Source organism: Petromyzon marinus, unplaced genomic scaffold (assembly GCF_048934315.1).
Source record: "Petromyzon marinus isolate PM22_M1 ecotype Great Lakes invasive population unplaced genomic scaffold, UKy_Petmar_22M1.pri1.0 PM_Scaffold_100, whole genome shotgun sequence".
Taxonomy (NCBI): Eukaryota; Metazoa; Chordata; class Hyperoartia; order Petromyzontiformes; family Petromyzontidae; genus Petromyzon; species Petromyzon marinus.
The window spans coordinates 88,033-232,211 of record NW_027423059.1 but is presented as its reverse complement, the minus strand read 5'-3'; the positions used below and the strand labels follow the sequence as shown (position 1 = coordinate 232,211).

The following is a 144,179-nucleotide window of genomic DNA, read 5'->3' as shown; positions in this document are numbered from 1 at the left end:
TTCTCTGTCCGTCTTTCCTCTTCTTACCTCTTGTGTCCCTGTATATGTATTTCTGCTATATTATACCTCGTATTTGTTCACTCTGTCTATGCTGGTATGTTCAACCCAGAGGATGAACACGAAATTTAGCACTCTTCTGAAATTCGTGGTCTGCCAGGCAAGTGTCTAACTGTGTCGTTGGCCGACTGGTATTGCATCACGTAAATTTTTCTTAGGTTTTTTGAATTCTCGTCTCTCATCTTCTTGTTGTATTTACCTCCGTGCAGTTTAACGCTCTCTATGTGTTTGCGTTGATGTCACCCTATTTGCTATTTGTTTTTACACCTGATGAAGAGCGCTTGTGTTGCGGTCGAAACGTCGTGCTTGATTTATTTTAATATAATTTTATGGTATTTCTACATACGTGACTTTACCGAAAAAACAATGAGTTAATCAATGGTTCTCTGTGTGAGTGAGTCTATGTGTCTCCATGTGAGTGAGCCTATGGCTCTGTGTCAGTGAGACTTTGGCTCTCTGTGTGAGTGTACTCTGTGAGTGAGTCTATGGCTCTCTGTGGGAGTAAGTGGGTCTCTAAGGCCACAACCATCTTGCCCCCTGCCCAGTGCGTCCACCTGATTGAGCTGCAGAAGTCTATTGTCCACCGCTCCAGACCGCACAGATATCCGACGTCCACCTCCAGCACAAACACCAGCAGATTCTTAAACCTGGTGGTGGAAGTAAGGACACGAGAGGGGTAATAGTCAACCACCATTACCACCATCAATACCACCATTACAACCACCAAAATCACCGCTATCGTTAACACCACCATCAATATCACCACCTCCACCAGAACGATCACAATCAAAATTACAATCACAATACTCTTTGGTTCTTTCGGTAAAGTCACGTAGGTAGAAAAAAAATAATAGATCACGACGTTTCGATCGCAACACAAGCAACCATCATCAGGTGAAAAAATATAGCGAGAAAGCTGCTGAAACACGAAGTTATATTGGCTTGAGATAAGCTCAGCCCAAGGGTAAGTGGGCGGGGCTAGAGGTAGAATTTGCATGTAAATACGACACCACATCGTGGAAAAGGAAAGAGAGACACAGACACCGAGAGACATCCACACACAGAGAGAGGCACACACAAAGAGACACACGAGAGACACATATAGAGAAAAACACACCGGCAGAGAGAGACACCCACACAGACAGATGCAGAGAGAGATAGACACAGAGAGAATTACATAATTGCCCATGAATTACTATGGTGTGACAATGCCAATTACCAATGTCAAAGGGAACATCAATGAATGGTAAATGTGGGGTAATATCCCCAGAAGCGCATGTAGACTACATTAAAAAATAAAATAATCAGGCAATATAATATCACATATGGGTTCAGTTTAAAGTTTACTTATGACAAATAATACTGAAATAATTGTGCTCCATAGATTATCTTAATGGTCAAGTTACATAACCATCACGGAATCACTTAAGCTGACCATTTAAAAAGACATTAATTGCAAGATGTTGAGCAAAGGAAATTGTTTGGAAGTTCATCTCACACTAAGTACATGTTACTATAAATCTAAATCTGCATAGTTCTCGATCAGCAAAGTCGCAAACATGTTTTACCACAAGCAAGAAGTTCGGTGTAAAGCTGTTAAGCAAATTAACCACTGCACACGGTTGTAAAGCTCTCTGCCTCAAAGACAGCACTCTACCAAGTGTCACGACGCAGCTGCACACGCCGCATGACAATAGGCGGAGTGAGTGACTATGTAGACACTGACCCTGTCAAAGGGGATCCCATGTCTAGAGTATTTGTGGCTGGTGCTACACATTTCTAACGTGATTAGCGATTTAGCTGATCTATCATTTGTGGACAGGTCGCTTCTGGAAAACAGCCACATAGCTCATTGGGTCTCACCTGGCAAAATAAAATAGTTTATAGAGTTTGTTCTGCCTTAACGCGTGTTTTCATAACGCCATTTGGATATAGCACGATGGATGTATTAGGGAACACGTTTTATAACGTGGATGCTAAGTGGATATAACGCGATTGAGTCAACAGAACCACGTCGCGCGAGTAGGAATGTGCGGTTGTACGGCTGCCTGGGCACAGCGTCGCACGAGGCATTGGGATGCTGCTGGATGCTTCCTGATGCTCCCCACGCGCCTCAGTCTTTGTTCAGCCGACACACGCATCTCACGCTGTTATCACGGACTGTGCTTTACCCTGTATTAGTCATTGTAACGAGGGAGTTTACGTAACGCGGTGTTCTTCAGCAACGCAACTACCGCGTTACAGAACACTGCAGTAAATATTGTCACGGTGTGGAAGGAGCAATGAACGTCATCTTGTGGCATGGAAAGGCATCGCAGCCCTAGCGAGCAGCCAGAGACAAAGCCTGCACGCACGGCAAAGTTGTGATTGACCGGGGGACTATTAGCAAGTGACACGTATGGACTAATGGTTACTCTAAATGACGATGTTGACGTTGGTTATAACGTGCTACAAATATGCCAAACGCACATCGCATTAGTTCTGACAAATAGCGGACTTTTTTCAAAGTTATCGTTTACAATTGTTAATTTGTATATCATGCCAAGTGAGTAATTTGCGTGTGGACCCTGACAGCGGCACTCAATGTCCAACTCTTGCGAATGCTCTCAGGGGATCTTTACCGTGCGCTGCGTTCACTCACTCAGCCCCAATCTCCCTGTCGTGAACTCACCACTCACCCACTCACTCACCTCACCCTTCAACTCACTCACCCTCCTCACCTATTAATTCTCCTCATTAACTCACTCACCCTGCAATCCACTCCCTCACCCCCCCTCCATCACCCGGCACTCACCGCCTGTCCGTGACCACCTCTCCCGTGCCTACAACCACAAACACCACAACCACCACCTCCTGCTGCTGCTGTCGCGATTTCTTCCCATGAGCGAAGCTCCGTGGCGAAGGTGTCAGGAATTAATTCGGATTGATGGATCTGTTGGTAATTTATGCGATTAGAAGTACAATCCAAGACAAAATAGTTTAGATGGAAAAATTATTACTATACTTATAAACGACGGATGGTTATCACTCGGTCTGTCACGATACCTTCACGGCCACCGATGGTTCCTGTCTTGAGAATTAGGCCTTTGTCAATGACGCGTGTGTTTTTAGTGATATGGATGGTGTACAGTAGGCCAGTGTTTCGCCACGGAGCTTCGCTCACGGGGAGAAATCGTATAAAACCGGTTTCCTTATACAATTCCGTCCACGAATTAATTAATCTCCCGTGAGACAGCATGCACCCCACCGCACAACCTCAATCCAAGCCATTTCTGTAATCATCTGATCTTGCCGATGGATCTATTGATATATTTGTGCCTTTGGGAATAACTGTTTTGATCGCCTTTTCGTATGAATTTCGTCATGTAATCTTTAAGCACCTTCGTTAATGATCGCCGCACATACTCGCGTACTCTACAGAATACTCAACTGTTCCATGACCCAATGTGCTAACAACGTGATAAGGGTTTCTTATGGATCTCTGAATGAACGCCATACTGTGTGTGCACATTCCAGTATAATCTTTCATAATAGAGTATCAAGGTTTGTTTTGTTTAGATGTTTAACGACTCTCTCTCTCTCTCTCTCACCAACTGAGCTCGCGTTATGCGGCGGAATTAACCACAGGTGCTGTTGTCAAAGTGAAACAACGCAGTCGTGATGGTTACTGTGATGATACTGTGTTGAAATTCCAAGATCGAGATTTCGCATATTATATTAGAATTAAAGTTTAGTTAGAAAATAAAATTGATTAACGCATAAGTGATTGTGTGATTCTTTCCTGAAATCTATGCATAAGAACTGGTTCTGCGTAGAGATATGAACTTGGTGACCTTACATAAACACTCTAATCCATACTCAGTAAATATTAAAGCAAGAATAATTGTATTATACTAATCGATAATACGAAGTTAAACAATGAAGCCGAGTTGACTCTGGCATACTCGCATCACACTAACATAACTGCATACGATTAATTATATTATCCCGATTGATAACCAACCCTCGTCAACGAGGCGGGGCCTGATTATCTTAAAGGCTGTCATTAACAACCACACCCACTCGCATAATTTATACGCATGATTACCCAAATTAACATAATTGCAGATAAATTATGCAAATTTAAAACTTCATTTAATATTACTATTTTCATCAAATTTTCATTACCCACATATACAACAACCTCGACATCGTCCTGCCATCCGTCGACAAAGACGACTTGTCTTCTCTCAAAGTTTCAAGATGCATCCAGGCCCACCTGCTCTTGCAACGACATAAGGGGTTGGCGGCGTATACTGTGCCTAGTGAGATGCGTGATACACCCGAAGATGTGGAGCCCATCCAAGCCTGTGCTTCAACCCAAGGCGGAGGCTGGCGGGGGGGGATGGCATGGTGTGACAGGATGAACAACTTCGATGGCAAGATACCTCTCCTCATCCTGAGAGCGGGCACCACAGTCATCCACCTGACTGTCCACCACTCCACTGCACCCGAAGGCGAGTCGCCTTCGGCCCCTGAATCCACCTCACTCATTACGTTCGGTCGGTTTTCATTCCCGTCGTGTGTCGGTGCATGAGGGTTCAGATTTTGCTCAGGCTGACTGGCTGCTCCGACCGGGTCGGTGATTGGAGTTGGTCCATAGAGCGATTGCTGTGACCGCAGGTTCATCCGCTGTTATCGGATTGATAGAGGGGGTTGAAATCAGAATGTTCGTCGATACTGGTGCATCCGCGAACTATCATTTCCAAGTTGATTTTTAACATTCTGCCCCCTAAATGTCGTACCCTATGTCCCGTCAGGGTTCCGTGCTTTTATGCAAATGGCTGCTCATTGGGCCTCACTGGGAAAATAAGAGCGGAGGTGTGTATTGGAGATATTAAATTGACGAGGCCAGTTCTTGTATCAACGTCCCTTGCTGTTCCTTGCTTGCTCAGGACTGACTTCTTGAGGCAGATGCCCCTGAAAATTTTGATCGATCAAGGTTCCCTTGAGTTACCATTGGGCCATCGAATGGCCTTTTGCCTTCTCCCACTCGATTGTTCTTTGCCAACGCTACTGTACAAGCGCTTGCGAGTAAGACCGTAAAGATTCCCCCCAGCATGCAAATGTTGGTTCCTTTACGATTGCGCAAGCCGCTAGACCAGGAGGCGACTGAGGGTGGAATTCTTCTAGGATCCTCAAACAAAGACATTCGTGGTTTGCCGTTGGTGGGGGCCCAAACTATCATATCCAATTGCCAGGAACCGCTCATTCAAGTCCTGAAGGCAGGGTTGGACATGTTTGTCATTCAGGAGGGCACCGTGCTAGCTCACGTGTCGTCCATGCTTCACGAGGGAAACATCATTGGCGGTGTAGGGGGTCACGTTGAATACGAAGCCGCAACAGGTTTCTGATGAAAAGTGGATGGATACGCTTTGTTCCGAAAATTCGGAATTGTTCGAGTCCCAGAGTCACCACATCGATATGGGCGACGCCGCTCCCATCCAGCAGAACCCCTACCGGCTGAGCCCTATGGAAAAAGAACACGTACAGCTGGCAGTTGATGAAACGTTGGCCGCCGATATTATCTCACCATCCACCAGCCCGTGGGGAGCCCCGATTGCTCTTGTTAAAAAGGCAGGATGGTAGTTTGCACTTCTGTGTTGACTTCTGTAAGCTTAATAAGATCTCTGTAGCTGACCCGTACCCTCTTCCTCGGATGGACGATTCCTTGGACGCTCTCGCAGGGGCATATTATTTTTCGACTCTTGACCTATCTTGATTTTCGCAGTTGCCCTTGGATGAATCCTCTAAACCGAAGACAGCTTTTCGCACATCACAAGGCTTATTTGAATTAAATCAGCTTACGATGGGTCTTCACTCCACTCGGCTACGTTCCAGCGATTGACGGAACTAGTTCTGGCAGGCCTTCAGTGGGACTCATGCCTAATATATCTGGACGATGTTATCGTTTTTAGCCGTACGTTTAAAAAACATCTGCAGAAGTGTCAACCTGCTCCAAAAATGGGTTCGGTATCTTGGCCACATAGTCAGTAAATCAGGGATAGCGATGGACCTGAACAAAACCACATGTGTCCATACTTGGCTGACCCCCACGTCGGTGGGGAAGGAGGTGCGGAGTTTCATTGGATTTGCATCCTATTACCGCCGTTTTGTCACCGGGTTTGCCATGATCGCCAAACCTCTCCACGCCCTGACGGCAAAAGGTGAGAAGTTCCATTGGGGGCAGTAGGAGGAGGCCACATTTGTTGTGCTCTGGGATGTCTTGGTGAACGCCCCTCCCCTCCACTACCCCGACTTTTCCTTGCCGTTCATCCTTGATACGTATGCTAGCAACACCGGAATTGGCGCTGTTCTGTCTCAAGTCGTTATGGCATGGAAAGTGTTGTAGCATATGGCAGCAGAGTCATGTCTCCGGCGGAACTTTTGGCAACTGTTTTTTTTTGTGCAACAGTATCACGCCTATCTTTATGGCAGACGCTTTGAGATGCTCTCTGACCATGCAGCGCTACAGTACGCGCTGCATATTGAGCAACCATCTGACCAATTTTCATGTTGGTTGGAAGTCCACCAGGACTATTCCATTACTGTTTCCTTTTGTAAAGGTACCCAACACACGAACGCGGATGCCCTTTCGCGATTACCAACGAGCGACGGGTGAACGTGTTTCTCGGGCCGGGGCGCTGTAAGGCACCTGCTGAAGACTCGCCTCGTCCCCTTCTGGCATTGGCTGAGGTTGACATCTCTGAGGAAAGCCGACGGTCCTGTTGCGCATGACGCCGTTATTGGCATGAACCATGCAGACTTCGGACGCCTTCAGGTGGAAGACGCTTCCCTGTTCAAGTTACAACGCCGTGTCAAGGAGGTGGACGGGGGTGGTGAATCGACGGGGTGTAGCCTCTGTCATCCTCAGAGGCAGATTGCTCATGCATTGGAATAGAGGATTGACACGTTACAACATTGTCGTGCCTACTGCCCTACGGAGTAAAGTCATCTGGGCTGTGCATGAGCGACTGTTGCACCTTGGGGTGCATAAGATGCTAGCCACACTTAAGCTCGACTTCTTCTGGCCTGGCATGGTGGAAGATGTCGCTATTGTATTCAAGGGGTGTGTGCAGTGTGCACGGCGGAAACCCCCGTCCAAACTCTGCTGTCCACCATTGCAATCCATTCAGGTTTCCCGCATAAATGAGCTGGTCGCTCTTGTTATCCTTGGTCCATTTCCTACCACCCCTCGTGGCAATAAGTATTTACTGGTGGGCGTCAAATATTTTAGCCGATGGCTTGGCCGCCGCCCAACCAATCGGATTTGGCCATCACCGAGGCATTCCTTGATTGCTATGTGATGGACAAGGGGGGCCCTGAGCATCTTCTGACCGATCAGGGCAAGGAATTTTCTTCAAAATTGCTGCGGGAGGTGTACGACTTGTTGGGAACAAATAAAATACGCACGTCACCATACCACCCCCAGACGGATGGAATGGTGGAGCGGCTGCAGAAGACTCTGACCTCCATGTTGAGCCATCAGGTCAGTGAGTCCCAGTTTGACTGGGACTTGCATGTTACCGGGGTCCTGGCTGCCTATAGAATGGCCCCTCACCCATCCACCGGCTTCTCACCATTTTTTAAATGTATGGAAGAGAACACGACCCCCAGATTGATGTCCAATTATGAACCGAGCCAAACAAGGCTAAATCTAAAATTTCGGAGTCCATGCGCTTTACCCTTCAGAGGCTTTCAGAAGCACGCGAGGCTTCCAGAGAGAATTCCAATTCGTGCCAATTGTCAAATGAGCAGCTGAGGGGTCTCTATCTTTCCGGACATGAGTGGGCTTCAGGCGACAGAGCCTGGCTGCACTGTCCCCACATACTGGTGGGTACTTCACCGAAATTGTTTAAACCCTGGAGGGGGACGTTTGGCGTGATTCGGGTCGTTTGGCTTCAGTGTGAAAAAAATTTGCTTGGATCGGCGGAGTTGGTTTGTACATCCCTCTCGCCTCAAGCCTTTCATCACGCTGCGTGAATTCATCCCATCTACACTACACAGGGGCCAAGTGTCAGATGTGTCTGGCGAGCTGAAGTGTGTACCCACTGAGGTTGGTTCTCAGGGGAGTCATGTGATCCCATCCTCAGATGCCGCACGTTTAACATCCCCCAAGCCGCCACCTGCGCCATCTTCACAAGCTTCGGGAGCGGAAGGCTCGTCTGCCCGGCCGACTGCTCTTTGCTCGATGGGACATTTTGAAATTCCCCCTGGGACCCCCGAGGAGAGTACGCCCACCTTTCCTGGGAGCTTGGCCACAAGAACTCGATCAAAGACTCTTCGGTTTTTGTATATATTGTATATATTGTATAGATGGGTTGAAGTATTTATTTGTTGATGCACACTAACGGGTTGTTCGTTTTGTTCTTTTATTGAAGGGGGAGTTGACAAAGGGGCCCCAAGTGAGGGCTAGGGGGGGTCACGTGGTTGGGATCCAGATCCTGCTCTAGGATTCTGTAAGGTGTTCGTGACCAAGGGTGGAGCCAGCCATGCCGCAGAGAATATAAGCCGGGTCCCGAGAGGGACCAGGGTTGTTGTTGTTGTTGTTGTTGTTTTTCATCCTGGAAGAAACATTCGTCGACGGTCTACGTTCTATGATCTACGTTCTCCGTTCAACGAGTCTCCAACACGTGTACCTGGACCCGAGCTGTTGGTCCCGGTCTGTAGTAGCTAGTTACTTTGTAATTAGTGTAGTTAGCCTGGTGGTCACCACCATAGGTTGTTATTCTAAGGGGAAGTTACCCTGTGTGTTGGAGTTAAATAAATGTGTTGCCTCCAAGTCTACGTCTGCGACTCAGTTGAACTCACTACACATTTACAACTTAGAGCGTTATTACTACGGCTATCAGTCAGCCCTGATGGTTTCCACCTTATCGCTCCACAATTAGTTTGTCCCAATCTCGTCCACCTTGTTCTTTGTGCATCCCCGGGCAAGTGCGGAGATCGCGGGCCTCGCTCCCCTAATATACCCCCTTGGCCCCGCCCCTATCAGACAGTGCCCCCACTCCACTGTGGCAAGTGTATTGTTTATTGGATAATTTATTATCATCAATACAGTACCTTCCGGCCACCTGTTTCTAATTATCTCAACGTGTACGCTCTAGAACTTTCTCTTTACAGTTCCCTACACAAATACAATGTCACTGCTTATAGTCAACACATCTTCTATCCTCTCACATATATTCCTTCTGCATTCTCCAATCCGTACTCACCAGCAACGTGAATTATGATGAAAAAGCAACAATCGACAACTCACTTGGCATTGAAAAACCCTCTCCCAGCCTTGTTATGATAAGTTATTTTCGTGATCCTGTTCAGGTAATGCTATGAACAATTGTATATTTCTCTGTGCACTTGCACCATCCTGGATCCATGGTACCACCGTCAAATAATCATTGCAAATTCATCACCTTAATACAGCAGTGACATTTTTCCTACGGTGTTGAAGTAGACAGTGCCTCCAACTGATGAAGCAATTAAATTCTGAGTATTCCAGATGTTGGCTCTACAGATATCCATAGATTTACAGACGTTCGGATTACGGAATTTCGCGTTCATGCAATTGACAAATTATGGACATTTTTCTATTTACGAAATCGAATTTCCATGTTAACGAAATTTTACACGGCACACGCCATGAAAGCATCAAAGAAGAAGCACCCAGGAGGATACGTCATCCATCCGCGACACTGTCACAGTATATCCCTACAGCTCACCAGTAACGCCTCACATCGCCTTTCTAGGCATTCCAACATGCAGATCGTTTGGTGAGTTCCCTTAAAAGTATGGATCCTTGCAGTCTCGAAAGCTTGAAATCTAGAATTAATTATTCGTCTTAAATTAGTTGTTATTCAATCTTCTTAACATTTATGTACTTTCTTATTATTTCTGATTTGTCAATATGTGAACAATTTTTGGTTAGGAGTGGGGTGGAATGATTGTCTGAAACTCATCCCTAAGTTTTTGTGTTGAATATAATGGGAAAATATTTTCTGATCACGAAATTTTGTTTCACTCGTGTTTTTTCCAGAACTCATCCATTTCTAAAGTAGAGGGAAGCCAGTACTATGCATGATGTTCTCAGGCTCATGTCTAATCTGACATTATCATGTTGGAGGACTTCTGACATCCGACTGATGACGTTCATGATGGTCATGGCCTTTCTTTTAGTGAACAGAAAAACACATTGTATCAGTTCAATACTGTAAAATACAGTAATTGAGAAAAAAAGGCAATCGGAGGGGTAACCATCTCGTAAATATTAAAAATGAAATGTTTTTGTTTAAAAGAGCCTGCGGCAGTGGCACCAGGTCAATGGCAATTATGAATGCCTATCATTGTTGGCACTTTCCAAGGAATAGCTCATGTTAATGTCCCACAAAGAGGTACTCATCAACTCCAGAGGGATGAAAGGATGATTCAGTACCTTATCGAGATATTAAGTTATTATCTTTAATGCTAGCTCTCTGTCTTATTGGACCCCTCACCCTCCAAAAACTATTGACAATGGCCATCAAAATCATTTGGAACAATATGACATGGTTCAAACGAATAACTGCCCACTGGAAGCATTTCTGAAGACAACAGATGAATAATTTAGAGAATGCAGAAATCTCTTGTCAACCTTAATTCACTGTGTTCCACTAAATCTTCTCATCTCAACTAATTTTTTAATCTGCTTCCTTTTTCCCTTCCATAATTTGGCCACCATTGCATTGTTAATGTTGACCTTACATCTGATGTGCTAGATTATCACCTGCCAACTCTAGTTGGCAGGTGATTATCTAGCTAGTTTTATATATAGGATTTTTTACGGAAAAAACTTTTTTTGCCGTTGGTCAGTTCCATTCTTTGTCCAATTTTAGCTCAAAAGAGAATGCGTCCTGCCTTGAATCTCGTTGAAAAGTTCACGCACAACGAGGCTGCTACAGAGAGCAATGCACATTATACCATTGGCAAGCCAATGTTTTATTCGTATATGTGACATTTAGTAAGATCAAGTGCAGATGCAAATGTAATTTCATTATTTGTGCAGTCATTGATGACCTGGCTGAGGCCATGAAATATCTGCACTAGAAAAGTCGCTCAATAACAGGAAGCTGATGAAGGATATTGGCAGTACTAGCTTCGCGCTCTGCCCTTGGAGCTGCCTGGCTACTGTTTTCATGCCTTCTTGACTGATAGCATGACTGAACTATTAATGGGGATGATATAACGCTCTAACGTTGTTCACGTCTCACAGCCAGAATACTGCCGACTGCTTCGCTCCTGACAAAGCGCTGATACACCGCTGGATCGAGTAGGATGGTCCTTGTGGCGAGGCTCTCAAAGTGGAAGATACCAAATCAGCTTCAACCCAATGGTGGTGTTTAGGAGAGCATTTATCTATGAGTATATATAGGCTGGCTGACAGATATGAAGTTATTCCTTCGGTGGTAATAAACAACAACAATAATAATAATTGTTACCCTTTGTCATACCACTTATGGGTGAAGTCTTTCCATACTGGATAAGTCGTGCAGATTGCTTGACCATACTCCATCATGCTTGTCAACGTGGGTTGATGACGAGAAGGCTCAAGGCCAGTTTGCTTGATGGTAACTATGACTGAGAATCAAACTAAAGTGGTCTGATTCATATTGCAATGGCCAACCATTGTGCGACCGTTACACTCGTATGCATAAGTTAACAGGGAAAAAAACTATACCGTTTTTGTTACTGTGAATAAAATGACAAAATAACATTGCCACTTTGGTCAACTCGTCGTCTTGAAATTACGGAATGTACAAATGTAAAGTCTTAGGTATAATGGAAAGAAGGGTTTTGCTAATTGGGCGATCTCAGAATGGGTAGCAGGTGGCAATCTTAATCAAATGCCATTTTTCATATTTCGTGTGTTTAGGTCTGTTGTAGACAAAAAACGGCCTGCGATGAAACATGTCCTCTATTCCGACATGTGTAAAGAAGCTTATTCGCAGGGTACATTTTCATGATGATTTATTTCACGATAACATATTTACAGGCGAGAGTACGACTCACACGTTTCACAAGGCTATAACTACCGCAGTCCTGGTGGTTTCTAATAGAGTAATATCGAACAGTTTTTGTTGATGGTTTCTCCCATGTAGATCTCCAACAGTCGGCCCCGATGTCGTCCACCTGCAGTTGTTCTTCAGTCCCCAAGGAATCAACCCATTCGCGGGCCTCGCTCCCCCTCATATACCCCTATGGCCACGCCCTGGTAACTTCCAGCACTTGCCCCCGGTAGATTCTATCAGCAAACTCTATCGTCATCTACTTCCCTTCGCTTCGATGGCAAAGGTTATAGTGGTGTCAGTGTTGATGGGTGGAGACAGGTACAGGGTACTTTACGGGGGAAGGTTCGTAAAAGTCGTACTCCTGCGTTGTAAATACTTTATCATGAAATAAATCATCAAGAAATTGGAACCTGCAAAGGAACTTCTTTACACATGTGAGTGTAAGCCTGAGTACAATCTCACGTGTTGTTGCTGTAGAGTATTTTCATTTTACCAGTGGGTCAATGAGATAAGGGGATGGTGATTAAGGTAGTGAGTGATAGGATGGGTGGGTCATTCTTGAGAGCATGAAAAAGTGCGTGAGTGAGGTTGACACAGTGAATGATCAGGTGATTGTGTGAATGATCAGGTAAATATATGACTCATGAGGAGGGAGAGGGAGCATTTATGTAAGTCATAGAGTAAGGGAAGTGGGTGAGTTCATAATGGAGTGAGTGAGTACCAGTTTATTTAGTTGAACAAGGCGAGAACTAAAGCGACCAGGATGAGTCTCATTTGCAAGAGAGACCTGGATCACCCAAATGACCATAGCTAAATAAACACACAGAGTTACAGTAATGAAAGCAAATATAAATAATACAAAACAACTGATGCGTCACATGGGAAATCGACGTAATGGAGTTAAGGGATGATAGAATATTTGAGTAAGGTGCGACACGGGTGTCCTCTGGCCCTTTCACGACTTAACATTTTTTTGACTACGTAGTTTGAGACGATTTCCATGGATGTACCAGTAGAATCTATATCTGGTATAGATATAATGGGAGGCTGATCGATGCCCCAGTCCGGTCATGGTATGGCTCTCTATTGTTAAACCATATTATGAATGCGGATGATCTGGTGATTACTTCCCACTCTAAGGAGAAGTTGGAGACACTACAGCTAAACATGGAGCATTCTCCTAAATTATGGGCCGTTACCATCAGCCTCACAAAAACAAATCACCTCCCTGGGTATTTTACATCATCAAAATGCTCCCCTCCCTCAATTCCCCATGTGTTTTGGGGCAGTTGTGGAGAGAGTGGAGATATTTCCGTACTTGGGCAGTGTGCTGATGACCAACTCTGTTTCAGTAGCCGAGGTCTCACTTCGAATCATTCGAGCGGCATTCTATTTTCATCAGCTGCTGAATACTGTGTGGAAGCTACCTGGCATGTCACTCCATACAAACCTTCATGTCGTCTGGACCGCAGTTATGCCCTCCCGTATCTCTCTCGAAAGGAACATCTGCACTGGGTGAAACATTTTGGTAAGCCCACGATATATCCAGGGCTTAACCAGACTGGACTTTGTGAGGAGCTCAGAATCCTGGAATATCTGGACAAATGCCCATCTGTGGGCTCCTCCAGCAATCGAGGCTGCGTTGGTTGTGTCATGCAGTCCGGATGCACAGCCACGGCATCCCCAAGCAGCTTCAATTTGGCTGGATAGATGGTGCTAAATGGGCGTGGTACGGGCTAGAGAAGAGATGGACTGATGTGGTACAGAAGGATGTGGAGCTGATTGGACTTATTGATGACTGGTATCAGCAGTGTCACGATCGGCTTCTGTGGAGGAGGTTCATGAAAAGCGCTGCTGGGGAGGTGGAGGCAGTCGCCCTCCAGCAACAGCATAGGGCAGAGGAGCAAAGCTCAAAACAACGAGCAGAGCGCCAAACAACTGACACAAATAAAGTTGGCACAGTGGGGAGCACGGCTGTTGCATCTGCCGATCATTTTCCTCAGTCAATCCATGGCGCCTGCGTCTATTTACATGACCTCCTGCCAGCCAGTCTTCGACACTTCACGTGGCCTCAAAATGCACTGAGAATGGCACAAGTGCTGTGGTGATACTCTTTGGTTATATTGGATAAAGTCACGTAGGTAAAAAATAAAATAACAAAAATCACGTTTCAGCCACAACACAAGCGGCCTTCATCAGGTGAAGGGACGAGACTGTCTGGAGGACAGCAAAAGCTTTAAATCTGCTGTGGTGATGTCACCGCCACTTAGGGGTGAACGACGGTTGTTCCGTTGTTGTTGTGCGTGTGTGCACGGACGTATGTACGCCTGTGAGTCTCGTGTATGGAGAGAGAAAGAGAGGCAGCCGTGCGTTGTGCTGGCCTGTGTGCCATTCTGAGCTTCATAGGCGCTGCTCACTAACAGCGCTTGCCCCAACATTCTGGTAAGGCTATACGGCGAATGATTGTCGCTGTTGTGTGTGTGTATGGACGTTCACCCCCCTCCCACCGCCCCCGTGTGTGCAGTTTTAGGGACTCATTACGCCCCCTCCCGACAAGCAGGCCAGCATCCGAACTAAAGGTAAGTGACAATAAAAACAGATTTTATTCCATTTAAGTAACTTTATGTTTTGCTCACAATACAGTATTTATTACATTGTTGCATGCAAATGTACGATATTTTGTCTTACATATGACTTTGACAATGTTTCCATGTTTTGCTGAACCGTGATAACATCTTTAAAAACTTACAGTATGTGGATTTAAATACAGTACACTATTGTATTCAGACTTATGAACCGTTCGACTTACGGACAGTTCTCAGGAATGGAACCGATAAGTTGTATTATTCGCTAACAGCACCTTCCATTGGTATGGTTGACTACATACAATGCAAAGAAAGTTAAATATAGATACATATATATTGTACAGCACTTTCCCCAATAGTATGTTGATGTTCTATGGGGTATGTTTGTTTTTCTGAGTAATGTTTTAATTGGGGCGGTGTCATTTTCACAATTTCCCCAATGTTTTTACATTGGCCGACTTGCGCTTCAGCAATTTTCGCACCCAATGGATAAATCTCTTCTTCTTCTTCTTGGGCTTGGTGGTGGCAGAAGTGGTGGTGGAAGCTGTGGCAGTGGCGGTGGAAGGGGCATCGGTGGCATCATGGTACATTTGAGATACGGCGCATTTCAATTCTTTCAGCTGGCTACTGAGATGAAGGTTCTCTTCATGCAGCCTCTTTTCCCCATGCCACATGTCCTCGTGACGCACCAGCTTCCCGCGTAGCCTAAACTGTTCCTGGCCTCTCTGCGGATCCAGGAAGTTCAACTCCGTCAGGTGGGCGTGCAGCGACCTCCGGAGATCTTTGTTTTCACAGCGCAGCGACATTTGCCGCTGTGCTGCATTGCAGTCTCGGAGAAAATCCGCATGGAGAGACTTGCTCTCCCTGCAAGGCACTCTCGTGGACTCCAGCTCCAACTGGCACTCTTTAAGCTGTTGAACCAGGCTCCTGTTCTCTCTCTGGAGAGTCTCTCGGTTCTCCATCAACTCCTCCTGCTGCTGCTGTAGCTCCAGACGGAGCATCTTGTTCTTCTGACAGAGCTCCACATTCTGCAGGCTCATCCTCTCCGTAGACAACGTCGTGACCTCATGGTCAAAGTCTGAAATGGAAAGCGTAAAAAGAAGATAAATGAAGATCCCCATCCCAAGCATGGCCAAGACCAGAACGTCAACGATCAGCAGCACCATGCTCAGCTCGTGTTGACGGCACGCGGGACGGAAGGAAGTGTGAGACGCGTCACGAAGGGGCGTGTTATTTATACAAACGTCATTACCGGATGTGACGTACGCTATGACGTAAAGCCATCCCTGCCCACTTATTGGCAATCATTGCCCATCACGTGACTCGACAGCCCCGCCCCTAACCGCGCAGCTCCTCCTCCATACTCTTCTTCCGCCTTCCCCACGTGACGCGAAGCGAGCCAATCACGCGAGAGGCGGCGCTCGGTAGGCCCCGCGTCCGCTTCCCGCCATTCTTTCAATGGGCGGCGGCGCGCAGGGGGGGGGCGGTGGGGGCGGGGCCGAGTTCACTCCACGTCGCGAGTCGGGAGGAGGAGGGAGGGGGAGGGGCCAGGAGAGACGAGGGGGAGGGGCCAGGAGGGACGAGGGGCCAGGAGGGACGAGGGGCCAGGAGGGACGAGGGGCCAGGAGGGACGAGGGGCCAGGAGGGGCCAGGAGCGGGAGGGGGGGAGCCGTGGCGCCGCTCTTGGGCCGCGAGGCCTCCTCCTGGGTCCGCGGCGCCACGCGGAGACCGCGACAGCAGCAGCAGCAGGAGGTGGTGGTGGTGGTGTTTGTGGTTGTAGGCACGGGAGAGGTGGTGGTGGTGTTTGTGGTTGTAGGCACGGGAGAGGTGGTGGTGGTGTTTGTGGTTGTAGGCACGGGAGAGGTGGTGGTGGTGTTTGTGGTTGTAGGCACGGGAGAGGTGGTGGTGGTGTTTGTGGTTGTAGGCACGGGAGAGGTGGTGGTGGTGTTTGTGGTTGTAGGCACGGGAGAGGTGGTGGTAGTGTTTGTGGTTGTAGGCACGGGAGAGGTGGTGGTGGTGTTTGTGGTTGTAGGCACGGGAGAGGTGGTGGTGGTGTTTGTGGTTGTAGGCACGGGAGAGGTGGTCACGGACAGGCGGTGAGTGCCGGGTGATGGAGGGGGGGTGAGGGAGTGGATTGCAGGGTGAGTGAGTTAATGAGGAGAATTAATAGGTGAGGAGGGTGAGTGAGTTGAAGGGTGAGGTGAGTGAGTGGTGAGTGGTGAGTTCACGACAGGGAGATTGGGGCTGAGTGAGTGAATGCAGCGCACGGTAAAGATCCCCTGAGAGCATTCGCAAGAGTTGGACATTGAGTGCCGCTGTCAGGGTCCACACGCAAATTACTCACTTGGCATGATATACAAATTAACAATTGTAAACGATAATTTTTAAAAAAGTACGCTATTAGTCAGAGCTAATGCGATGTGCGTTCAGCATATTTGTAGCACGTTAACCAACGTCAACATCGTCATTTAGAGTAACCATTAGTCCATACGTGTCACTTGATAATAGTCCCCGGGTCAATCACAACTTTGCCGTGCGTGCAGGCTTTGTCTCTGGCTGCTCGCTAGGGCTGCGATGCCTTTCCATGCCACAAGATGACGTTCATTGCTCCTTCCACACCGCGACAATATTTACTGCAGTGTTCTATAACGCGGCAGTTGCGTTGCTGAATAACACCGCGTTGTGTAAACTCCCTCGTTACAATGACTAATACAGGGTAAAGCACAGTCCGTGATAACAGCGTGAGATGCGTGTGTCGGCTGAACAAAGACCGAGGCGCGTGGGGAGCATCAGGAAGCATCCAGCAGCATCCCAATGCCTCGTGTGACGCTGTGCCCAGGCAGCCGTACAACCGCACATTCCTACTCGCGCGACGTGGTTCTGTTGACTCAACCACTTAGCATCCGCGTTATAAAACGTGTTCCCTAATACATCCATCGTGCTATATCCAAATGGCGTTATGAAAACAGCGTTGAGGCAGAACGAACTCTATAAACTTTTTATTTTACCAGGTGAGACCCCTCTGAGCTATGTGGCTGTTTTTCAGAAGCGACCTTTCCACAAATGTGTGCAGTGGTTAATTTGCTTAACAGCTTTACACCGAACTCCTTGCTTGTGGTTAAACATGTTTGCGACTTTGGTGATTGAGAACTATGCAGATTTAGATTTATAGTAACATGTACTTGGTGTGAGATGAACTTCCAAACAATTTCCTTTGCTCAACATCTTGGAATTAGTTTAACACGTAGGCTTTCGCGACCAATATTATTCATAATAAAGGTTTTTGGGTTAGATCGCGTTTATTTATAAATGTGTCGTAACCCTCCACCACCCGACACGGCCAATCAGCAAAAAAAAGTGTCACGTTGAGGCACAAAACCCGGCCATCCAGTTCACCATGGAAATGGAGGTGAATAACACACTCCCATTCCTAGATATTTTGCTTGGACATGGCCTGAACGGTAAAATAACACACAGCGTTTACAGAAAGCAAACGCACACTGATGCCTATCTGAATGCAGAATCACATCATCATCCAGCTCAAAAATCCTCTCTTATCAAGACGCTCGTACATCGGGCGAAAACAGTGTCAGATGGTGAGAGTCTAGTGAGAGAGATTAAACACGTTAAAGACGCACTACGACAGAATGGCTACAATAATGCTCAAATTAACAGAGCACTGAATGCCAAATCACGATCGCAAAGCAATACTACTGAAAGCGACCAGATTGTTAAAACAATAAAAATTCCATATATGTCAGGAGTAACTGACAAATTAGCCCGCGTTTTGCAAAAGCAAAACATTACAGTAAGATTTGGTACAGTACACAAAATTCAAAAACTAGTATCTTGCACTAAAGACGCATTACCTAAACTATCAACAGAAGGTGTATATCGGATTAATTGTTCATGTGGCAGCTGCTACATTGGGCAGACGGGACGTAACATCAGCGTAAGACTAAAAGAACATCAGAGAAATATTAAATTATCTCAAACACAACTGTCGGCAGTGGCAGAACATGCTTGTCAACAAGGACACTCAATTGATTTTGACAATGTTGCAGTGGTGTGTAAAACTAATTATTACTGGCAAAGACTAATTAGAGAATCCATTGAAATTGAGAGGAACAAGAATAACTTTAATCGCTCTGACAGCTACCGGCTTAGTGCGGCCTGGAAGCGTATTATTAAATAATACACATTACATTTTGATTTAAAGAATTACTAATCTACAACTCATTACTAATCATAACCAATGACTGATTACTAATCGATTATATAATTACATTACCCCCCCCTCCGCCTCTAATCACTGCACCTGATGAGTTAAGTGATGACGTCACCCTGCTGCTCTATATAAAACCGGGAGCAAGCGAGGGCTTTACCATTCTGGCGAATTGCTCGATGATGCTGGAAGTATTTACCAGCGAAACGTCGTACTCAAACTGTAAATGTGGATTAACTCTTCAACACACCGGTGGGCTGAAGTAGTGAATTATTTGTCTTTTGTCAACGTGACACTTTTTTTTTTTGCTGATTGGCCGTGTCGGGTGGTGGAGGGTTACGACACATTTATAAATAAACGCGATCTAACCCAAAAACCTTTATTATGAATCTTGGAATTAATGTCTATTTAAATGGTCAGCTTAAGTGATTCCGTGATGTTTATGTAACTTGACCATTAAGATTATCTATGGAGCACAATTATTTCAGTATTATTTTTCATAAGTAAACTTTAAACTGAACCCATATGTGATATTATATTGCCTGATTATTTTAATTTTTAATGTAGTCTACATGCTCTTCTGGGGATATTACCCCACATTTACCACTCATTGATGTTCCCTTTGACATTGGTAATTGGCATTGTCACACCATAGTAATTCATGGGCAATTATGTAATTCGAGCAGGTATTTTTAGGAAACTCACCCATGGGGGACCATTTTCAAATGTATTGCCTTAATTTAATAATACAAATAATTTATATATAATTTGACAGTTCTTATCATTGTATTGCAGAAACATCTGTGTGTCTCTCTGTGTCGTTCTCTCTGTGTCTATCTCTCTCTGTGTCTCTCTCTTTGGGTGTCTCTCTTTCGGTGTGTGTTTTTCTCTATATGTGTCTCTCTCTTGTGTGTGGCTCTGTGTGTGCCTCTCTCTGTGTGTGGATGTCTCTCGGTGTCTGTGTCTCTCCTTTTCTACGATCCGGTGTTGTATGTATATGCAAATTCCACCTCTTGCTCCGCCCACTTACTCTTGGGTTGAGCTTATCTCAAGCCTATATGACTTCGTGTTTCAGCAGCTTACTCGCTATATTTTTTCACCTGATGATGGTTGCTTGTGTTGCGATCGAAACGTCGTGATCTATTATTTTTTCTACCTACGTGACTTTACAGAAAGAACCAAAGAGTATTGTGATTGTAATTTTTATTGTGATCGTTGTGGTGGAGGTGGTGATATTGATGGTGGTGTTAACGATAGCGGTGATTTCGGTGGTTGTAATGGTGGTATTGATGGTGGTAATGGTGGTTGACTATTACCCCTCTCGTGTCCTTACTTCCACCACCAGGTTTAAGAATCTGCTGGTGTCTGTGCTGGAGGTGGACGTCTGGATATCTGTGCGGTCTGGAGCGGTGGACAATAGACTTCTGCAGCTCAACCAGGTGGACGCACTGGGCAAGGGGCAAGATGGTGGTGGCCTTAGAGACCCACTTACTCCCACAGAGAGCCATAGACTCACTCACAGAGTACACTCACACAGAGAGCCAAAGTCTCACTGACACAGAGCCATAGGCTCACTCACATGGAGACACATAGACTCACTCACACAGAGAACCATTGATTAACTCATTGTTTTTTTCGGTAAAGTCACGTATGTAGAAATACCATAAAATTATATTAAAATAAATCAATCACGACGTTTCGACCGCAACACAAGCGATCTTGTGTTGCAAGATCTTGTGTTGCAAGATCGCTTGTGTTGCGGTCGAAATGTCGTGATTGATTTATTTTAATATAATTTTATGGTATTTCTACATTAGTGACTTTACCGAAAAAAACCAAGAGTAATTTATGCAGTCACGAAAGCTATAATTCTTTATTAACACACTTCTACGGGGAAGTTACCTTTACAATTCTGTACTAAACTAATTGCGCCCCCTTACATTTTCCTGCCCCTCCCTCTTCTGCTGCTGCCGTGCCCCTTGCTTTCTTCGGCCCCTCCCCCCACCTCTACTACTTATTTTAAGCCTCTGTCTGTTCATCCCTCCGGCCCCTTTTTTCTTGCTTCTCTGTCCGTCTTTCCTCTTCTTACCTCTTGTGTCCCTGTATATGTATTTCTGCTATCTTATACCTCGTATTTGTTCACTCTGTCTATGCTGGTATGTTCAACCCAGAGGATGAACACGAAATTTAGCACTCTTCTGAAATTCGTGGTCTGCCAGGCAAGTGTCTAACTGTGTCGTTGGCCGACTGGTATTGCATCACATAAATTTTTCTTAGGTTTGTTGAATTCTCGTCTCTCATCTTCTTGTTGTATTTACCTCCGTGCAGTTTAACGCTCTCTATGTGTTGCGTTTATGTCACCATATGTGCTATTTGTTTTTTACACCTGATGAAGATCGCTTGTGTTGCGGTCGAAACGTCGTGATTGATTTATTTTAATATAATTTTATGGTATTTATACATACGTGACTTTACCGAAAAAACCAATGAGTAATTTATGCAGTCACGAAAGCTTTAATTCTTTATTAACTATTGATTAACCCACACAGAGAACCATAGAGTCACTCGCACAGACTCGCACAGAGAGACATAGACTCACTCACGCAGAGAACCATATGCAGTATATCCACGTTTTTTATGTAATGTGTTTTGCTTAGCGCACCCCACACCCACTATAACGCGAGTAGCAGAGTAGCACATGACGGACTGCTCTCATGAGTGGTGTGGGTCTTGGCAGCATTGTTCTGTATTGCTGGGAGCTGATGCTGTACCGGTGCGCGCTGTGTTACGTGGCGTGTCATCCTCTTCCTCAGCCTTTGTTCCAGCATGTGTGTAGTGTCATCTCACTCACTCCCTTATAGTTTTCACTCATCATATCTCCCTTTCACGTCCTTTGTATGTATATTGATGAATGTAACACAATTTTTTATTATTATTTGGCTGCTATAAATTTCCACGTCATAAGCCACTTCATTCAGCTATCATTTGTGGCCAGTTCGCTTCTGATAAAGAAGCTAATAGCTTAGAGGGCTTTACTTGGTAAGATAAAAAATAGTTTATTTTTTGGTCATTTGCTTACCTTTCCTATACTTTGCACTTCGATTGTGTTTTTGCATCGTTTGTTCTTGTAACTTTCTGTACCGCCCCAACTGGAAATCTGTGAAAAAGGGCTTTTTAGATTCCTCCAGTATAAATAAAGATTATAATATAGATCTTCTACATATACACAACACATTTAAAATAAACATAGAAAACAGTGTACTGTACTCTCAATTAAAAATAATAATAAAAGTTTGTGCTGAAACGGAGCCTCCCCCTTTACCGTTATTCCTTGTAGAAAAGTTTTCTGCTTCACGTAAAATAGCTTTAAGCAGCAATTTTCGACAACGCAACCCCCACGTTAAGCAAGGATATGTGCACAAGCTTGTGTGCATGTGTGGGTATGCGTATCATTCGGTAATTGTATAGTGTTTCGCGTATTACGCGATGAACTTGACAACACCGGGACCGATGAACTAAACTGGTTTTGGGCTAACCCTAGGTCGACTCAGCCTCCAACGAATACCTGGTGCGGTGTGTAAACATCACTACTCGGGAGATAAAGGCGGCCAGGCATGGTGCTAGCCACCCACCTCATTGTGTACCGTGCTGGCTTTCATAGGTGCTCGCTAAAGCACTTGCCTCAAGAGTCTGTTGAGGTTATACAGACAACCTTTGTCTTTGTGTTTAATGTTTTAATTGGTGGTGGTGTAATTTTAAATGTAATTTTTTTTATGGCCGACTTGCACTACGGCCACTTCTGGACCCAACAAATAAATATGTTCCTCTTCTTGGTGGCAGTGGTGGTGTATATTTATAGAGTGCCTTCTCTCTTGACATAACAAGCACAAGGTGGTGACAGAATGGAATGATTTAGATGGCAGCGGTGTACAAAGATTGAGGAATGAGTGACAGCGATAGACGGTGAAGGGATCAGAGAAGAGTAGGGACGAGAAGGAGTGGAGGCTTAAGGGGAGAGAAGAGGTAGAGAATGGGAAATGGAGAAGAGGTGGGGCTTTATGAGAGGAATGGAAGAAGGTTAAATAGAGGGACCATAAATGAGATGTGGCACAGAGAGAAGGAGGGACAGAGAGAGACAGAGAAGATTGGGAACAAAGAGGATGAGAGAGGACATGGAAGGAGATGAGAGGCAAAATTAGGTAGGGAAAGTCCATGGAGAGGTTTAAAGACCAGCGACAGGTATTTGAAAAGACAGCGGTAGTGAACGAGAAGCCATTGGAGTTGAAGGAGGAGAGGCAAAGTGTGAGAATTAAAGGGGAGATTGAAAATAACTCGTGCAGAAGAATTGTTTAATTTGTTGGGAGGGGAGTGAGGAAACCAAGAAGAAAATTACATTTGTAATTAGAGGTAGCTCTTTACATTATGAGACCTCCTTTGCCAGTAACAAGATATAGGATTAGGTTTTACCCTTTTAACTGGCACAGAAACTGACACCTTTATTCAAGGCATCATGTTTGCAATAACCACAACACAAGCAGTCAAAATGCAAACAAAAAAGACAACTCTGATAATAATATGCACTGTCCTTGAATTTGATTGGTCCACACCCGAGACGGCTTTCTTTAGAGCCTAGTCTCCATTGGTGTTGGACCAGAAGACGCCAAAAGGCATACTTCCGAGACGGCTTTCTTTAGAGCCTAGTCTCCATTGGTGTTGGACCAGAAGACGCCAAAAGGCGTACAACTCAAAAACAGCGCACTATCAGAGTATTGAGGGCTCGGAGTGAGCATTTACATTATGAGACCTCCTTTGCCAGTAACAAGATATAGGAATAGGTTTTACCCTTTTAACTGGCACAAAAACTGACACCTTTATTCAAGGCATCATGTTTGCAATAACCACAACACAAGCAGTCAAAATGCAAACAAAAAAGACAACTCTGATAATAATATGCACTGTCCTTGAATTTGATTGGTCCACACCCGAGACGGCTTTCTTTAGAGCCTAGTCTCCATTGGTGTTGGACCAGAAGACACCAAAAGGCGTACTTCCGAGACGGCTTTCTTTAGAACCTAGTCTCCATTGGTGTTGGACCAGAAGACGCCAAAAGGCGTACAACTCAAAAACAGCGCACTATCAGAGTATTGAGGGCTCGGAGTGAGCATTTACATTATGAGACCTCCTTTGCCAGTAACAAGATATAGGAATAGGTTTTACCCTTTTAACTGGCACAAAAACTGACACCTTTATTCAAGGCATCTTTGCAATAACCACAACACAAGCAGTCAAAATGCAAACAGAAAAGACAACTCTGATAATAATATGCACTGTCCTTGAATTTGATTGGTCCACACCCGAGACGGCTTTCTTTAGAGCCTAGTCTCCATTGGTGTTGGACCAGAAGACGCCAAAAGGCGTACTTCCGAGACGGCTTTCTTTAGAGCCTAGTCTCCATTGGTGTTGGACCAGAAGACGCCAAAAGGCGTACAACTCAAAAACAGCGCACTATCAGAGTATTGAGGGCTCGGAGTGAGCATTTACATTATGAGACCTCCTTTGCCAGTAACAAGATATAGGAATAGGTTTTACCCTTTTAACTGGCACAAAAACTGACACCTTTATTCAAGGCATCTTTGCAATAACCACAACACAAGCAGTCAAAATGCAAACAGAAAAGACACCTCTGATAATAACATGCACTGTCCTTGAATTTGATTGGTCCACACCCGAGACGGCTTTCTTTAGAGCCTAGTCTCCATTGGTGTTGGACCAGAAGACGCCAAAAGGGTAAAACCTATTCCTATAGAGGTAGCTCTGTTAGATCCACTTCTATGGGTGACTGTCTAATACATTTGCGGTTCATAAAACAGTGCCCCAACCACTGCGCCACCATTCCCCACGCGAATTTACACACACAGATACAAAGATCCCCCGTGTAGCCCGTATAGCCATAACAGACTGTGTGACCAAGTACTGTGAGCGAGCACATACGGATTGGTGGCCAGCACCACGCCTGGCCACCTTATCTTCAGAATGGCGATGTTTACACACCGCACCAGGTACTCATTTGAGGCTGAGTCGACACACAATAACACAAAGACAAAGATCCCCCATATAGCCTAAACAGACTGTTGCGAATTGCTATTTGCAAGCACCTTTGAAGGCTGGCAAGGCACACGAGGGGGTGGATGGCCAACACCACGCTCGGCCGTGTGTGGCTGAGTCGATACACAGATGTACACACACACGCGTTTACACACAGTATCACGTGTAAATGTCACAGGGACTTTATCACCACAAATAACTCTGTCAGCGCGTGATTTTATATAACAATTTAAAGGATTTCAACTGCACGGCCGTGCATACACCTGTGGACCCCTAAGTCGTATGTGCTGTGCAACTTTAGGACTTGTAAATATTCCCATGCACAGATCTTCTCGATGCGATTATGTTTTTAATTTAAGAGGATTATCATCGTAAAATTTTTTCCGAAGGTGCGTGTGTATGTATAAAAAGGATTTGATCAAGACTTGTCACACTAGACTTTCGCGACTACAATGTAGAATAGCAATGCATGGTGCTGTTTTTGTTTTATTTTAATTACTTAGATTTGCTCGGGGAGGGTACATGCGGAGTGTTTTTGTATCTGAATGTGTAAACGTAGAAATAATTAACCGACTGCTTAATTAGCTGATATCTATCTGCTTCACCGTTACACTCAACGGGAAGTGAATTACTTGGTTCATTGAGAACAGGGACATACTATTTGTAAGGGTTCAACACGACACTTGTGGCAAAGCAGAGCTCTAGGGCTGAAACCAATCAAACCTCCACACCCTCACTGTCTGACAAATTCGCCTGTCGTGTTTACTGCTGTGGATTCATATTCTGTATGTAGTTTTTGGTTTACATGTACACGATTGTCAAATACCACACGCATGCATGTGAGCACACAAGCAATAAATAGAGTTATATTCTTGGTTCTTTCGGTAAAGTCACATAGAAGGGAAACAATAAAATAATAAAAATATTATACAATACAATTCTCACGACGTTTCGACTGCAACACAAGCAATCATCATCAGATGTGAAAACCACAACAATAAAATATGGTTGTGTACACACACCCACACACATATATAAGAGAAATGTATACATCGACACGTAGAACATCTTAACAACTCTTATTAAATTTTGATTTAAAGCTTTCGTGACTGCAGGGATTCATATTCTTGGTTCTTACCAATATATACACTGCACCAACTAAGGCCGGGTCAACCTAGGGGTAGCTCAGAACCACGCATGGCCGCCTGTGTCTCCCACGTGCTGACGTTGATGCACTGCACCAGCTAAGGCCGGGTCATCCTAGGGGAGGCTCAGTACCGTTTCATATGTTCGTCACTGATGTTAGCCGTGAGTGGACATTCAACTTGGGCATCCTGGTTAGTGACAATGCGCTGACCATTCTACTACTGCTCCGCAAACAAGCAATTTATATAGAGACATTTGGTATGTCGTTTTTAAATGCACGCTATATATACATACCCCTTTCAATTATAGGGTGCACATGTGCGTGTGGTTTGTTCACCCGTGTGTGCATGGTGCATGTGGTCCTTTACACGTGATCATCATTTTTGCAACTGAATTAAGTCTCGAGACTCCCCTTCGCACCAGTGCCGGACGATCCTAGTAGCACAAGTAGCTACAAATGATACGGGCCCCGCAATTTCAAGAACCCCGCGCGAAATGCTTTCAAGCTATCAATTCCGGTCCAGCGATTCTGCACTTGCTCTATTACTATCATACTATACTGCCTTCAACTTTTGTGAACGACTGGGTGTTTAAGTTTAGTGATTTGTCGTATTATCTTACTGTATAGCAAATGAAAAGATACAATAACTTTACTATGCAAGTTAAAAATCTGTGTTTTAATGTTTAGGTCTTTTTTTTATTTACGGCCCCTTTATAACATTTGCTACAGGCTTCGCACGAGCTTAATCCGGCACTGCTTCGCACACAAGTGCACTCGCCAGAGACACCGCAGTGCTGTGGCAACTTCACTATTCCCACATTTCGCTTGACTTCCTATGACAAACGCCAATTACAATTTAGCTAAAGCGTGATGTAAAGCCATTGTAACGCCTGCCAGGGCTTCATTGCTCACTCGATATTTTCCGCAAAGCTGATGGGCCAGCTTGGAGTAGTAGGGGTGATCGGCATAAGGTACTATCACTAGAGTACAAGATACGTCTTTTAGTAATAATCCTATGCGATTGTACTCTGTTCTTCCATCTTATAATCATATGAAGATGTTTATAAGCAAGAGGGCACAGTACTGCGACATGGATGTGGCGTGATCAAAATTATTCCTGGAACATTGTTCCAGAGTGACCCGGCTGAAATAAATCAATGAGTGTCGCCGTGAACACTAAAATATCACTGAGTTCAGCAATTTTGCCGCCTATTTTACAAAGTAGATCCGTGGTACGTGAGCACAGCAACGAAAAAAACAGACAAAACCATCAAGATTGCAGATAACGAGTCCAAGGGGTATTGCACAGCTAACGAAACGAGGTATTTGATGGTCGTTAACGAGACACAGGAATATAAAAAACGGAGAATGCGTTATTACTGAAAGATGAAACAGACGAATAACTTTGGGTAAGAGTGCGGGTGCTACTGCCCAGAAGATATAAGTAGCTTTGTCTCCGTCATATATGCGTATTTATTCATAAAAACATAATTCTTTTTACAGAACCCATTGTCCCCACGTTATTCTGAAGCGCATCTTATCAGCAGAATTAATTCAGTACAAGCAAACTCTGGACAGGTTTCGACATTCAGTATCCCATCAGCAGAGTTAGGGTGGCTTGAATCATCGCTGGGGAACTTCCAGATGGTAAAGACAAGGACCGTCCCTTGAATAATATGTATCCTAGTTCCATACAAATCTGTTTTAATACTTAAACAGAATGAGCATGAATTATATGAAGCAGACATTTCTTCGTAATTTAACTGTGTGGAGCCGGTCGCCACCTGGTGGACACACAACGATTGCATGTTGGCTGGGCGCTCATTCTCTGCTGCTGTCCTCAATATCCAGAAATCCACTTTCCGTGCCATCCGAGCTGTTTACTGCCTGTCATTTAAATGTGCAAATAACAATAGAACCCATCACAACAGAAACATCAACGCAGGCTGGATACAAATACGTTTAACAACACAAAAAGGGTGTGCATTGCTGGTGCACAAATCTATTTTCACCGAATTTTGACTTCAAACTTTCGTGACTGCAGGACTTAATATTCTTGGTTATTTCGGTAAAGTCACGTAGATATAAAATAAAAAAAATATGAAGACCGCTTGTGTTGCGATTGAAACTTCGTGGGTTTTTTGCTTTTATTATTTTCAATTTATTATTTTCAATTTATTATTTTAAATACAAATGTTCCTAAAATTTACTATTTATGTATTTATGTTCTATCTACGTGACATTACCGAAAGAACCAAGAATACTATTTTCACTGATTCTATTGTGAAATCTTTTGTTTCCAGCCTGCATAATTTATATTTGTTATGATTGGTTTTCTCATCATTTACAGATTGGGTTACTGTTGCCTTTAGCCAACCGTCAATGGGGTCACTATAGTGTAAAGGTCATCTCCATATATGGGGTTGCCAGAGGCATATAGCAAGATAAAGTATTGATGACTGTCCTGCACTGATGAGTCCTAATTAGACGAATCCGGCCCATAGTTGCCTTTGTCTCACTGCTGCCTGTTGCTGGGACTGCCACCACGTGTCCTCAACTCTTTGAGTCTGTGGTCTAAACGACGACATGGCCACAAATTCAGTTCTTCTGAGCTGGTGGTCTAGATACGTTTGAGAGCGTGTAAACATTCATACTGCACACATCTGTATGATTCTGCATCTAAGACGACTCCCTGTACCTTCCAATGCCGTGAATCCTACACGTGGAGGGTGATGGTGGTGACGATGGTGAAAGTGGTGACGGTGGTAATGATGGTGTGGGTGGTGACGTTGGTGACTGTGGTGACGGTGGTAACGATGGTGAAAGTGGTGACGGTGGTGACGGTGGTGACGATGGTGACGGTGGTAACAGCGCTGACACTGGGACGCCTGCACGGCGCGACTGCCTCTCAAGGGCAAGGCTGGACCACTTGGTTTGCGAGGAATGCAATCCCCTTTGCATTTCTAAAGGGCACCCCCAGTGGCAACGGTTTCTTTTTTTGCACGATAAGGCGACTCAGCATTTCACCTGCAAGTGGCTTTGCTCTGCACGTAGGGGTGCTGATTGCTCGATGTAAAATGCAATTGAGTAATGTCCGATTATCACGGTTGGCTAAGCACGGTGCGAAAGAAGTTCGACATACAAGAATCTTATTGCAGCCTCGTAATTTAATAACACACCGATCCACATTCTCGCATTTAGCCACAAACACACGCGCGCAGTAGAGCACACCCACAGTTGAGCACACCCACAGCTAGACGATAACGCGTGCTGCTCTCGAGTTATCTGCTTTCATCTGGCTCTCGTGATCGCCGGCCTTGCCTCGTCACAGCTGCTGTGGAGTCGCCTTTGTGCAGAATATAAATAACAACATAGAAACGCATACAGCCCCTGTCTACTGATCTATTTTATCATCTGTAAAACAAGTAATCCTGATTTGTTTACAGATGTTTTACTAACTAAAAGTCTATCCTTCCAAGAGCGGGTGAGTGAGCGGATGGGTGTGGGTGGGTGAGCGGGTGAATGTGTATGGATGGGTGGGTGAGCAGGTGAGTGGTGAGTGGGTGGGTGGTGAGTGGTTGGGTGGGTGTGTGAGTGAGTGGGTGAGCGAATGGGTGGTTGAGCGAGTGGCAGGTGTGTGAGTGGGTGGGTGAGTGAGCAGGTGGGTGGTTGAGCACTTGGGTTGGTAAGCGGGTATGGTTGGTGGGCGGGTGGGCAGGCGGGTGGGTGAGAGTGTGAGTGGGTGAGCGGGTGGGTAAGCAGATGGTGAGTGTGTGAGTAGGTGGGTGAGTGAGCGAGTGAGCGGGTGGGTGGGTGAGCAGGTGGGTGGATAAGCAGATGGCAGGTGTGTGAGAGGGTGGGTGAGTGAGCGGGTGAGTGAGCGAGTGAGCGGGTGAGTGAGCGGGTGGGTGGGTGAGCGGGTGGGTGGGTGAGCAGTTGGGTAGGTGAGCGGATGGGTTGGTGAGTGGGTGGTGAGTGTGTGAATGAATGAAGGAATGGGTGGATGGTGAGTGGGTGAGTGGTTGAGAGCGTGGGTGAGCGAGTGAATGGGTGGACGAGTGAGTGGTGAGCAAATCGGCGAGCGAGTTGGTGAGCCAGTGGTGAGTGGGTGAGCGGGTAGGTGGATGAGTGGTGGGTGGGTTAGGGGGTGAGCGGTTAGGTAGTGAGTGGCTGGGTGAGCGAGTGGATGAGCGGCTGGGTGAGCGAGTGGGTGAGCGAGCGGTTGAGTGGGTGGGTGGTGAAGGGGTAGGTGAATGGCTGGGTGGTGAATGGGTAACTGGCTGGTGGGTGAGTGTGAGGGTGAGTGGGTGAGCGGGTGGGCGAGTTGTGAACGAATGGCAGCGCTGCTCGTGAAGCTGAGTCTCTGTGAGTCTCTGTGTAAGCCTCCGTGTGTCTCCGTGTCTCTGTGCGAGTCTGTGAATCATGAGGTGAGTTTCTTTGCGATTCTTTGCGTGCGTCTCTGTGCGAGTCCCCGAGTCTCCGTGTCTCTCCCAGGACCCCCTGGATGCGTTGAGGCAGCGCTGCTCACGTAGCTGTGAATCTCTCAAGGCGGAGTTCTCCATCGGAGAGTCTCGCGTCACGTCCCGGACTCGCACCCAGGAGTCCTGCGCCCAGGAGCTCCTGGATCTGCCCCACTGCCAGGACCACTGCGTGCATCTCCACGGCAACCGCCGTAGCAATCGCTGCAACCAACATCACCGCGATGGTCACCGTAGAGACCGCCATGATTATAGCAACTTCCATCGCCATAGCAGCAACCACCATCACCGCAGTAATCACCGTAGTTACCACCATCACTGTCAGCAACCACAGCGTAGCAACCACAATCAGTCTAGCAACAACCACCATCACCACAGCCACCAATATGGCAACTACAACACAGCAATCACCATCAACATAGTTGCAATGACAGCATAGAAACCACATTCACTCTAGCAGCAAACCACCATCACCGCAGCAATCATCGTAGTAGCCACCGTCACCAAAGCAATCACCATAACTGGAACCCAATAGGAATGAGTCGTTATGTTGATGATGTTGACGATGATGTTTTTGTTGCTACAAGTTGCAAATCAACTTTTTTCTAAACTCAAATGAAGAAACACCATCTCTACCCCCCCCCCCTTTCCTCGCGCTCAGTTGCATAGCGACGCCGTGTGTGCTGTAAGTACCAATAATAAACACCGAGTTGTCTCCAAAGTCCGTGTCTCCGCGATCTCTCTCCCTGCTATACTAAGGTTTTTAATTTTTGCCCCCCTGATTCTGCTGAAGATTTCCTCTTCATACTTCCTCGTCTCCTTGTTCTCGAGTGCCTCCTCCTCTTCTCATTGCGTTCTGGATGTCCGTTTTAGTTTTAGTCGTAGGTTGCATAGTACCAACCACTGAGGCATGGACAGTCCTAAACATGGGATTGGAAACTGCAAAACAGGGAGTGGCTCTTCTTTTGAATAAAACAATGAATGCGGTGTGGGAAGCTGCGAATCTCAAGTAACGGTGGGCTCACCTCCCCATTATCGGGAGTCAGGTAATGGTGGCTTGGTCACAGGAAGATGCGCTTGAGAGTCTTCCACTCTGGTGGTGGGTGTCCATCTCGGACCCCATTAAAACCGACAGTGGCCTGGTTTCAGCCAGCTGATGAAAGTTGTAATAAATAATTTAATCATCACTTGCAGTTGGGGTTGGCATCGTCCCCCTCTCCTACTTATGCCCATCTATCCTGGGTTTAACCAGGCTGGATTGTGAGCTCACATCACGTGAGCTCTTCCGACGGGCAATGCTTGAGTTGACTGGGTCATCTAGCCAACATACCCAGCCACCACATGCTCAAGTAGCTTATGTTGGGGCAGATAGAGGGTTATAAACGGACATCACACAGGCTGGAAAAGAGATGGACTGATGCAGTAAAGGAGAATGTGGAGCCGAGTGTATTTGCTGAAGACGGCGCTCAGGGGAGAGCTGCATTTTGGGGACATGGGTGTTACGAGATAAGAAATAGGCTGAGCCATTGTCCCAAAGAGCACTTGACTCTAGAGCCTGTATGGGTATTAGGGGTTCTTTGTCTTAGCTTTTTGTGTGGAGGAGAGGGAAAGAGTGCTCCTAGCATAGAGAGAGAGAGAATTACAAATATAATGATAATAACAATGTTGTCCATCTATCTACGAAAACATCACCGGCATCCCAAGACTAATTTTTTAAGAAATTCCTGCCCTGGGACGGCTGACCATTTCCAAGAAACAGGTGTTTGGCTTTGTGTGGGAGGGAACCAGAGTACCGGGAGAAACTCCACGTTGCACATGAGAGGATAACACTCACAGTTCTGCAACAGATGGAATTCACAGACCCGCTTGCTGTACTGCTTGATAAAGGCCTTCCTACATATTATCTGTAGTAATGCTTTCTTGCTATATTTCATCCTTACCCCCATTATGGGTTGGTGAAGCGAGGGGGGCAGGACCGATTCTTCTGTCACTCGACTGATTTCAGGCGATGGGTTTCTAGTGCCGGTGCTCTAAGCACTGCAGCTGCTCCACCCGATATTCCTGTGCAACGTTGCACGTAAGATATTCTATCGCTATGGATTTTCCAGATGAAATATTTTCTGAAATGAAAAATGCAATGCAGGAAAAATAGAAAAACTGCCACGACACGGTGGGCAGGTGTGAGATAGAATGGATTAAAATGATCACGGCTGAACACCCATCCCGAGCACACCGTAGTGGTGTTCACTTCATCTGGTGGCGAGATGTTAACTAACACCTTGTGAAAGACCCAAGGCAGATCCCTGGGTTTGATCTTACAAGAAGCTCATGGTCCACCCTAAACCGCATCCACTGCACAAACCATGGCAGATGCGGATACCGGATGTACAAATGGAAAATGAAAAACTATCCAGTGTGCGACTGTGGTCATCCAGAACAGACCAATCAACATACAATGATGCAATGCCCGATTCCAAATATGAAGGAAACATGACAGGGACACACTGCTCTACTCTTGACGTGGTTATCTGGCTTGACCACCTGAATGTGAGTTTGTACTTGTTACTCTGCACCTATATCAGCCATACGAAAAGAATAAGACGAAATGATAGGGGAGGGAGAGGTAGAGAATGGGAAATGGAGAAGCGGTGAGGCTTTAAGAGAGGAACAGAATGAGGTTAAGGAGGGGGACTACTTAATGTGCTGGGGAAGATTATTCCAGTGTAGGTGTGCAGGGAGAAGGATTGGATGCAGGGAGATGGAGGAACAGAGAATATTGGGAACGGAGAGGTCGAGAGGGGACATGGAAGGAGATGAGAGGCAAGAGAAGGTGGGGCAAGGCCATAGAGAGATTTGAAGATGAGCATCAGACATTTGAAAAGACAATGGTCGTGAACGGGAAGCCAGTAAAGTTGATGGAGGAGAGGCAAAGTGTGAGAATAAATGGGAGATTGAAAATAACTTGTGGGAAGTCTTTTTTATTTGTTGGAGGGGAGTGAGGGCTGATGCAGGGAGGCCAAGACAACGAGAATTGGTGGTCCAGACGGTTAAAAATGAGAAAATGAACTAGCAGTGGGATAATAGTGGGAGGTATTAGTGATATAGTGGACGTGGCAAGTTATTAATTTGGCGGATCTAAATGGTAGTGGGCTGGGTTAGTGGTGGAGTGGGGGCTACGACTGGAGTGGGCAGGGCTAGTGGTGAAGTGGGTTGGACTAATTGAGGAAGTGGGCGGGCCTTGTCGCGGAGTGTGCGGGTCTAGTCGGGAATGGGCATCTCTAGTGGTAGAGTGGGCGGGGCTAGTGGGGGAGTGGCTCTGTGTACGAGTCTGGACGTTTTCGTGAGTCTGTAGCTTTGAGTTGATATACGAGCCTCTTTGTGAGTGTGTTTGTCGAAGCGAGACTGTCTGTGTGCCTCTGTGCGAGTCTATGCACATGGCCTGGCACAAGCGTCGTGGTGATGTCACCGCCACTTAGTGGCGAATGGCGGTTGTTATTGAGTCTATGCAACCCTGTACGTCTAGCTCAGTGCGAGTACATTTCGCTGTTTGTCTTTTTGTATCAACATGCGTCTTTATATCTCAATGTGAGTCTGTGGATCTCTGTGAGTTTATGGGTCTGTCTGAAACTGAGTGTCAGTGGAAGGCATTTGACTGGTAAGCCCTGTGATATCCACTTTTGTGGGCCACTTTCTAACACAAATGCTTGCACTGCATCATGATATATCCAAACAGATTATATTATTAGTCTCGTGACACCATTAGTAGGTCGATGAAAGTATTGGGTACAATATCAAAAATATGCAATAATATTGAAACCTTTAAATGGCAACGCCGCATGAGTAACCAGGAGAGTCCTCTTGTGAGTTACACCGAGTTTGTATTCTCCAGCACGTAGTCCATGCGATAAGTTTGAATGCTTGACAAGCAAGAGAAGGAAGTGGAGTGAGCCATATGGAAATTTACTAAACCTCCTGCACCAAAAGCTCAATGCGCTGAAACTGAGAGCGCAGGAGTGGGGGTCACTGGGAGTCTCTTCTCTGTTTCCGTGTTTCATCATCACCACCTACATCACGGCTACCCCCAGATACAAATACAACACAAATCCCCCATATACAGTACACACACACAAGGAAACCATACACAGATCCCTCATGTAGTCTACACAGGCTGTTGGGGAAAGTGCAGTTAGTGAGCACCTATTCAGGCTGACATGGCACACGAGGGTGTGGTGTGGCCAGTGCCATGCTCGGCCACCTTTGTCTCCGCACTGCTGATGTTTACACACTGCGATGGGTACTCGGTTAAGGCTGAATATACACACTAAAAGCAGAATCTGAATATTTATACTGGAGTAATCCAATGAGTGGAGTCAAGACAGGACAGGAAGTTACAACAACCAATATAAATACACGATAAGAGTGCAAACTATAGTAAAGGTGAACAAATCACTTAAAAATATGGAAACAAAATAAACTCTGTTTTATCATACCAGGTAAGGCCCAGAGCTATTATCTTGTTTTTCAGAAGCGACCTGGCCACATATAATAGCTCGAGGAAGTGGATTACCACTTGAAATTTATAGTAGCAAAATAATCTAAACGGATGTTTCTAAATGTGGAGGGAAAAACTGGAGGACCCAGAGAAAATCTCCATGTGTCCACGGAGAGAACTTGAACACTCCACATGTACAGCAGGTATCAGGGTCGGACCCCCAAACTCCTGCATACCAGCCGAGGAAGATAGCATCACACCACCGTGGCGTCACTTAATAATACATAATAGCATGCAAGTCCAAATTACATCAGATCCCAAGCTTTGGAAAGGCAGTAAAACAACAGCAATACACATTTCCAGACCACACCGAGACAATGACAGTCTCCCAATAAAATTGTACATTTAAATTTAATTATTGGTACATTTTCTGGGTTCTTTCGGTAAAGTCACGTAGAATGGAAATAAAAAAATAAAGATAAAACAATAAAATAAAATTCTCCCTCAACGTTTCGGCCACAACACAAGTAGCCTTCTTCAGGTGAAGAAACAGAACTGTCGGGACAACAGCGCTTCAATGAACACTGCTAAGCTTGGCAGCGTCTTTAGGAAAACTACCCATATGGATGCTTACTTAAAACCGGATTCCCACCACCATCCATCCCAGAAGAATTCCCTCATCAAGACTCTATACCATAGAGCCCAATGCATTTCCGACCAGGAACACATTGCCAGTGAACTCGAGCACGTACACCAAGCTCTCAAGGCTAATGGTTACTCCGACTACACAATCCACAAAGCCATCACTCCAACCAAGAAGAAGGATCCTCTTGAGGAGCCATTCAAAACCATCACCTTACCCTACATTGCGGGGGTCACAAAAAAGATCCTGAATAAACACAAGATCCAGGTCCGATTCAACACAGTACATAAAATCCGTGATCTGGTTCCGTCTGTAAAAGATGTGGTTCCAGACATACAGTACCCGGGCGTCTACAAACTAAGTTGCCTCTGTGGTAGCAGCTACATTGGAGAAACCAAACGACATATCTCGGACCGCATCCGTGAACATAAAGCAGACTTGAAGCACAGTAGGACGAATACCTCAGCCGTGGCAGATCACTGTTATAATTCAGTGGGCTCACATGACATTGACTTCTCCAAGACGGAGGTTCTCTGCAAGCCATCCGGCTACCATGAGAGATTCGTTCATGAGGCCATCCACATATACAAACACAGACAATTTCAACCGAGAAGATGGATTTTGGCTTTGTAACCATTGGAAAGACGTTATAAACCATTTCGGTTCTTGATTGATTGTATTTTACGGTGACTTTCAGACCGCAGTCCATTCGCTGGCACTGCCTCTTAGTACCTTTCACACGACGGTCAATGGTATGGTTTTTAGCATGTTGTATAATAATAAATAGTATAACAGTGTAATGTTTAACATAATTCATAAGGCAATATATAGTATCGTAATTGTATAGTGAATATACAGCAGTGTTGTATAGAGTAGGGTTGGTAGAATAATACATAGTGTAATATTACAAGTCTAATATTTTATAGTCTAAAGTATAGGGTAGTGTATAGTAATGCATTGTATAATTCAATGGTGGGGTTTGTCTATGGCAGTGTATATTACGGTGTATAGTCGTGTAATATATTAAAAAAAGTTTAATTGGAGGCATATCAATATAATGCATAATGTTAGAGCTTACATTGGGCTGTATATACGATATTATACAATGTAGTTTAGATTGGAAGGTTGTAATGTATAGTAGTCTAGTTTATAGCATAGTTGTAATGCAACACAGGATAGAGCAGCGCATCATGGCTGTTTCTCTTTCTCCCCCCTCCTCCGTTCCGAGCATAGATGGACTCGTCCGACTGAACAAAGCTTGCCGCTTTCCGTGGTGCTAACATTGAAAAGAAACCGCTACTTTTTTCGTCATAGAATTGTAATGTATAGTAACTCATTGCTCGTAGCTCAGCTGATTGGATAGTATATTGAGTTTATTGATAATGTTGATGTATACTCTTTAGTTATATTTGGTAAAGTCACGTAGGTAAAAATAAAATAACAAAAATCACGACGTTTTGGCCACAACACAAGTGGCCTTCATCAGGTGAGGGACTGGACTGTCCAGAGGACAGCGTTGGAGTGAAGACAGCCAAGCCCAGGTCGCGTCCTTTAAGCTGTGTGGGAGGAAACAAAAGACGCCTTGACAAAGGAATTAGCATAAAATGATGTACTGGACCGGCACGGTTGGGGAGGGGGGGGGGGGATTTTACATAATGTTGGGTAGAAGGGAAATAACCTGCTTTTAAAGTTTGGGATACCACTACTTGAAAAAATATACTGTACCATTGAAAATTAGTATAATGTTTGGTTTGATTTAGAGCATCTTTCCAATGATTGCTTAATTTGAAACCATCCTCTCGGTTGAAATTGTGTCTGTGTTTGTAAATCTGAATTGCCTCGTGGACAAATCTCTGATTAAAACCCGTGGGTTTGCAGAGAACCTTGGTATCGGAGAAAACAATATCGTTATCACCCACAGCGTTGTAAGTGATCAGCTACGGCAGAATAATTTGTTCTGCCGTGTTTCAAATCTGATTTGTGCTCGCGAATTCGGTCAGAGACATGTCGTTTCGTCTCCCCGATATAGCAGTCACCACAGGTGCAGCTCACAGCTTAAAGGACGCGACCTGGGCTTGGCTGTATTCACTCCAACGCTGTCCTCTGGACAGTACGGTCCCTTCACCTGATGAAAGCCACTTGTGTTGTGGCCGAAACGTCGTGATTTTTGTTATTTTATTTTTACCTACGTGACTTTACCGAATAGAACCAGAGTATGGATCCTTGCAGTCACGAAAACTTCAAATCTAGAATATTGATGTAGTTTATATTTTAGTTTTTTTATCAGTTTACTATTTGGTATTCATTATACAGTGTAGTGCATACCCAGTTACTTTACGTTAATAGCTCAACTTATTGAAGAATATATTGAGTACATGTATTATATTGATGTAGTTTATTCTTAGTTCTTTCACATCGGCTTATTGTACGACAGTTGGGTAGTTGCAGTTCTTTAGCGTCAATATACTAAATGCCTCTGTTGATATGTAAACTCTGACTTTAACATAGCTACTTCCGTGACCAGTTACATGCTAATCTCCCAGTTACATGCTAATTTCTGACTTTAACACTCTGCTAATCCAACACATTAACACAGCTAGATCAATGATAAATTCTTCTGTTGATATGTAAACTCCTTTGTCAAGGCGCTCTGCTCCTCCCACCCAGCTTAAAAGACGCCGCCAAGCTTAGCAGTGTTCATTGAAGCGCTGTCGTCCTGACAGTTATGTTTCTTCACCTGAAGTAGGCTACTTGTGTTGTGGCCGAAACGTCGTGAGAATTTTATTTTATTATGTTTTATTTTTATTATTTTTTTCCCATTCTACGTGACTTTACCAAAAGAACCAAGAAGATGAATCCCTGCAGTCACAAAAGCTTTAAATCGAAATTTATTGATACATTGTTAAGCATTCCGAGGCTGTTGAAGTGCTGTTATTCGGTATATAGATATATGTTGACATAGAAATTTGAAATATCAGGTGTATTTTTTAACCTGTTTTTTTACCTGGATAGCCTAATTTGCAAGTGTGACCTGACACCAAAAAATAAAACTAATAAATTAGAGCAATGAAGCAAAGAGAAATCAGAGCAAAAACAACTTTAATGCAAGAAATGAACATTCCACAATCATTAAATTTCGATTTAAAGCTTTCGTGACTGCAGGGATTCGTATTCTTGGTTATTTCGGGAAAATTCTCACGACGAAATGTCGTGAGAATTTAAGTTAAATTTTTATTATTTTATTATTTCCCTTCTACGTGACTTTACCGAAAGAACCAAGAATATGAAACAATCATTAATTAAACAAAATAAATCACATTACGGTTGCAACACAAGCGCCCGTCTTCAGGTGACAATCGCGATAGCCGCGATGTCTGCTGCGAGCAGCACGATGTCTGCAGCAGACACACCAATTGAAAGTTAAAATACATACATTTTAAACAGATATAGGGTGACTATCGAAGTCATACGTAAAGTGGCTAGGATATGTGCATGTTGTGTGATACACACCTCTATGTACGCACCAGTGATGTGCGGTGAGGTCAATGGCTGGGGAGGCACTGGCTAGTGTCAGAGCCAGATTCACATAGAGGGCGTGGCCTCACGGAGGGGGGCGTGGCCTCACTGAGGGGTGCGTGTTAGACACGTCCCCCTCAGTTATAGCTGCCTCCTCTGGTGCTTTTTCATTGCAATTTCATGACGAGACCAGCGAGCCTAAATATATTTATACACATACGTGAAATAAGTTACCTCGAGTATGGAAGGCGAGGACATGAAATGAAGGGGTCTACAAACATTACACACACGAACATATGCACACACAATTTGTGAAGTAGTGAATGCGAGGTGTGCAAGTCTCACACTAGCTCTTTACATCTGTGCAGTCCAGGCTGAAGCCTCTTCATTTCCTCGGTGCCAATGCCGCAGTCAAACAGGTTGAGTGTCTCCACAGGTTCCTCTCGATGCAGCAGGATCGAGGTGATGGCAGCGCAGTCTGGCAGGGACAGCCTTGTGAATGACAGGTCTATCTCAGTCATGGACCGAGTGGCATCACTCATGGACTTGCGGTCGTGCGGCTCGTGCACACAGTGCAGGAGACTGATGAGCCTGTGTTTGTCAACCTTCTGATTTTCCATGTTGTGATTGAGCCACTCGATTATTTCCTTTTGAGAATCTGCAGATGGAGGATCCAAGATACCCTCAAAGAACATCCATGGAGTGCTTGATGCTAGTCCACAAAAAAACCTCTGAAACACATCAAACCTCCCATCTTTGCTGTCCTCAATAGCTTTGATTATGTCACTCACTGGCCGTGTTGAATGTGTCAAATGCATGGCTATTGCTGCAAAGAATTCCTGGATTGTTAAGTGTGAAAACGAATAACAACTCCCTTATTCTTAGTTCTTTCGGTAAAGTCACGTTGAAGGGAAACAACAAAATAATAAAACGTGACTTTACCGAAAGAACTAAGAATATGAATTACTGCAGTCACGAAAGCTTTAAATCAAAACAACTCCCTTGTTTAATGCCCTCACATGTGAACACTTTGTTGATGAATGTACTTCCTAGTTCAGAATAACTAACAACACACTCTTCTAGATCTTTTTGGCTGAACACCTGGATGTTTTGCTGAACCCCTTTCAGAGCCATATTTGCAAGAGACAATAAAATTTCCTTGGCTCCGTGGCTGCCACGTCCATGGTGTTCTACGAGCCCAAACACGTATTGTGTGAAGAGGTCGGTCATTGATTTGAGGATAATCTCAGAATGATCAGACTTTTGTAAATGTTCCTTCAGTGTAATGGCTGCTATATGACAGAATGAAGGGTTCTGGGACAATGTATTCACTGTTTCATTTTCCTGCAGGAGCTTGAGTACTCTTTCTGCTAGATTCCTATCTTTGTAAAAATTGCGTAAAAATTATATTTTATCCTCATGGGAAAACCCAGCAATTTCAACAGCTCGATCAACATTCACTCCACTCAGCTGCGCCATGGCAATAGGTCTGGTCGTTATCAAGACCGAGGCCTTGGGTAAGAGGTTTCCATTCACTAGTGTAGCAATGATGCCTTCTACTGTTGCCGTCTTACGTGGATCAGTGCAAGCATTGGCATAGTGAAGGCACTTTCCAAACTCATCCAACCCATCCATAACAAAAAGGGTTCTCTCTTGGTTTGCGTAAACCTCATCCGCTTTTTTTCCCAAACATGAGTGCAGCACAGAAAACAGCTCTGCGAGTGACACCTCTCCAACATCATTTATCTCCCTGAACGTTATGAGCACGATGTGCTCAAAGCGTCGTGCAAACACTCTCTCACCTGACAGCAGGCTGTGCACAATGAATTTGCTCAACATGGTTTTACCGCTGCCTGGAGTCCCAACTACAATAACCAGTCGGGGGTGTGTTTATTTTCCAATGAGATCAAAGATATTATTGTAAGTCATCCCTTCTCTCTGTGCTCTCTTCATCAGCTCCTTGTGCTGTTTGCCTCTCGCTAGTAACTCGTGCTGCTTGGTTTCTTGATGGCGGTAGTAGGGAACCAGAATTGGCTTCACCATTCTCTCCAGCAAAAATACTGCAGGTTCTCCAGGTCGTGCGTTGTAGTCTCGTGTTAATGATGTCAGCTTCAGCAAGAATTCTCTGTAATCATCACCAGGGTTATCTAAATTAAACAAATCATTTAAAAACAAATTAGTTTCATTTACACTAAAAAAACATTCCTATAACAGACAAATATGTTTAAAATAAACTACGTAAAAAAAGCATATTTCATCATGGAAAATGTATTGCCATCATGTACATCACAAATTATTGTGTGGACATTTTCCCGATGTGTATTCTACATATCTCAACAAAAATTTACCACCACTTGTCTTGTTTGTTTTGCATGTGAAACAAGATAGTACCACCACATTTGAAATTACGATGTACATCAGCATAATCCCAACCTAATGCTATCAATTTGTGTCTAAAATGCACTGCTGCCTTGTCCTACAATTATTATTTTTTGTTGTTTAGGATGTTGAATTTTACTTTTTATATTTCACTGGTATTGGGGTTGTGTTTCCTTTTCCATTTCAAGCTGGCCTACATCACCTAGCAAGGGGGCTACACTGTGGTTGAGTGCAGTACACCAGGCACGGTCCTAGCAGCAGAGAAGATGAAGTGCTTTCACCTCCACAACAGCCACATGAATTACAGAATTCGTAGCATCCCACGTGTTGCATCGTAGGTTCACTTAAACTTCAAATAATCTGGTTACTGCATCATCAGCAAGCACTGTGGCATCCACTACATTGGGGAGTGTCGATTTCCAATAGCAAATTTGCTCAACAACTTCCATCTGCTTTCCAAGTAAACACTGAACCCAGAGGCGCACCACTTGGGCAATGTTGACCATAAGAACCGTGATACCTCTGTATCTGATTTTATTTTAATCTCTCGGGAATCATATATTCAGAGTCATTTAATCACGTCGACTTTTTTTCTAAATGAGAGGGATACAAATTTGACGTTTAATCTGGAGTGAATTATAACCAATCCAGTTTCAGTTTCATTTATTTTGTATAGCCCTGTGAGCCATTCGGCTCTTGAATCGGGTGCAACCGCAACAAATAAAAACAGGAAAAAGAAACATCTTAAAGTGACTACGCGCAAACAGAAAAATCCAGGAAAAAACAGCAAAGTCTTCCAGAAAAAGCACTGTATATCAATGCTGTGTGCAAAAATCCCAGTGGGATGCAAGTCAAACAATAACAACCATAAGACAATTTAGAGTAAAGTTATCAGTCTAACTCTGTACTACAACAAACAAATATGGCTAAACCAAAACGTTTTCGAAATCACCAAAAGAAAGCTATAAAAGCAATGGAACAGTGATCATAAGAACTGATTGAAATTTTACAATAAACGATATAAATAGCATGTACTACCAAACTTTGCAGCCATAGCTGGCTGCATGAGTCACTCCATAACAGCAGGAGTATCAGTAGGAGTGTCAACATTTTTAAAGAGTTAAGAGGATAGAGTAGGTTCCGTTTCATGAGTCAATGGCAATAAAAGGCTGGGTGTCCTTAGAAATAGCAGTGATAGCTAGTCAATATAAAAAAAATTAGGAGTAAAAAATGTCCACAAAGGAGGAGACATTGTACTGAGAAGAGCAGATAGCCAAGGACGGAGCCATGTGGAACACCATAGAATGGGGGCTTCTGAACGGAAGGCAGTCATTGCTTGGAAAAAATAGGGCTCACTTTTAGAGGGTGAAGCAGAAGCAGTGGGGAAGTGTGTGAGAGATGCCTGCGTAGCAATGCCGATTCAAGAGGATGGAGTAGAAGCAGCTTCCATAATTTAAGAGAGGTGGTCATTCACCCTGCAGTTTCAACGACATGGCCTTGGTGGAATCCAGATTGTACCAAGTCATGGAGACCATGGCAGCAGATGGGTTTGCTGCTATGGCCAAACATCTTGGGCTTGACACTTGAAAGAGCTTCATAGCTCATTACATTCTTCCAGCTGAAATAAAATGTCTGTGTCTGAAGAGGTGAGAGAAAATCACCATGTTTAAGTCTTTTGCAAGGAAAATGAGGTGTAGAATAGGACAGAAATTCAGGAATGTTGGGGTCCAGTGTGGATGTAATGTTTTGATACTGACACACATTTCCATTATCCATCCATCCTTTCCTCCAAGTTGCTGATTCCTTGTACATACCCTGCTATGGAATTGAATATTAATGTCCTCCTTCTGAGAGTAATGTTGTCATGCAAGGGTGGTGCAGTTTGTTAATATTAAATGACAATTCATATCAGTTCAAAGCAATTATTTCACTTAAATTTGGCAGAGACATGCAAATGAATATGTGAAGTTTAGCATCACTCACGAGAAGCTGCTCCAGGGATGGCTTTACCCGCAGTTCAGCTCAGATCGACACCCATCACGTTGAGCTGCTGCTCATGCTGTGATATCCACTGATCCATGAGAGGGATCTCGGATCTCAGCGGCACCAGCACGGCTTCAATGAATCTCATGCACACTTCTTCTCCCTTGCCGAGCACCAGGTCAACCAGGTGCCGTGTTCGCACAATGGGGTCATTCTCGTTTTTGAGGGACGCGTATTCGCCGTACAGGACTATCTCTGTTTGACAGGAATGGTCAAGCACTTTTGAAGACTTCGCCTGGAGGTATTCCTGCAGTTTCACTTTGTTGGTTCTAATAATCTCATATGCAGGATCATTTGATGCCATCACGACCAATGCATCGAGTCACCTGAGGAAAATGAAAACAAACCACGTGTCACCTGTAAGCATAGTCATGTAATTTTAGCCAGGTAAAAGAAATAATAATTATAAAAATAAAATGTTGCTACTAAATTCTAAGAGGTCTCGGTTAGGTACAATTGTGACTCTAGCTATTCGATCGTGAATACATTGGGTTATTTAAATTGTAATAAAAGCTTAAAATTGTTATTGGAATATATAGAAATACGTAAAATTGCATCGAAACACTTTAGGCATCTCAAAACACTCTTCAGTGCAAGCATTTGAACATTCACATGAACACAACACTACGATAAAAAAAGTAAAATGTAAACCTAATTCAAAACACCACACAGGTTTAGCAGATTAAGCAGCTGTGTGACACCACGTGCTCACTGCCTCGACCATCGTGATGCCACGCAGACGGCGAATTGCGCTGTAATGTGCAATGATGGAGATAGCGTCACCTCTAGTTGAGTGACGATTAGAGGGTGGGAGCCAGGTTTGATCTTGGGTAGTCCCTATGTAGTGGGCACTCCCATGCTCTCAATGTATGGGTAGAGGGTGCTCTGAGGTTGTCTAGAAGTGGTATGACGTCACATACCGCGTTCCCAGCAACGGCTGGCGGGGCCGTTTGTGAGGGGGCCGGGGGAGCTGACGGAGGGAGCCGACGGGGCCGGGGGGGGGGGGGGGCGACGGAGCCGGGGGCGGGGGGCGACGGAGCCAGGGGGGGGGCGACGGAGCTGGGGGGGGGGCAACGAAGCCGGGGGGGGCGACGGAGCCAGGGGGGGGGGCGTGGGCGACGGAGCCGGGGGGGGGCAATGGAGCCAGGGGGGGGCGATGGAGCCAGGGGGGGGCGATGGAGCCAGGGGGGGTTCGACGGAGCTGGGAGGGGGGGGGGCGACGGAGCCAGGGGGGGGCCGACGGAGCTAGGAGGAGGGGGCGACGGAGCCGGGGGGGTGGGGGGCCGGACGGAGCCAGGGGGGGCCGACGGAGCTGGGGGGGCGACGGAGCCGGGGGGGGGGCGACGGAGCCGAGGGGGGGGGGCGATGGAGCCGGGGGGCGGGGGGGGCGATGGCGCGAGCAGAGGGAGCCGACACTGACTTTCTCATACATTATGCACTGACTCACTCACACATCATGCACTGACTCGCTCATCATGCGCTGACTCGCTCATCAGGCGCTGACTCGCTCATCATGCGCTGACTCACTCACACATCATACACTCGCACAACCACTGACCCATTCACTCATCATACACAGGTTCACTCATCGTGTGCTGGCTCACTCGCACATCATACACTCACTCTGCCGCTGACTCACTCACACATCATACACTGACTCACTCATCATGCGCTGACTAACACGTCATACACTCACTCAACCTAATACTAACTCACTCATCATACGCTGACTCGCACATCATACACTCACTCAACCTAATACTGACTCAATCATCATATGCTGACTCGCACATCATACACTCACTCACGCTGCTGCTGACTCACTCACACATCATACACTGGGAGTGTCGTGCTGCCAGCTATGGCTGCAGGTTTTGTCGTACGTGTTATGTATATCGTTGTTAAATTTAAAATCACAGTTCTTATGATTACTGTTGTTACATTGTTTTTTTAGCTTTATTTTGGTCTGGTTGTGGTGTAATAGTTTTCTGCAATGTAGATTCATATTTTGTTTGTTGCGGTTGCACCCGACTTAAGAGCCGCATGGCTCACAGGGCTATACCTAATAAATGAAACTTGAAAACTTGAATACGCTTCACGGAAATGAGTAAACATGACCTTTTGTGGAGGTAGTGTTTGTGTGGGAAAGCCAAAACTTAAAGTACACACATGAGGCAGCGTCAATGTTACTGTAATGTTCATTATGTTAAATAAATCACTTATACAGGACAGCAGTGGTCAATGCGTCTGTGCAGCCACCTTCCTACGTCTTTGAATCTCCACCTACATTGTCTCTTAGGAATCCTTCAAAATGAGCGGCACGTTACATCATCATCAGCAGCCATTGTCTCTCTACCGCTGAATGAACGCCTCCCTATATTTGTTTAACGTGAGAAATTAATGAAAACAAGTCTTAATTTAACATTTTTTATTAGTATCAATAATAACGAAGCATCTGGTCAGTGAGTATGCACCACGTGCATTTACAACAGCATGCAGAGCATGAGACTATAACGAGTTTTGTACATCATGTTTGTAAACCCAAGAAATCCATTCTTTAGTATGAGATATTTATACATTTAACTCTTTGTGTATTGAGCTGTGTGTATTGCATTGCTGCAAACTAAATATCTATACTGTACATATACAGGCCGGTCTGACTTAACCAGCGTTCTTTTTACAAGAATGTGCTATAACAAGCAATATTAATTTATCCCTGGGGTGTCACTATATACGTATGATTTTATGAGTAGTCAAAGAGTACGAGGAGATAATGTAATAGGGAGAAGGGGGTGAGGGCGTGGGCTTAGTCGCTTTTTCTCTCATAAAGCACACATCTCCACAGGAAATGAAAAAAATAACACCTGGCAAATGGACATACATTGATGTTTACGCCCAAGACGCAACAACTCTATTGGTTTCACTATCGTACAGCTCCACGCTACTCACAGCAGACGCGTGCTCCCTACAGAGGATAAACTGTCGAGCGTCTTCTACGCCGACAGCACGAGCTTCAACACAAACATCCCCCATGTAGCTCCACAGACTGGTGGGTCAAGTGCTGTTAGTGAGCCCCTTTGAAGACCCGCACGCAAAGTGGGGTAGAAATGGCCAGCACCACACCTGGCCACGTTTGTCTCATAGGTTATACTGATTACCCATTGTACCAGGCACTCATTTAATGCAGACACAACCTAGAGGACCCAAAACCAGTGTAGATATCACGTGCTATTGATAACTGTGGCTGAGTTTGTTGTGCAGCATGGCTCGCCACAAACACACATAGGCGATGTACACAAACATACAAGATACAAATGGGAAAAATCTCCCATATCGTTTTTTACATTATTGGGATTAGTTCTGCTAGCGAGCACCTAAGAAGGCCAGTACGGCACATGAAGGGGTGGGTACATAAACACAATAACAATAAAAGCCATTCGCCACTCAAAATTGGTGACGTCAACAAAGTGTTTGTGCCAGGCTAAGTGCACATTGAGGTCATGTGGACTGTCGAAGGCTCATGGGCAGGAGGTTACAGGATAGATAAAGGTGTCATGGGTTGAGTGACAGGGATGACTGGCAGATCTACCACCTGTGCTCCCTACTGTTCCACCTTGCTGCATTTTACTCATTCTGCACTCCGCTCGTTGTTGTGAGCATCACTCCTCCGCCCTCCGTTATTGCTGGAGGCGGACATCCTTCACAAAACTCCTCCAGAGACGCTGATCTTGAAACCACTGGTCGAGCTGTTGGCAAGCCCAAACAGCTCCACCATCCTTCTGTTACACAGCAGTCAAACTCTTGCCTATAGCGATAAGCCCCTTATATCTGGACAAACAGAAGCTGTTTGGGTACACAGTGACTGGGCATTTGGGCTACATGACTCAGCCAATGCTGCCTCACCTGCCTTAGTATCTCACTGATGGGCATTTGTCCAGATCATTCAAGGATCTAAGCTGCTCACATAATCTAGTTTGTTAAGCCCACGGTGGATCGTAGACAACTTGGATATGCAAAACCAGTGTGGATGTTCCTTTAAAAGGGATCCAAATTTCTCAAATGTAGAGAAGGGAGGGAATATCTGGCTGAGAAGACCCAGAGCTTTACATGGAGCGACAGGCAATGCAGCATTCACAGTGTGTTACGCAGCTGAGATAATTATGTTCAACCGATTCGGAGCATGACCTCTGCTGCCAAACTGGAGCTAGTCACATGCACCCTTTCCAGGTATGGAAAATTGTTCTGCTCTGTCAAAAACTGCCCCACTGGTCATGGGGAGTGGAGGGATGGGAGAATACGATGACACAGAATACCCAGGCAGGTGCTTTTTTATGTGGGGATGAACGTAAACCCCATTTCTTAGTAGTACTCTCGAAGTTCAACAAAAGCTTCTCCAGCTCATACTGGATATAATTCTTATGGTGGGGATGGTTGTAATGTGGAGGTGGGCAGTGGTAATGCACACTCCTGTCTAATGAGGAACCAACAGTTTGGGACAATTTCAAGATTATGTAAACAACGCCGCCAAGACCTGCCCAACAACCTGTTGCAATATTGGAAATGAATGGATTAGTGATTAAACGTGGTGTTTAATTGAAAAAAGAACGTAAAAACTGCTACAAGGGCCTAAGAAGGCAATGCAAAACTCAGATCTGGCATGAACAGAGGGGGCCTGATGGAAAAGCTGCAGCAGTTGAATAATAACTCTCAGTCAAATAAAGGATGACTTTGCAAACTTCAGTCAGCTCAGGGGAGCCTACTTCAATATTTCCTGCGCAATTACAAATGCCAGTGGCAAGCTCCTCAGCAGTTGAAGGCAGAAACTAGCATGCTAGAAGTAATTATGCTCCCAAATGCAGAATCGCTCTTCGTCATATCCCTTTGAAGAGCTCATGCAAGCCACAGCAACCAAAGACCCTACACCTTCTGCATTGAGCCATTTGAGTATAAAGTGAGAGGTACCCTAAGAAAAATGAAAGAAATCACTAGTATCCAACACTTGCAATATCAGAGCAGAAATGCTGACACCCAGAGGCTCAACTATCATCACATGGGTGAGTAAGATCTTTTAACACACGTGGAGGGCAGGCTTGAAACCAGCTTTCAATGATGCAGCCTTTTTGGTTGGACTGCAGGCAGTCTTACTCGTGCCGTGTCAGTCATAGAGGTTGTTGGACCATGCTTATATTTGCCTCAAGCAAGTCTTGACGAACAAAGTGGGGCATAATCTGCTGAGTAGTGTAGTGGAGGCTGTGAAATGAGAAATAATCAATTAGAGTGCCTTTAAAAAGAGCCTCTGTCAAGGTGATGTGCACATCAGTGAGATACAATCATCATTGGGAACAAGGTGGTGTACATTCAGCCTACATTTCTAAAGAGAGAACATACAGTGATGATCACAGGAGAAATCTGTGGATGGTAAGTGACAGGCCCAAATAATTGCATCAAAAGAAAAGGGAATGAGTGACCTCCGAATGAGTAAAGGTTGATTAGAAGTTCCAACTGGAAGCCTTGGTTGCTGGGCGGAGAATGAGTGAAGGGGAGTAAAGCGAGATGGTAGGGACGATATAGGAGAACATTGGGAGGGGAATGAGATGATGGGAGAGGCAAACAGGAGCGTGTCCATGGTGGAACTTGAAGACAGCAAAGGGGATATTGTGCTTGATGCAGAAATTAATCGGATACCAGTGGAGGGATCAAACACGATCACAGCTTTACCAATTAAAAACCAGGCAACAGAAACAAACATGAGTACAGTATTCCCAAAGACAAGACTGTCACACTATATAAAGTCCCACTCATTTCATGGATCGTTATTAAACAAAGGTGTCGCTTTAATCGACATTGTGAACTCGGGATGTTACGGGACAATGAGTCCCATAGGCAACGCCACGGGCTGAAGGGCACAGTGGGGGCTATCACTCCCTCGACTGACTGTGCGCGAGTAACAGACTTCAGCCTCTATTGACGATCTCTGTGAACAGGGAGGTGGAAGCCAATAGAGTTCATGTCAACAACAAAAACCGTGACCTTTAAAGAGACAATGCTCCTGTTAAAATACGATTGACAGTACATTACCATTTTTACATGCTTCAGAGTACTATACCGATTTTAGAAGCAGCGTTGCTTTGTAGATTGATTTTGTTACTGATGGAGATAGTAAAAAAAGCATGTGGCAAGATGAGACGTTCATTCGAATGTCCTAGCCCCTTGGCATAGCCCCTAGGCTCGAGCACAAGACACTGATACTATTTTACTCAACACCCACCTCTATAACCCCCCTAATCGCTCCCCCTCAATCCCGCTATGTCCCCCTCCCCCCATAGCGATGTTATTTATCTTCCAAAAAAACTTCTTCGATAACACCGCTTTGAAATGAAATGTTTATAGTAAGAGACGATTCAGGCAATGGCCCTTTTGTCACAGCACTTCAGTCTCCTCGACTTGTGACATCGGCACCACCCATGAGGAGGCCGCATTTGTTGCACTCCAAGATGGCTTGGTGAACGCCCCTCCCTGCCACTACCCCGACTTTTCCTTGCCGTTTGTCCTTGATACAGATGCTAGTAACACTGGCATTGGAGCTGTTCTGTTTCAAGTTGTCAATGGCGTCGAGAGTGTTATCGCATAAGGAAGCAGAGTGCTGTCTCCGGCTGAACAGCGGTACTGTGTCACACGCTGATAACTGTTAGCTATCGTGTTTTTCTTGCAACAGTATCTTCCATATTTGTATGGGAGAGACTTTGAGATGCGCTCGGACCACGCGGCGCTGCAGTACGCGCTGCAGGTTGACCAGCCATCTGGCGAACTTTCACGCTGGTTGGAGGTCCTCCAGGACTACTCTTTTCAGGTTACCTATCGCAAAGGCTCCCATCACACGAACGCGGACGCCCTGTCGCGATTACCCACGAACGAGAGTTGCGCAAGTTTTTCGGGCTCCGGTCACTGTAAGCCGCGCAACGAAAACTCGCCCCCTACCCTTACGGCATCGGCCGAGGTTGTAACATCTGAGGGGGCTGGGGATCCAGTGGCGCGTGATGCTGTCATTGGATTGGACCACGACGAATGGGGGCGCCTCCAGGTTGAGGACGCTTCCCTGCTTAAATTGCGATGCCGTGTCAAAGAGACTGATGGGGGCGAGGATCGATGGGGTGTCGCCTCTTTCATTCTCAGAGGCGGATTGCTCATGCATTGGGGCGGAGAGATGCGATGTTCCAACATTGTTGTGCCCACCGCCCTGCGGAGTAAGGTCATTTGGGTGGTGCACGAGCGTCTGTTGCACTTGGGTGTGCATAAACTAGCATTGGCCACACGTAAGTCGGATTTCTTCTGGCCTGGCATGGCTGAGGATGCTGCCAATTTGTTGAAGGGGTGTGTGCAGTGCACGCGGTAGAAGCCGCTTGTGGGACTAAATATTTTCTGGTGGGAGTCGAGTATTTCTCATGATGGCCTGTGGCCTGGCCGCTTCCCAAACAGTTGGCGGCAAAGATCACTGAGGCATTCCTCAATGGCTACGTAATTGTAGTGGCATGGTTGAACATGATCGCCACTAATCATAGCCGTCAGTACTAGCTTGTGTCAGTAGGGAGCAGAGGGGAGGCTGAACCTGCTGGATTAATGATGACGGGCCGTTGGCCAAGGCAATCCCTGGGGGAGCATCGTGGCCAACGGTCGGGACCCCAGATCCCGGGAAGGGGGCTGGGGAGATGATGTCATTCTCCAGACCCTCGGAGACGGTCCTAGAAGGAAGGCGTGGCCAGGGGCGGAGTGAGCCAGGAGCCTATATATAAGTCAGGTCCCTGAGCGGTCCCAGCAGTTGTTGTCCGGCCGAAGACTGAAGAGCATCCTGGAGCCCTGAAGAGAAGAGCCCAATGGGCAGAGCAGAACCCCTGGCTAGGGTCGGCTCGAGCTTGTACCAGTGAAAGCTCCAGCTGATAACCCGTGAAGACTCAAGGGAAGACTCAAGCCCCAGCAGTATAGATGCCGTGATAGCCAGTGAGAGGCAAGCTAGTCTGGAGGGACTACCTCCATAGAGTATCGGGTGAAAGGGGCCATTACCCCATTGTGTAATAACCTGTTAATGTTATAATAAATGTGTTGCCTCAGAGTAAGCTTCCTCCAGTTTATTACCCACTACATTATGGACAAGAGTGCTCCCGAACGTCTTCTGAACAATCAGGGCAAAACATTTTCTTCAAAATTATTGCAAGAGGTGTGCGTTAGTTGTGAACCAAGAAAGTACGCATGTCACCGCACAATCCGCAGACGGATGGTATGGTTGAGGTGGCTGCACAGGACTCTGACCTCCATGTTGAGTCATCAGGTCAGCGAGAACACGACCCCCTGATTCATGTTCAGTTACAAGCCGCACCCAACAAGGCAAAATCTTAAATCTCTGACTCCGTGTGCTGCGAAGTGCGGGAGACTTCCAGGGTAAATTCTGATTTGTGCCGATTGGCCAATGAATGGCTGAGGGGCTTCCGTACTTCAGTGCAACCAAGCTCTGGGGACAGAGCTTGGTTGCACTGTCCACAGGTACCGTTGGGTACATCGCCCAATTTGCTCAAACCCTGGAGAGGGCTGGTTGATGTGATTCGGGTCATTCGACTGCAGTGTGTCCAGATCCGCTTGGGGCGGCGGAGTTGGTTTGTACACTCCTCTTGCCCTAAGCCCTTTATTGCTCCCTGTGAGTTTGTTCCATCTCCACACTGTGGGCGCCGAGGGACAGATGTGTCCGGCGAGCTGGCATGTGTGCCCGTTGAGGTTGATCCTCAGCGGAGTCGTGTGCTTCCTCCCTCAGGTGCCGCGCGCCTGATTTCCCCCGAGCCGCCGCCTGCGCTGTCTTCACTTGATTCGGGAGAGGAGAACCCGTCGACCCGGCCTACTGCTCTTCGACTGGACAGTTGCATATTCCCCCTGGGACCTCCAGAGAGAGTGAGCCCACCTCCACTGGAGACCCAGCCACGAGGACTCGCTCAAAAACTCTTCGGATTTTGTGACACCCATGCACACACACTCCCACACCATCAGTTGCTTGTCACACTCAGTAGGCCATATCGGTTATTGGCTGAACCTAGCCTTTGTTGTGCTTATGGGTATTGTTACACAGTGAGGATGGGAGTTGTTGGTGATGGAGGGGATTCCGTGCATTCGCGTTTTATACTTTCTCGTGTTGTTCTGTACATTTGTAGCTAGTGTATATATTGTATAGGTGGGCTTGGGTATTTATATGCTATTTGTTATTGTTAATTATTGAGGCACACATAGCGTTTAGTCACTTTTACTCGCTTTTTATCACCTTATTCACTTAAGCAACCATTGGAAAGATGTTCTAAATCATACCAAACATTAACATAATTTTCAATGGTATTTATCCAAATAGTGATATACCAAACTTTCATAGAAGCTTATTTCACTTCACACCTACATTTGTAAACTCCCGCCCCGTGCCGGTCCTCTACGTTCCACTTAACACCCCCTCCCCCCCCGTGCCGGTCCTCTTGTGCGTTACGGTCATTTTATGCTAATTCCTTTGTCAAAGTATTTTGTTTCCTCCCACACAGCTTAAAAGGACGCGACCTGGGCTGGACTGTCTTCACTCCAACGCTGTCCTCATGACAGTACGGTCCCCTTCACCTGATGAAGGCCACTTGTGTTGTGGCCGAAACGTCATGAATTTTGTTGTTTTATTTTTTACCTACGTGACTTTACCGAATAGAACCAAAGAGTATGGATCCTTGCAGTCACGAAAGCTTCAAATCTAGAACTTATTCACTTGGTTAGTTTTAAGGGGGAGTTGACAGCCAGGACGGCTGAATGCTACGAATGGGGGGGGGAGGGGGGTAATGTAGTGACATCGGGAATGCCACTGTGTAGTGCCGGCCTGAGAGGCACGGCGTGCGATGTAATTGCATCACCGACACCCCATATATGTGGGTGTAGTACCAGCCTTAGTGGGGCTTGGTGAGCGCTGAGTCATGGCGCTGAGTGGCACCACGTGTGGTGTGCAGTGCTGTTCTCTATAGGAGGGGTGTGAAAGTGTCAGCCATGAATGAGGTTAATGTGGGCCATTGCACTTTGTTTGACCCTGGAAGGTACATGACGGGTAAATTCTACACAGGGGCCACAAGTTGGGGTTAGTGGGTAGTCACGTGTCAGGGCGAGATCTTGCAATAGGAATCGAGAAGGTAGTTGTGGCCAAGGGCGGAGCCGGCCACGACTGGTAAGCATATAAACCGGGTCCCCAGAGGGACCGGGGTTCAGCTTTGCTGTTGTCTTCTGAAAGATCTACATTCAACGTCCGTGAAGAGTCACCAACACATGGGCAGGACTCAAGCTGGAGTCCTGCTCGTTGTAGCTATCCCAGAGTGTTAGCGCAGATAGCCTGGTGGTCCACCACCATAGGTTGTTATCTGGTAAAAGGGAAGTTACCCCTTCGTGTTGGTATAAATACATTTGTTGCCTCCAAAGAGTATGTCTGCGACTCAATTGAACCGACTACACAATGGTGCAAAGGTCAGTAAAGTGACCGAGGCCACCAGGTGCTGTACCAGTATACCACATCAGATTAACAAGGGGCTCAGTGGTGGCAACAAGTTATCCCCTTCACCTGGAATGCAGGAGGTCGTGGGTTCGATTCCAACCCCAACGCCTGGATATTTGGAGTTTGCATATTCTCCCCGTGGTGGCGTGGGTTTTTCTCTGGATCCTCGAGTTTTTTTCCCTCCACATTTAGAAATATGCGTTTACAGTATTTGGCTGCTACAAATTTCCACGTGATAAGCCACTTCGTTGAGCTATGATTTGTGGCCAGGTTGCTTTTGAAAAATAGCTATATAGCTCAGTGGTCCTTACTTGGTACAATAAAATAAAAATCTGCCGATTCCTGGAGTTATACTATAGGAAGGCCTGGGTACCCAAGGGACCAGGTTACACCATTTGTCAGTTCAATGAAAAATCGACAAACAATAAATCCAACAAACACACCCAGTGCTGAAATGCACTGAAAAACAGTAAATGTACCAGAATGAAGCAGTACACATCTTGTCAAGTTGTATTTATACAACAAAGATAACTAAAGAAAAATAACCAAATCCACAATTAGATGTGGATGTGATAATAAAGTAAAGCCCTTCTGGATAATGGACACCCTATGCCCTGTCGGTCGTGTTGATTTTTTACCATATTTCACCACGCCGACTAGTGCGGGTTGGTGAAGCGAGGGGGGCAGAACTGATTCATTTGTCACTCGCCTCTGGATTTAGTCCATGGGTGTGTAGTGATGTGCGCTAAACACTGTGCAATTGGACGACCCCACATGCCCTGGGCACCCTTTCGCATGAGATATTCAAACTCAATCTATTTTGCAGGTGAAATATTTCTGAAATAAAAATGCAATGAAGGAAAACAGAGAAACTGCCATGACACGGTGCACAGGTGTGAATTAATATATTATAATAATCAGTCACACGACTGACCATACAAGGCAAGCACACCATGGTGGTGCTCGCTTCATCCACCCAGCAACACACTTCAGCGCAATTGTTTCCCAGCGCCTATCTCGTGACTCGGTATGGGAATCGCTGCGGCGGTGTCCGCTCGTGCAGCTCCATGCGACCCACAGCAGACGAGCGCTCCCTATAGAGGATCCACGGTCGCGCGTCGTCTATGCCTACAGCACGAGCTCCGACACAAACATCCCCCATGGAGCTCCACAGACTGGTGGGGCAAGTGCTGTTATTGAGCTCCTATGAATGAAGCAGTACACATCTATGAAGGCCGCTGTGAAGTGTCGAGTCGCCCCGCGTCTCTCGCCCCTGACGCGGCCCAGTTCCCCGTGTAGCCTCCTCTGCTGTGCTCTCAGCCTCTGGCCCTTACGCAGCAGTAAGGAGAGGGGTGGAGGGGTGACGGGAGGAGTGAAAGGAGCGTTGAGGGGAGGGTTGGGGGGAGGATCGGTGGGAGGGGTGGGAGGGGTGGGGTGGGGTGGGTGGGGTGGGGTGGGTGGGGTGGGGTGGGTGGGTGGGGTGGGTGGGGTGGGGTGGGTGGGGTGGGGTGCCCCTTGCTTTCTTCGGCCCCTCCCCCCACCTCTGCTACTTATTTTAAGCCTCTGTCTGTTCATCCATCCGGCTCCTTTTTTCTTGCTTCTCTGTCCGTCTTTCCTCTTCTTACCTCTTGTGTCCCTGTATATGTATTTCTGCTATCTTATACCTCGTATTTGTTCACTCTGTCTATGCTGGTATGTTCAACCCAGAGGATGAACACGAAATTTAGCACTCTTCTGAAATTCGTGGTCTGCCAGGCAAGTGTCTAACTGTGTCGTTGGCCGACTGGTATTGCATCACGTAAAATTTTCTTAGGTTTTTTGAATTCTCGTCTCTCATCTTCTTGTTGTATTTACCTCCGTGCAGTTTAACACTCTCTATGTGTTGCGTTGATGTCACCTTATGTGCTATTTGTTTTTACACCTGATGAAGATCGCTTGTGTTGCGGTCGAAACGTCGTGCTTGATTTATTTTAATATAATTTTATGGTATTTCTACATATGTGACTTTACCGAAAAAAACAATGAGTTAATCAATGGTTCTCTGTGTGAGTGAGTCTATGTGTCTCCATGTGAGTGAGCCTATGGCTCTGTGTCAGTGAGACTTTGGCTCTCTGTGTGAGTGCACTCTGTGAGTGAGTCTATGGCTCTCTGTGGGAGTAAGTGGGTCTCTAAGGCCACCACCATCTTGCTCCCTGCCCAGTGCGTCCACCTGGTTGAGCTGCAGAAGTCTATTGTCCACCACTCCAGACTGCACAGATATCCGACGTCCACCTCCAGCACAGACACCAGCAGATTCTTAAACCTGGTGGTGGAAGGACACGAGAGGGGTAATAGTCAACCACCATTACCACCATCAATACCACCATTACAACCACCAAAATCACCGCTATCGTTAACACCACCATCAATATCACCACCTCCACCACAACAATCACAATCAAAATTACAATCACAATACTCTTTGGTTCTTTCGGTAAAGTCACGTAGGTAGAAAAAATAATAGATCACGACGTTTCGATCGCAACACAAGCAACCATCATCAGGTAAAAAAATATAGCGAGAAAGCTGCTGAAACACGAAGTTATATTGGCTTGAGATAAGCTCAGCCCAAGAGTAAGTGGGCGGGGCTAGAGGTAGAATTTGCATGTAAATACAACACCACATTGTGGAAAAGAGACACAGACACCGAGAGACATCCACACACAGAGAGAGGCATACACAAAGAGACACACGAAAGACGCATACAAAGAAAAACACACCGGCAGAGAGAGACACCCACACAGACAGATGCAGAGAGAGATAGACAGAGCGAATTACATAATTGCCCATGAATTACTATGGTGTGACAATGCCTATTACCAATGTCAAAGGGAACATCAATGAATGGTAAATGTGGGGTAATATCCCCAGAAGAGCATGTAGACTACATTAAAAAATAAAATAATCAATCAATATAATATCACATATGGGTTCAGTTTAAAGTTTACTTATGAAAAATAATACTGAAATAATTGTGCTCCATAGGTTATCTTAATGGTAAAGTTACATAAACATCACGGAATCACTTAAGCTGACCATTTAAAAAGACATTAATTGCAAGATGTTGAGCAAAGGAAATTATTTGGAAGTTCATCTCACACCAAGTACATGTTACTATAAATCTAAATCTGCATAGTTCTCGATCAGCAAAGTCGCAAACATGTTTTACCACAAGCAAGGAGTTCGGTGTAAAGCTGTTAAGCAAATTAACCACTGCACACGGTTGTAAAGCTCTCTGCCTCAAAGACAGCACTCTACCAAGTGTCACGACGCAGCTGCACACGCCGCATGACAATAGGCGGAGTGAGTGAATCTAAGTAGACACTGACCCTGTCAAAGGGGATCCATGTCTAGAGTATTTGTGGCTGGTGCTACACATTTCTAACGTGATTAGCCATTTAGCTGATCTATCATTTGTGGACAGGTCGCTTCTGGAAAACAGCCACATAGCTCAGTGGGTCTCACCTGGTAAAATAAAAATAGTTTATAGAGTTCGTTCTGCCTCAACGCGTGTTTTCATAACGCCAATTGGATATAGCACGATGAATGTATTAGGGAACACGTTTTATGACACGGATGCTAAGTGGATATAACGCGATTGAGTCAACAGAACCACGTCGCGCGAGTAGGAATGTGCGGTTGTACGGCTGCCTGGGCACAGCGTCACACAAGGCATTGGGATGCTGCTGGATGCTTCCTGATGCTCCCCACGCGCCTCAGTCTTTGTTCAGCCGACACACGCATCTCACGCTGTTATCACGGACTGTGCTTTACCCTGTATTAGTCATTGTAACGAGGGAGTTTACACAACGCAACTACCGCGTTATAGAACACTGCAGTAAATATTGTCGCGGTGTGGAAGGAGCAATGAACGTCATCTTGTGGCATGGAAAGGCATCGCAGCCCTAGCGAGCAGCCAGAGACAAAGCCTGCACGCACGGCAAAGTTGTGATTGACCCGGGGACTATTAGCAAGTGACACGTATGGACTAATGGTTACTCTAAATGACGATGTTGACGTTGGTTATAACGTGCTACAAATATGCTGAAGGCACATCGCATTAGCTCTGACAAATAGCGGACTTTTTAAAGTTATCGTTTACAATGGTTAATTTGTATATCATGCCAAGTGAGTAATTTACGTGTGGACCCTGACAGCGGCACTCAATGTCCAACTCTTGCGAATGCTCTCAGGGGATCTTTACCGTGCGCTGCGTTCACTCACTCAGCCCCAATCTCCCTGTCGTGAACTCACCACTCACCCACTCACTCACCTCACCCTTCAACTCACTCACCCTCCTCACCTATTAATTCTCCTCATTAACTCACTCACCCTGAAATCCACTCCCTCACCCCCCCCTCCATCACCCGGCACTCACCGCCTGTCCGTGACCACCTCTCCCGTGCCTACAACCACAAACACCACCACCACCTCTCCCGTGCCTCCAACCACAAACACCACCACCACCTCTCCCGTGCCTACAACCACAAACACCACCACCACCTCTCCCGTGCCTACAACCACAAACACCACCACCACCTCTCCCGTGCCTACAACCACAAACACCACCACCACCTCTCCCGTGCCTCCAACCACAAACACCACCACCACCTCTCCCGTGCCTACAACCACAAACACCACCACCACCTCTCCCGTGCCTACAACCACAAACACCACCTCTCCCGTGCCTACAACCACAAACACCACCACCACCTCTCCCGTGCCTACAACCACAAACACCACCACCACCACCTCCTGCTGCTGCTGTCGCGGTCTCCGCGTGGCGCCGCGGGCCCAGGGGGAGGCCTCGCGGCCCAAGAGCGGCGCCACGGCTCCCCCCCTCCCGCTCCTGGCCCCTCCCCCTCGTCCCTCCTGGCCCCTCGTCCCTCCTGGCCCCTCGTCCCTCCTGGCCCCTCCCCCTCGTCCCTCCTGGCCCCTTCCCCTCGTCCCTCCTGGCCCCTCCCCCTCGTTCCAACTGGCCCCTCCCCCTCGTCCCTGCTGGCCCCTCCCCCTAGTCCCTCCTCCTCCCGCTCGCGACGTGGAGTGATCTCGCCCCCCCACCGCCCATCGCGCCGCCTCTCGCGTGATTGGCTCGCTTCGCGTCACGTGGGGAAGGCGGAAGAGGAGTATGGGGGAGGAGCTGCGCTGTTAGGGGCGGGGCCGTGGAGTCACGTGGTTGGCAATGATTGACAATAAGTGGGCAGGGATGGCTGTTACGTCAACGTGTACGTCACATCCGGTAAAGAAGTTATATAAATAACGCCCCTTCGTGACGTGCCTCACACTTGCTTCTGTCCCGCGTGCCGTCAACACGAGCTGAGCATGGCGCTGCTGATCGTTGGCGTTCTGCTCTTGGCCCTGCTTGGGATGGAGATCTTCATTTATCTTCGTTGTACGCTTTCCATCTCAGACTTTCACCGCGAGACCACGACGCTGCAAACGGAGAGGATGGGCCAGCAGAATGTGGAGCTCTGTCAGGGGAACAAGACGCCCCATCTGAAGCTACAGTATCAGCAGGAGGAGTTGATGGATAACCGAGAGACTCTCCAGAGAGAGAACAGGGGCCTGGTTCAACAGCTTAAAGAGCGCCAGTTAGAGCTGGAGTCCACGAGAGTGCCTGGCTGCGAGCGTGCGTCTCTCCGTGCGGATTTTCTCCGAGACTGCAATGCAGCACAGCGGCAAATGTCGCTGCGCTGTAAAAAGGAAGGTCTCCGTAGGTCGCTGCGCATCCACCTGAGGGAGTTGAACTTCCTGAATCCACAGAGAGGGCAGGAGCAGTTTAGGCTGCGCGGGAAGCTGGCGCGTCACGAGGAAAAGTGGCACGGCGAAGTGCAGATGCGCAAAGAGTGCCGGCATCTCAATAGACAGCTGAAAGAGCTGAAATGCGCCATTTCTCAAATTTACAAAGATGCCACCACCACCAACGCCACTGCCACCGCCACTGCCACAGCTGCCACCACCGCCACCAAGCCCCAGAAATGAAGAGATGTATTAATTGGGTCCGAAAATGGCTGAAACGCAAGTCGACCATTTTAAAACATTGGGGCAATTTAGAAAATGACACCGCCCCAATTAAAACATTATTCACAAAGACAAACGTTCCCCGTATAGATTCAAGAGACTATTGGGGCAAGTGCTATTAGCAAGGAGCAGCACCTAAGAAGACCTCCACAATACAATCACAAGCACAAACACAAAGGTCCCCCATGTAGCCTCAACACTGTTGGGGAAAGTGTTGTACAATATATATTTATCTATGTTTAACTTATTTTGCATCACATGTAGTCAACCATACCAATGGGAGATGTTGTTAATGAATAGTACAACTTTTGGATTCCATTACAGAGAATCGTTAGTGAGTCGAACAGTTCATAAGTCTGAATAAAATAGTGTACTGTATTTAAATTCACATACTGGAAGTGTTGTAAAATGTATTACGGTTTAACAAAAATTTTGAAGCAATGTTAAAGTCATAACACGGAATATTATACATTTGCAAATAATACTGTAATAAATACTGTATGGTAAACAAAAAATAAAGTTACGTAAATAGGACAAAAAATATGTTTTTAATGTCACTTACCTTGAGTCTGGATGTGGGACCTTTTGTCGGGAGGGGGCATAATGAGTCCCCATAACTGCACACGGGAGGGTTGGGGGTGAACGCCCGCAAGCACACACACACACAACAGCGACAGTCATCCCCCGAATAGCCTAACCAGAATGTTGGGGCAAGTGCTGTTAGCCAGCAGCGCCTATGAAGGCTGGAATGTCGCACGAGGGGGTGCGTGGACAGCACCACGCCCGGCTGCCTTTGTCTCGCCAGTGGTGATATTTACACACCACACCAGGCACTTATTTGAGGCTGAGTCAATCGACGGAAAGCCCAGCAACCATTAATATAATCGTTAAAGGTGTTGGTCGTGAGTGGGAATCGAACTGGGATCGGTGGGATGGTAGACAGTGTTCACCATTGCACTATCTCTCCCCACACACACACTCACAGGGGTATATGCGTCCGTGCACACACGCACAACAAGAAGACAATATTCGCCGTTTGCCCCTAAGTGGCAGTGACATCACCACAGCGCTTTTGTGCGGTGCTTGGTGCATTTTGAGGTCACTTGAAGTGTCGAAGGATGGCTGGCAGGAAGTCATGAATAGACACAGGTACCATGGGTTGACTTAAGGTGATGACGGGCAGATGCAAAAGCCGTGCTCCCCACTGTGCCAAATTTCAGTGTTTCAGTCATATAGCGCTCTGCTCATTGTTATGAGTGTCGCTCCGCTGCCCTACGCTATTGCTGGAGGGCAACTGCCTCCACCTCCCCAGTAGAGTCTTTCATGAACCTCCTCCACATAGGCCTATCGCGACACTGCTGCTACCAGTCATCAGCAAGTTCAATCAGCTCCACATCCTTCTGTACCACATCAGTCCATCTCTTCTGTAGCCCATGCCGCGCCTGTTTAGCATGATCTATCCGCCCAAATTGAAGCTGCTTGGGGATGCGGTGACAGTGCATATAGACTTCATGACCCAGCCAATGGAGCCTGACTTGCCGGAAGAGCCCACTGATGAGCCTTTGTCTAGATATTTTAGGAAATTTTGGCCTCCTCACAATGTCCAGTCTGGTTAAACCCTGGATAGATCGTAGGCAGGCTAGACCAAATGTTTCAAACCATTGCAGATAATCCTATAGAGAGAAATAAGGGAAGGCATAACTGTGGTCCAGAAGACATGAAGGTTTGTATGGAGTAACAGATCAGGTAGCTTCCATACAATGTTACGCAGCTGATGAAAATATAATGCCGCTCGAATGAATCGAAGTGAGACCTCGGCTCCCAAAACAGAGTTGGTCATGAGCACACTGCCCAAGTACGGAAATATCTCCACTCTCTCCACAACTGCCTCAAAATACATGGGGAATTGAGGGAGGGGAGCATTTTGATGATGTAAAATACCCAGGGAGGTGATTTGATTTTGTGGGGCTGATGGTAACGGCCCATATTTTAGTAGCATGTTCCGTGTTTAGATGGAGTGTCTCCAACTCCTTAGAGTGGGCAGTAATCACCAGATCATCCGCATTCATAATATGGTTTAACTATAGAGAGCCATACCATGACCGGACTCGTGCATCGATCAGCCTCCCATTATATCTATACCAGATATAAATTCTACTGGTACATCCATGGAAATCGTCTCATTACTAAGTAGTCAAAGAAAATGTTAAGTCGTGTAGGGGCCAGAGGACATCCATGTCACACATTACTCACATATTCTATCATCCCTTAACTCCATTATATCGATTTCCCATGAGACACAGCAGTTGTTTTTCTATTGTTTATATATGCTTTTCATTACTGTAACTCTGTGTTTTTATTTAGCTTTTGTTATTTTGGTGATCCAGGTCTCTCTTGCAAATGAGAATCATCCTAGTCTCTTTAGTTCTCGCCTGTTTTAACTAAATAAATTACTACTTACTCCATTATGAACTCACCCACTTCCCTTACTTTATGACTCACATAAATACGTCCTCTCCTTCCTCATGAGTCATATATTGACCTGATAACTCAGGCAACCACCTGATAATTCACTGTGCCAACATCACTCACGCACTATTTCACAATCTCACCAATGACCTACTCATCCCATCACTCACTACCTTACTCACCATCCGCTTCCCTCATTGACCCACTGGTAAAATGGAAATACGCAGTCTAACACTCACGTGTTTAAAGAAGCTCCTTCGCAGGTTAGATTGTCTAGATGATTTATTTCACGATAACGTATTTACAACGCAAAAGTACGACTCACATGAACCTTCCCTCGTACAGTACCCTGCATCTGTTCCACCCATCAACACTGACACCACTATATCCTTTGCCATCTAAGAGAAAGGACGTAGAAGACGGTTGAGTCTGCTGGAAGAATGTACCAAGGAAACTGCTGCAAGCTGCCAGGGCGAGGCTGCGTGGGTAGAAAAGGGAGAGCGAGGCCCGCAATTGGGGCGCTAGCTCGGAGACTGAAGGACGACTGCAGGTGGATGACATCGGGGCCGACTGTTGTACATGGTGGAAACCATTAAGAAAGATTGTTCGAGATGAATGTAGTGGAAAACACTGGGGCTGCAGATAGTCATACCCTTGTGAAGCGTGTGAGTTGCACTCTCTTCTCAAAAATGGAACCTGCAAAGAAGCTTCTGGTGGCAGTGGTGGGATACAGTCTACAAGTTCAAGAAGGAAGACCCGCCGAAGAGCTCCTGCAGAGAACGAGTTATCAACCCTAAGCGCTCCAGGTTTTTCAGACTCGGCAAATGGCGGGAGTGAGAGCCGGACCCCGTTGGCAGCCAAGTTCCCGATGGAAGTGGATGCTCCGCCAAAGACCCAAGAACCAGCATCGCCGAACAAAGAAAATTGGCGGCAGCTGTTGGACAGGTTGGACCACCTTACCTCAGTGGTGGATCGACTGATAATTTCGATGATGAAGAAAAGAGAAGAGGAAGGAACAGGTAGTGCGCGGCTGAAGCCAGATCCATCTCCACCATGGACCGCAATGGCGAGGAGAAAGCGCCATAGGGCAGCAGCCATCGCTTCCCCCCGTCGAGCAGCAGGCGGGAACCAATCAAATGACTCAACCACAACTAGAAGCTGTTCAACAGACCTTGACCACCATGCATAAAAATACGGGAGGTGATTGTATTGCATTCATCAAAAGATTTGAAGCAGCTGTCAGAGTCAGCCGATTGATTGACGATGAAGTGCTACGACTGCTGCCTACGGTGTTGGATGACAGAGCACTATTGGCCTTCTTTATGATCCCGGAAAATCAACCTGCCACAACCCAACAAGGTTGTCAAGGGATGGCCGATGTTTTCTGTCCTGCGTCCAGCGCAAGGCAGCAATTTTCATCCTGGAGAAGAGGAGATAGCGAGCCACTGATGGCTTATAGAAGTACCTTGCATGCGGTTGCAGATGTGGCATTTCCAAGGATGGACATGACAACCTGAGACGTGCTAGTGGCGGAGCGGCTACAAACTCTCCTCTATCAAAGTGGCATTACATTGCCGATTTTGCCAGAGAGTGAGCAAACTTCAATGTAGTTTGCTAAATGCCTCTGGGCACACACAGATCCCAGGGCACCATGTGAAGTAGCAGCCCATGTGACAAGGGTGATGGAGAATGGAGGAGCAGGAGGACCAACGGAGCCAACAGGGACAGCAACAACAGGGACCGCCGCAATGCCCAGCATGGAGGGTGATCTGCAGGCGACCTTGGAAGAGATGGCTGTGGCCATCCAGGGGTTCAACGATTCAAGGTGTCAACTACAGCATCAGCGACCATGGCACAACCACGGAGGAATTCAGGACCATGCGGTGATGTACTGCTACCACTGCGGGAGGTCGGGCCACATCGCGAGAGGTTGCCGAGGGGAAGTCATCCCGAGACAACCAAGAAACACCCAGGCGTGTCGCCTGTACACCCAGCCAGATCACACGTGCACCTCATTTCCAAAACCCTCATCACCAACATCACTAGCACACCACTCGATCACATCGACCTGGAGTGAAACAACAGGGAAAATTCGGCCAACATCTCGGGCTAAGTGGAAAAAGTTAGTGAGATCGGTCGTAGCAGCAGCGACAGGAGCAGCATGGTGTAAACCGACCCTCCCTGACTCGCCGAGACAGGTGATGTCAATAAACACAGCAACGATAGAAAATGATGTACCACCCACAGATCATGATCTTGGGCTGATAAGGACCGAATGAATCCGATTGCAAAAACAGGATGAAATTATACAGTCATTGGCTGCACAGGCAGCTGAATGTGCTCAAACTGGTCAAAATGGGGAGCCATTCATCCCATGGCGAGGACTCCTGATGAGGTGGGACATGAAGATGCAGCGTTGTTGCCTAGTGGTGCAAAAACCCTTGCAAAAACAGTTGCTACTAGAAGTGCACGCCAAACAACAAATGCACTTGGGCCACCGAAACACATTGCTCACACTGCAGGCTCGATATTTTTGGCCAGTTATGTCAAAAGATGTACGCGAGCGGGTAATCATTGTCAGGAGTGTGCAAAAAGGAAACCTGCTCCCCATCCTATACAGCCTCCACTGCAGTCGATCGCAGTGGTGAGGGTAAACGAACTAGTAGCGTTGGATATCCTGGGTGCATTTCCTAAAACAGCAAGGATAAAATAAATATTTGCTCGAGGGGATGGAGTATTGCACACACTGGCTCGTTGCATGGCCGATAAATGACCAAACGGCTGCAATAATAGCAGAAGCCTTTCTCCATGGCTATGTATTGGACAAGGGCCCCACTGAGAAACGTCTAGCAGGCCAGGGTCAGAATTTTTCTACTAACCTGTTGCGAGAGGTTTGTAATATCGTGGGCACTAAGAAAAATTCGAACGCCACCATACCACCTGCATTGTGATGGACAAGTAGATAGGCTTAACCGCACGCTGTCCGCAATGTTGTGCCATGTTGTAAATGGTGATCAGATGGACTGGGACTTGCACATCCCAGGGGTCCTAGGGGCATATTGTAGAGTGCCACATGCATCGGCCGGGCTCTTCCCCTTCTTTTTGATGTATGGGAGAGACCCTGAGCCACCTATTGAGGACCAACTGGTGGCTTTCCCTGCTAAAGTTGTGTCGTCACCAGCCTCCCTCAGACTGCCACTAAAAAAGCTCTGTGAAGCTCGTGAAGCCGTGATAGCAGAGTCAGGCAGATCGCAAATAGCAAACAAACGGTTGCGGAAATGAACGGAGACGCCTGTACCCTTTGAACAGGGTGATCGGGCCTGGTTACACTGTCCTGAGGTCCGGGTTAGAAAATCCGCCAAACTACACCATCCTTGGCAAAGCCCAGTGGAATTGTTAAAATCCTCTGCCCGCAAAGTGTTCGCATCCAAATGGGACGCCAGAGATGGGTGGTTAATCCGAGTCGCCCTAAACCATATAGAGAACTGACGTCACAAGGGATCGTTCAGGCTCACAAAGCCGTGTCCAGGGGCGTCGTGATGAATGCCAGGGAGGGGAGCATCCTCCTCACAGAAATACTGCCCCCGCACTCTCCTCTCAGGATCGACCGGAATGAAGATGGCCACGATGAGGGAGGCCGACGGACTAATTTAGAGAGGTGCCGAGAAGGAGTGTCACCAGGTCGAATGTGCTGCTCGACCACACCTACAGTACATATTGATGGCTTGTTGTAAATGTAGGGCTAATGATGTTGCGTATTGTTTGCCTAAGAATGTACACCTTCAATAGGGCAGCCCACGTAAGAGTTTGGTGATGATACTGAATGGTCAAGTTGGGTTGTAATGCCTTCCCCCCTTTGATTCAAGCGCCTATGTTAAGCATTAACCCAGAGGTTAAATGTTTTGTACTCCATGCCCACATCACTGAATCCCGTGTGCGATCCCATTGATTCCCACATAGAGTTCCCTATTACTGGTAGGAACGAAGTTGTAAACTGAGTGTACCAGCCTGCAATAGATGAGTGTACCAGCTTGCAATAGATTAATGCGTCCGTCCGTCCCCTTTCAATACTTTAACGAAGTGAAATCTCGTGCTATTGGGGTGTAAAAATAAAATTGCGCAAAATTCCAATGTTCCTACCAGCCCACCCTGCAGGGACCTGTTAAATTAGAGTTTTAGCCGGGACAGATATTTTTATGGGCAGAAGAGGGTGATGTAGGGTACTGTACATGGCAAAAGTTATAGTGGTGTCAGTGGAGATGGGTGGAAACAGGTGCATGGTACCGTACGAGGGAAGGTTCGAGGTAGAAGACGGTAAAGTTTGCTGGAATAATCTTAAATTAAAGCTTTCATGAATGCAGGGATTCATACTCTTTGGTGGAGACGATAGCACAGAGTGGTGTACCTTCTTTATGACTCTGATATTTCCATCCTACCTGCCTATGTCAGCTGTTATTTCCGACTCTTTGTGTCTCTCTCTATGCCTCTCTCTTAGATCTCTCATGCTCACATGTCCTTTGGATTGCACTCTCATGCCTTTGGATTCCACCACTCTTCGATATTACTTTAACATGCTAATCTCTCACATTAACATAGCCCCTTTCATGCCCTCTATGAGGAGGCCGCTCTCCGTTCTTACATTTACATGCTAATTTCTCACATTAACATCACTGGCCCCGCCCACTTATTTATGGCCCTTGGGCTACACCCATTTCAAACTCTTTTAAACATTCTGCCTCAACAGCAGATCATGCTTTGCCATCTGATGACGGACGCTTGTGTTGCACCCGAAACGTCGTGATTTATTTTATTTTATACCTACGTGACTTTACCGAAAGAACCAAAGAGTATGGAAGATACCAAGTCAGCTTCATCCCAATGGTGCTGTTTAGGCGAAAGTTTATCTATGAGTATATATAGGCTGGCTGACAGGTATGAAGTTACTCCTTTGGTGTTAATATACAACAAAAACAGTGATAAATGTATAACCATTGTCATGGGTGAAGTCTTCCCATACTGGATCAGTCATGGAGATTGTTTCACCATACGCCATCATGCTTTTCAACGTGGGTTGATAACGAAAAGGCTCATGGTCAGTTTGTTTGATGTTAACTATAACCGAGAATCAAACTCAAGTGGCCTGATTCATAGTGCAATGCACAAACCATTGTGCCACCGTTTCACTCGTATGTACAAGTTAACAGGGAAATTAAAAACTATGCCATGTTTTTTGTTTACTGTCAATAAAATGAGAAAATAACATTGCCACGTTGGTCAACCCGTCGTCTGAAAATTACGAGATGTACAAGTCAAAAGTCTTAGGTATAATGCAGACAAGGGTTTTGGTAGTTGGACGATTTCATAATGGGTTGCAGGTGACAATCCTAATCAAATGCCATTTTCAAGATCGTGTGCATAAGTCTGTTGTAGACAAAAACAACGGCCTGCTGATAAAGCATGTCCTGCATTCTTACATGTGTAAAGAAGCTCCTTCGCAGGTTTCATTTTCTAGATGATTTATTCCCGACGATAACATATTTACAAGGTGAGAGTGCAACTCACACGTTGCACAAGGCTATGACTATCTGCAGTCCCGGTGGTTTCTAATAGAGTAGATTAATCTCGAACAGTCTTTCTTGATGGTTTCCACCATGTTGATTTCCAACAGTCGGCCCCGATGTCGTCCACCTGCAGTTGTTCTTCAGTCCCCAAGGCATCAGCCCATTTGTGGGCCACACTCCCCCTTATATACCCGCACGGCCACGCCCTGGTAACTTCCAGCAGTTTTCCCCGGTAGATTATCTCAGCAGACTCTATTGTCTTCTACTTCACTTCTCTTGGATGGCAAAGTTTATAGTGGGGGCAGTGGAGATGGGTTGAAACAGGTACAGGTTACTGTACGGGGGAAGGTTCGTGTGAGTCGTATTCTTGCGTTGTAAATACGTTATCATGAAATAAATAATCTATCAAATGGAACCTGCAAAGGAGCTTCTTTACACTGATGTGAGTGTAAGCCTGAGTACAATCTCACGTGTTGTTGCTGTCGAGTATTTTAATTTTACCAGTGGGTCAATGAGGGAAGGGGATGATGATTAATGTAGTGATAGAATGGGTGGGTCATTCTTGAGAGCATGAAAAAGTGCGTGAGGTTGACACAGTGAATGATCGGGTGATTGTGTGATCAGGTAAATATATGACTCATGAGGAGAGAGAGGGAGTATTTACGTGAGTCATAGATTTAAGGAAGTGGGTGAGTTCATAATGGAGTGAGTACCAGTTTATTGAGTTGAACAAGGCGAGAACTAAAGCGACCAGGATGAGTCTCATTTGCAAGAGAGACCTGGATCACCCAAATTACCAAAGCTAAATAAAACACAGAGTTACAGTAATTAAAGCAAACATACTATTTTCTTCTTTCGATAAAGCATATATAAACAATAGAAAGACAACTGCTGTCTCATGAAAAATCGAAGTAATGGAGCTAAGGGATGATAGAATGTGTGAGTAATGTGCGACATGGATGTCCTCTGCCCCCTACACGACTGAACATTTTCTTTGACTACGTAGTTTGAGACGATTTCCATGGATGTACCAGTAGAATTTATCTGGTATATATATAATGGGAGGCTGATCGATGCCTGAGCCGGTCATGGTATGGCTCTCTATTGTTAAACCATATTATGAATGCGGATGATCTGGTGATTACTGCCCACTCTAAGGAGAAGTTGGAGACACTACAGCTAAACATGAAGCATGTTACTAAAATATGGGCCGTTACCATCAGCCCCACGAAAACAAATCACCTCCCTGGGTATTTTACATCATAAAAATGCTCCCTTCCTCAATTTCTCATGTATTTGGGGCACCTGAGGAGAGAGTGGAGTGGGCAGTGTGCTGATGATCAAGTCCGTTTTGGGAGCCGAGGTCTCATTTAAAATAATTCGAGCAGCATTATATTTTCATCAACTGCTCAACAGTGTGGAAGCTACCTGGCATGTCACTCCATAAAAATCTTCATGTCTTCTCGGCCACAGTTATACCCTTCCTTATCTCTCTCGAAAGGAACATTAAGGTTAGCTTGCCTACGATCTATTCAGGGTTTAACCAGACTGGACTTTGTAAGCTCACAGATTCCTAGAATATCTGGACAAATGCCCATCTGTGGGCTCCTCCAGCAAGCGAGGCTGCGTTGATTGTGTCATGCAGTCCGTATGCAGTCACGGCATCCCTAAGCAGCTTCAATTTGGCTGGATAGATGACTGGTATCAGCAGTGTCATGATCGGCTTCTGTGGAGGAGGTTCATGAAAGGTGCTGCTGGGGAAGTGGAGGCAGTTGCCCTCCAGCAACAGCATAGGGCAGAGGAGCGAGGCTCAAAACAACGAGCAGAGCGCCAAACAACTGACACAAATAAAGTTGGCACAGTGGGGAGCACGGCTGTTGCATCTGCCCATCATCTTCCTAAGTCAATCCATGGCACCTGCGTCTATTACATGACCTCCTGCCAGCCAGCCTTCGACACTTCACGTGGCCTCAAAATGCACCGAGCATGGCACAAGTGCTGTGGTGATGTCACCGCCACTTAGGGGTGAACGACGGTTGTCGCGTTGTTGTTGTGCGTGTGTGCACGGACGCATGCACGCCTGTGAGTCTCGTGTATGGAGAGATAAAGAGAGGCAGCCGGGCAGGGTGCTGGCCATTCACCCCGTGTGCCATTCAGAGCTTCATAGGCGCTTGCCCCAACATTCTGGTAAGGCTATACAGCGGATGATTGTCACTGTTGTGTGTGTGTATGGACGTTCACCCCCCTCCCACCGCCCCCGTGTGTGCAGGGACTCATTACGCCCCCTCCCGACAAGCAGACCGGCATCCGGACTAAAGGTAAGTGACAATAACATTTTTTTTCCATTTAAGTAACTTTATGTTTTGCTCACAATACAGTATTTATTAGAGTGTTGCATGCAAATGTACAATATTTTGTCTTATATATGACTTAGTTGATGTTCTATGGGGTATGTTTGTCTTTCTGAGTAATGTTTTAATTAGGGTGGTGTCATTTTCACAATTTCCCCAATATTTTTAAATGGCCGACTTGCGCTTCAGCAATTTTCGGAACCAATGGCTAAATCTCTTCATCTTCTTGGGCTTGGTGGTGGTGGCAGAAGTGGTGGTGGAAACGGTTGCGGTGGTGGAAGCTGTGGCAGCGGCGGTGGAAGTGGCGTCGGTGGTGGTGGCATTGTACATTTGAGACACGGTCCATATTAGCTCTTTCAGCTGGCTACGGAGATGCAGGTTCTCTTCTTGCAGCCTCTTTTCCCCATGCCACATGTCCTCGTGACGCACCAGCTTCCCGCGCAGCCTAAACTGTTCCTGCCCTCTCTGCGGATTCAGGAAGGTCAACTTCCTCAGGTGGGCGTGCAGCGACCTCCGGAGATCTTCGTTTTCACAGCGCAGCGACATTTGCCGCTGTGCTGCATTGCAGTCTCGGAGAAAATCCGCATGGAGAGACTTGCTCTCCCTGCAAGGCACTCTCGTGGGCTCCAGCTCCAACTGGCGCTCTTTAAGCTGTTGAACCAGGCTCCTGATCTCTCTCTGGAGAGTCTCTCGGTTCTCCATGAACTCCTCCAGCTGATGCTGTAGCTCCAGACGGAGCATCTTGCTCTTCTGACAGAGCTCCACATTCTGCAGGCCCATCCTCTCCGTAGACAGCGTCGTGGTCTCATGGTCAAAGTCTGAAATGGAAAGCGTAAAAAGAAGATATATGAAGATCCCCATCCCAAGCATGGCCAAGACCAGAACGCCAACGATCAGCAGCACCATGCTCAGTTCGAGTTGACGGCACGCGGGACAGAAGCAAGTGTGAGACACGTCACGAAGGGGCGTGTTATTTATCGTGACGTCATTACCGGATGTGACGTACACTATGACGTAACAGCCATCTCTGCCCACTTATTGTCAATCATTGCCCACCACGTGACTCCACGGCCCTGCCCCTAACCGTGCAGCTCCTCCCCCATACTCTTCTTCCGCCTTCCCCACGTGACGCGAAGCGAGCCAATCACGCGAGAGGCGGCGCGCGGTCGGCCCCGCGTCCGCTTCCCGCCATTCTTGCAATGGGCGGCGGGGCCGCTCAGGGTGGGGCGCGGGGCGCGGGGGCGAGTTCACTCCACGTCGCGAGTCGGGAGGAGGGACGAGGGGGAGGGGCCAGGAGGGACGAGGGGGAGGGGCCAGGAGGGACGAGGGGGAGGGGCCAGGAGCGGGAGGGGGGCGGAGCTGAGAGCTGCGAAAGTTTGGGGTACCACTACTTGAAAAATATACTGTACCACAGAAATTAGTTTATGTTTAGTTCGATTTAGAACATCTTTCCAATGGTTGCTTAATTTGAAACCAACTTCTCGGTTGAAATTGTGTCTGTGTTTGTAGATCTGAATTGCCTCGTGAACAAATCTCTGATAAAAACCCGTGGGTTTGCAAAGAACCTTGGTATCGGAGAAAATTATATCGTGATCACCCACAGCATTGTAACAGTGATCAGCAAAGAATTCGTTTTGCTGTGTTTCAAATCTGATTTGTGCTCGTGAATTCGGTCAGAGACATGTCGCTTTGTCTCCCCGATATAGCAATCACCGCAGGTACAACTCAATTTGTAAACCCCGGGGTACTGTAAGTCAGGAATGCCATCCTTCACGGATGGGATCAGATCACGAATTTTGTGTACTGTATTGAACCGGACCTGGATCTTGTGTTTGTTTAGAATTTTGGAAATCTTTTTAGTAACGCCTGCTATATATGGTAGTGTGATGGTTTTGGCCGGAGTATCAAGTGGTTGTTTCTGTATGGAGGGAGAAACAGCTTGGCGGATGGTACGGTCAGAGTAACCATTCCTTTTGAGGGCCAGGTGTACATGTTTTAATTCACTGGTCAGGTGGTGTTGGTCCGAAATGCAATGAGCCCTATGGTATGAAGTTTTGATGAGAGAATTCTTTTGGGCTGGGTGGTGGTGGGAATCAGGTTTCAAGTAGGAATCTGTGTGGGTGGGTTTCCTGTAGACAGAATGCCCCAATGAGCCATCAGGTCTCCTCTCAAACAGAACATCTAAGAATGGTAGCTTAAATTTCGATTTAAAGTTTTCGTGACTGCAAGGATTCATCTTCTTTGGTTCTTTCGGTAAAGTCACGTAGAATGAGAATAAAATAATAAATTGATAAAATAAAATAACACAATAATATTCTCACGACGTTTCGGCCACAACACAAGCGGCCTTCATCAGGTGAAGGGGACGAGACTGTCTGGAGGACAGCGCTGGAGTGAGAAAGCCACGCTGAGATCGCGATCTTTAAGCTGTGAGAAGAAACAAAGCGCCTTGACAAAGGAATTAGCATTTAATTTAGCATTGAAATGGCTGAGTGATTAGCTTGTGACTGGTCACAGAAAAGGCTATATTAAAGTTAAAGCATACACATCCGCAAAGGCACCCCTTGACAAAGGAATTAGCATAGAATTTAGCATTGAAATAGCTAAGTTAAAGTATACACATCCGCAGAGGCACTCCTTGACAAAGGAATTAGCATAGAATTTAGCATTGAAATAGCTGAATGATTAGCTTGTAACTGGTCACAGAAATAGCTATGTTAAAGTCAGAGCATATACATTCACCGAGGCACCTAGTACAAATCAAACAGGAGAATTTAGCATTGAACTAGGCGAATTTAGCATTGAAATAACTGAGTGATTAGCTTGTGACTGGTCACAGAAATGGCTGTTGAAGTTAAGGCCTACACATCTGAGCTATTCACTGTAACTGGGTATACAATACAATATATAATGAATACTATATCATGAACCAAAAAAAATACTAAAATATAAATTACCTCAATGTTATCAATAAACTCTATATTCTCCAATCAGCTAAGCTACCAACAATAAGTCGTTATATATCACAATGCTATATGGCGAAAAATGGGTGGATTCTTACCCTCAACTTTAGCAACACGGATAGCTTAACCGTGGTTAATGGTATGGTTTACAACATGGAGTATAACAGCGCCTCGCAGCTGTCTCTCTCCCCCTCCTCTGTTCCGACCATCGATGAACTCGTCCGTCTGAACGGGACCCGTAGCTATCCGTGGTGCTAAAGTTGAGGGTAAGAATCCACCCATTTTTCGCCATATAGCATTGTGATATATAACGACTTATTGTTGGTAGCTTAGCTGATTGGAGAATATAGAGTTTATTGAAAACATTGAGGTAATTTAAATTTTTGTATTTTTTATTGGTTCAGTATATAGTATTCATTATATATTGTATTGTATACCCAGTTACTGTGATTAGCTCAGATGTGTAGGCCTTAACTTCAACATAGCCATTTCTGTGACCAGTCACAAGCTAATCACTCAGTTATTTCAATGCTAAATTCGCCTAGTTATTTCAATGCTACATTCTCTTGTTTGATTTGTACTAGGTGCCTCGGTGAATGTATATGCTCTGACTTTAACATAGCTATTTCTGTGACCAGTTACAAGCTAATCACTCAGCTATTTCAATGCTAAATTCTATGCTAATTCCTTTGTCAAGGGGTGCCTTTGCGGATGTGTATGCTTTAACTGTAACATAGCCTTTTCTGTGACCAGTCACAAGCTAATCACTCAGTCATTTCAATGCTAAATTATATGTTAATTCCTTTGTCAAGGCGCTTTGTTTCTTCTCACAGCTTAAAGATCGCGATCTCAGCGTGGCTTTCTCACTCCAGCGCTGTCCTCCAGACAGTCTCGTCCCCTTCACCTGATGAAGGCCGCTTGTATTGTGGCCGAAACGTCGTGAGAATATTATTGTGTTATTTTATTTTATCAATTTATTATTTTATTCTCATTCTACGTGACTTTACCGAAAGAACCAAAGAAAATGGTAGCTTACCATCTTTCTCCACTTCCATGGTCTTGTTCTTCTGACAGAGCTCCACATTCTGCAGGCCCATCCTCTCCGTTTGCAGCGTCGTGGTCTCGCGGTAAAAGTATGAGATGGAAAGCTTAAAACGAAGATAAATGAAGATCTCCATCCCAAGCATGGCTAACAGAACGCCAACGGTCAACAGGGCCATGCTGAGCTCGTGTTGACGGCACGCGGGACGGAAGGAAGTGTGAGGCACGTCACGAAGGGGCGTGTCCTATATCACCGGATGTGACGTACAGCCATCCCTGCCCGCTTATTGGCAATCATTGCCCACCACGTGACTCCACGGCCCCGCCCCTTACCGCGCAGCTCCTCCCCCATACTCTTCTTCCGCCTTCCCCACGTGACGCGAAGCGAGCCAATCACGCGAAAGGCGGCGCGCGGTAGGCCCCGCGACCGCTTCCCGCCATTCTTGCAATGGGCAGCGGGGCCGCGCAGGGGGGGGGGCGGTGGGGGCGGGGGGGGCGGGGGGGGCGGGGCTGAGTTCACTCCACGTCGCGAACGGGAGGAGGATTGACGAGGGGGAGGGGCCAGGAGGGACGAGGGGGAGGGGCCAGGAAGGACGAGGGGGAGGGGCCAGGAGGGACGAGGGGGAGGGGCCAGGAGCGGGAGGGGGGGAGCCGTGGCGCCGCTCTTGGGCCGCGAGGCCTCCCCCTGGACCCGCGGCGCCACGCGGAGACCGCGACAGCAGCAGCAGCAGGAGGTGGTGGTGGTGTTTGTGGTTGTAGGCACGGGAGAGGTGGTGGTGTTTGTGTTTGTAGGCACGGGAGAGGTGGTGGTGTTTGTGGTTGTAGGCACGGGAGAGGTGGTGGTGGTGTTTGTGGTTGTAGGCACGGACGGGAGAGGTGGTGGTGGTGTTTGTGGTTGTAGGCACGGGAGAGGTGGTGGTGGTGTTTGTGGTTGTAGGCACGGGAGAGGTGGTCACGGACAGGCGGTGAGTGCCGGGTGATGGAGGGGGGGGGATTGCAGGGTGAGTGAGTTAATGAGGAGAATTAATAGGTGAGGAGGGTGAGTGAGTTGAAGGGTGAGGTGAGTGAGTGGGTGAGTGGTGAGTTCACGACAGGGAGATTGGGGCTGAGTGAGTGAACGCAGCGCACGGTAAAGATCCCCTGAGAGCATTCGCAAGAGTTGGACATTGAGTGCCGCTGTCAGGGTCCACACGCAAATTACTCACTTGGCATGATATACAAATTAACCATTGTAAACGATAACTTTAAAAAAGTCCGCTATTTGTCAGAGCTAATGCGATGTGCGTTTTGCATATTTGTAGCACGTTATAACCATCGTCAACATCGTCATTTAGAGTAACCATTAGTCCATACGTGTCACTTGCTAATAGTCCCCGGGTCAATCACAACTTTGCCGTGCGTGCAGGCTTTGTCTCTGGCTGCTCGCTAGGGCTGCGATGCCTTTCCATGCCACAAGATGACGTTCATTGCTCCTTCCACACCGCGACAATATTTACTGCAGTGTTCTATAACGCGGCAGTTGCGTTGCTGAATAACACCGCGTTGTGTAAACTCCCTCGTTACAATGACTAATACAGGGTAAAGCACAGTCCGTGATAACAGCGTGAGATGCGTGTGTCGGCTGAACAAAGACTGAGGCGCGTGGGGAGCATCAGGAAGCATCCAGCAGCATCCCAATGCCTCGTGTGACGCTGTGCCCAGGCAGCCGTACAACCGCACATTCCTACTCGCGCGACGTGGTTCTGTTGACTCAATCGCGTTATATCCACTTAGCATCCGTGTTATAAAACGTGTTCCCTAATACATCCATCGTGCTATATCCAAATGGCGTTATGAAAACACGCGTTGAGGCAGAACGAACTCTATAAACTATTTTTATTTTACCAGGTGAGACCCACTGAGCTATGTGGCTGTTTTCCAGAAGCGACCTGTCCTCAAATGATAGATCAGCTAAATGGCTAATCACGTTAGAAATGTGTAGCACCAGCCACAAATACTTTAGACATGGGATCCCCTTTGACAGGGTCAGTGTCTACTTAGATTCACTCACTCCGCCTATTGTCATGTGGCATGTGCAGCTGCGTCGTGACACTTGGTAGAGTGCTGTCTTTGAGGCAGATAGCTTTACAATCGCGTGCAGTGGTTAATTTGCTTAACAGCTTTACACCGAACTCCTTGCTTGTGGTAAAACATGTTTGCGACTTTGCTGATTGAGAACTATGCAGATTTAGATTTATAGTAACATGTACTTGGTGTGAGATGAACTTCCAAACAATTTCCTTTGCTCAACATCTTGGAATTAATGTCTTTTTAAATGGACAGCTTAAGTGATTCCGTGATATTCTTAGTTTTTTCAGTAAAGTCACGTTGAAAAGAAACAACAAAGTAATAAAATATATATAAAACAAAAAAATTCTCACGACGTTTCGACCATAACTCAAACGGACATCTTCAGGTGTGTTGGTTTGCATAAATTAATTTTTAAACGGCGCATTTATTTATTTATAAAAAAAAACGTTAGCGCCACGCGCAGCGATTTGGCAGTTTACCCAGGACTAGTCCATCTATATTTTGAAAAGAGGAGGGGGGAGACGAAATTTTTTATAATGTATGCTGTCTGAAAGCCACATATACAAGCACAGAGACAATTTCAACCGAGAAGATGGATTCTATCTTAGCAATCATTGGAAAGATTTGATAAACCATTTCAGTTCTTAATTGATTGTTCACACTTACAGTGATATTATATTGCCTGATTATTTAAATTTTTAATGTAGTCTACATGCTCTTCTGGGGATATTACCCCACATTTACCATTCATTGATGTTCCCTTTGACATTGGTAATTGGCATTGTCACACCATAGTAATTCATGGGCAATTATGTAATTCTCTCTGTCTCTCTCTCTCTGCATCTGTCTGTGTGGGTGTCTCTCTCTGCCGGTGTGTTTTTCTCTATATGCGTCTCTCGTGTGTCTCTTTGTGTGTGCCTCTCTCTGTGTGTGGATGTCTCTCGGTGTCTGTGTATCTCTTTCCTTTTCCACGATGTGGTGTTGTATTTACATGCAAATTCTACCTCTAGCCCCGCCCACTTACCCTTGGGCTGAGCTTATCTCAAGCCAATATAACTTCGTGTTTCAGCAGCTTTCTCGCTATATTTTTTCACCTGATGATGATTGCTTGTGTTGCGATCGAAACGTCGTGATCTATTATTTTTTCTACCTACGTGACTTTACAGAAAGAACCAAAGAGTATTGTGATTGTAATTTTGATTGTGATCGTTGTGGTGGAGGTGGTGATATTGATGGTGGTGTTAACGATAGCGGTGATTTTGGTGGTTGTAATGGTGGTATTGATGGTGGTAATGGTGGTTGACTATTACCCCTCTCGTGTCCTTCCACCACCAGGTTTAAGAATCTGCTGGTGTCTGTGCTGGAGGTGGACGTCGGATATCTGTGCGGTCTGGAGCGGTGGACAATAGGCTTCTGCAGCTCAACCAGGTGGACGCACTGGGCAGGGGGCAAGATGGTGGTGGCCTTAGAGACCCACTTACTCCCACAGAGAGCCATAGACTCACTCACAGAGTACACTCACACAGAGAGCCAAAGTCTCACTGACACAGAGCCATAGGCTCACTCACATGGAGACACATAGACTCACTCACACAGAGAACCATTGATTAACTCATTGTTTTTTTCAGTAAAGTCACTAATGTAGAAATACCATAAAATTATATTAAAATAAATCAATCACGACGTTTCGACCACAACACAAGCGATCTTGCAACACAAGATCTTGCAACACAAGATGGCTTGTGTTGCGGTCGAAACGTCGTGATTGATTTATTTTAATATAATTTTATGGTATTTCTACATACGTGACTTTACCGAAAAAAACAATGAGTAATTTATGCAGTCACGAAAGCTTTAATTCTTTATTAACACACTTCTACGGGGAAGTTACCTTTACAATTCTGTACTAAACTAATTGCGCCCCCTTACATTTTCCTGCCCCTCCCTCTTCTGCTGCTGCTGCCGTGCCCCTTGCTTTCTTCGGACCCTCCCCCCACCTCTACTACTTATTTTAAGCCTCTGTCTGTTCATCCCTCCGGCCCCATTTTTCTTGCTTCTCTGTCCGTCTTTCCTCTTCTTACCTCTTGTGTCCCTGTATATGTATTTCTGCTATCTTATACCTCGTATTTGTTCACTCTGTCTATGCTGGTATGTTCAACCCAGAGGATGAACACGAAATTTAGCACTCTTCTGAAATTCGTGGTCTGCCAGGCAAGTGTCTAACTGTGTCGTTGGCCGACTGGTATTGCATCACGTAAATTTTTCTTAGGTTTTTTGAATTCTCGTCTCTCATCTTCTTGTTGTATTTACCTCCGTGCAGTTTAACGCTCTCTATGTGTTTGCGTTGATGTCACCCTATTTGCTATTTGTTTTTACACCTGATGAAGAGCGCTTGTGTTGCGGTCGAAACGTCGTGCTTGATTTATTTTAATATAATTTTATGGTATTTCTACATACGTGACTTTACCGAAAAAACAATGAGTTAATCAATGGTTCTCTGTGTGAGTGAGTCTATGTGTCTCCATGTGAGTGAGCCTATGGCTCTGTGTCAGTGAGACTTTGGCTCTCTGTGTGAGTGTACTCTGTGAGTGAGTCTATGGCTCTCTGTGGGAGTAAGTGGGTCTCTAAGGCCACAACCATCTTGCCCCCTGCCCAGTGCGTCCACCTGATTGAGCTGCAGAAGTCTATTGTCCACCGCTCCAGACCGCACAGATATCCGACGTCCACCTCCAGCACAAACACCAGCAGATTCTTAAACCTGGTGGTGGAAGTAAGGACACGAGAGGGGTAATAGTCAACCACCATTACCACCATCAATACCACCATTACAACCACCAAAATCACCGCTATCGTTAACACCACCATCAATATCACCACCTCCACCAGAACGATCACAATCAAAATTACAATCACAATACTCTTTGGTTCTTTCGGTAAAGTCACGTAGGTAGAAAAAAAATATAGATCACGACGTTTCGATCGCAACACAAGCAACCATCATCAGGTGAAAAAATATAGCGAGAAAGCTGCTGAAACACGAAGTTATATTGGCTTGAGATAAGCTCAGCCCAAGGGTAAGTGGGCGGGGCTAGAGGTAGAATTTGCATGTAAATACGACACCACATCGTGGAAAAGGAAAGAGAGACACAGACACCGAGAGACATCCACACACAGAGAGAGGCACACACAAAGAGACACACGAGAGACACATATAGAGAAAAACACACCGGCAGAGAGAGACACCCACACAGACAGATGCAGAGAGAGATAGACACAGAGAGAATTACATAATTGCCCATGAATTACTATGGTGTGACAATGCCAATTACCAATGTCAAAGGGAACATCAATGAATGGTAAATGTGGGGTAATATCCCCAGAAGCGCATGTAGACTACATTAAAAAATAAAATAATCAGGCAATATAATATCACATATGGGTTCAGTTTAAAGTTTACTTATGACAAATAATACTGAAATAATTGTGCTCCATAGATTATCTTAATGGTCAAGTTACATAACCATCACGGAATCACTTAAGCTGACCATTTAAAAAGACATTAATTGCAAGATGTTGAGCAAAGGAAATTGTTTGGAAGTTCATCTCACACTAAGTACATGTTACTATAAATCTAAATCTGCATAGTTCTCGATCAGCAAAGTCGCAAACATGTTTTACCACAAGCAAGGAGTTCGGTGTAAAGCTGTTAAGCAAATTAATCACTGCACACGGTTGTAAAGCTCTCTGCCTCAAAGACAGCACTCTACCAAGTGTCACGACGCAGCTGCACACGCCGCATGACAATAGGCGGAATGAGTGACTATGTAGACACTGACCCTGTCAAAGGGGATCCCATGTCTAGAGTATTTGTGGCTGGTGCTACACATTTCTAACGTGATTAGCGATTTAGCTGATCTATCATTTGTGGACAGGTCACTTCTGGAAAACAGCCACATAGCTCATTGGGTCTCACCTGGCAAAATAAAATAGTTTATAGAGTTCGTTCTGCCTTAACGCGTGTTTTCATAACGCTATTTGGATATAGCACGATGGATGTATTAGGGAACACGTTTTATAACGTGGATGCTAAGTGGATATAACGCGATTGAGTCAACAGAACCACGTCGCGTGAGTAGGAATGTGCGGTTGTACGGCTGCCTGGGCACAGCGTCACACGAGGCATTGGGATGCTGCTGGATGCTTCCTGATGCTCCCCACGCGCCTCAGTCTTTGTTCAGCCGACACACGCATCTCACGCTGTTATCACGGACTGTGCTTTGCCCTGTATTAGTCATTGTAACGAGGGAGTTTACGTAACGCGGTGTTCTTCAGCAACGCAACTACCGCGTTACAGAACACTGCAGTAAATATTGTCGCGGTGTGGAAGGAGCAATGAACGTCATCTTGTGGCATGGAAAGGCATCGCAGCCCTAGCGAGCAGCCAGAGACAAAGCCTGCACGCACGGCAAAGTTGTGATTGACCGGGGGACTATTAGCAAGTGACACGTATGGACTAATGGTTACTCTAAATGACGATGTTGACGTTGGTTATAACGTGCTACAAATATGCCAAACGCACATCGCATTAGTTCTGACAAATAGCGGACTTTTTTAAAAGTTATCGTTTACAATTGTTAATTTGTATATCATGCCAAGTGAGTAATTTGCGTGTGGACCCTGACAGCGGCACTCAATGTCCAACTCTTGCGAATGCTCTCAGGGGATCTTTACCGTGCGCTGCGTTCACTCACTCAGCCCCAATCTCCCTGTCGTGAACTCACCACTCACCCACTCACTCACCTCACCCTTCAACTCACTCACCCTCCTCACCTATTAATTCTCCTCATTAACTCACTCACCCTGCAATCCACTCCCTCACCCCCCCTCCATCACCCGGCACTCACCGCCTGTCCGTGACCACCTCTCCCGTGCCTACAACCACAAACACCACCACCACCTCCTGCTGCTGCTGTCGCGATTTCTCCCCATGAGCGAAGCTCCGTGGCGAAGGTGTCAGGAATTAATTCGGATTGATGGATCTGTTGGTAATTTATGCGATTAGAAGTACAATCCAAGACAAAATAGTTTAGATGGAAAAATTATTACTATACTTATAAACGACGGATGGTTATCACTCGGTCTGTCACGATACCTTCACGGCCACCGATGGTTCCCGTCTTGAGAATTAGGCCTTTGTCAATGACGCGTGTGTTTTTAGTGATATGGATGGTGTACAGTAGGCCAGTGTTTCGCCACGGAGCTTCGCTCACGGGGAGAAATCGTATTAAACCGGTTTCCTTATACAATTCCGTCCACGAATTAATTAATCTCCCGTGAGACAGCATGCACCCCACCGCACAACCTCAATCCAAGCCATTTCTGTAATCATCTGATCTTGCCGATGGATCTATTGATATATTTGTGCCTTTGGGAATAACTGTTTTGATCGCCTTTTCGTATGAATTTCGTCATGTAATCTTTAAGCACCTTCGTTAATGATCGCCGCACATACTCGCGTACTCTACAGAATACTCAACTGTTCCATGACCCAATGTGCTAACAACGTGATAAGGGTTTCTTATGATCTCTGAATGAACGCCGTACTGTGTGTGCAAATTCCAGTATAATCTTTCATAATAGAGTATCAAGGTTTGTTTTGTTTAGATGTTTAACGACTCTCTCTCTCTCACCAACTGAGCTCGCGTTATGCAGCGGAATTAACCACAGGTGCTGTTGTCAAAGTGAAACAACGCAGTCGTGATGGTTACTGTGATGATACTGTGTTGAAATTCCAAGATCGAGATTTCGCATATTATATTAGAATTAAAGTTTAGTTAGAAAATAAAATTGATTAACGCATAAGTGATTGTGTGATTCTTTCCTGAAATCTATGCATAAGAACTGGTTCTGCGTAGAGATATGAACTTGGTGACCTTACATAAACACTCTAATCCATACTCAGTAAATATTAAAGCAAGAATAATTGTATTATACTAATCGATAATACGAAGTTAAACAATGAAGCCGAGTTGACTCTGGCATACTCGCATCACACTAACATAACTGCATACGATTAATTATATTATCCCGATTGATAACCAACCCTCGTCAACGAGGCGGGGCCTGATTATCTTAAAGGCTGTCATTAACAACCACACCCACTCGCATAATTTATACGCATGATTACCCAAATTAACATAATTGCAGATAAATTATGCAAATTTAAAACTTCATTTAATATTACTATTTTCATCAAATTTTCATTACCCACATATACAACAACCTCGACATCGTCCTGCCATCCGTCGACAAAGACGACTTGTCTTCTCTCAAAGTTTCAAGATGCATCCAGGCCCACCTGCTCTTGCAACGACATAAGGGGTTGGCGGCGTATACTGTGCCTAGTGAGATGCGTGATACACCCGAAGATGTGGAGCCCATCCAAGCCTGTGCTTCGACCCAAGGCGGAGGCTGGCGGGGGGGGATGGCATGGTGTGACAGGATGAACAACTTCGATGGCAAGATACCTCTCCTCATCCTGAGAGCGGGCACCACAGTCATCCACCTGACTGTCCACCACTCCACTGCACCCGAAGGCGAGTCGCCTTCGGCCCCTGAATCCACCTCACTCATTACGTTCGGTCGGTTTTCATTCCCGTCGTGTGTCGGTGCATGAGGGTTCAGATTTTGCTCAGGCTGACTGGCTGCTCCGACCGGGTCGGTGATTGGAGTTGGTCCATAGAGCGATTGCTGTGACCGCAGGTTCATCCGCTGTTATCGGATTGATAGAGGGGGTTGAAATCAGAATGTTCGTCGATACTGGTGCATCCGCGACTATCATTTCCAAGTTGATTTTTAACATTCTGCCCCCTAAATGTCGTACCCTATGTCCCGTCAGGGTTCCGTGCTTTTATGCAAATGGATGCTCATTGGGCCTCACTGGGAAAATAAGAGCGGAGGTGTGTATTGGAGATATTAAATTGACGAGGCCAGTTCTTGTATCAACGTCCCTTGCTGTTCCTTGCTTGCTCAGGACTGACTTCTTGAGGCAGATGCCCCTGAAAATTTTGATCGATCAAGGTTCCCTTGAGTTACCATTGGGCCATCGAATGGCCTTTTGCCTTCTCCCACTCGATTGTTCTTTGCCAACGCTACTGTACAAGCGCTTGCGAGTAAGACCGTAAAGATTCCCCCCAGCATGCAAATGTTGGTTCCTTTACGATTGCGCAAGCCGCTAGACCAGGAGGCGACTGAGGGTGGAATTCTTCTAGGATCCTCAAACAAAGACATTCGTGGTTTGCCGTTGGTGGGGGCCCAAACTATCATATCCAATTGCCAGGAACCGCTCATTCAAGTCCTGAAGGCAGGGTTGGACATGTTTGTCATTCAGGAGGGCACCGTGCTAGCTCACGTGTCGTCCATCCTTCACGAGGGAAACATCATTGGCGGTGTAGGGGGTCACGTTGAATACGAAGCCGCAACAGGTTTCTGATGAAAAGTGGATGGATACGCTTTGTTCCGAAAATTCGGAATTGTTCGAGTCCCAGAGTCACCACATCGATATGGGCGACGCCGCTCCCATCCAGCAGAACCCCTACCGGCTGAGCCCTATGGAAAAAGAACACGTACAGCTGGCAGTTGATGAAACGTTGGCCGCCGATATTATCTCACCATCCACCAGCCCGTGGGGAGCCCCGATTGCTCTTGTTAAAAAGGCAGGATGGTAGTTTGCACTTCTGTGTTGACTTCTGTAAGCTTAATAAGATCTCTGTAGCTGACCCGTACCCTCTTCCTCGGATGGACGATTCCTTGGACGCTCTCGCAGGGGCATATTATTTTTCGACTCTTGACCTATCTTGATTTTCGCAGTTGCCCTTGGATGAATCCTCTAAACCGAAGACAGCTTTTCGCACATCACAAGGCTTATTTGAATTAAATCAGCTTACGATGGGTCTTCACTCCACTCGGCTACGTTCCAGCGATTGACGGAACTAGTTCTGGCAGGCCTTCAGTGGGACTCATGCCTAATATATCTGGACGATGTTATCGTTTTTAGCCGTACGTTTAAAAAACATCTGCAGAAGTGTCAACCTGCTCCAAAAATGGGTTCGGTATCTTGGCCACATAGTCAGTAAATCAGGGATAGCGATGGACCTGAACAAAACCACATGTGTCCATACTTGGCTGACCCCCACGTCGGTGGGGAAGGAGGTGTGGAGTTTCATTGGATTTGCATCCTATTACCGCCGTTTTGTCACCGGGTTTGCCACGATCGCCAAACCTCTCCACGCCCTGACGGCAAAAGGTGAGAAGTTCCATTGGGGGCAGTAGGAGGAGGCCACATTTGTTGTGCTCTGGGATGGCTTGGTGAACGCCCCTCCCCTCCACTACCCCGACTTTTCCTTGCCGTTCATCCTTGATACGTATGCTAGCAACACCGGAATTGGCGCTGTTCTGTCTCAAGTCGTTATGGCATGGAAAGTGTTGTAGCATATGGCAGCAGAGTCATGTCTCCGGCGGAACTTTTGGCAACTGTTTTTTTTTGTGCAACAGTATCACGCCTATCTTTATGGCAGACGCTTTGAGATGCTCTCTGACCATGCAGCGCTACAGTACGCGCTGCATATTGAGCAACCATCTGACCAATTTTCATGTTGGTTGGAAGTCCACCAGGACTATTGCATTACTGTTTCCTTTTGTAAAGGTACCCAACACACGAACGCGGATGCCCTTTCGCGATTACCAACGAGCGACGGGTGAACGTGTTTCTCGGGCCGGGGCGCTGTAAGGCACCTGCTGAAGACTCGCCTCGTCCCCTTCTGGCATTGGCTGAGGTTGACATCTCTGAGGAAAGCCGACGGTCCTGTTGCGCATGACGCCGTTATTGGCATGAACCATGCAGACTTCGGACGCCTTCAGGTGGAAGACGCTTCCCTGTTCAAGTTACAACGCCGTGTCAAGGAGGTGGACGGGGGTGGTGAATCGACGGGGTGTAGCCTCTGTCATCCTCAGAGGCAGATTGCTCATGCATTGGAATGGAGGATTGACACGTTACAACATTGTCGTGCCTACTGCCCTACGGAGTAAAGTCATCTGGGCTGTGCATGAGCGACTGTTGCACCTTGGGGTGCATAAGATGCTAGCCACACTTAAGCTCGACTTCTTCTGGCCTGGCATGGTGGAAGATGTCGCTATTGTATTCAAGGGGTGTGTGCAGTGTGCACGGCGGAAACCCCCGTCCAAACTCTGCTGTCCACCATTGCAATCCATTCAGGTTTCCCGCATAAATGAGCTGGTCGCTCTTGTTATCCTTGGTCCATTTCCTACCACCCCTCGTGGCAATAAGTATTTACTGGTGGGCGTCAAATATTTTAGCCGATGGCTTGGCCGCCGCCCAACCAATCGGATTTGGCCATCACCGAGGCATTCCTTGATTGCTATGTGATGGACAAGGGGGGCCCTGAGCATCTTCTGACCGATCAGGGCAAGGAATTTTCTTCAAAATTGCTGCGGGAGGTGTACGACTTGTTGGGAACAAATAAAATACGCACGTCACCATACCACCCCCAGACGGATGGAATGGTGGAGCGGCTGCAGAGGACTCTGACCTCCATGTTGAGCCATCAGGTCAGTGAGTCCCAGCTTGACTGGGACTTGCATGTTACCGGGGTCCTAGCTGCCTATAGAATGGCCCCTCACCCATCCACCGGCTTCTCACCATTTTTTAAATGTATGGAAGAGAACACGACCCCCAGATTGATGTCCAATTATGAACCGAGCCAAACAAGGCTAAATCTAAAATTTCGGAGTCCATGCGCTTTACCCTTCAGAGGCTTTCAGAAGCACGCGAGGTTTCCAGAGAGAATTCCAATTCGTGCCAATTGTCAAATGAGCAGCTGAGGGGTCTCCATCTTTCCGGACATGAGTGGGCTTCAGGCGACAGAGCCTGGCTGCACTGTCCCCACATACTGGTGGGTACTTCACCGAAATTGTTTAAACCCTGGAGGGGGACGTTTGGCGTGATTCGGTTCGTTTGGCTTCAGTGTGAAAAAAATTTGCTTGGGTCGGCGGAGTTGGTTTGTACATCCCTCTCGCCTCAAGCCTTTCATCACGCTGCGTGAATTCATCCCATCTACACTACACAGGGGCCAAGTGTCAGATGTGTCTGGCGAGCTGAGGTGTGTACCCACTGAGGTTGGTTCTCAGGGGAGTCATGTGATCCCATCCTCAGATGCCGCACGTTTAACATCCCCCAAGCCGCCACCTGCGCCATCTTCACAATCTTCGGGAGCGGAAGGCTCGTCTGCCCGGCCGACTGCTCTTTGCTCGATGGGACATTTTGAAATTCCCCCTGGGACCCCCGAGGAGAGTACGCCCACCTCTCCTGGGAGCCTGGCCACAAGAACTCGATCAAAGACTCTTCGGTTTTTGTATATATTGTATATATTGTATAGATGGGTTGAAGTATTTATTTGTTGATGCACACTAACGGGTTGTTCGTTTTGTTCTTTTATTGAAGGGGGAGTTGACAAAGGGGCCCCAAGTGAGGGCTAGGGGGGGTCACGTGGTTGGGATCCAGATCCTGCTCTAGGATTCTGTAAGGTGTTCGTGACCAAGGGTGGAGCCAGCCATGCCGCAGAGAATATAAGCCGGGTCCCGAGAGGGACCAGGGTTGTTGTTGTTGTTGTTGTTTTTCATCCTGGAAGAAACATTCGTCGACGGTCTACGTTCTATGATCTACGTTCTCCGTTCAACGAGTCTCCAACACGTGTACCTGGACCCGAGCTGTTGGTCCCGGTCTGTAGTAGCTAGTTACTTTGTAATTAGTGTAGTTAGCCTGGTGGTCACCACCATAGGTTGTTATTCTAAGGGGAAGTTACCCTGTGTGTTGGAGTTAAATAAATCTGTTGCCTCCAAGTCTACGTCTGCGACTCAGTTGAACTCACTACACATTTACAACTTAGAGCGTTATTACTACGGCTATCAGTCAGCCCTGATGGTTTCCACCTTATCGCTCCACAATTAGTTTGTCCCAATCTCGTCCACCTTGTTCTTTGTGCATCCCCGGGCAAGTGCGGAGATCGCGGGCCTCGCTCCCCTAATATACCCCCTTGGCCCCGCCCCTATCAGACAGTGCCCCCACTCCACTGTGGCAAGTGTATTGTTTATTGGATAATTTATTATCATCAATACAGTACCTTCCGGCCACCTGTTTCTAATTATCTGTCTGAAACTCATCCCTAAGTTTTTGTGTTGAATATAATGGGAAAATATTTTCTGATCACGAAATTTTGTTTGACTCGTGTTTTTTCCAGAACTCATCCATTTATAAAGTAGAGGGAAGCCAGTACTATGCATGATGTTCTCAGGCTCATGTCTAATCTGACATTATCATGTTGGAGGACTTCTGACATCCGACTGATGACGTTCATGATGGTCATGGCCTTTCTTTTAGTGAACAGAAAAACACATTGTATCAGTTCAATACTGTAAAATACAGTAATTGAGAAAAAAAGGCAATCGGAGGGGTAACCATCTCGTAAATATTAAAAATGAAATGTTTTTGTTTAAAAGAGCCTGCGGCAGTGGCACCAGGTCAATGGCAATTATGAATGCCTATCATTGTTGGCACTTTCCAAGGAATAGCTCATGTTAATGTCCCACAAAGAGGTACTCATCAACTCCAGAGGGATCAAAGGATGATTCAGTACCTTATCGAGATATTAAGTTATTATCTTTAATGCTAGCTCTCTGTCTTATTGGACCCCTCACCCTCCAAAAACTATTGACAATGGCCATCAAAATCATTTGGAACAATATGACATGGTTCAAACGAATAACTGCCCACTGGAAGCATTTCTGAAGACAACAGATGAATAATTTAGAGAATGCAGAAATCTCTTGTCAACCTTAATTCACTGTGTTCCACTAAATCTTCTCATCTCAACTAATTTTTTTCATCTGCTTCCTTTTCCCTTCCATAATTTGGCCACCATTGCATTGTTAATGTTGACCTTACATCTGATGTGCTAGATTATCACCTGCCAACTCTAGTTGGCAGGTGATTATCTAGCTAGTTTTATATATAGGATTTTTTATGGAAAAAACTTTTTTTGCCGTTGGTCAGTTCCATTCTTTGTCCAATTTTAGCTCAAAAGAGAATGCGTCCTGCCTTGAATCTCGTTGAAAATTTCACGCACAACGAGGCTGCTACAGAGAGCAATGCACATTATACAATCGGCAAGCCAATGTTTTATTCGTATATGTGACATTTAGTAAGATCAAGTGCAGATGCAAATGTAATTTCATTATTTGTGCAGTCATTGATGACCTGGCTGAGGCCATGAAATATCTGCACTAGAAAAGTCGCTCAATAACAGGAAGCTGATGAAGGATATTGGCAGTACCAGCTTCGCGCTCTGCCCTTGGAGCTGCCTGGCTACTGTTTTCATGCCTTCTTGACTGATAGCATGACTGAACTATTAATGGGGATGATATAACGCTCTAACGTTGTTCACGTCTCACAGCCGGAATACTGCCGACTGCTTCGCTCCTGACAAAGCGCTGATACACCGCTGGATCGAGTAGGATGGTCCTTGTGGCGAGGCTCTCAAAGTGGAAGATACCAAATCAGCTTCAACCCAATGGTGGTGTTTAGGAGAGCATTTATCTATGAGTATATATAGGCTGGCTGACAGATATGAAGTTATTCCTTCGGTGGTAATAAACAACAACAATAATAATAATTGTTACCCTTTGTCATACCACTTATGGGTGAAGTCTTTCCATACTGGATAAGTCGTGCAGATTGCTTGACCATACTCCATCATGCTTGTCAACGTGGGTTGATGACGAGAAGGCTCAAGGCCAGTTTGCTTGATGGTAACTATGACTGAGAATCAAACTAAAGTGGTCTGATTCATATTGCAATGGCCAACCATTGTGCCACCGTTACACTCGTATGCATAAGTTAACAGGGAAAAAAACTATACCGTTTTTGTTACTGTGAATAAAATGACAAAATAACATTGCCACTTTGGTCAACTCGTCGTCTTGAAATTACGGAATGTACAAATCTAAAGTCTTAGGTATAATGGAAAGAAGGGTTTTGCTAATTGGGCGATCTCAGAATGGGTAGCAGGTGGCAATCCTAATCAAATGCCATTTTTCATATTTCATGTGTTTAGGTCTGTTGTAGACAAAAAACGGCCTGCGAAGAAACATGTCCTCTATTCCGACATGTGTAAAGAAGCTTATTCGCAGGGTGCATTTTCATGATGATTTATTTCACGATAACATATTTACAGGCGAGAGTACGACTCACACGTTTCACAAGGCTATAACTACCGCAGTCCTGGTGGTTTCTAATAGAGTAATATCGAACAGTCTTTGTTGATGGTTTCTCCCATGTAGATCTCCAACAGTCGGCCCCGATGTCGTCCACCTGCAGTTGTTCTTCAGTCCCCAAGGAATCAACCCATTCGCGGGCCTCGCTCCCCCTTATATACCCCTACGGCCACGTCCTGGTAACTTCCAGCACTTGCCCCCGGTAGATTCTATCAGCAAACTCTATCGTCATCTACTTCCCTTCTCTTCGATGGCAAAGGTTATAGTGGTGTCAGTGTTGATGGGTGGAGACAGGTACAGGGTACTTTACGGGGGAAGGTTCGTAAAAGTCGTACTCCTGCGTTGTAAATACTTTATGGTGAAATAAATCATCAAGAAATTGGAACCTGCAAAGGAACTTCTTTACACATGTGAGTGTAAGCCTGAGTACAATCTCACGTGTTGTTGCTGTAGAGTATTTTCATTTTACCAGTGGGTCAATGAGATAAGGGGATGGTGATTAAGGTAGTGAGTGATAGGATGGGTGGGTCATTCTTGAGAGCATGAAAAAGTGCGTGAGTGAGGTTGACACAGTGAATGATCAGGTGATTGTGTGAATGATCAGGTAAATATATGACTCATGAGGAGGGAGAGGGAGCATTTATGTAAGTCATAGAGTAAGGGAAGTGGGTGAGTTCATAATGGAGTGAGTGAGTACCAGTTTATTTAGTTGAACAAGGCGAGAACTAAAGCGACCAGGATGAGTCTCATTTGCAAGAGAGACCTGGATCACCCAAATGACCATAGCTAAATAAACACACAGAGTTACAGTAATGAAAGCAAATATAAATAATACAAAACAACTGATGCGTCACATGGGAAATTGACGTAATGGAGTTAAGGGATGATAGAATATTTGAGTAAGGTGCGACACGGGTGTCCTCTGGCCCTTTCACGACTTAACATTTTTTTTGACTACGTAGTTTGAGACGATTTCCATGGATGTACCAGTAGAATCTATATCTGGTATAGATATAATGGGAGGCTGATCGATGCCCCAGTCCGGTCATGGTATGGCTCTCTATTGTTAAACCATATTATGAATGCGGATGATCTGGTGATTACTTCCCACTCTAAGGAGAAGTTGGAGACACTACAGCTAAACATGGAGCATTCTCCTAAATTATGGGCCATTACCATCAGCCTCACAAAAACAAATCACCTCCATGGGTATTTTACATCATCAAAATGCTCCCCTCCCTCAATTCCCCATGTGTTTTGGGGCAGTTGTGGAGAGAGTGGAGATATTTCCGTACTTGGGCAGTGTGCTGATGACCAACTCTGTTTCAGTAGCCGAGGTCTCACTTCGAATCATTCGAGCGGCATTCTATTTTCATCAGCTGCTGAATACTGTGTGGAAGCTACCTGGCATGTCACTCCATACAAACCTTCATGTCTTCTGGACCGCAGTTATACCCTCCCGTATGTCTCTCGAAAGGAACATCTGCACTGGGTGAAACATTTTGGTTAGCCCACGATCTATCCAGGGCTTAACGAGACTGGACTTTGTGAGGAGCTCAGATTCCTGGAATATCTGGACAAATGCCCATCTGTGGGCTCCTCCAGCAATCGAGGCTGCGTTGGTTGTGTCATGCAGTCCGGATGCACAGCCACGGCATCCCCAGGCAGCTTCAATTTGGCTGGATAGATGGTGCTAAATGGGCGTGGTACGGGCTAGAGAAGAGATGGACTGATGTGGTACAGAAGGATGTGGAGCTGATTGGACTTATTGATGACTGGTATCAGCAGTGTCACGATCGGCTTCTGTGGAGGAGGTTCATGAAAAGCGCTGCTGGGGAGGTGGAGGCAGTCGCCCTCCAGCAACAGCATAGGGCAGAGGAGCAAGGCTCAAAACAACGAGCAGAGCGCCAAACAACTGACACAAATAAAGTTGGCACAGTGGGGAGCACGGCTGTTGCATCTGCCGATCATTTTCCTCAGTCAATCCATGGCACCTGCGTCTATTTACATGACCTCCTGCCAGCCAGTCTTCGACACTTCACGTGGCCTCAAAATGCACTGAGAATGGCACAAGTGCTGTGGTGATACTCTTTGGTTATATTGGATAAAGTCACGTAGGCAAAAAATAAAATAACAAAAATCACGACGTTTCGGCCACAACACAAGCGGCCTTCATCAGGTGAAGGGACAAGACTGTCTGGAGGACAGCAAAAGCTTTAAATCTGCTGTGGTGATGTCACCGCCACTTAGGGGTGAACGACGGTTGTTCCGTTGTTGTTGTGCGTGTGTGCACGGACGTATGTACGCCTGTGAGTCTCGTGTATGGAGAGAGAAAGAGAGGCAGCCGTGCGTTGTGCTGGCCTGTGTGCCATTCTGAGCTTCATAGGCGCTGCTCACTAACAGCGCTTGCCCCAACATTCTGGTAAGGCTATACGGCGAATGATTGTCGCTGTTGTGTGTGTGTATGGACGTTCACCCCCCTCCCACCGCCCCCGTGTGTGCAGTTTTAGGGACTCATTACGCCCCCTCCCGACAAGCAGGCCAGCATCCGAACTAAAGGTAAGTGACAATAAAACAGATTTTTTTTATTCCATTTAAGTAACTTTATGTTTTGCTCACAATACAGTATTTATTACATTGTTGCATGCAAATGTACGATATTTTGTCTTACATATGACTTTGACAATGTTTCCATGTTTTGCTGAACCGTGATAACATCTTTAAAAACTTACAGTATGTGGATTTAAATACAGTACACTATTGTATTCAGACTTATGAACCGTTCGACTTACGGACAGTTCTCAGGAATGGAACCGATAAGTTGTATTATTCGCTAACAGCACCTTCCATTGGTATGGTTGACTACATACAATGCAAAGAAAGTTAAATATAGATACATATATATTGTACAGCACTTTCCCCAATAGTATGTTGATGTTCTATGGGGTATGTTTGTCTTTCTGAGTAATGTTTTAATTGGGGCGGTGTCATTTTCACAATTTCCCCAATGTTTTTACATTGGCCGACTTGCGCTTCAGCAATTTTCGCACCCAATGGATAAATCTCTTCTTCTTCTTCTTGGGCTTGGTGGTGGCAGAAGTGGTGGTGGAAGCTGTGGCAGCGGCGGTGGAAGGGGCATCGGTGGCATCATGGTACATTTGAGACACGGCGCATTTCAATTCTTTCAGCTGGCTACTGAGATGAAGGTTCTCTTCATGCAGCCTCTTTTCCCCATGCCACATGTCCTCGTGACGCACCAGCTTCCCGCGTAGCCTAAACTGTTCCTGGCCTCTCTGCGGATCCAGGAAGTTCAACTCCGTCAGGTGGGCGTGCAGCGACCTCCGGAGATCTTTGTTTTCACAGCGCAGCGACATTTGCCGCTGTGCTGCATTGCAGTCTCGGAGAAAATCCGCATGGAGAGACTTGCTCTCCCTGCAAGGCACTCTCGTGGACTCCAGCTCCAACTGGCACTCTTTAAGCTGTTGAACCAGGCTCCTGTTCTCTCTCTGGAGAGTCTCTCGGTTCTCCATCAACTCCTCCTGCTGCTGCTGTAGCTCCAGACGGAGCATCTTGTTCTTCTGACAGAGCTCCACATTCTGCAGGCTCATCCTCTCCGTAGACAACGTCGTGACCTCATGGTCAAAGTCTGAAATGGAAAGCGTAAAAAGAAGATAAATGAAGATCCCCATCCCAAGCATGGCCAAGACCAGAACGTCAACGATCAGCAGCACCATGCTCAGCTCGTGTTGACGGCACGCGGGACGGAAGGAAGTGTGAGACGCGTCACGAAGGGGCGTGTTATTTATACAAACGTCATTACCGGATGTGACGTACGCTATGACGTAAGCCATCCCTGCCCACTTATTGGCAATCATTGCCCATCACGTGACTCGACAGCCCCGCCCCTAACCGCGCAGCTCCTCCCCCATACTCTTCTTCCGCCTTTCCCACGTGACGCGAAGCGAGCCAATCACGCGAGAGGCGGCGCTCGGTAGGCCCCGCGTCCGCTTCCCGCCATTCTTTCAATGGGCGGCGGCGCGCAGGGGGGGGGCGGTGGGGGCGGGGCCGAGTTCACTCCACGTCGCGAGTCGGGAGGAGGAGGGAGGGGCCAGGAGAGACGAGGGGGAGGGGCCAGGAGGGACGAGGGGCCAGGAGCGGGAGGGGGGGTGCCGTGGCGCCGCTCTTGGGCTGCGAGGCCTCCCCCTGGGCCCGCGGCGCCACGCGGAGACCGCGACAGCAGCAGCAGGAGGTGGTGGTGGTGGTGTTTGTGGTTGTAGGCACGGGAGAGGTGGTGGTGGTGTTTGTGGTTGTAGGCACGGGAGAGGTGGTGGTGGTGTTTGTGGTTGTAGGCACGGGAGAGGTGGTGGTGGTGTTTGTGGTTGTAGGCACGGGAGAGGTGGTGGTGGTGTTTGTGGTTGTAGGCACGGGAGAGGTGGTGTTTGTGGTTGTAGGCACGGGAGAGGTGGTGGTGGTGTTTGTGGTTGTAGGCACGGGAGAGGTGGTGGTGGTGTTTGTGGTTGTAGGCACGGGAGAGGTGGTGGTGGTGTTTGTGGTTGTAGGCACGGGAGAGGTGGTGGTGGTGTTTGTGGTTGTAGGCACGGGAGAGGTGGTGGTGGTGTTTGTGGTTGTAGGCACGGGAGAGGTGGTGGTGGTGTTTGTGGTTGTAGGCACGGGAGAGGTGGTGGTGGTGGTGTTTGTGGTTGTAGGCACGGGAGAGGTGGTGGTGGTGTTTGTGGTTGTAGGCACGGGAGAGGTGGTGGTGGTGTTTGTGGTTGTAGGCACGGGAGAGGTGGTCACGGACAGGCGGTGAGTGCCGGGTGATGGAGGGGGGGGGGGTGAGGGAGTGGATTGCAGGGTGAGTGAGTTAATGAGGAGAATTAATAGGTGAGGAGGGTGAGTGAGTTGAAGGGTGAGGTGAGTGAGTGGTGAGTTCACGACAGGGAGATTGGGGCTGAGTGAGTGAATGCAGCGCACGGTAAAGATCCCCTGAGAGCATTCGCAAGAGTTGGACATTGAGTGCCGCTGTCAGGGTCCACACGCAAATTACTCACTTGGCATGATATACAAATTAACCATTGTAAACGATAATTTTTAAAAAAAGTACGCTATTAGTCAGAGCTAATGCGATGTGCGTTCAGCATATTTGTAGCACGTTAACCAACGTCAACATCGTCATTTAGAGTAACCATTAGTCCATACGTGTCACTTGATAATAGTCCCCGGGTCAATCACAACTTTGCCGTGCGTGCAGGCTTTGTCTCTGGCTGCTCGCTAGGGCTGCGATGCCTTTCCATGCCACAAGATGACGTTCATTGCTCCTTCCACACCGCGACAATATTTACTGCAGTGTTCTATAACGCGGCAGTTGCGTTGCTGAATAACACCGCGTTGTGTAAACTCCCTCGTTACAATGACTAATACAGGGTAAAGCACAGTCCGTGATAACAGCGTGAGATGCGTGTGTCGGCTGAACAAAGACCGAGGCGCGTGGGGAGCATCAGGAAGCATCCAGCAGCATCCCAATGCCTCGTGTGACGCTGTGCCCAGGCAGCCGTACAACCGCACATTCCTACTCGCGCGACGTGGTTCTGTTGACTCAATCGCGTTATATCCACTTAGCATCCGTGTCATAAAACGTGTTCCCTAATACATCCATCGTGCTATATCCAAATGGCGTTATGAAAACAGCGTTGAGGCAGAACGAACTCTATAAACTTTTTATTTTACCAGGTGAGACCCCTCTGAGCTATGTGGCTGTTTTTCTGAAGCGACCTTTCCACAAATGTGTGCAGTGGTTAATTTGCTTAACAGCTTTACACCGAACTCCTTGCTTGTGGTTAAACATGTTTGCGACTTTGGTGATTGAGAACTATGCAGATTTAGATTTATAGTAACATGTACTTGGTGTGAGATGAACTTCCAAACAATTTCCTTTGCTCAACATCTTGGAATTAGTTTAACACGTAGGCTTTCGCGACCAATATTATTCATAATAAAGGTTTTTGGGTTAGATCGCGTTTATTTATAAATGTGTCGTAACCCTCCACCACCCGACACGGCCAATCAGCAAAAAAAAAAGTGTCACGTTGACAAAAGACAAATAATTCACTACTTCAGCCCACCGGTGTGTTGAAGAGTTAATCCACATTTACAGTTTGAGTACGACGTTTCGCTGGTAAATACTTCCAGCATCATCGGGCAATTCGCCAGAATGGTAAAGCCCTCGCTTGCTCCCGGTTTTATATAGAGCAGCAGGGTGACGTCATCACTTAACTCATCAGGTGCAGTGATTAGAGGCGGAGGGGGGGGGGTAATGTAATTATATAATCGATTAGTAATCAGTCATTGGTTATGATTAGTAATGAGTTGTAGATTAGTAATTCTTTAAATCAAAATGTAATGTGTATTATTTAATAATACGCTTCCAGGCCGCACTAAGCCGGTAGCTGTCAGAGCGATTAAAGTTATTCTTGTTCCTCTCAATTTCAATGGATTCTCTAATTAGTCTTTGCCAGTAATAATTAGTTTTACACACCACTGCAACATTGTCAAAATCAATTGAGTGTCCTTGTTGACAAGCATGTTCTGCCACTGCCGACAGTTGTGTTTGAGATAATTTAATATTTCTCTGATGTTCTTTTAGTCTTACGCTGATGTTACGTCCCGTCTGCCCAATGTAGCAGCTGCCACATGAACAATTAATCCGATATACACCTTCTGTTGATAGTTTAGGTAATGCGTCTTTAGTGCAAGATACTAGTTTTTGAATTTTGTGTACTGTACCAAATCTTACTGTAATGTTTTGCTTTTGCAAAACGCGGGCTAATTTGTCAGTTACTCCTGAGATATATGGAATTTTTATTGTTTTAACAATCTGGTCGCTTTCAGTAGTATTGCTTTGCGATCGTGATTTGGCATTCAGTGCTCTGTTAATTTGAGCATTATTGTAGCCATTCTGTCGTAGTGCGTCTTTAACGTGTTTAATCTCTCTCACTAGACTCTCACCATCTGACACTGTTTTCGCCCGATGTACGAGCGTCTTGATAAGAGAGGATTTTTGAGCTGGATGATGATGTGATTCTGCATTCAGATAGGCATCAGTGTGCGTTTGCTTTCTGTAAACGCTGTGTGTTATTTTACCGTTTAGGCCATGTCCAAGCAAAATATCTAGGAATGGGAGTGTGTTATTCACCTCCATTTCCATGGTGAACTGGATGGCCGGGTTTTGTGCCCGGCCATCCAGTTCACCATGGAAATGGAGGTGAATAACACACTCCCATTCCTAGATATTTTGCTTGGACATGGCCTGAACGGTAAAATAACACACAGCGTTTACAGAAAGCAAACGCACACCGATGCCTATCTGAATGCAGAATCACATCATCATCCAGCTCAAAAATCCTCTCTTATCAAGACGCTCGTACATCGGGCGAAAACAGTGTCAGATGGTGAGAGTCTAGTGAGATAGATTAAACACGTTAAAGACGCACTACGACAGAATGGCTACAATAATGCACTGAATGCCAAATCACGATCGCAAAGCAATACTACTGAAAGCGACCAGATTGTTAAAACAATAAAAATTCCATATATCTCAGGAGTAACTGACAAATTAGCCCGCGTTTTGCAAAAGCAAAACATTACAGTAAGATTTGGTACAGTACACAAAATTCAAAAACTAGTATCTTGCACTAAAGACGCATTACCTAAACTATCAACAGAAGGTGTATATCGGATTAATTGTTCATGTGGCAGCTGCTACATTGGGCAGACGGGACGTAACATCAGCGTAAGACCAAAAAGAACATCAGAGAAATATTAAATTATCTCAAACACAACTGTCGGCAGTGGCAGAACATGCTTGTCAACAAGGACACTCAATTGATTTTGACAATGTTGCAGTGGTGTGTAAAACTAATTATTACTGGCAAAGACTAATTAGAGAATCCATTGAAATTGAGAGGAACAAGAATAACTTTAATCGCTCTGACAGCTACCGGCTTAGTGCGGCCTGGAAGCGTATTATTAAATAATACACATTACATTTTGATTTAAAGAATTACTAATCTACAACTCATTACTAATCATAACCAATGACTGATTACTAATCGATTATATAATTACATTACCCCCCCCTCCGCCTCTAATCACTGCACCTGATGAGTTAAGTGATGACGTCACCCTGCTGCTCTATATAAAACCGGGAGCAAGCGAGGGCTTTACCATTCTGGCGAATTGCCCGATGATGCTGGAAGTATTTACCAGCGAAACGTCGTACTCAAACTGTAAATGTGGATTAACTCTTCAACACACCGGTGGGCTGAAGTAGTGAATTATTTGTCTTTTGTCAACGTGACACTTTTTTTTTGCTGATTGGCCGTGTCGGGTGGTGGAGGGTTACGACACATTTATAAATAAACGCGATCTAACCCAAAAACCTTTATTATGAATCTTGGAATTAATGTCTTTTTAAATGGTCAGCTTAAGTGATTCCGTGATGTTTATGTAACTTGACCATTAAGATTATCTATGGAGCACAATTATTTCAGTATTATTTTTCATAAGTAAACTTTAAACTGAACCCATATGTGATATTATATTGCCTGATTATTTTAATTTTTAATGTAGTCTACATGCTCTTCTGGGGATATTACCCCACATTTACCACTCATTGATGTTCCCTTTGACATTGGTAATTGGCATTGTCACACCATAGTAATTCATGGGCAATTATGTAATTCGAGCAGGTATTTTTAGGACACTCACCCATGGGGGACCATTTTCAAATGTATTGCCTTAATTTAATAATACAAATAATTTATATATAATTTGACAGTTCTTATCATTGTATTGCAGAAACATCTGTGTGTCTCTCTGTGTCGTTCTCTCTGTGTCTATCTCTCTCTGTGTCTCTCTCTTTGGGTGTCTCTCTTTCGGTGTGTGTTTTTCTCTATATGTGTCTCTCTCTTGTGTGTGGCTCTGTGTGTGCCTCTCTCTGTGTGTGGATGTCTCTCGGTGTCTGTGTCTCTCCTTTTCTACGATCCGGTGTTGTATGTATATGCAAATTCCACCTCTTGCTCCGCCCACTTACTCTTGGGTTGAGCTTATCTCAAGCCTATATGACTTCGTGTTTCAGCAGCTTACTCGCTATATTTTTTCACCTGATTATGGTTGCTTGTGTTGCGATCGAAACGTCGTGATCTATTATTTTTTCTACCTACGTGACTTTACAGAAAGAACCAAAGAGTATTGTGATTGTAATTTTTATTGTGATCGTTGTGGTGGAGGTGGTGATATTGATGGTGGTGTTAACGATAGCGGTGATTTCGGTGGTTGTAATGGTGGTATTGATGGTGGTAATGGTGGTTGACTATTACCCCTCTCGTGTCCTTACTTCCACCACCAGGTTTAAGAATCTGCTGGTGTCTGTGCTGGAGGTGGACGTCTGGATATCTGTGCGGTCTGGAGCGGTGGACAATAGACTTCTGCAGCTCAACCAGGTGGACGCACTGGGCAGGGGGCAAGATGGTGGTGGCCTTAGAGACCCACTTACTCCCACAGAGAGCCATAGACTCACTCACAGAGTACACTCACACAGAGAGCCAAAGTCTCACTGACACAGAGCCATAGGCTCACTCACATGGAGACACATAGACTCACTCACACAGAGAACCATTGATTAACTCATTGTTTTTTTCGGTAAAGTCACATATGTAGAAATACCATAAAATTATATTAAAATAAATCAATCACGACGTTTCGACCGCAACACAAGCGATCTTGTGTTGCAAGATCTTGTGTTGCAAGATCGCTTGTGTTGCGGTCGAAACGTCGTGATTGATTTATTTTAATATAATTTTATGGTATTTCTACATTAGTGACTTTACCGAAAAAAACCAAGAGTAATTTATGCAGTCACGAAAGCTATAATTCTTTATTAACACACTTCTACGGGGAAGTTACCTTTACAATTCTGTACTAAACTAATTGCGCCCCCTTACATTTTCCTGCCCCTCCCTCTTCTGCTGCTGCCGTGCCCCTTGCTTTCTTCGGCCCCTCCCCCCACCTCTACTACTTATTTTAAGCCTCTGTCTGTTCATCCCTCCGGCCCCTTTTTTCTTGCTTCTCTGTCCGTCTTTCCTATTCTTACCTCTTGTGTCCCTGTATATTTATTTCTGCTATCTTATACCTCGTATTTGTTCACTCCGTCTATGCTGGTATGTTCAACCCAGAGGATGAACACGAAATTTAGCACTCTTCTGAAATTCGTGGTCTGCCAGGCAAGTGTCTAACTGTGTCGTTGGCCGACTGGTATTGCATCACGTAAATTTTTCTTAGGTTTGTTGAATTCTCGTCTCTCATCTTCTTGTTGTATTTACCTCCGTGCAGTTTAACGCTCTCTATGTGTTGCGTTGATGTCACCATATGTGCTATTTGTTTTTTACACCTGATGAAGATCGCTTGTGTTGCGGTCGAAACGTCGTGATTGATTTATTTTAATATAATTTTATGGTATTTATACATACGTGACTTTACCGAAAAAACCAATGAGTAATTTATGCAGTCACGAAAGCTTTAATTCTTTATTAACTATTGATTAACCCACACAGAGAACCATAGAGTCACTCGCACAGACTCGCACAGAGAGACATAGACTCACTCACGCAGAGAACCATATGCAGTATATCCACGTTTTTTATGTAATGTGTTTTGCTTAGCGCACCCCACACCCACTATAACGCGAGTAGCAGAGTAGCACATGACGGACTGCTCTCATGAGTGGTGTGGGTCTTGGCAGCATTGTTCTGTATTGCTGGGAGCTGATGCTGTACCGGTGCGCGCTGTGTTACGTGGCGTGTCATCCTCTTCCTCAGCCTTTGTTCCAGCATCTGTGTGTAGTGTCATCTCACTCACTCCCTTATAGTTTTCACTCACCATATCTCCCTTTCACGTCCTTTGTATGTATATTGATGAATGTAACGCATTTTTTTATTATTATTTGGCTGCTATAAATTTCCACGTCATAAGCCACTTCATTCAGCTATCATTTGTGGCCAGTTCGCTTCTGATAAAGAAGCTAATAGCTTAGAGGGCTTTACTAGGTAAGATAAAAAATTGTTTATTTTTTGGTCATTTGCTTACCTTTCCTATACTTTTCACTTCGATTGTGTTTTTGCATCGTTTGTTCTTGTAACTTTCTGTACCACCCCAACTGGAAATCTGTGAAAAAGGGCTTTTTAGATTCCTCCAGTATAAATAAAGATTATAATATAGATCTTCTACATATACACAACACATTTAAAATAAACATAGAAAACAGTGTACTGTACTCTCAATTAAAAATAATAATAAAAGTTTGTGCTGAAACGGAGCCTCCCCCTTTACTGTTATTCCTTGTAGAAAAGTTTTCTGCTTCACGTAAAATAGCTTTAAGCAGCAATTTTCGACAACGCAACCCCCACGTTAAGCAAGGATATGTGCACAAGCTTGTGTGCATGTGTGGGTATGCGTATCATTCGGTAATTGTATAGTGTTTCGCGTATTACGCGATGAACTTGACAACACCGGGACCGATGAACTAAACTGGTTTTGGGCTAACCCTAGGTCGACTCAGCCTCCAACGAATACCTGGTGCGGTGTGTAAACATCACTACTCGGGAGATAAAGGCGGCCAGGCATGGTGCTAGCCACCCACCTCATTGTGTACCGTGCTGGCTTTCATAGGTGCTCGCTAAAGCACTTGCCTCAAGAGTCTGTTGAGGTTATACAGACAACCTTTGTGTTTAATGTTTTAATTGGTGGTGGTGTAATTTTAAATGTAATTTTTTTTATGGCCGACTTGCACTACGGCCACTTCTGGACCCAACAAATAAATATGTTCCTCTTCTTGGTGGCAGTGGTGGTGTATATTTATAGAGTGCCTTCTCTCTTGACATAACAAGCACAAGGTGGTGACAGAATGGAATGATTTAGATGGCAGCGGTGTACAAAGATTGAGGAATGAGTGACAGCGATAGACGGTGAAGGGATCAGAGAAGAGTAGGGACGAGAAGGAGTGGAGGCTTAAGGGGAGAGAAGAGGTAGAGAATGGGAAATGGAGAAGAGGTGGGGCTTTATGAGAGGAATGGAAGAAGGTTAAATAGAGGGACCATAAATGAGATGTGGCACAGAGAGAAGGAGGGACAGAGAGAGACAGATAAGATTGGGAACAAAGAGGATGAGAGAGGACATGGAAGGAGATGAGAGGCAAAATTAGGTAGGGCAAGTCCATGGAGAGGTTTAAAGACCAGCGACAGGTATTTGAAAAGACAGCGGTAGTGAACGAGAAGCCATTGGAGTTGAAGGAGGAGAGGCAAAGTGTGAGAATTAAAGGGGAGATTGAAAATAACTCGTGCAGAAGAATTGTTTAATTTGTTGGGAGGGGAGTGAGGAAACCAAGAAGAAAATTACATTTGTAATTAGAGGTAGCTCTTTACATTATGAGACCTCCTTTGCCAGTAACAAGATATAGGAATAGGTTTTACCCTTTTAACTGGCACAAAAACTGACACCTTTATTCAAGGCATCTTTGCAATAACCACAACACAAGCAGTCAAAATGCAAACAGAAAAGACAACTCTGATAATAATATGCACTGTCCTTGAATTTGATTGGTCCACACCCGAGACGGCTTTCTTTAGAGCCTAGTCTCCATTGGTGTTGGACCAGAAGACGCCAAAAGGCGTACTTCCGAGACGGCTTTCTTTAGAGCCTAGTCTCCATTGGTGTTGGACCAGAAGACGCCAAAAGCCGTACAACTCAAAAACAGCGCACTATCAGAGTATTGAGGGCTCGGAGTGAGCATTTACATTATGAGACCTCCTTTGCCAGTAACAAGATATAGGAATAGGTTTTACCCTTTTAACTGGCACAAAAACTGACACCTTTATTCAAGGCATCTTTGCAATAACCACAACACAAGCAGTCAAAATGCAAACAGAAAAGACACCTCTGATAATAATATGCACTGTCCTTGAATTTGATTGGTCCACACCCGAGACGGCTTTCTTTAGAGCCTAGTCTCCATTGGTGTTGGACCAGAAGACGCCAAAAGGGTAAAACCTATTCCTATAGAGGTAGCTCTGTTAGATCCACTTCTATGGGTGACTGTCTAATACATTTGCGGTTCATAAAACAGTGCCCCAACCACTGCGCCACCATTCCCCACGTGAATTTACACACACAGATACAAAGATCCCCCGTGTAGCCCGTATAGCCATAACAGACTGTGTGACCAAGTACTGTGAGCGAGCACATACGGATTGGTGGCCAGCACCACGCCTGGCCACCTTATCTTCAGAATGGCGATGTTTACACACCGCACCAGGTACTCATTTGAGGCTGAGTCGACACACAATAACACAAAGACAAAGATCCCCCATATAGCCTAAACAGACTGTTGCGAATTGCTATTTGCAAGCACCTTTGAAGGCTGGCAAGGCACACGAGGGGGTGGATGGCCAACACCACGCTCGGCCGTGTGTGGCTGAGTCGATACACAGATGTACACACACACGCGTTTACACACAGTATCACGTGTAAATGTCACAGGGACTTTATCACCACAAATAACTCTGTCAGCGCGTGATTTTATATAACAATTTAAAGGATTTCAACTGCACGGCCGTGCATACACCTGTGGACCCCTAAGTCGTATGTGCTGTGCAACTTTAGGACTTGTAAATATTCCCATGCACAGATCTTCTCGATGCGATTATGTTTTTAATTTAAGAGGATTATCGTTAAAATTTTTCCGAAGGTGCGTGTGTATGTATAAAAAGGATTTGATCAAGACTTGTCACACTAGACTTTCGCGACTACAATGTAGAATAGCAATGCATGGTGCTGTTTTTGTTTTATTTTAATTACTTAGATTTGCTCGGGGAGGGTACATGCGGAGTGTTTTTGTATCTGAATGTGTAAACGTAGAAATAATTAACCGACTGCTTAATTAGCTGATATCTATCTGCTTCACCGTTACACTCAACGGGAAGTGAATTACTTGGTTCATTGAGAACAGGGACATACTATTTGTAAGGGTTCAACACGACACTTGTGGCAAAGCAGAGCTCTAGGGCTGAAACCAATCAAACCTCCACACCCTCACTGTCTGACAAATTCGCCTGTCGTGTTTACTGCTGTGGATTCATATTCTGTATGTAGTTTTTGGTTTACATGTACACGATTGTCAAATACCACACGCATGCATGTGAGCACACAAGCAATAAATAGAGTTATATTCTTGGTTCTTTCGGTAAAGTCACGTAGAAGGGAAACAATAAAATAATAAAAATATTATACAATACAATTCTCACGACGTTTCGACTGCAACACAAGCAATCATCATCAGATGTGAAAACCACAACAATAAAATATGGTTGTGTACACACACCCACACACATATATAAGAGAAATGTATACATCGACATGTAGAACATCTTAACAACTCTTATTAAATTTTGATTTAAAGCTTTTGTGACTGCAGGGATTCATATTCTTGGTTCTTACCAATATATACACTGCACCAACTAAGGCCGGGTCAACCTAGGGGTAGCTAAGAACCACGCATGGCCGCCTGTGTCTCCCACGTGCTGACGTTGATGCACTGCACCAGCTAAGGCCGGGTCATCCTAGGGGAGGCTCAGTACCGTTTCATATGTTCGTCACTGATGTTAGCCGTGAGTGGACATTCAACTTGGGCATCCTGGTTAGTGACAATGCGCTGACCATTCTACTACTGCTCCGCAAACAAGCAATTTATATAGAGACATTTGGTATGTCGTTTTTTAAATGCACGCTATATATACATACCCCTTTCAATTATAGGGTGCACATGTGCGTGTGGTTTGTTCACCCGTGTGTGCATGGTGCATGTGGTCCTTTACACGTGATCATCATTTTTGCAACTGAATTAAGTCTCGAGACTCCCCTTCGCACCAGTGCCGGACGATCCTAGTAGCACAAGTAGCTACAAATGATACGGGCCCCGCACTTTCAAGAACCCCGCGCGAAATGCTTTCAAGCTATCAATTCCGGTCCAGCGATTCTGCACTTGCTCTATTACTATCATACTATACTGCCTTCAACTTTTGTGAACGACTGGGTGTTTAAGTTTAGTGATTTGTCGTATTATCTTACTGTATAGCAAATGAAAAAATACAATAACTTTACTATGCAAGTTAAAAATCTGTGTTTTAATGTTTAGGTCTTTTTTTTATTTACAGCCCCTTTATAACATTTGCTACAGGCTTCGCACGAGCTTAATCCGGCACTGCTTCGCACACAAGTGCACTCGCCAGAGACACCGCAGTGCTGTGGCAACTTCACTATTCCCACATTTCGCTTGACTTCCTATGACAAACGCCAATTACAATTTAGCTAAAGCGTGATGTAAAGCCATTGTAACGCCTGCCAGGGCTTCATTGCTCACTCGATATTTTCCGCAAAGCTGATGGGCCAGCTTGGAGTAGTAGGGGTGATCGGCATAAGGTACTACCACTAGAGTACAAGATACGTCTTTTAGTAATAATCCTATGCGATTGTACTCTGTTCTTCCATCTTATAATCATATGAAGATGCTTATAAGCAAGAGGGCACAGTACTGCGACATGGATGTGGCGTGATCAAAATTATTCCTGGAACATTGTTCCGGAGTGACCCGGCTGAAATAAATCACTGAGTGTCGCCGTGAACACTAAAATATCACTGAGTTCAGCAATTTTGCCGCCTATTTTACAAAGTAGATCCGTGGTACGTGAGCACAGCAACGAAAAAAACAGACAAAACCATCAAGATTGCAGATAACGAGTCCAAGGGGTATTGCACAGCTAACGAAACGAGGTATTTGATGGTCGTTAACGAGACACAGGAATATAAAAAAACGGAGAATGCGTTATTACTGAAAGATGAAACAGACGAATAACTTTGGGTAAGAGTGCGGGTGCTACTGCCCAGAAGATATAAGTAGCTTTGTCTCCGTCATATATGCGTATTTATTCATAAAAACATAATTCTTTTTACAGAACCCATTGTCCCTACGTTATTCTGAAGCGCATCTTATCAGCAGAATTGATTCAGTACAAGCAAACTCTGGACAGGTTTCGACATTCAGTATCCCATCAGCAGAGTTAGGGTGGCTTGAATCATCGCTGGGGAACTTCCAGATGGTAAAGACAAGGACCGTCCCTTGAATAATATGTATCCTAGTTCCATACAAATCTGTTTTAATACTTAAACAGAATGAGCATGAATTATATGAAGCAGACATTTCTTCGTAATTTAACTGTGTGGAGCCGGTCGCCACCTGGTGGACATACAACGATTGCATGTTGGCTGGGCGCTCATTCTCTGCTGCTGTCCTCAATATCCAGAAATCCACTTTCCGTGCCATCCGAGCTGTTTACTGCCTGTCATTTAAATGTGCAAATAACAATAGAACCCATCACAACAGAAACATCAACGCAGGCTGGATACAAATACGTTTAACAACACAAAAAGGGTGTGCATTGCTGGTGCACAAATCTATTTTCACCGAATTTTGACTTCAAACTTTCGTGACTGCAGGACTTAATATTCTTGGTTATTTCGGTAAAGTCACGTAGATATAAAATAAAAAAAATATGAAGACCGCTTGTGTTGCGATTGAAACTTCGTGGGTTTTTTGCTTTTATTATTTTCAATTTATTATTTTCAATTTATTATTTTAAATACAAATGTTCCTAAAATTTACTATTTATGTATTTATGTTCTATCTACGTGACATTACCGAAAGAACCAAGAATACTATTTTCACTGATTCTATTGTGAAATCTTTTGTTTCCAGCCTGCATAATTTATATTTGTTATGATTGGTTTTCTCATCATTTACAGATTGGGTTACTGTTGCCTTTAGCCAACCGTCAATGGGGTCACTATAGTGTAAAGGTCATCTCCATATATGGGGTTGCCAGAGGCATATAGCAAGATAAAGTATTGATGACTGTCCTGCACTGATGAGTCCTAATTAGACGAATCCGGCCCATAGTTGCCTTTGTCTCACTGCTGCCTGTTGCTGGGACTGCCACCACGTGTCCTCAACTCTTTGAGTCTGTGGTCTAAACGACGACATGGCCACAAATTCAGTTCTTCTGAGCTGGTGGTCTAGATACGTTTGAGAGCGTGTAAACATTCATACTGCACACATCTGTATGATTCTGCATCTAAGACGACTCCCTGTACCTTCCAATGCCGTGAATCCTACACGTGGAGGGTGATGGTGGTGACGATGGTGAAAGTGGTGACGGTGGTAATGATGGTGTGGGTGGTGACGTTGGTGACTGTGGTGACGGTGGTAACGATGGTGAAAGTGGTGACGGTGGTGACGGTGGTGACGATGGTGACGGTGGTAACAGCGCTGACACTGGGACGCCTGCACGGCGCGACTGCCTCTCAAGGGCAAAGCTGGGCCACTTGGTTTGCGAGGAATGCAATCCCCTTTGCATTTCTAAAGGGCACCCCCAGTGGCAACGGTTTCTTTTTTTGCACGATAAGGCGACTCAGCATTTCACCTGCAAGTGGCTTTGCTCTGCACGTAGGGGTGCTGATTGCTCGATGTAAAATGCAATTGAGTAATGTCCGATTATCACGGTTGGCTAAGCACGGTGCGAAAGAAGTTCGACATACAAGAATCTTATTGCAGCCTCGTAATTTAATAACACACCGATCCACATTCTCGCATTTAGCCACAAACACACGCGCGCAGTAGAGCACACCCACAGTTGAGCACACCCACAGCTAGACGATAACGCGTGCTGCTCTCGAGTTATCTGCTTTCATCTGGCTCTCGTGATCGCCGGCCTTGCCTCGTCACAGCTGCTGTGGAGTCGCCTTTGTGCAGAATATAAATAACAACATAGAAACGCATACAGCCCCTGTCTACTGATCTATTTCATCATCTGTAAAACAAGTAATCCTGATTTGTTTACAGATGTTTTACTAACTAAAAGTCTATCCTTCCAAAAGCGGGTGAGTGAGCGGATGGGTGTGGGTGGGTGAGCGGGTGAATGTGTATGGATGGGTGGGTGAGCAGGTGAGTGGTGAGTGGGTGGGTGGTGAGTGGTTGGGTGGGTGTGTGAGTGAGTGGGTGAGCGAATGGGTGGTTGAGCGAGTGGCAGGTGTGTGAGTGGGTGGGTGAGTGAGCAGGTGGGTGGTTGAGCACTTGGGTTGGTAAGCGGGTATGGTTGGTGGGCGGGTGGGCAGGCGGGTGGGTGAGAGTGTGAGTGGGTGAGCGGGTGGGTAAGCAGATGGTGAGTGTGTGAGTAGGTGGGTGAGTGAGCGAGTGAGCGGGTGGGTGGGTGAGCAGGTGGGTGGATAAGCAGATGGCAGGTGTGTGAGAGGGTGGGTGAGTGAGCGGGTGAGTGAGCGAGTGAGCGGGTGAGTGAGCGGGTGGGTGGGTGAGCGGGTGGGTGGGTGAGCAGTGGGGTAGGTGAGCGGATGGGTTGGTGAGTGGGTGGTGAGTGTGTGAATGAATGAAGGAATGGGTGGATGGTGAGTGGGTGAGTGGTTGAGAGCGTGGGTGAGCGAGTGAATGGGTGGACGAGTGAGTGGTGAGCAAATCGGCGAGCGAGTTGGTGAGCCAGTGGTGAGTGGGTGAGCGGGTAGGTGGATGAGTGGTGGGTGGGTTAGGGGGTGAGCGGTTAGGTAGTGAGTGGCTGGGTGAGCGAGTGGATGAGCGGCTGGGTGAGCGAGTGGGTGAGCGGGCGGTTGAGTGGGTGGGTGGTGAAGGGGTAGGTGAATGGCTGGGTGGTGAATGGGTAACTGGCTGGTGGGTGAGTGTGAGGGTGAGTGGGTGAGCGAGTGGGCGAGTTGTGAGCGAATGGCAGCGCTGCTCGTGAAGCTGAGTCTCTGTGAGTCTCTGTGTAAGCCTCCGTGTGTCTCCGTGTCTCTGTGCGAGTCTGTGAATCATGAGGTGAGTTTCTTTGCGATTCTTTGCATGCGTCTCTGTGCGAGTCCCCGAGTCTCCGTGTCTCTCCCAGGACCCCCTGGATGCGTTGAGGCAGCGCTGCTCACGTAGCTGTGAATCTCTCAAGGCGGAGTTCTCCATCGGAGAGTCTCGCGTCACGTCCCGGACTCGCACCCAGGAGTCCTGCGCCCAGGAGCTCCTGGATCTGCCCCACTGCCAGGACCACTGTGTGCATCTCCACGGCAACCGCCGTAGCAATCGCTGCAACCAACATCACCGCGATGGTCACCGTAGAGACCGCCATGATTATAGCAACTTCCATCGCCATAGCAGCAACCACCATCACCGCAGTAATCACCGTAGTTACCACCATCACTGTCAGCAACCACAGCGTAGCAACCACAATCAGTCTAGCAACAACCACCATTACCACAGCCACCAATATGGCAACTACAACACAGCAATCACCATCAACATAGTTGCAATGACAGCATAGAAACCACATTCACTCTAGCAGCAAACCACCATCACCACAGCAATCATCGTAGTAGCCACCGTCACCAAAGCAATCACCATAACTGGAACCCAATAGGAATGAGTCGTTATGTTGATGATGTTGACGATGATGTTTTTGTTGCTACAAGTTGCAAATCAACTTTTTTCTAAACTCAAATGAAGAAACACCATCTCTACCCCCCCCCCCCTTTCCTCGCGCTCAGTTGCATAGCGACGCCGTGTGTGCTGTAAGTACCAATAATAAACACCGAGTTGTCTCCAAAGTCCGTGTCTCCGCGATCTCTCTCCCTGCTATACTAAGGTTTTTAATTTTTGCCCCCCTGATTCTGCTGAAGATTTCCTCTTCATACTTCCTCGTCTCCTTGTTCTCGAGTGCCTCCTCCTCTTCTCATTGCGTTCTGGATGTCCGTTTTAGTTTTAGTCGTAGGTTGCATAGTACCAACCACTGAGGCATGGACAGTCCTAAACATGGGATTGGAAACTGCAAAACAGGGAGTGGCTCTTCTTTTGAATAAAACAATGAATGCGGTGTGGGAAGCTGCGAATCTCAAGTAACGGTGGGCTCACCTCCCCATTATCGGGAGTCAGGTAATGGTGGCTTGGTCACAGGAAGATGCGCTTGAGAGTCTTCCACTCTGGTGGTGGGTGTCCATCTCGGACCCCATTAAAACCGACAGTGGCCTGGTTTCAGCCAGCTGATGAAAGTTGTAATAAATAATTTAATCATCACTTGCAGTTGGGGTTGGCATCGTCCCCCTCTCCTACTTATGCCCATCCATCCTGGGTTTAACCAGGCTGGATTGTGAGCTCACATCACGTGAGTTCTTCCGACGGGCAATGCTTGAGTTGACTGGGTCATCTAGCCAACATACCCAGCCACCACATGCTCAAGTAGCTTATGTTGGGGCAGATAGAGGGTTATAAACGGACATCACACAGGCTGGAAAAGAGATGGACTGATGCAGTAAAGGAGAATGTGGAGCCGAGTGTATTTGCTGAAGACGGCGCTCAGGGGAGAGCTGCATTTTGGGGACATGGGTGTTACAAGATAAGAAATAGGCTGAGCCATTGTCCCAAAGAGCACTTGACTCTAGAGCCTGTATGGGTATTAGGGGTTCTTTGTCTTAGCTTTTTGTGTGGAGGAGAGGGAAAGAGTGCTCCTAGCATAGAGAGAGAGAGAATTACAAATATAATGATAATAACAATGTTGTCCATCTATCTACGAAAACATCACCGGCATCCCAAGACTAATTTTTTAAGAAATTCCTGCCCTGGGACGGCTGACCATTTCCAAGAAACAGGTGTTTGGCTTTGTGTGGGAGGGAACCAGAGTACCGGGAGAAACTCCACGTTGCACATGAGAGGATAACACTCACAGTTCTGCAACAGATGGAATTCACAGACCCGCTTGCTGTACTGCTTGATAAAGGCCTTCCTTCATATTATCTGTAGTAATGCTTTCTTGCTATATTTCATCCTTACCCCCATTATGGGTTGGTGAAGCGAGGGGGGCAGGACCGATTCTTCTGTCACTCGACTGATTTCAGGCCATGGGTTTCTAGTGCCGGTGCTCTAAGCACTGCAGCTGCTCCACCCGATATTCCTGTGCAACGTTGCACGTAAGATATTCTATCGCTATGGATTTTCCAGATGATATATTTTCTGAAATGAAAAATGCAATGCAGGAAAAATAGAAAAACTGCCACGACACGGTGGGCAGGTGTGAGATAGAATGGATTAAAATGATCACGACTGAACACCCATGCCGAGCACACCATAGTGGTGTTCACTTCATCTGGTGGCGAGATGTTAACTAACACCTTGTGAAAGACCCAAGGCAGATCCCTGGGTTTGATCTTACAAGAAGCTCATGGTCCACCCTAAACCGCATCCACTGCACAAACCATGGCAGATGCGGATACCGGATGTACAAATGGAAAATGAAAAACTATCCAGTGTGCGACTGTGGTCATCCAGAACAGACCAATCAACATACAATGATGCAATGCCCGATTCCAAATATGAAGGAAACATGACAGGGACACACTGCTCTACTCTTGACGTGGTTATCTGGCTTCACCACCTGAATGTGAGTTTGTACTTGTTACTTTGCACCTATATCAGCCATACGAAAAGAATAAGACGAAATGATAGGGGAGGGAGAGGTAGAGAATGGGAAATGGAGAAGCGGTGAGGCTTTAAGAGAGGAACAGAATGAGGTTAAGGAGGGGGACTACTTAATGTGCTGGGGAAGATTATTCCAGTGTAGGTGTGCAGGGAGAAGGATTGGACGCAGGGAGATGGAGGAACAGAGAATATTGGGAACGGAGAGGACGAGAGGGGACATGGAAGGAGATGAGAGGCAAGAGAAGGTGGGGCAAGGCCATAGAGAGATTTGAAGATGAGCATCAGACATTTGAAAAGACAATGGTCGTGAACGGGAAGCCAGTAAAGTTGATGGAGGAGAGGCAAAGTGTGAGAATAAATGGGAGATTGAAAATAACTTGTGGGAAGTCTTTTTTATTTGTTGGAGGGGGTGAGGGCTGATGCAGGGAGACCAAGACGACGAGAATTGGTGGTCCAGACGGTTAAAAATGAGAAAATGAACTAGCAGTGGGATAATAGTGGGAGGTATTAGTGATATAGTGGACGTGGCAAGTTATTAATTTGGCGGATCTAAATGGTAGTGGGCTGGGTTAGTGGTGGAGTGGGGGCTACGACTGGAGTGGGCAGGGCTAGTGGTGAAGTGGGTTGGACTAATTGAGGAAGTGGGCGGGCCTTGTCGCGGAGTGTGCGGGTCTAGTCGGGAATGGGCATCTCTAGTGGTAGAGTGGGCGGGGCTAGTGGGGGAGTGGCTCTGTGTACGAGTCTGGACGTTTTCGTGAGTCTGTAGCTTTGAGTTGATATACGAGCCTCTTTGTGAGTGTGTTTGTCGAAGCGAGACTGTCTGTGTGCCTCTGTGCGAGTCTATGCACATGGCCTGGCACAATCGTCGTGGTGATGTCACCGCCACTTAGTGGCGAATGGCGGTTGTTATTGAGTCTATGCAACCCTGTACGTCTAGCTCAGTGCGAGTACATTTCGCTGTTTGTCTTTTTGTATCAACATGCGTCTTTATATATCAATGTGAGTCTGTGGATCTCTGTGAGTTTATGGGTCTGTCTGAAACTGAGTGTCAGTGGAAGGCATTTGACTGGTAAGCCCTGTGATATCCACTTTTGTGGGCCACTTTCTAACACAAATGCTTGCACTGCATCATGATATATCCAAACAGATTATATTATTAGTCTCGTGACACCATTAGTAGGTCGATGAAAGTATTGGGTACAATATCAAAAATATGCAATAATATTGAAACCTTTAAATGGCAACGCCGCATGAGTAACCAGGAGAGTCCTCTTGTGAGTTACACCGAGTTTGTATTCTCCAGCACGTAGTGCATGCGAGAAGTTTGAATGCTTGACAAGCAAGAGAAGGAAGTGGAGTGAGCCATATGGAAATTTACTAAACCTCCTGCACCAAAAGCTCAATGCGCTGAAACTGAGAGCGCAGGAGTGGGGGTCACTGGGAGTCTCTTCTCTGTTTCCGTGTTTCATCATCACCACCTACATCACGGCTACCCCCAGACACAAATACAACACAAATCCCCCATATACAGTACACACACACAAGGAAACCATACACAGATCCCTCATGTAGTCTACACAGGCTGTTGGGGAAAGTGCAGTTAGTGAGCACCTATTCAGGCTGACATGGCACACGAGGGTGTGGTGTGGCCAGTGCCATGCTCGGCCACCTTTGTCTCCGCACTGCTGATGTTTACACACTGCGATGGGTACTCGGTTAAGGCTGAATATACACACTAAAAGCAGAATCTGAATATTTATACTGGAGTAATCCAATGAGTGGAGTCAAGACAGGACAGGAAGTTACAACAACCAATATAAATACACGATAAGAGTGCAAACTATAGTAAAGGTGAACAAATCACTTAAAAATATGGAAACAAAATAAACTCTGTTTTATCATACCAGGTAAGGCCCAGAGCTATTATCTTGTTTTTCAGAAGCGACCTGGCCACATATAATAGCTCGAGGAAGTGGATTACCACTTGAAATTTATAGTAGCAAAATAATCTAAACGGATGTTTCTAAATGTGGAGGGAAAAACTGGAGGACCCAGAGAAAATCTCCATGTGTCCACGGAGAGAACTTGAACACTCCACATGTACAGCAGGTATCAGGGTCGGACCCCCAAACTCCTGCATACCAGCCGAGGAAGATAGCATCACACCACCGTGGCGTCACTTAATAATACATAATAGCATGCAAGTCCAAATTACATCAGATCCCAAGCTTTGGAAAGGCAGTAAAACAACAGCAATACACATTTCCAGACCACACCGAGACAATGACAGTCTCCCAATAAAATTGTACATTTAAATTTAATTATTGGTACATTTTCTGGGTTCTTTCGGTAAAGTCACGTAGAATGGAAATAAAAAAATAAAGATAAAACAATAAAATAAAATTCTCCCTCAACGTTTCGGCCACAACACAAGTAGCCTTCTTCAGGTGAAGAAACAGAACTGTCGGGACAACAGCGCTTCAATGAACACTGCTAAGCTTGGCAGCGTCTTTTGGAAAACTACCCATATGGATGCTTACTTAAAACCGGATTCCCACCACCATCCATCCCAGAAGAATTCCCTCATCAAGACTCTATACCATAGAGCCCAATGCATTTCCGACCAGGAACACATTGCCAGTGAACTCGAGCACGTACACCAAGCTCTCAAGGCTAATGGTTACTCCGACTACACAATCCACAAAGCCATCACTCCAACCAAGAAGAAGGATCCTCTTGAGGAGCCATTCAAAACCATCACCTTACCCTACATTGCGGGGGTCACAAAAAAGATCCTGAATAAACACAAGATCCAGGTCCGATTCAACACAGTACATAAAATCCGTGATCTGGTTCCGTCTGTAAAATATGTGGTTCCAGACATAGAGTACCCGGGCGTCTACAAACTAAGTTGCCTCTGTGGTAGCAGCTACATTGGAGAAACCAAACGACATATTTCGGACCGCATCCGTGAACATAAAGCAGACTTGAAGCACAGTAGGACGAATACCTCAGCCGTGGCAGATCACTGTTATAATTCAGTGGGCTCACATGACATTGACTTCTCCAAGACGGAGGTTCTCTGCAAGCCATCCGGCTACCATGAGAGATTCGTTCATGAGGCCATCCACATATACAAACACAGACAATTTCAACCGAGAAGATGGATTTTGGCTTTGTAACCATTGGAAAGACGTTATAAACCATTTCGGTTCTTGATTGATTGTATTTTACGGTGACTTTCAGACCGCAGTCCATTCGCTGGCACTGCCTCTTAGTACCTTTCACACGACGGTCAATGGTATGGTTTTTAGCATGTTGTATAATAATAAATAGTATAACAGTGTAATGTTTAACATAATTCATAAGGCAATATATAGTATCGTAATTGTATAGTGAATATACAGCAGTGTTGTATAGAGTAGGGTTGGTAGAATAATACATAGTGTAATATTACAAGTCTAATATTTTATAGTCTAAAGTATAGGGTAGTGTATAGTAATGCATTGTATAATTCAATGGTGGGGTTTGTCTATGGCAGTGTATATTACGGTGTATAGTCGTGTAATATATATAAAAAAAAAGTTTAATTGGAGGCATATCAATATAATGCATAATGTTAGAGCTTACATTGGGCTGTATATACGATATTATACAATGTAGTTTAGATTGGAAGGTTGTAATGTATAGTAGTCTAGTTTATAGCATAGTTGTAATGCAACACAGGATAGAGCAGCGCATCATGGCTGTTTCTCTTTCTCCCCCCTCCTCCGTTCCGAGCATAGATGGACTCGTCCGACTGAACAAAGCTTGCCGCTTTCCGTGGTGCTAACATTGAAAAGAAACCGCTACTTTTTTCGTCATAGAATTGTAATGTATAGTAACTCATTGCTAGTAGCTCAGCTGATTGGATAGTATATTGAGTTTATTGATAATGTTGATGTATACTCTTTAGTTATATTTGGTAAAGTCACGTAGGTAAAAATAAAATAACAAAAATCACGACGTTTTGGCCACAACACAAGTGGCCTTCATCAGGTGAGGGACTGGACTGTCCAGAGGACAGCGTTGGAGTGAAGACAGCCAAGCCCAGGTCGCGTCCTTTAAGCTGTGTGGGAGGAAACAAAAGACGCCTTGACAAAGGAATTAGCATAAAATGATGTACTGGACCGGCACGGTTGGGGAGGGGGGGGGGGATTTTACATAATGTTGGTGTGAAGGGAAATAACCTGCTTTTAAAGTTTGGGATACCACTACTTGAAAAAATATACTGTACCATTGAAAATTAGTATAATGTTTGGTTTGATTTAGAGCATCTTTCCAATGATTGCTTAATTTGAAACCATCCTCTCGGTTGAAATTGTGTCTGTGTTTGTAAATCTGAATTGCCTCGTGGACAAATCTCTGATTAAAACCCGTGGGTTTGCAGAGAACCTTGGTATCGGAGAAAACAATATCGTGATCACCCACAGCGTTGTAAGTGATCAGCTACGGCAGAAGAATTTGTTCTGCCGTGTTTCAAATCTGATTTGTGCTCGCGAATTCGGTCAGAGACATGTCGTTTCGTCTCCCCGATATAGCAGTCACCACAGGTGCAGCTCACAGCTTAAAGGATGCGACCTGGGCTTGGCTGTATTCACTCCAACGCTGTCCTCTGGACAGTACGGTCCCTTCACCTGATGAAAGCCACTTGTGTTGTGGCCGAAACGTCGTGATTTTTGTTATTTTATTTTTACCTACGTGACTTTACCGAATAGAACCAGAGTATGGATCCTTGCAGTCACGAAAGCTTCAAATCTAGAATATTGATGTAGTTTATATTTTAGTTTTTTATCAGTTTACTATTTGGTATTCATTATACAGTGTAGTGCATACCCAGTTACTTTACGTTAATAGCTCAACTTATTGAAGAATATATTGAGTACATGTATTATATTGATGTAGTTTATTCTTAGTTCTTTCACATCGGCTTATTGTATGACAGTTGGGTAGTTGCAGTTCTTTAGCGTCAATATACTAAATGCCTCTGTTGATATGTAAACTCTGACTTTAACATAGCTACTTCCGTGACCAGTTACATGCTAATCTCCCAGTTACATGCTAATTTCTGACTTTAACACTCTGCTAATCCAACACATTAACACAGCTAGATCAATGATAAATTCTTCTGTTGATATGTAAACTCCTTTGTCAAGGCGCTCTGCTCCTCCCACCCAGCTTAAAAGACGCCGCCAAGCTTAGCAGTGTTCATTGAAGCGCTGTCGTCCTGACAGTTATGTTTCTTCACCTGAAGTAGGCTACTTGTGTTGTGGCCGAAACGTCGTGAGAATTTTATTTTATTATGTTTTATTTTTATTATTTTTTTTCCATTCTACGTGACTTTACCAAAAGAACCAAGAAGATGAATCCCTGCAGTCACAAAAGCTTTAAATCGAAATTTATTGATACATTGTTAAGCATTCCGAGGCTGTTGAAGTGCTGTTATTCGGTATATAGATATATGTTGACATAGAAATTTGAAATATCAGGTGTATTTTTTAACCTGTTTTTTTTACCTGGATAGCCTAATTTGCAAGTGTGACCTGACACCAAAAAATAAAACTAATAAATTAGAGCAATGAAGCAAAGAGAAATCAGAGCAAAAACAACTTTAATGCAAGAAATGAACATTCCACAATCATTAAATTTCGATTTAAAGCTTTCGTGACTGCAGGGATTCGTATTCTTGGTTATTTCGGGAAAATTCTCACGACGAAATGTCGTGAGAATTTAAGTTAAATTTTTATTATTTTATTATTTCCCTTCTACGTGACTTTACCGAAAGAACCAAGAATATGAAACAATCATTAATTAAACAAAATAAATCACGTTACAGTTGCAACACAAGCGCCCGTCTTCAGGTGACAATCGCGATAGCCGCGATGTCTGCTGCGAGCAGCACGATGTCTGCAGCAGACACACCAATTGAAAGTTAAAATACATACATTTTAAACAGATATAGGGTGACTATCGAAGTCATACGTAAAGTGGCTAGGATATGTGCATGTTGTGTGATACACACCTCTATGTACGCACCAGTGATGTGCGGTGAGGTCAATGGCTGGGGAGGCACTGGCTAGTGTCAGAGCCAGATTCACATAGAGGGCGTGGCCTCACGGAGGGGGGCGTGGCCTCACTGAGGGGTGCGTGTTAGACACGTCCCCCTCAGTTATAGCTGCCTCCTCTGGTGCTTTTTCATTGCAATTTCATGACGAGACCAGCGAGCCTAAATATATTTATACACATACGTGAAATAAGTTACCTCGAGTATGGAAGGCGAGGACATGAAATGAAGGGGTCTACAAACATTACACACACGAACATATGCACACACAATTTGTGAAGTAGTGAATGCGAGGTGTGCAAGTCTCACACTAGCTCTTTACATCTGTGCAGTCCAGGCTGAAGCCTCTTCATTTCCTCGGTGCCAATGCCGCAGTCAAACAGGTTGAGTGTCTCCACAGGTTCCTCTCGATGCAGCAGGATCGAGGTGATGGCAGCGCAGTCTGGCAGGGACAGCCTTGTGAATGACAGGTCTATCTCAGTCATGGACCGAGTGGCATCACTCATGGACTTGCGGTCGTGCAGCTCGTGCACACAGTGCAGGAGACTGATGAGCCTGTGTTTGTCAACCTTCTGATTTTCCATGTTGTGATTGAGCCACTCGATTATTTCCTTTTGAGAATCTGCAGATGGAGGATCCAAGATACCCTCAAAGAACATCCATGGAGTGCTTGATGCTAGTCCACAAAAAAACCTCTGAAACACATCAAACCTCCCATCTTTGCTGTCCTCAATAGCTTTGATTATGTCACTCACTGGCCGTGTTGGATGTGTCAAATGCATAGCTATTGCTGCAAAGAATTCCTGGATTGTTAAGTGTGAAAACGAATAACAACTCCCTTATTCTTAGTTCTTTCGGTAAAGTCACGTTGAAGGGAAACAACAAAATAATAAAACGTGACTTTACCGAAAGAACTAAGAATATGAATTACTGCAGTCACGAAAGCTTTAAATCAAAACAACTCCCTTGTTTAATGCCCTCACATGTGAACACTTTGTTGATGAATGTACTTCCTAGTTCAGAAGAACTAACAACACACTCTTCTAGATCTTTTTGGCTGAACACCTGGATGTTTTGCTGAACCCCTTTCAGAGCCATATTTGCAAGAGACAATAAAATTTCCTTGGCTCCGTGGCTGCCACGTCCATGGTGTTCTACGAGCCCAAACACGTATTGTGTGAAGAGGTCGGTCATTGATTTGAGGATAATCTCAGAATGATCAGACTTTTGTAAATGTTCCTTCAGTGTAATGGCTGCTATATGACAGAATGAAGGGTTCTGGGACAATGTATTCACTGTTTCATTTTCCTGCAGGAGCTTGAGTACTCTTTCTGCTAGATTCCTATCTTTGTAAAAATTGCGTAAAAATTATATTTTATCCTCATGGGAAAACCCAGCAATTTCAACAGCTCGATCAACATTCACTCCACTCAGCTGCGCCATGGCAATAGGTCTGGTCGTTATCAAGACCGAGGCCTTGGGCAAGAGGTTTCCATTCACTAGTGCAGCAATGATGCCTTCTACTGTTGCCGTCTTACGTGGATCAGTGCAAGCATTGGCATAGTGAAGGCACTTTCCAAACTCATCCAACCCATCCATAACAAAAAGGGTTCTCTCTTGGTTTGCGTAAACCTCATCCGCTTTTTTTCCCAAACATGAGTGCAGCACAGAAAACAGCTCTGCGAGTGACACCTCTCCAACATCATTTATCTCCCTGAACGTTATGAGCACGATGTGCTCAAAGCGTCGTGCAAACACTCTCTCACCTGACAGCAGGCTGTGCACAATGAATTTGCTCAACATGGTTTTACCGCTGCCTGGAGTTCCAACTACAATAACCAGTCGGGGGTGTGTTTCTTTTCCAATGAGATCAAAGATATTATTGTAAGTCATCCCTTCTCTCTGTGCTCTCTTCATCAGCTCCTTGTGCTGTTTGCCTCTCGCTAGTAACTCGTGCTGCTTGGTTTCTTGATGGCGGTAGTAGGGAACCAGAATTGGCTTCACCATTCTCTCCAGCAAAAATACTGCAGGTTCTCCAGGTCGTGCGTTGTAGTCTCGTGTTAATGATGTCAGCTTCAGCAAGAATTCTCTGTAATCATCACCAGGGTTATCTAAATTAAACAAATCATTTAAAAAACAAATTAGTTTCATTTACACTAAAAAAACATTCCTATAACAGACAAATATGTTTAAAATAAACTACGTAAAAAAAAGCATATTTCATCATGGAAAATGTATTGCCATCATGTACATCACAAATTATTGTGTGGACATTTTCCCGATGTGTATTCTACATATCTCAACAAAAATTTACCACCACTTGTCTTGTTTGTTTTGCATGTGAAACAAGATAGTACCACCACATTTGAAATTACGATGTACATCAGCATAATCCCAACCTAATGCTATCAATTTGTGTCTAAAATGCACTGCTGCCTTGTCCTACAATTATTATTTTTTGTTGTTTAGGATGTTGAATTTTTCTTTTTATATTTCACTGGTATTGGGGTTGTGTTTCCTTTTCCATTTCAAGCTGGCCTACATCACCTAGCAAGGGGGCTACACTGTGGTTGAGTGCAGTACACCAGGCACGGTCCTAGCAGCAGAGAAGATGAAGTGCTTTCACCTCCACAACAGCCACATGAATTACAGAATTCGTAGCATCCCACGTGTTGCATCGTAGGTTCACTTAAACTTCAAATAATCTGGTTACTGCATCATCAGCAAGCACTGTGGCATCCACTACATTGGGGAGTGTCGATTTCCAATAGCAAATTTGCTCAACAACTTCCATCTGCTTTCCAAGTAAACACTGAACCCAGAGGCGCACCACTTGGGCAATGTTGACCATAAGAACCGTGATACCTCTGTATCTGATGTTATTTTTATCTCTCGGGAATCATATATTCAGAGTCATTTAATCACGTCGACTTTTTTTCTAAATGAGAGGGATACAAATTTGACGTTTAATCTGGAGTGAATTATAACCAATCCAGTTTCAGTTTCATTTATTTTGTATAGCCCTGTGAGCCATTCGGCTCTTGAATCGGGTGCAACCGCAACAAATAAAAACAGGAAAAAGAAACATCTTAAAGTGACTACGCGCAAACAGAAAAATCCAGGAAAAAACAGCAAAGTCTTCCAGAAAAAGCACTGTATATCAATGCTGTGTGCAAAAATCCCAGTGGGATGCAAGTCAAACAATAACAACCATAAGACAATTTAGAGTAAAGTTATCAGTCTAACTCTGTACTACAACAAACAAATATGGCTAAACCAAAACGTTTTCGAAATCACCAAAAGAAAGCTATAAAAGCAATGGAACAGTGATCATAAGAACTGATTGAAATTTTACAATAAACGATATAAATAGCATGTACTACCAAACTTTGCAGCCATAGCTGGCTGCATGAGTCACTCCATAACAGCAGGAGTATCAGTAGGAGTGTCAACATTTTTAAAGAGTTAAGAGGATAGAGTAGGTTCCGTTTCATGAGTCAATGGCAATAAAAGGCTGGGTGTCCTTAGAAATAGCAGTGATAGCTAGTCAATATAAAAAAATTAGGAGTAAAAAATGTCCACAAAGGAGGAGACATTGTACTGAGAAGAGCAGATAGCCAAGGACGGAGCCATGTGGAACACCATAGAATGGGGGCTTCTGAACGGAAGGCAGTCATTGCTTGGAAAAAATAGGGCTCACTTTTAGAGGGTGAAGCAGAAGCAGTGGGGAAGTGTGTGAGAGATGCCTGCGTAGCAATACCGATTCAAGAGGATGGAGTAGAAGCAGCTTCCATAATTTAAGAGAGGTGGTCATTCACCCTGCAGTTTCAACGACATGGCCTTGGTGGAATCCAGATTGTACCAAGTCATGGAGACCATGGCAGCAGATGGGTTTGCTGCCATGGCCAAACATTTTGGGCTTGACACTTGAAAGAGCTTCATAGCTCATTACATTTTTCCAGCTGAAATAAAATGTCTGTGTCTGAAGAGGTGAGAGAAAATCACCATGTTTAAGTCTTTTGCAAGGAAAATGAGGTGTAGGATAGGACAGAAATTCAGGAATGTTGGGGTCCAGTGTGGATGTAATGTTTTGATACTGACACACATTTCCATTATCCATCCATCCTTTCCTCCAAGTTGCTGATTCCTTGTACATACCCTGCTATGGAATGGAATATTAATGTCCTCCTTCTGAGAGGAATGTTGTCATGCAAGGGTGGTGCAGTTTGCTAATATTAAATGACAATTCATATCAGTTCAAAGCAATTATTTCACTTAAATTTGCCAGAGACATGCAAATGAATATGTGAAGTTTAGCATCACTCACGAGAAGCTGCTCCAGGGATGGCTTTACCCGCAGTTCAGCTCAGATCGACACCCATCACGTTGAGCTGCTGCTCATGCTGTGATATCCACTGATCCATGAGAGGGATCTCGGATCTCAGCGGCACCAGCACGGCTTCAATGAATCTCATGCACACTTCTTCTCCCTTGCCGAGCACCAGGTCAACCAGGTGCCGTGTTCGCACAATGGGGTCATTCTCGTTTTTGAGGGACGCGTATTCGCCGTACAGGACTATCTCTGTTTGACAGGAATGGTCAAGCACTTCTGAAGACTTCGCCTGGAGGTATTCCTGCAGTTTCACTTTGTTGGTTCTAATAATCTCATATGCAGGATCATTTGATGCCATCACGACCAATGCATCGAGTCACCTGAGGAAAATGAAAACAAACCACGTGTCACCTGTAAGCATAGTCATGTAATTTTAGCCAGGTAAAAGAAATAATAATTATAAAAATAAAATGTTGCTACTAAATTCTAAGAGGTCTCGGTTAGGTACAATTGTGACTCTAGCTATTTGATCGTGAATACATTGGGTTATTTAAATTGTAATAAAAGCTTAAAATTGTTATTGGAATATATAGAAATACGTAAAATTGCATCGAAACACTTTAGGCATCTCAAAACACTCTTCAGTACAAGCATTTGAACATTCACATGAACACAACACTACGATAAAAAAAGTAAAATGTAAACCTAATTCAAAACACCACACAGGTTTAGCAGATTAAGCAGCTGTGTGACACCACGTGCTCACTGCCTCGACCATCGTGATGCCACGCAGACGGCGAATTGCGCTGTAATGTGCAATGATGGAGATAGCGTCACCTCTAGTTGAGTGACGATTAGAGGGTGGGAGCCAGGTTTGATCTTGGGTAGTCCCTATGTAGTGGGCACTCCCATGCTCTCAATGTATGGGTAGAGGGTGCTCTGAGGTTGTCTAGAAGTGGTATGACGTCACATACCGCGTTCCCAGCAACGGCTGGCGGGGCCGTTTGTGAGGGGGCCGGGGGAGCTGACGGAGGGAGCCGACGGGGCCGGGGGGGGGGGGGGCGACGGAGCCGGGGGCGGGGGGCGACGGAGCCGGGGGGGGGGCGACAGAGCTGGGGGGGGCAACGAAGCCGGGGGGGGCGACGGAGCCAGGGGGGGGGGCGTGGGCGACGGAGCCGGGGGGGGGCAATGGAGCCAGGGGGGGGCGATGGAGCCAGGGGGGGGCGATGGAGCCAGGGGGGGTTCGACGGAGCTGGGAGGGGGGGGGGCGACGGAGCCAGGGGGGGGCCGACGGAGCAAGGAGGAGGGGGCGACGGAGCCGGGGGGGGCGGGGGGCCGGACGGAGCCAGGGGGGGCCGACGGAGCTGGGGGGGCGACGGAGCCGGGGGGGGGGGCGACGGAGCCGAGGGGGGGGGCGATGGAGCCGGGGGGCGGGGGGGGGCGATGGCGCGAGCAGAGGGAGCCGACACTGACTTTCTCATACATTATGCACTGACTCACTCACACATCATGCACTGACTCGCTCATCATGCGCTGACTCGCTCATCAGGCGCTGACTCGCTCATCATGCGCTGACTCACTCACACATCATACACTCGCACAACCACTGACCCATTCACTCATCATACACAGGTTCACTCATCGTGTGCTGGCTCACTCGCACATCATACACTCACTCTGCCGCTGACTCACTCACACATCATACACTGACTCACTCATCATGCGCTGACTAACACGTCATACACTCACTCAACCTAATACTAACTCACTCATCATACGCTGACTCGCACATCATACACTCACTCAACCTAATACTGACTCAATCATCATATGCTGACTCGCACATCATACACTCACTCACGCTGCTGCTGACTCACTCACACATCATACACTGGGAGTGTCGTGCTGCCAGCTATGGCTGCAGGTTTTGTCGTACGTGTTATGTATATCGTTGTTAAATTTAAAATCACAGTTCTTATGATTACTGTTGTTACATTGTTTTTTTAGCTTTATTTTGGTCTGGTTGTGGTGTAATAGTTTTCTGCAATGTAGATTCATATTTTGTTTGTTGCGGTTGCACCCGACTTAAGAGCCGCATGGCTCACAGGGCTATACCTAATAAATGAAACTTGAAAACTTGAATACGCTTCACGGAAATGAGTAAACATGACCTTTTGTGGAGGTAGTGTTTGTGTGGGAAAGCCAAAACTTAAAGTACACACATGAGGCAGCGTCAATGTTACTGTAATGTTCATTATGTTAAATAAATCACTTATACAGGACAGCAGTGGTCAATGCGTCTGTGCAGCCACCTTCCTACGTCTTTGAATCTCCACCTACATTGTCTCTTAGGAATCCTTCAAAATGAGCGGCACGTTACATCATCATCAGCAGCCATTGTCTCTCTACCGCTGAATGAACGCCTCCCTATATTTGTTTAACGTGAGAAATTAATGAAAAAAAGTCTTAATTTAACATTTTTTATTAGTATCAATAATAACGAAGCATCTGGTCAGTGAGTATGCACCACGTGCATTTACAACAGCATGCAGAGCATGAGACTATAACGAGTTTTGTACATCATGTTTGTAAACCCAAGTAATCCATTCTTTAGTATGAGATATTTATACATTTAACTCTTTGTGTATTGAGCTGTGTGTATTGCATTGCTGCAAACTAAATATCTATACTGTACATATACAGGCCGGTCTGACTTAACCAGCGTTCTTTTTACAAGAATGTGCTATAACAAGCAATATTAATTTATCCCTGGGGTGTCACTATATACGTATGATTTTATGAGTAGTCAAAGAGTACGAGGAGATAATGTAATAGGGAGAAGGGGGTGAGGGCGTGGGCTTAGTCGCTTTTTCTCTCATAAAGCACACATCTCCACAGGAAATGAAAAAAATAACACCTGGCAAATGGACATACATTGATGTTTACGCCCAAGGCGCAACAACTCTATTGGTTTCACTATCGTACAGCTCCACGCTACACACAGCAGACGCGTGCTCCCTACAGAGGATAAACTGTCGAGCGTCTTCTACGCCGACAGCACGAGCTTCAACACAAACATCCCCCATGTAGCTCCACAGACTGGTGGGTCAAGTGCTGTTAGTGAGCCCCTTTGAAGACCCGCACGCAAAGTGGGGTAGAAATGGCCAGCACCACACCTGGCCACGTTTGTCTCATAGGTTATACTGATTACCCATTGTACCAGGCACTCATTTAATGCAGACACAACCTAGAGGACCCAAAACCAGTGTAGATATCACGTGCTATTGATAACTGTGGCTGAGTTTGTTGTGCAGCATGGCTCGCCACAAACACACATAGGCGATGTACACAAACATACAAGATACAAATGGGAAAAATCTCCCATATCGTTTTTTACATTATTGGGATTAGTTCTGCTAGCGAGCACCTAAGAAGGCCAGTACGGCACATGAAGGGGTGGGTACATAAACACAATAACAATAAAAGCCATTCGCCACTCAAAATTGGTGACGTCAACAAAGTGTTTGTGCCAGGCTAAGTGCACATTGAGGTCATGTGGACTGTCGAAGGCTCATGGGCAGGAGGTTACAGGATAGATAAAGGTGTCATGGGTTGAGTGACAGGGATGACTGGCAGATCTACCACCTGTGCTCCCTACTGTTCCACCTTGCTGCATTTTACTCATTCTGCACTCCGCTCGTTGTTGTGAGCATCACTCCTCCGCCCTCCGTTATTGCTGGAGGCGGACATCCTTCACAAAACTCCTCCAGAGACGCTGATCTTGAAACCACTGGTCGAGCTGTTGGCAAGCCCAAACAGCTCCACCATCCTTCTGTTACACAGCAGTCAAACTCTTGCCTATAGCGATAAGCCCCTTATATCTGGACAAACAGAAGCTGTTTGGGTACACAGTGACTGGGCATTTGGGCTACATGACTCAGCCAATGCTGCCTCACCTGCCTTAGTATCTCACTGATGGGCATTTGTCCAGATCATTCAAGGATCTAAGCTGCTCACATAATCTAGTTTGTTAAGCCCACGGTGGATCGTAGACAACTTGGATATGCAAAACCAGTGTGGATGTTCCTTTAAAAGGGATCCAAATTTCTCAAATGTAGAGAAGGGAGGGAATATCTGGCTGAGAAGACCCAGAGCTTTACATGGAGCGACAGGCAATGCAGCATTCACAGTGTGTTACGCAGCTGAGATAATTATGTTCAACCGATTCGGAGCATGACCTCTGCTGCCAAACTGGAGCTAGTCACATGCACCCTTTCCAGGTATGGAAAATTGTTCTGCTCTGTCAAAAACTGCCCCACTGGTCATGGGGAGTGGAGGGATGGGAGAATACGATGACACAGAATACCCAGGCAGGTGCTTTGTTTTATGTGGGGATGAACGTAAACCCCATTTCTTAGTAGTACTCTCGAAGTTCAACAAAAGTTTCTCCAGCTCATATTGGATATAATTCTTATGGTGGGGATGGTTGTAATGTGGAGGTGGGCAGTGGTAATGCACACTCCTGTCTAATGAGGAACCAACAGTTTGGGACAATTTCAAGATTATGTAAACAACGCCGCCAAGACCTGCCCAACAACCTGTTGCAATATTGGAAATGAATGGATTAGTGATTAAACGTGGTGTTTAATTGAAAAAAGAACGTAAAAACTGCTACAAGGGCCTAAGAAGGCAATGCAAAACTCAGATCTGGCATGAACAGAGGGGGCCTGATGGAAAAGCTGCAGCAGTTGAATAATAACTCTCAGTCAAATAAAGGATGACTTTGCAAACTTCAGTCAGCTCAGGGGAGCCTACTTCAATATTTCCTGCGCAATTACAAATGCCAGTGGCAAGCTCCTCAGCAGTTGAAGGCAGAAACTAGCATGCTAGAAGTAATTATGCTCCCAAATGCAGAATCGCTCTTCGTCATATCCCTTTGAAGAGCTCATGCAAGCCACAGCAACCAAAGACCCTACACCTTCTGCATTGAGCCATTTGAGTATAAAGTGAGAGGTACCCTAAGAAAAATGAAAGAAATCACTAGTATCCAACACTTGCAATATCAGAGCAGAAATGCTGACACCCAGAGGCTCAACTATCATCACATGGGTGAGTAAGATCTTTTAACACACGTGGAGGGCAGGCTTGAAACCAGCTTTCAATGATGCAGCCTTTTTGGTTGGACTGCAGGCAGTCTTACTCGTGCCGTGTCAGTCATAGAGGTTGTTGGACCATGCTTATATTTGCCTCAAGCAAGTCTTGACGAACAAAGTGGGGCATAATCTGCTGAGTAGTGTAGTGGAGGCTGTGAAATGAGAAATAATCAATTAGAGTGCCTTTAAAAAGAGCCTCTGTCAAGGTGATGTGCACATCAGTGAGATACAATCATCATTGGGAACAAGGTGGTGTACATTCAGCCTACATTTCTAAAGAGAGAACATACAGTGATGATCACAGGAGAAATCTGTGGATGGTAAGTGACAGGCCCAAATAATTGCATCAAAAGAAAAGGGAATGAGTGACCTCCGAATGAGTAAAGGTTGATTAGAAGTTCCAACTGGAAGCCTTGGTTGCTGGGCGGAGAATGAGTGAAGGGGAGTAAAGCGAGATGGTAGGGACGATATAGGAGAACATTGGGAGGGGAATGAGATGATGGGAGAGGCAAACAGGAGCGTGTCCATGGTGGAACTTGAAGACAGCAAAGGGGATATTGTGCTTGATGCAGAAATTAATCGGATACCAGTGGAGGGATCAAACACGATCACAGCTTTACCAATTAAAAACCAGGCAACAGAAACAAACATGAGTACAGTATTCCCAAAGACAAGACTGTCACACTATATAAAGTCCCACTCATTTCATGGATCGTTATTAAACAAAGGTGTCGCTTTAATCGACATTGTGAACTCGGGATGTTACGGGACAATGAGTCCCATAGGCAACGCCACGGGCTGAAGGGCACAGTGGGGGCTATCACTCCCTCGACTGACTGTGCGCGAGTAACAGACTTCAGCCTCTATTGACGATCTCTGTGAACAGGGAGGTGGAAGCCAATAGAGTTCATGTCAACAACAAAAACCGTGACCTTTAAAGAGACAATGCTCCTGTTAAAATACTATTGACAGTACATTACCATTTTTACATGCTTCAGAGTACTATACCGATTTTAGAAGCAGCGTTGCTTTGTAGATTGATTTTGTTACTGATGGAGATAGTAAAAAAAGCATGTGGCAAGATGAGACGTTCATTCGAATGTCCTAGCCCCTTGGCATAGCCCCTAGGCTCGAGCACAAGACACTGATACTATTTTACTCAACACCCACCTCTATAACCCCCCTAATCGCTCCCCCTCAATCCCGCTATGTCCCCCTCCCCCCATAGCGATGTTATTTATCTTCCAAAAAAGCTTCTTCGATAACACCGCTTTGAAATGAAATGTTTATAGTAAGAGACGATTCAGGCAATGGCCCTTTTGTCACAGCACTTCAGTCTCCTCGACTTGTGACATCGGCACCACCCATGAGGAGGCCGCATTTGTTGCACTCCAAGATGGCTTGGTGAACGCCCCTCCCTGCCACTACCCCGACTTTTCCTTGCCGTTTGTCCTTGATACAGATGCTAGTAACACTGGCATTGGAGCTGTTCTGTTTTAAGTTGTCAATGGCGTCGAGAGTGTTATCGCATAAGGAAGCAGAGTGCTGTCTCCGGCTGAACAGCGGTACTGTGTCACACGCTGATAACTGTTAGCTATCGTGTTTTTCTTGCAACAGTATCTTCCATATTTGTATGGGAGAGACTTTGAGATGCGCTCGGACCACGCGGCGCTGCAGTACGCGCTGCAGGTTGACCAGCCATCTGGCGAACTTTCATGCTGGTTGGAGGTCCTCCAGGACTACTCTTTTCAGGTTACCTATCGCAAAGGCTCCCATCACACGAACGCGGACGCCCTGTCGCGATTACCCACGAACGAGAGTTGCGCAAGTTTTTCGGGCTCCGGTCGCTGTAAGCCGCGCAACGAAAACTCGCCCCCTACCCTTACGGCATCGGCCGAGGTTGTAACATCTGAGGGGGCTGGGGATCCAGTGGCGCGTGATGCTGTCATTGGATTGGACCACGACGAATGGGGGTGCCTCCAGGTTGAGGACGCTTCCCTGCTTAAATTGCGATGCCGTGTCAAAGAGACTGATGGGGGCGAGGATCGATGGGGTGTCGCCTCTTTCATTCTCAGAGGCGGATTGCTCATGCATTGGGGCGGAGAGATGCGATGTTCCAACATTATTGTGCCCACCGCCCTGCGGAGTAAGGTCATTTAGGTGGTGCACGAGCGTCTGTTGCACTTGGGTGTGCATAAACTAGCATTGGCCACACGTAAGTCGGATTTCTTCTGGCCTGGCATGGCTGAGGATGCTGCCAATTTGTTGAAGGGGTGTGTGCAGTGCACGCGGTAGAAGCCGCTTGTGGGAATAAATATTTTCTGGTGGGAGTCGAGTATTTCTCATGATGGCCTGTGGCCTGGCCGCTTCCCAAACAGTTGGCGGCAAAGATCACTGAGGCATTCCTCAATGGCTACGTAATTGTAGTGGCATGGTTGAACATGATCGCCACTAATCATAGCCGTCAGTACTAGCTTGTGTCAGTAGGGAGCAGAGGGGAGGCTGAACCTGCTGGATTAATGATGACGGGCCATTGGCCAAGGCAATCCCTGGGGGAGCATCGTGACCAACGGTCGGGACCCCAGATCCCGGGAAGGGGGCTGGGGAGATGATGTCATTCTCCAGACCCTCGGAGACGGTCCTAGAAGGAAGGCGTGGCCAGGGGCGGAGTGAGCCAGGAGCCTATATATGTCAGGTCCCTGAGCGGTCCCAGCAGTTGTTGTCCGGCCGAAGACTGAAGAGCATCCTGGAGCCCTGAAGAGAAGAGCCCAATGGGCAGAGCAGAACCCCTGGCTAGGGTCGGCTCGAGCTTATACCAGTGAAAGCTCCAGCTGATAACCCGTGAAGACTCAAGGGAAGACTCAAGCCCCAGCAGTATAGATGCCGTGATAGCCAGTGAGAGGCAAGCTAGTCTGGAGGGACTACCTCCATAGAGTATCGGGTGAAAGGGGCCATTACCCCATTGTGTAATAACCTGTTAATGTTATAATAAATGTGTTGCCTCAGAGTAAGATTCCTCCAGTTTATTACCCACTACATTATGGACAAGAGTGCTCCCGAACGTCTTCTGAACAATCAGGGCAAAACATTTTCTTCAAAATTATTGCAAGAGGTGTGCGTTAGTTGTGAACCAAGAAAGTACGCATGTCACCGCACAATCCGCAGACGGATGGTATGGTTGAGGTGGCTGCACAGGACTCTGACCTCCATGTTGAGTCATCAGGTCAGCGAGAACACGACCCCCTGATTCATGTTCAGTTACAAGCCGCACCCAACAAGGCAAAATCTTAAATCTCTGACTCCGTGTGCTGCGAAGTGCGGGAGACTTCCAGGGTAAATTCTGATTTGTGCCGATTGGCCAATGAATGGCTGAGGGGCTTCCGTACTTCAGTGCAACCAAGCTCTGGGGACAGAGCTTGGTTGCACTGTCCACAGGTACCGTTGGGTACATCGCCCAATTTGCTCAAACCCTGGAGAGGGCTGGTTGATGTGATTCGGGTCATTCGACTGCAGTGTGTCCAGATCCGCTTGGGGCGGCGGAGTTGGTTTGTACACTCCTCTTGCCCTAAGCCCTTTATTGCTCCCTGTGAGTTTGTTCCATCTCCACACTGTGGGCGCCGAGGGACAGATGTGTCCGGCGAGCTGGCATGTGTGCACGTTGAGGTTGGTCCTCAGCGGAGTCGTGTGCTTCCTCCCTCAGGTGCCGCGCGCCTGATGTCCCCCAAGCCGCCGCCTGCGCTGTCTTCACTTGATTCGGGAGAGGAAAACCCGTCGACCCGGCCTACTGCTCTTCGACTGGACAGTTGCATATTCCCCCTGGGACCTCCAGAGAGAGTGAGCCCACCTCCACTGGAGACCCAGCCACGAGGACTCGCTCAAAAACTCTTCGGATTTTGTGACACCCATGCACACACACTCCCACACCATCAGTTGCTTGTCACACTCAGTAGGCCATATCGGTTATTGGCTGAACCTAGCCTTTGTTGTGCTTATGGGTATTGTTACACAGTGAGGATGGGAGTTGTTGGTGATGGAGGGGATTCCGTGCATTCGCGTTTTATACTTTCTCGTGTTGTTCTGTACATTTGTAGCTAGTGTATATATTGTATAGGTGGGCTTGGGTATTTATATGCTATTTGTTATTGTTAATTATTGAGGCACACATAGCGTTTAGTCACTTTTACTCGCTTTTTATCACCTTATTCACTTAAGCAACCATTGGAAAGATGTTCTAAATCATACCAAACATTAAACTAATTTTCAATGGTATTTATCCAAATAGTGATATACCAAACTTTCATAGAAGCTTATTTCACTTCACACCTACATTTGTAAACTCCCGCCCCGTGCCGGTCCTCTACGTTCCACTTAACACCCCCTCCCCCCCCGTGCCGGTCCTCTTGTGCGTTACGGTCATTTTATGCTAATTCCTTTGTCAAAGTATTTTGTTTCCTCCCACACAGCTTAAAAGGACGCGACCTGGGCTGGACTGTCTTCACTCCAACGCTGTCCTCATGACAGTACGGTCCCCTTCACCTGATGAAGGCCACTTGTGTTGTGGCCGAAACGTCATGAATTTTGTTGTTTTATTTTTTACCTACGTGACTTTACCGAATAGAACCAAAGAGTATGGATCCTTGCAGTCACGAAAGCTTCAAATCTAGAACTTATTCACTTGGTTAGTTTTAAGGGGGAGTTGACAGCCAGGACGGCTGAATGCTACGAATGGGGGGGGGAGGGGGGTAATGTAGTGACATCGGGAATGCCACTGTGTAGTGCCGGCCTGAGAGGCACGGCGTGCGATGTAATTACATCACCGACACCCCATATATGTGGGTGTAGTACCAGCCTTAGTGGGGCTTGGTGAGCGCTGAGTCATGGCGCTGAGTGGCACCACGTGTGGCGTGCAGTGCTGTTCTCTATAGGAGGGGTGTGAAAGTGTCAGCCATGAATGAGGTTAATGTGGGCCATTGCACTTTGTTTGACCCTGGAAGGTACATGACGGGTAAATTCTACACAGGGGCCACAAGTTGGGGTTAGTGGGTAGTCACGTGTCAGGGCGAGATCTTGCAATAGGAATCGAGAAGGTAGTTGTGGCCAAGGGCGGAGCCGGCCACGACTGGTAAGCATATAAACCGGGTCCCCAGAGGGACCGGGGTTCAGCTTTGCTGTTGTCTTCTGAAAGATCTACATTCAACGTCCGTGAAGAGTCACCAACACATGGGCAGGACTCAAGCTGGAGTCCTGCTCGTTGTAGCTATCCCAGAGTGTTAGCGCAGATAGCCTGGTGGTCCACCACCATAGGTTGTTATCTGGTAAAAGGGAAGTTACCCCTTCGTGTTGGTATAAATACATTTGTTGCCTCCAAAGAGTATGTCTGCGACTCAATTGAACCGACTACACAATGGTGCAAAGGTCAGTAAAGTGACCGAGGCCACCAGGTGCTGTACCAGTATACCACATCAGATTAACAAGGGGCTCAGTGGTGGCAACAAGTTATCCCCTTCACCTGGAATGCAGGAGGTCGTGGGTTCGATTCCAACCCCAACGCCTGGATATTTGGAGTTTGCATATTCTCCCCGTGGTGGCGTGGGTTTTTCTCTGGATCCTCGAGTTTTTTTCCCTCCACATTTAGAAATATGCGTTTACAGTATTTGGCTGCTACAAATTTCCACGTGATAAGCCACTTCGTTGAGCTATGATTTGTGGCCAGGTTGCTTTTGAAAAATAGCTATATAGCTCAGTGGTCCTTACTTGGTACAATAAAATAAAAATCTGCCGATTCCTGGAGTTATACTATAGGAAGGCCTGGGTACCCAAGGGACCAGGTTACACCATTTGTCAGTTCAATGAAAAATCGACAAACAATAAATCCAACAAACACACCCAGTGCTGAAATGCACTGAAAAACAGTAAATGTACCAGAATGAAGCAGTACACATCTTGTCAAGTTGTATTTATACAACAAAGATAACTAAAGAAAAATAACCAAATCCACAATTAGATGTGGATGTGATAATAAAGTAAAGCCCTTCTGGATAATGGACACCCTATGCCCTGTCGGTCGTGTTGATTTTTTACCATATTTCACCACGCCGACTAGTGCGGGTTGGTGAAGCGAGGGGGGCAGAACTGATTCATTTGTCACTCGCCTCTGGATTTAGTCCATGGGTGTGTAGTGATGTGCGCTAAACACTGTGCAATTGGACGACCCCACATGCCCTGGGCACCCTTTCGCATGAGATATTCAAACTCAATCTATTTTGCAGGTGAAATATTTCTGAAATAAAAATGCAATGAAGGAAAACAGAGAAACTGCCATGACACGGTGCACAGGTGTGAATTAATATATTATAATAATCAGTCACACGACTGACCATACAAGGCAAGCACACCATGGTGGTGCTCGCTTCATCCACCCAGCAACACACTTCAGCGCAATTGTTTCCCAGCGCCTATCTCGTGACTCGGTATGGGAATCGCTGCGGCGGTGTCCGCTCGTGCAGCTCCATGCGACCCACAGCAGACGAGCGCTCCCTATAGAGGATCCACGGTCGCGCGTCGTCTATGCCTACAGCACGAGCTCCGACACAAACATCCCCCATGGAGCTCCACAGACTGGTGGGGCAAGTGCTGTTATTGAGCTCCTATGAATGAAGCAGTACACATCTATGAAGGCCGCTGTGAAGTGTCGAGTCGCCCCGCGTCTCTCGCCCCTGACGCGGCCCAGTTCCCCGTGTAGCCTCCTCTGCTGTGCTCTCAGCCTCTGGCCCTTACGCAGCAGAAAGGAGAGGGGTGGAGGGGTGACGGGAGGAGTGAAAGGAGCGTTGAGGGGAGGGTTGGGGGGAGGATCGGTGGGAGGGGTGGGAGGGGTGGGGTGGGGTGGGTGGGGTGGGGTGGGTGGGGTGGGTGGGGTGGGTGGGGTGGGGTGGGTGGGGTGGGGTGCCCCTTGCTTTCTTCGGCCCCTCCCCCCACCTCTGCTACTTATTTTAAGCCTCTGTCTGTTCATCCATCCGGCCCCTTTTTTCTTGCTTCTCTGTCCATCTTTCCTCTTCTTACCTCTTGTGTCCCTGTATATGTATTTCTGCTATCTTATACCTCGTATTTGTTCACTCTGTCTATGCTGGTATGTTCAACCCAGAGGATGAACACGAAATTTAACACTCTTCTGAAATTCGTGGTCTGCCAGGCAAGTGTCTAACTGTGTCGTTGGCCGACTGGTATTGCATCACGTAAAATTTTCTTAGGTTTTTTGAATTCTCGTCTCTCATCTTCTTGTTGTATTTACCTCCGTGCAGTTTAACACTCTCTATGTGTTGCGTTGATGTCACCTTATGTGCTATTTGTTTTTACACCTGATGAAGATCGCTTGTGTTGCGGTCGAAACGTCGTGCTTGATTTATTTTAATATAATTTTATGGTATTTCTACATATGTGACTTTACCGAAAAAAACAATGAGTTAATCAATGGTTCTCTGTGTGAGTGAGTCTATGTGTCTCCATGTGAGTGAGCCTATGGCTCTGTGTCAGTGAGACTTTGGCTCTCTGTGTGAGTGCACTCTGTGAGTGAGTCTATGGCTCTCTGTGGGAGTAAGTGGGTCTCTAAGGCCACCACCATCTTGCTCCCTGCCCAGTGCGTCCACCTGGTTGAGCTGCAGAAGTCTATTGTCCACCACTCCAGACTGCACAGATATCCGACGTCCACCTCCAGCACAGACACCAGCAGATTCTTAAACCTGGTGGTGGAAGGACACGAGAGGGGTAATAGTCAACCACCATTACCACCATCAATACCACCATTACAACCACCAAAATCACCGCTATCGTTAACACCACCATCAATATCACCACCTCCACCACAACAATCACAATCAAAATTACAATCACAATACTCTTTGGTTCTTTCGGTAATGTCACGTAGGTAGAAAAAATAATAGATCACGACGTTTCGATCGCAACACAAGCAACCATCATCAGGTGAAAAAATATAGCGAGAAAGCTGCTGAAACACGAAGTTATATTGGCTTGAGATAAGCTCAGCCCAAGAGTAAGTGGGCGGGGCTAGAGGTAGAATTTGCATGTAAATACAACACCACATCGTGGAAAAGGAAAGAGAGACACAGACACCGAGAGACATCCACACACAGAGAGAGGCATACACAAAGAGACACACGAAAGACGCATACAAAGAAAAACACACCGGCAGAGAGAGACACCCACACAGACAGATGCAGAGAGAGATAGACAGAGCGAATTACATAATTGCCCATGAATTACTATGGTGTGACAATGCCTATTACCAATGTCAAAGGGAACATCAATGAATGGTAAATGTGGGGTAATATCCCCAGAAGAGCATGTAGACTACATTAAAAAATAAAATAATCAATCAATATAATATCACATATGGGTTCAGTTTAAAGTTTACTTATGAAAAATAATACTGAAATAATTGTGCTCCATAGGTTATCTTAATGGTAAAGTTACATAAACATCACGGAATCACTTAAGCTGACCATTTAAAAAGACATTAATTGCAAGATGTTGAGCAAAGGAAATTATTTGGAAGTTCATCTCACACCAAGTACATGTTACTATAAATCTAAATCTGCATAGTTCTCGATCAGCAAAGTCGCAAACATGTTTTACCACAAGCAAGGAGTTCGGTGTAAAGCTGTTAAGCAAATTAACCACTGCACACGGTTGTAAAGCTCTCTGCCTCAAAGGCAGCACTCTACCAAGTGTCACGACGCAGCTGCACACGCCGCATGACAATAGGCGGAGTGAGTGAATCTAAGTAGACACTGACCCTGTCAAAGGGGATCCATGTCTAGAGTATTTGTGGCTGGTGCTACACATTTCTAACGTGATTAGCCATTTAGCTGATCTATCATTTGTGGACAGGTCGCTTCTGGAAAACAGCCACATAGCTCAGTGGGTCTCACCTGGTAAAATAAAAATAGTTTATAGAGTTCGTTCTGCCTCAACGCGTTTTCATAACGCCAATTGGATATAGCACGATGAATGTATTAGGGAACACGTTTTATGACACGGATGCTAAGTGGATATAACGCGATTGAGTCAACAGAACCACGTCGCGCGAGTAGGAATGTGCGGTTGTACGGCTGCCTGGGCACAGCGTCACACAAGGCATTGGGATGCTGCTGGATGCTTCCTGATGCTCCCCATGCGCCTCAGTCTTTGTTCAGCCGACACACGCATCTCACACTGTTATCACGGACTGTGCTTTACCCTGTATTAGTCATTGTAACGAGGGAGTTTACACAACGCGGTGTTATTCAGCAACGCAACTACCGCGTTATAGAACACTGCAGTAAATATTGTCGCGGTGTGGAAGGAGCAATGAACGTCATCTTGTGGCATGGAAAGGCATCGCAGCCCTAGCGAGCAGCCAGAGACAAAGCCTGCACGCACGGCAAAGTTGTGATTGACCCGGGGACTATTAGCAAGTGACACGTATGGACTAATGGTTACTCTAAATTACGATGTTGACGTTGGTTATAACGTGCTACAAATATGGTAAACGCACATCGCATTAGTTCTGACAAATAGCGGACTTTTTTAAAGTTATCGTTTACAATGGTTAATTTGTATATCATGCCAAGTGAGTAATTTGCGTGTGGACCCTGACAGCGGCACTCAATGTCCAACTCTTGCGAATGCTCTCAGGGGATCTTTACCGTGCGCTGCGTTCACTCACTCAGCCCCAATCTCCCTGTCGTGAACTCACCACTCACCCACTCACTCACCTCACCCTTCAACTCACTCACCCTCCTCACCTATTAATTCTCCTCATTAACTCACTCACCCTGCAATCCACTCCCTCACCCCCCCTCCATCACCCGGCACTCACCGCCTGTCCGTGACCACCTCTCCCGTGCCTACAACCACAAACACCACCACCACCTCTCCCGTGCCTACAACCACAAACACCACCACCACCTCTCCCGTGCCTACAACCACAAACACCACCACCACCTCTCCCGTGCCTACAACCACAAACACCACCACCACCTCTCCCGTGCCTACAACCACAAACACCACCACCTCTCCCGTGCCTACAACCACAAACACCACCACCACCTCCTGCTGCTGTCGCGGTCTCCGCGTGGCGCCGCGGGGCCAGGGGGAGGCCTCGCGGCCCAAGAGCGGCGCCACGGCTCCCCCCCTCCCGCTCCTGGCCCCTCCCCCTCGTCCCTCCTGGCCCCTCCCCCTCGTCCCTCCTCCTCCTCCCGCTCGCGACGTGGAGTGAACTCAGCCCCGCCCCCACCGCCCCCCCCCCCTGCGCGGCCCCGCTGCCCATTGCAAGAATGGCGGGAAGCGGTCGCGGGGCCTACCGCGCGCCGCCTCTCGCGTGATTGGCTCGATTCGCGTCACGTGGGGAAGGCGGAAGAAGAGTATGGGGGAGGAGCTGCGCGGTTAGGGGCGGGGCCGTAGAGTCACGTGGTGGGCAATGATTGCCAATAAGTGGGCAGGGATGGCTGTTACGTCATAGCGTACGTCACATCCGGATAATGACGTTTGTATAAATAACACGCCCCTTCGTGACGCGTCTCACACTTCCTTCCGTCCCGCGTGCCGTCAACACGAGCTGAGCATGGTGCTGCTGATCGTTGACGTTCTGGTCTTGGCCATGCTTGGGATGGGGATCTTCATTTATCTTCTTTTTACGCTATCCATTTCAGACTTTGACCATGAGGTCACGACGCTGTCTACGGAGAGGATGAGCCTGCAGAATGTGGAGCTCTGTCAGAAGAACAAGATGCTCCGTCTGGAGCTACAGCAGCAGCAGGAGGAGTTGATGGAGAACCGAGAGACTCTCCAGAGAGAGAACAGGAGCCTGGTTCAACAGCTTAAAGAGTGCCAGTTGGAGCTGGAGTCCACGAGAGTGCCTTGCAGGGAGAGCAAGTCTCTCCATGCGGATTTTCTCCGAGACTGCAATGCAGCACAGCGGCAAATGTCGCTGCGCTGTGAAAACAAAGATCTCCGGAGGTCGCTGCATGCCCACCTGACGGAGTTGAACTTCCTGGATCCGCAGAGAGGCCAGGAACAGTTTAGGCTACGCGGGAAGCTGGTGCGTCACGAGGACATGTGGCATGGGGAAGAGAGGCTGCATGAAGAGAACCTTCATCTCAGTAGCCAGCTGAAAGAATTGAAATGCGCCGTGTCTCAAATGTACCATGATGCCACCGATGCCCCTTCCACCGCCGCTGCCACAGCTTCCACCACCACTTCTGCCACCACCAAACCCAAGAAGAAGAAGAAGAGATTTATCCATTGGGTGCGAAAATTGCTGACGCGCAAGTCGGCCAATGTAAAAACATTGGGGAAATTGTGAAAATGACACCGCCCCAATTAAAACATTACTCAGAAAGACAAACATACCCCATAGAACATCAACATACTATTGGGGAAAGTGCTGTACAATATATATGTATCTATATTTAACTTTCTTTGCATCGTATGTAGTCAACCATACCAATGGAAGGTGCTGTTAGCGAATAATACAACTTATCGGTTCCATTCCTGAGAACTGTCCGTAAGTCGAACGGTTCATAAGTCTGAATACAATAGTGTACTGTATTTAAATCCACATTCTGTAAGTTTTTTAAGATGTTATCACGGTTCAGCAAAACATGGAAACATTGTCAAAGTCATATGTAAGACAAAATATCGTACATTTGCATGCAACAATGTAATAAATACTGTATTGTGAGCAAAACATAAAGTTACTTAAATGGAAAAAAAATCTGTTTTTATTGTCACTTACCTTTAGTTCGGATGCTGGTCTGCTTGTCGGGAGGGGGCGTAATGAGTCCCTAAAACTGCACACACGGGGGCGGTGGGAGGGGGGTGAACGTCCATACACACACACAACAGCGACAATCATTCGCCGTATAGCCTTACCAGAATGTTGGGGCAAGCGCTGTTAGTGAGCAGCGCCTATGAAGCTCAGAATGGCACACGGGCCAGCACAACGCACGGCTGCCTCTCTTTATCTCTCCATACACGAGACTCACAGGCGTACATACGTCCGTGCACACACGCACAACAACGGAACAACCGTCGTTCACCCCTAAGTGGCGGTGACATCACCACAGCAGATTTAAAGCTTTCGCTGTCCTCCAGACAGTCTCGTCCCTTCACCTGATGAAGGCCGCTTGTGTTGTGGCCGAAACGTCGTGATTTTTTGTTATTTTATTTTTTACCTACGTGACTTTATCCAATAGAACCAAAGAGTGTCACCACAGCACTTGTGCCATGCTCGGTGCATTTTGAGGCCACGTGAAGTGTCGAAGGCTGGCTGGCAGGAGGTCATGTAAATAGACGCAGGTGCCATGGATTGACTAAGGAAAATGATCGGCAGATGCAACAGCCGTGCTCCCCACTGTGCCAACTTTATTTGTGTCAGTTGTTTGGCGCTCTGCTCGTTGTTTTGAGCCTTGCTACTCTGCCCTATGCTGTTGCTGGAGGGCGACTGACTCCACCTCCCCAGCAGCGCTTTTCATGAACCTCCTCCACAGAAGCCGATCGTGACACTGCTGATACCAGTCATCAATAAGTCCAATCAGCTCAACATCCTTCTGTACCACATCAGTCCATCTCTTCTCTAGCCCGTACCACGCCCATTTAGCACCATCTATCCAGCCAAATTGAAGCTGCTTGGGGATGCCGTGACTGTGCATACGGACTGCATGACACAACCAACGCAGCCTCGCTTTCTGGAGGAGCCCACAGATGGGCATTTGTCCAGATATTCCAGGAATCTGAGCTCCTCACAAAGTCCAGTCTGGTTAAACCCTGGATAGATCGTGGGCTAACCAAAATGTTTCACACCAGTGCAGATGTTCCTTTCGAGAGAGATACGGGAGGGCATAACTGCGGTCCAGAAGACATGAAGGTTTGTATGGAGTGACATGCCAGGTAGCTTCCACACAGTATTCAGCAGCTGATGAAAATCGAATGCCGCTCGAATGATTCGAAGTGAGACCTCGGCTACTGAAACAGAGTTGGTCATCAGCACACTGCCCAAGTACGGAAATATCTCCACTCTCTCCACAACTGCCCCAAAATACATGGGGAATTGAGGGAGGGGAGCATTTTGATGATGTAAAATACCCAGGGAGGTGATTTGTTTTTGTGAGGCTGATGGTAACAGCCCATAATTTAGGATAATGCTCCATGTTTAGCTGTAGTGTCTCCAACTTCTCCTTAGAGTGGGAAGTAATCACCAGATCATCCGCATTCATAATATGGTTTAACAATAGAGAGCCATACCATGACCGGACTGGGGCATCGATCAGCCTCCCATTATATCTATACGAGATATAGATTCTACTGGTACATCCATGGAAATCGTCTCAAACTACGTAGTCAAAAAAAATGTTAAGTCGTGAAAGGGCCAGAGGACACCCGTGTCGCACCTTACTCACATATTCTATCATCCCTTAACTCCATTACGTCGATTTCCCATGTGACGCATCAGTTGTTTTGTATTATTTATATTTGCTTTCATTACTGTAACTCTGTGTGTTTATTTAGCTTTGGTCATTTGGGTGATCCAGGTCTCTCTTGCAAATGAGACTCATCCTGGTCGCTTTAGTTCTCGCCTTGTTCAACTAAATTAACTGGTACTCACTCACTCCATTATGAACTCACCCACTTCCCTTACTCTATGACTTACATAAATGCTCCCTCTCCCTCCTCATGAGTCATATATTTACCTGATCATTCACACAATCACCTGATCATTCACTGTGTCAACCTCACTCACGCACTTTTTCATGCTCTCAAGAATGACCCACCCATCCTATCACTCACTACCTTAATCACCATCCCCTTATCTCATTGACCCACTGGTAAAATGAAAATACTCTACAGCAACAACACGTGAGATTGTACTCAGGCTTACACTCACATGTGTAAAGAAGCTCCTTTGCAGGTTCCAATTTCTTGATGATTTATTTCACGATAAAGTATTTACAACGCAGGAGTACGACTTTTACGAACCTTCCCCCGTAAAGTACCCTGTACCTGTCTCCACCCATCAACACTGACACCACTATAACCTTTGCCATCGAAGAGAAGGGAAGTAGATGACGATAGAGTTTGCTGATAGAATCTACCGGGGGCAAGTGCTGGAAGTTACCAGGGCGTGGCCGTAGGGGTATATAAGGGGGAGCGAGGCCCGCGAATGGGTTGATTCCTTGGGGACTGAAGAACAACTGCAGGTGGACGACATCGGGGCCGACTGTTGGAGATCTACATGGGAGAAACCATCAACAAAGACTGTTCGATATTACTCTATTAGAAACCACCAGGACTGCGGTAGTTATAGCCTTGTGAAACGTGTGAGTCGTACTCTCGCCTGTAAATATGTTATCGCGAAATAAATCTACATGAAAATGTACCCTGCGAATGAGCTTCTTTACACATGTCGGAATAGAGGACATATTTCATCGCAGGCCGTTTTTTGTCTACAACAGACCTAAACACACGAAATATGAAAAATGGCATTTGATTAGGATTGCCACCTGCTACCCATTCTGAGATCGCCCAATTAGCAAAACCCTTCTTTCCATTATACCTAAGACTTTAGATTTGTACATTCCGTAATTTCAAGATGACGAGTTGACCAAAGTGGCAATGTTATTTTGTCATTTTATTCACAGTAACAAAAAATGGTATAGTTTTTTTTCCCTGTTAACTTATGCATACGAGTGTAACGGTGGCACAATGGTTGGCCATTGCAATATGAATCAGACCACTTTAGTTTGATTCTCAGTCATAGTTACCATCAAGCAAACTGGCCTTGAGCCTTCTCGTCATCAACCCACGTTGACAAGCATGATGGAGTATGGTCAAGCAATCTCCACGACTTATCCAGTATGGAAAGACTTCACCCATAAGTGGTATGACAAAGGGTAACAATTATTATTATTGTTGTTGTTTATTACCACCGAAGGAATAACTTCATATCTGTCAGCCAGCCTATATATACTCATAGATAAATGCTCTCCTAAACACCACCATTGGGTTGAAGCTGATTTGGTATCTTCCACTTTGAGAGCCTCGCCACAAGGACCATCCTACTCGATCCAGCGGTGTATCAGCGCTTTGTCAGGAGCGAAGCAGTCGGCAGTATTCCGGCTGTGAGACGTGAACAACGTTAGAGCGTTATATCATCCCCATTAATAGTTCAGTCATGCTATCAGTCAAGAAGGCATGAAAACAGTAGCCAGGCAGCTCCAAGGGCAGAGCGCGAAGCTGGTACTGCCAATGTCCTTCATCAGCTTCCTGTTATTGAGCGACTTTTCTAGTGCAGATATTTCATGGCCTCAGCCAGGTCATCAATGACTGCACAAATAATGAAATTACATTTGCATCTGCACTTGATCTTACTAAATGTCACATATACGAATAAAACATTGGCTTGCCGATGGTATAATGTGCATTGCTCTCTGTAGCAGCCTCGTTGAGCGTGAAATTTTCAACGAGATTCAAGGCAGGACGCATTCTCTTTTGAGCTAAAATTGGACAAAGCATGGAACTGACCAATGGCAAAAAAAAAAAATTCCGTAAAAAATCCTATATATAAAACTAGCTAGATAATCACCTGCCAACTAGAGTTGGCAGGTGATTATCTAGCACATCAGATGTAAGGTCAACATTAACAATGCAATGGTGGCCAAATTATGGAAGGGAAAAAGGAAGCAGATGAAAAAAATTAGTTGAGATGAGAAGATTTAGTGGAACACAGTGAATTTAGGTTGACAAGAGATTTCTGCATTCTCTAAATTATTCATTTGTTGTCTTCAGAAATGCTTCCAGTGGGCAGTTATTCGTTTGAACCATGTCATATTGTTCCAAATGATTTTGATGGCCATTGTCAATAGTTTTTGGAGGGTGAGGGGTCCAATAAGACAGAGAGCTAGCATTAAAGATAATAACTTAATATCTCGATAAGGTACTGAATCATCCTTTCATCCCTCTGGAGTTGATGAGTACCTCTTTGTGGGACATTAACATGAGCTATTCCTTGGAAAGTGCCAACAATGATAGGCATTCATAATTGCCATTGACCTGGTGCCACTGCCGCAGGCTCTTTTAAACAAAGACATTTCATTTTTAATATTTACGAGATGGTTACCCCTCCGATTGCCTTTTTTTCTCAATTACTGTATTTTACAGTATTGAACTGATACAATGTGTTTTTCTGTTCACTAAAAGAAAGGCCATGATCATCATGAACGTCGTCAGTCGGATGTCACAAGTCCTCCAACATGATAATGTCAGATTAGACATGAGCCTGATAACATCATGCATAGTACTGGCTTCCCTCTACTTTAGAAATGGATGAGTTCTGGAAAAAACACGAGTCAAACAAAATTTCGTGATCAGAAAATATTTTCCCATTATATTCAACACAAAAAATTAGGGATGAGTTTCAGACAATCATTCCACCCCACTCCTAACCAAAAATTGTTCACATATTGACAAATCAGAAATAATAAGAAAGTACATAAATGTTAAGAAGATTGAACAACAACTAATTTAAGACGAATAATTAATTCTAGATTTCAAGCTTTCGCGACTGCAAGGATCCATACTTTTAAGGGAACTCACCAAACGATCTGCATGTTGGAATGCCTAGAAAGGCGATGTGAGGCGTTACTGGTGAGCTGTAGGGATATACTGTGACAGTGTCGCGGATGGATGACGCATCCTCCTGGGTGCTTCTTCTTTGATGCTTTCATGGCGTGTGCCGTGTAAAATTTCGTTAACATGGAAA

General features: G+C 46.0%; 4 protein-coding genes and 2 long non-coding RNA genes across 7 annotated transcripts; 2 read left to right on the top strand and 4 right to left on the bottom strand.

The window, feature by feature from the left end:
* The first annotated feature begins 4,459 nt into the window (after positions 1–4,459).
* On the top strand, positions 4,460–31,398 carry LOC116957731 (uncharacterized). Its single transcript, XM_076063344.1, has 4 exons — positions 4,460–4,593; positions 16,348–16,818; positions 20,293–20,386; positions 30,694–31,398. The coding sequence occupies exons 1-4, from the start codon at positions 4,460–4,462 to the stop codon at positions 31,114–31,116; spliced, it is 1,122 nt and encodes a 373-aa protein (XP_075919459.1). The 3' UTR covers positions 31,117–31,398.
* Positions 31,399–38,894: 7,496 nt separating this feature from the next.
* LOC142922558 (uncharacterized) lies at positions 38,895–44,221 on the bottom strand. The gene is made up of 3 exons (XM_076063343.1): positions 43,691–44,221; positions 40,739–41,475; positions 38,895–40,203 (listed from the first exon to the last, which is right to left on the bottom strand). Exons 2-3 carry the CDS (start codon positions 41,165–41,167, stop codon positions 39,670–39,672), a joined length of 963 nt encoding a protein of 320 aa, XP_075919458.1. The 5' UTR covers positions 41,168–41,475; positions 43,691–44,221; the 3' UTR covers positions 38,895–39,669.
* Positions 44,222–54,791: 10,570 nt separating this feature from the next.
* LOC142922553 (uncharacterized) lies at positions 54,792–59,071 on the bottom strand. The gene is made up of 3 exons (XR_012940157.1): positions 58,711–59,071; positions 56,503–56,595; positions 54,792–55,622 (listed from the first exon to the last, which is right to left on the bottom strand). It is a non-coding gene; the product is annotated as an uncharacterized LOC142922553 (long non-coding RNA).
* Positions 59,072–69,084: 10,013 nt separating this feature from the next.
* On the bottom strand, positions 69,085–74,984 carry LOC142922552 (uncharacterized). Its single transcript, XM_076063337.1, has 2 exons — positions 74,734–74,984; positions 69,085–71,552 (listed from the first exon to the last, which is right to left on the bottom strand). The coding sequence occupies exons 1-2, from the start codon at positions 74,915–74,917 to the stop codon at positions 70,900–70,902; spliced, it is 837 nt and encodes a 278-aa protein (XP_075919452.1). The 5' UTR covers positions 74,918–74,984; the 3' UTR covers positions 69,085–70,899.
* Positions 74,985–83,310: 8,326 nt separating this feature from the next.
* LOC142922557 (uncharacterized) lies at positions 83,311–109,913 on the top strand. Its single transcript, XM_076063342.1, has 4 exons — positions 83,311–83,444; positions 94,254–94,961; positions 99,562–99,655; positions 109,208–109,913. The coding sequence occupies exons 1-4, from the start codon at positions 83,311–83,313 to the stop codon at positions 109,628–109,630; spliced, it is 1,359 nt and encodes a 452-aa protein (XP_075919457.1). The 3' UTR covers positions 109,631–109,913.
* A 23,394-nt stretch (positions 109,914–133,307) lies between these two features.
* LOC116936849 (uncharacterized) lies at positions 133,308–137,553 on the bottom strand. Of its 2 annotated transcripts, none has more exons than XR_012940156.1 (3): positions 137,471–137,553; positions 135,010–135,102; positions 133,308–134,138 (listed from the first exon to the last, which is right to left on the bottom strand). It is a non-coding gene; the product is annotated as an uncharacterized LOC116936849 (long non-coding RNA). The 2 variants fall into 2 exon arrangements; XR_012940155.1 differs by lacking the exon at positions 137,471–137,553 and adding an exon at positions 137,241–137,438.
* Positions 137,554–144,179: the final 6,626 nt, after the last annotated feature.

Excerpts from the sequence above, each read along its gene's own strand:
- LOC116957731 (XM_076063344.1), top strand. The coding sequence starts at position 4,460 with ATGAACAACTTCGATGGCAAGATACCTCTCCTCATCCTGAGAGCGGGC. Across the intron at positions 4,594-16,347 it reads GAATCCACCTCACTCATTAC|GAGGGACGAGGGGCCAGGAG; the intron begins GTTCGGTCGGTT and ends ACGAGGGGCCAG. Across the intron at positions 20,387-30,693 it reads GACTTCTGCAGCTCAACCAG|GACCCCCTGGATGCGTTGAG; the intron begins GTGGACGCACTG and ends TGTCTCTCCCAG.
- LOC142922558 (XM_076063343.1), bottom strand. The coding sequence starts at position 41,167 with ATGTTGAGCAAATTCATTGTGCACAGCCTGCTGTCAGGTGAGAGAGTG. Across the intron at positions 40,204-40,738 it reads GGTTTTCCCATGAGGATAAA|GGGAGTTGTTATTCGTTTTC; the intron begins ATATAATTTTTA and ends AACTAAGAATAA.
- LOC142922552 (XM_076063337.1), bottom strand. The coding sequence starts at position 74,917 with ATGGCCCTGTTGACCGTTGGCGTTCTGTTAGCCATGCTTGGGATGGAG. Across the intron at positions 71,553-74,733 it reads CATGGAAGTGGAGAAAGATG|ACTTTGACCATGAGACCACG; the intron begins GTAAGCTACCAT and ends TTTCCATTTCAG.
- LOC142922557 (XM_076063342.1), top strand. The coding sequence starts at position 83,311 with ATGAACAACTTCGATGGCAAGATACCTCTCCTCATCCTGAGAGCGGGC. Across the intron at positions 94,962-99,561 it reads GAGGTGGTCACGGACAGGCG|GTTTAAGAATCTGCTGGTGT; the intron begins GTGAGTGCCGGG and ends TTCCACCACCAG. Across the intron at positions 99,656-109,207 it reads GACTTCTGCAGCTCAACCAG|GACCCCCTGGATGCGTTGAG; the intron begins GTGGACGCACTG and ends TGTCTCTCCCAG.